We start from the raw sequence: 138,840 nt of genomic DNA, 5'->3' as shown, positions 1-138,840 counted from the left end.
CCACCCTCAGAAGATCCTCATTGGTCCAAAGGGGCACTTGATCTCCCAGATTGCACAGGAGGTGGGCCGCGACCTCATGGACATCTTTCTCTGCGATGTTCGGCTCCGCCTCTCTGTGAAGCTTCTCAAGTGACCACTCTGCTGCCTCTCCCAAGGCATCAAAGCTGCTGGCAGGAGTCACTGACCAGAATGGTTCCTGCTCAGACCCTGCAGGGATTGGTAAGGGGCATGGACACTTCCTGACTAACTTGACCTTGCTTGAGTCTGCACAGCCCCTGCCTGGCCATTTTTCCCGTTGAAGGAAGGAACCGACCTTAGCTCAGTTCTCAGGTAGTTCCTCTGCCTCGGGCCTCCGCTGCTTAGGTCTAGAAGTTGGTTCTTTGGTGGGAACAATACCACACTGCTTCCAGCTGGCAATGAACCCAGAGTTTCTCTCAGGTGCCACTTGTTAGCAGAGAGGTTTTTTTTTTTTTTTTTTTTTCTTTTCCTTATCCCCTCAGTTCCTCTACCTTGAAACCATGTGTAAGGACTTATGGGTCTTAAGTGAGATAGTGCCTCTTGCCCCATCCCTCCCCCTAGTCTCGAATTCCAATAAAGTTGAAAGACAAGCATACTGGTTCTCATCTTTATTTCTTTAGAATAAGAAAGAGAAAACTTAACCCGTTCCTTCACCCCCACCCCGTTGTCTGAGCTGGAGTCTCCCTCCCTTCCAGTGTTCCGCTCCAGGGTCCTGAGCTCTCTTCTTGGCACGTTTTCTGGGTGCAGCAAGAGAACCGTTACCATTACTAAACTCAGTAATGGTAACGGTTTCCTCGCCATTCCCAAGTGTCTTGGCGGTCAGCAGGCTGTGATAGGCTGAGCGGCGAGCCCCGTGGGTTTGCAGCGTCCCCTGCCCTCCTCGTCTGGCTCCAGAGCTGGGGGTACCCGGACTAGTACATCATCTATACTGTAGTGTCTCATCGCAAACTTACAGTATATGATGATATCCCAGCCAGGATCCTGCAGCAGGCACAGGGGGCTGTGGCAGGGAGAGCCAGGGGCCGAGGGCAGAGCAGGATAGGCCAGTGTTAGACACCCAGATCTCCCCCTCCCTGGTCCATAGCTCCTGAGCCAGCAACCCCTTGATACTGTGGTCAAGGGCGGCCCAAGTTGCATAGGCAAGGGGACTGGCCTGGAGAACCCTGTAAAGCTCAGGTCTGTTGAGATCTCCTCGGGGACCCAGCACCAGAATTAAATAAACCAGAGATGATGTAATGAGGCAGAAGCTTCCCTGTGGTCACATCAACAAGCAGACAGGCCCAGGAGAGGGCACTTACCTGGGGCTGGAACTGCAGACTGTGGAGGCCTTTAGAGGCAGGGAGGCCCTGTCCTTGCCTCTCCACTCAAACTGCTTGCTTTTTAATCCACTGGCCCCTCCCCTGGGTGGGGCACTTTCCCGGGTTCTAGAGAGCCCCTCCTCTTAACCCTTTCCCGGCTGGACCCCTTGGAACAAGGGTCTCTATCCCCTCTCCATATTAGGCCCTTTCTAGTATCCTTGCTAAGGTTATGGTCTGCGCTTCGCTCCTATCCCCAATGAAGTTGGTCATCTATCTGCTGGGCCTGGGCAGAGGGAGAACAGACCTCCCCCTCCCCCCCATCCCTGGTGGAGGCTGTTGTTGACCATGGCAGTGGCAGCAGCAGTGGTGGTAGTGGAAATGTTTGTTGAACCTCTGTAAAGCAGGGAGGGTCCTGACAGCTGGATCTCTGAATTCTTGGGAAAAGCTCTGGCTTAAATTTCAGTTCCCGGGCCCCTGCCTATATTTATGTTGAGCCCAAGGAGACTAGACTTAGGCAGTCAGACCTCTTGCCCACCTCTGCCATGGCAAGCTTTCCTGGGTGTGGGGCCGGGGGCCGGGGTGGGGCTCTGCTGGTGATTTGAGGGCAGGTGAATTCCAAGCTCTTCTGAGAGCCAGCATGAGAATGGGTAGAGGCCTGGGCACCTGGGTGGTTCAGTCGGTTGAGCATCTGACTTCGGCTCAGGTCACGATCTTGAAGTTCTCAAGTTCGAGCCCCGAGTTTGGCTCTCTGCTGTCATCTCAGAGCCTGCTTCAGATTTGCTGTCCCCCTCTCTCTCTCTGCCCCTCCCCCGCTCACTGTGTCTCTCTCAAAATAAGCTTAGGGGCACCTGGGTGGTTCAGTCGTTTGAGCATCCAACTTCAGCTCAAGTCATGATCTCACAGTTTGTGGGTTCGAGCCCCACGTCGGGCTCTGTGCTGACAGCTCAGAGCCTGGAGCCTGCTTCGGATTCTGTGTCTCCCTCTCTGCCCCTTCCCTGCTTGTGCTCTGTCTCTCTCTCTTCCACAAAAATAAATAAACATTAAAAAAAATTTTTTTAATAATAAACTTAAACAATTTTTTTTCAAAAAGAGAGAGAATGGGTAGGGGCCTGTGGAGAGCTCAAGACTCAGTGAGAGCCTGGCAGTATTCGGTTCTCTTGCCTCTAGGGAAGGCGAGACTCCTGGAGTAGACCCTTCCCTCAAGCAGGGTCTCTGTTATTTTAGACCCCATACTGGAGGACATATCTGCTTCTCTGCTCCCCCCTAGCCCCCATCCTAGACAGTCTGGTCTGTATGCTGGGAGGCAGTTATACCCTCCTCTGCAGGGGCAGATGCGGCCAGGATGGGGTGTGGGAGGAGAGACCAAACCTTTAGTTCCTTGGAGGTGTTGTGCTTCCTGCTGTCGCAGAATGTTGGCACGTGCTCTTCCCTCTGTTTTTTTGTTTTATTTTGTTCTGGGGTTTTTTTAAAGATTTTTTTAGGGGTGCCTGGGTAGCTCAGTTGGTTGAGCGTCCAACTTCTGCTCAAGTCGTGATCTTGTTGTTCATGAGTTTGAGTCCCACATCAGGCTTGCTGCTGTCAGTCTGTCAGTGCAGACCCTGCTTCCGATCCTCTGTCCCTCTCTCTCTGCCCCTCCCCTGCTCATGCGCTGTCTCTCATTCTCTCTCTCTTTCTCCCCCCAAAAAAATATTTTTTAAGTTTATCTTCAGGGGGGGATGGGCAGAGAGAGAGAGAGAGAGAGAGAGAATCCCAAGCAGGCTCCATGCGATCAGCATGGAGCCCGACATGGGGCTCGATCTCATGAACCGTGAGATGTTAACCTGAGCCAAGATCAAGAGTCAGACACTTAACCGACTGAGCCACCCAGGTGCCCCAATATTTTTTTTTTTAAAGTAACCTCTATACCTACCATGGGACTCGAACTTACAGCCCCAAAATCAAGAGTTGCCCGCTCCACCGACGGAGGCGGCCAGGCTCCCTGCTCTTCCCTGTTTGGCATAACCTTCCCTCCTTTCTTGTCTAACTCCTATTCCCTCTTCATCTGTAAGTGTCACCTCTGCAGGGAAGCCTTCCCTGGCTAGTTAACTCTCCCTGTTATGGGCTCATTTATTTGTGTGATTATTCACTTTAGCAAATAATCATGAGAGCCTGGTTTGTTCGCCAACGTATCTCCACCACGGAGTAGTGGCTAATAAATAAACATGCGTGTCAAATGTCTGACATGGAGCTAAGCTCAGCGTGATGTGGGGGAGGAGAGAAACTTTGGCCTGGGGAGACCGGCAGACAAAGCTGTAACTCCCAGGCGAGCCTTCTCTGTCAGACCCTTCGTGTTCTGTCCACAGCAATAACCACGGTCCTCAGTCCCGAGCTGTGAGCTGGGTGACTAGCCACTGGCAAAGCACTTAGCATGAGGCTAGTGCTGCCCCCAGGAGGGACTCAAAGAAGCTAGTTCCCATCTCACCTCCTCCCCACGGGGGCTCACCGAAGGCTGCAAGTGATGAGCAACAACAGGGGTGGGTGAACATCCGAAAGTTTGTGGAACATTCTTTTTTAATTTTTAATTTCAATTTTATTATTTTTAAGTAATTTCTACACCCAGCATGGGGCTCAAACTTACAACCCCAAGATCACAAGTCACACACACTACTGACTGAGCCAGCCGGGTGGCCCTCATAGAATATTCTTAAAAGCTGCTTGAGGCCCTTGAGAGAGCCCAGGTTTAAAAATAACAGGCCCAGGGGCGCCTGAGTGGCTCAGTTGGTTAAGCATCTGGCTCTTGGCTTTGGCTCAGGTCATAATCTCACGGTTCATGGGTCTGAGTACCGAGTTGGACTCCAAGCTGACAGTGGAGTCTCTGTCTCTGTCTCTGTCTCTCTCTCTCAAATAAATAAACTTGAAAAGAAAGAACAGGCCCTGAGTGACAGTCCCAAGTCCACTGCATCCAGCTCTGTGACTCTGGATGGAGTGCTCTCAGCTTAGTTCCCACATGTGTAAAATGGGAGTGGGCCACACCTATCTCACATGGTGGTTACAAGGATGCTGTGAGTGCCCATCTCAAACTCCCAGATCTGACCTAGCACCTGTGCAGCCAGTGTCCGGTTCCTTCCCTCCTTCTTTCCTCAGTCACACTCACTAGCTGCGTAACTAGAGACAAAGTGCCACTTCCCTGGACTCTGGTGGCAACACATAGCTCCCCGAGTTGTAAGAATTGAGAAATATGGCTGAAGAACCTTTACAAACCCAGGCACTCTGTCCAGGTGAGAAATTATCGCTATGTCTGCTCCTTGCCCCCTTTCCTGTCCTGTGACTCCTGCTGCCACACCACCTCTACTCGGAGACCCCACAGACAATAAGGCTTCACGCACCAAGGCCAAGATTTACGCCACTCATTGCTTAGGCTTCTGCCTAGTCCCTGCTTAGTCCCAAGACCAAGGGTGAACATGGGCAGACACCAGGGTCCTGGAGGTAGAAAAGAGCTATCTCAGCCAACCAGAGATCCTGTGGCTGTGGCCCTGGCTGGGGTGGAGGGTGCTGTCATCAGGGTGTGGGCTGGAACAGAGTCTGAGCCTGGGTGGGGTAGTCTGGGGACCCTGATAAGCAGACTCGGGGCTATCAGGGTGGAGGCCTCTGCTTATCAGGAGCCTGCAGGGGCCACGGTAGGACCTGAGGACACTGCCCGCCCAGAGCTGTCTCCTGGATGGCTGCCCTTCCATCCCTCTGCCTCCTTTCTGCAAGTCACATGGAGACGCTGCCCCTTCCCTGGCCAGCATGGTGATGGAGGGCACAATCCAGGTCCTTGGATGTGGTCTTGCATTCTAAGAGCTTTTGCTTCAGATCAAGAAGCACGACTTTCCTGAGGCCAATGTGGACTGGTCTGGGAACTTTGCCTTCTCCTGTCTAATTCCAGTCCCTGCCACGGTAGCATCAAGCCCGTGACTCTTTTATTCTGACCTTCTTTGGATGAAGTCCTTAGACCACACGGTGAATAACAAAGTTAAGGAGGGTCAGATCTGCAAGAATCCTTCGAAATCATGGAATTCAAGTAATCCATTTCTGTAGGAGAGGAAACTGAGGCCCAGAGAAGGGGAGAAAATCACCCCCAAAGCCTCAGGGTTCCTCTACCTCTCAGCATCTGGGAACCCATGACCCTAGGAAAAACAGGAAGGCAGCAGCAGAAACCCACAGACACGCAGACACACATGTGCACAGCACACGTATGTAACGCCCACATATACAGAGACATATACACACAGAGATACACAGCACACATACTTTAAAAAATAGATTCAGCTAGTAAAATTACTTTTTTCCTAAGTTTATTTATTTTGAGAGAGGGAGAGAACATGAGCAGGGGAAGGTGCAGAGAGAGAGAATCCCAAGCAGGCTCCACACTATCAGCGAGGGAACTGATGCAGGGCTCGAACTCAGGAACCGTGAGATCATGACCTGAGCCCAAATCAAGAGTCGGATGCTTAACCGACTGAGCCATCCAGGCACCCGAATTTTTTTTAACGTTTATTTTTTGAGAGAGAGAGACAACGTGGGTGAGGGGCAGAGAGAGAGGGAGACAGATGATCGGAAGCAGGCTCTGCTTTGACAGCAGAGACCTCTATGTGGGGCTTGAACTCACAAAAACCGTGAGATCATGACCTGAACCAAAGTCAGACTCTCACCTGATGGAGCCACCCAGGTGCCCCCAATTTTATTTGTGTTTAAGATTTTATTTTGTATTATTTTATTTTAGAGCGTGAGGAGAAGAGCAGAGGGAAAGAGAGGGAGAGAAAGAGAGAGAATCTTAAGCAGGCTCCATGCTCAGCACAGAGCCGGATGAGGGGCTCCATCCCACCACCCTGGGATCATGACCTGAGCCGGACACTTAACCAACTGAGCCGCCCAGGCCTGAGTGATACAGTAAATTGGGAGATGAGGCAGGACTACAACTACTCTTTAGACTCCAGACTCTGCGCTCTGTGCACAAACTTGCTACAAATGAGGTTGATTTTGTGCGTGTGTCTGTGGGGCCTTTTTGAGTTTCAAAGGCAGCGGAATCAGACCTGAGTTTTGCCACTTACCAGTAATGTCTTTCTGAGCATTTTGCTTCGTCTCTCTGCGTCTTGGTCTCCTCATCTCTGAAATGGGGGATGACCGGGGCGCCTGGGTGGCTTAGTCGGTTAAGCGTCCGACTTCCGCTCCGGTCATGACCTCACAGTTCGTGAATCTGAGCCCCGCATCAGGCTCTCTGCTGCCAGAGCAGAGCCTGCTTCAGATCGGTCTCTCTCTCTGCCCCTCCCCCACAGGCGCACGCTTTCTCTCTCTCCCCAAAAGAAATAAACATTAAAAATAAAATGGGGATGACAATAATTCCTACCTCACAAGATCCTTGGGAAGATGCAGTGAAAGAACGTGTAGGAAGCCCCCCCCAACAGCCATCAGCCCAGAGCCCGACGCGGGGCTCGAACTCACGGACCGCGAGATCATGACCTGAGCTGAAGTCGGACGCTCAACCGACTGAGCCACCCAGGCGCCCCTAGCTTATTTTTAAATAAACTCGACACCCAGTGTGGGGCTTGAACTCACCATCCCGGGATCAAGAGTCACATGCTCTAGTGCTCTACTGGCTGGCTCTACCAGCCAGGCCCCCCACGTGCAACCCCTCTGTAAGCCTCTTCCCCGCAGGTTCAACCCAGCGATAATCCTCTTTCTTCTGACTCCTACAGCTTGTGAGCCAGGCCTTTGCGTGGAGCTCACAGGCCCTGAAATCACACATCATCCTTGGCTTGAACGAGAACCTGTTGCTTTTCTTCCATACCACCTGCCCAGGATGGGCTCAGAGCCAAAAGGGAAAAGCTTAGCTCTGGATTTGTCAGACCCTGGACTCCCGTCACTACCTGCTAGGTGTGCCTGGGCCCTTGCCCTGCTCTCAGAGCCTTGAATTCCTTATCAGATAAATGGGCTTAAAATGTTTTCTTTTCCTGGTTGTTGTGTCGATGAAATGCAACAGGAGAGGTGAAAATTTCTAAGAAGAGCCTGGCTCACATATAACAGGGGCTCAACAAATGCCAGGTTCCTTCTCTTCTGGCTTTGCAGTGAGCTTTCCCCACTCGCCCGCCCCCTTAAAGGGGCATGTACCCGTGGGCACGTGCGCTCACTCAGACACCTCTACGGACGCACACGATACTGCACCCCGGCACACCTGCCCAGGCACATAGTGAGTCAGAAATAGAAACTTTCCAATCAACACCTCCCTAAGTCTGTTCACCAGCTCCCACTTCCTATTCTCTGGGTCAGTGGGAACCCCCATGTCCAGACTCGGGCCACGACCTCCAGTCTGCAGGCACAGTCATGAAGGGAGCTATTGGATGGGAAAAGATCACCAGGGAGCCTGGATGTCCCTCCCTCCTCAAATCCTTCCCGCCATCAGCCAGACCCTTATTTCCCTCCCTCCCCACCAGGACAACCTGTCTGCCTCACAGCTGCTGTGGAAGAGATAGGCAGCCTGGATTATCAGGCCAGACGAGGCTCCTCATGACAGTTCCCCACGTCCCCCTCCCCCCCCCCCTTCTCCAGGCAAAGGTTCCAGGGCCCTTAACCCCCTCTGTGCTGGGCCCTCAGGCCCAGGGACTAGGAATAGCAGGGAAGGGGGTGGGCCCTGTGCCCCCGTATCCGGTTCCCAAGGCTGAAGTCATGAGCACAAGGGCATAGGGAACAGCATCACCTGTGTCCTCCAGGAGCCCAGTCTCCATACTGGGCCCTCTTCTGCCCATCCTGGGTACGTGGCAGCCTTAGGTAAGGAGGGACAGCCTGGGCAGGTCTCTAAGGGCTTACACCAGAGGCCCTATACTTTTTACTCTCCCTTCCCAAGGCTGGTTCCCGGCTCTGGGGATGGAGGCCTGGCTCCACTCTTAGGGTCCACTGGCTTCAGGGCAGATGCGAATGCATCACCCCTCTCCTTCCACCCCTACATCCCGGCCCCTTCCTCCTCTCCAGCATCCTTCAAACCCCTTTCAGCAAGGCCCCTGCCTGTTTTCCTGCTGGCTGCCTTTCCCCAGGCCGCTCTGTTCATCTCCTCAGGCCAGCCACTGTCCCTGACACTAGGGCTAGCCAGGATCAACTGCTAGTTAGGCCCTACTGCAGCCAGCCAGGCTTCCCTTTCCTGAAGGTCAGCGGGAAGGAATGAAAAGAGCAGGAGTGTGGAATCTGGGAGTCTGGCTTCCAGTCCTGCTTCTGGCACAGACACTGTGTGACTTGGGCAAATTCCGTCCCACCCATGCTCCTCAGTTTCCTCGTTTGATAAAATAGAGAGCAGTAGTAGCTGTCTTCACAGGGTTAAGTCAGGGGTTAAATAAGTAAAATATATACATATCATTTTAGTAATCCACTGGAAAATAACATTAAAATCGGAAGAAAAAAATAACAAGGAAAAAGGAATGCCTAGGAGGGGGCTTTATAAGCCAGCTGCCAGCAAGTAATACCAGGTGGGACATTGTAAGTGCCATGCTTGATGCCAACATGAGCTGTGTCACTTTGTCCTTGGGACAACCCCAACCATAGACGGCCCCAAGTGCAATCCCTGAACCTCTTCTCTCTGCTGCCTACACTCACTCCTTCACTGATCTCATCTGATCCCAAGGCTTTACATACCATCTACACAGTGGTGACTCTGCCATCCATAAGACCAGGCCAAGCCTCGTCCCTAAACTAACTTGTAGGGGCACCCGGGTGGCTCAGTTGGTTGACCGTCTGACTTTGGCTCAAGTCACGATCTCGCGCTTTGTGAGTTCGAGCTCCGCGTCGGGCTTGCCGCTGTCAGTGCAGAGCCCACTTTGAATCCTCTGTCCCTCTCCACCCCACCCCTCCCCGGCTCATGCTCCCTCTCAAAGATAAATAAACATTAAAACAATAATTAAAAAAAAAAAAAAAAACAACTAGGGCCGCCTGGGTGGCTCAGTCGGTTGGTCGCCCGTCTTCAGCTCAGGTCGTGATCTCGCAGTCCATGAGTTCGAGACCCCGCATCGGGCTCTGTGCTGACGGCTCAGAGCCTGGAGCCTGCTTCGGATTCTGTGTCTCCCTCTCTCTCTGCCCCTCCCCCACTCATACTCTGTCTTTTTCACTCTCAAAAATAAACACTAAAAAAAAAAAACTAAATTGTAGAGTGAATCTCCTACTTGCCAGTTTCTGTAATAGGCACCCTAGACTTAGCAAGTCCCAAACTGCAGTCTCGATCCCGTCTTGAATCTGCTCCTTCCACTGTTTTTCCCATTTCAGCAAATAACAAGTCCATTCTTCCAGATGAAACCCAAATCTTAGAGGTTTTTGTGTTTTTGTGGGGGGTTTTTTGGTTTTAAGTTTATTTATTCTTTTTTAGTAATCTCTACACTGAACATGGGGCTCAAACTCATGACCCTGAAGTCAGAAGTCTCATGCTCTTCTGACTGAGCCAGCCAGGAGCCCCAAGTAGATTTTTAATTAATTAATTTATGTTTTTAAAAGAATTTCTTTATTTGAGGGGGTGTGTAGAGGGAGAGAGAAAGAATCTTAAGCAGGCTCCATGCTCAAGCATTGAGCCCAAAGCAAGGCTCGATCTCATGACTCTGAGATCATGACCCTGAGATCAGAAGAGTCAACTGCTTAATGGACTGAACCAGCCAGGTGCCCCTAGGAGGTTTTGTTGTTGTTTGTTTGTTTTTGTTTTGGCAGTTTGCTTATCTTTTATTTTTTATATTTATTTTTATATTTATTTTTAGTTTACGCCCGAATTAGTTAACATATAGTGCGATAATGATTTCAGGAGTAGATTCCAGTGATTCATCCCCTACGTATAACACCCAGTGCTCATCCCAACAAGTATCTTCCTTACTGCCCCTTATCCATTTAGCCCATTCCCCCACCCACAGCCCCTCCAGCAACCCTCAGTTTGTTCTCTGTATTTAAGAGTCTCTTATGTTTTGTCCCCCTCCCTGTTTTTATATTCTTTTTGCTTTCCTTCCCATATGGTCATCTGTTTTGTATCTTAAATTCCACATATGAGTGAAGTCATATGATTTTTGTCTTTCTCTGACTAATTTCACTTAGCATAATACCCTCCAGTTCCATCCACATTGTTGGAAATGGCAAGATTTCATCCTTTTTGATTGCCGAGTAATATTCCATTGTATATACATACCACATCTTCTTTATTCATTCATCCTTGATCAATATTTGGGCTCTTTCCATACTTTGGCTGTTGTTGATAGTGCTGCTGTAAACATGGGGGTGCATATGCCTCTTCAAAACAGCACAACTGTATCTCTTGGATAAATGCCTAGTAGTGCAATTGCTGGGTCATGGGGTAGTAGGAAATTTTTTAAATTGACTTTTTATTGAAGGACAACATGCATTCAAAATATGTACAACTTGTAAGGCAATTGTCACAAAGTGAACACACCCATGTAACAATCACCCAGGACAAGAAACAGCACATTACCAGAATATCCCCTGGAGCTTCCTGTGTCCCCTCTCAGTCACTCCCTTTTTCCTGTCCAAGCGGGACTTCCATACCAACTTCTAACGTCATAGATTAGCTTTACCTGCTTTTTTTTGGACTTTATATGATGGAATGGTAAAACTATGCACTCTTTTGTCTGGCTTCTTTGGGTCATTATTTTGTTTGGGAGATTCATTCAAAGTGTTGCATGTGTCAATATATTTTTTAATTTTTTTTAAACATTTTTATTTATTTTTGAGATAGAGAGAGTGTGAGCAGAGGAAGGGCAGAGAGAGAGGGAGACACATAACCCCAAGCAGGCTCCAGGCTCTGAGCTGTCAGCACAGAGCCTGACACGGGGCTTGAACTCACAGACCACGAGATCATGACCTGAGCCAAAGTCAGATGCTCAACCGACTGAACCAGCCAGGCACCCATGATCGTCCACCTTTAAACATTCTCCCTTTCACCCCAGAATGGGAATTAATTAATTAAAGAAAAAGAGAAAACATTTTCAATTACCAGCATCCCATTTTTTTCATTTTTAATATTTATTTATTTTTGAGAGAGAGAGAATGAGCAGGGGAGGGGCAGAGAGAGAGGGAGACACAGAATCCAAAGCAGGCTCCAGGCTCCGAGCTGTCAGCAGAGGCCGACCTGAAGCTCAAACTCACAAGCTGTGAGATCATGATCTGAGCCGAAATCAGATGCTCAGCCTTCTGAGCCACCCAGGCGCCCTACCAGCATCCCATTTTATATGTATGATGCTAAAATGTTAAATATAAGTTGTTTCCTTTCCTACCTCTGTCATTATGTTTCATTAAGGTTCAAGAGTGAAGTAGAATGGGGACCTTTTCTACTATTCATTTAATATCTGCATATCGCCCCAAACAATGGTATGGAGATAAGCTTTTAATTAATAGCTCTTCTGATTTTAAAGGCAAAGCAAGCTGTCAATATCCTCATGGGGATGTGATGAGATACTTCCATTCGTTAAGATTAGAGACAGCAAACTGATATTTAGAAACGATTATTCCTGGGACACCTCAATCAGCTAAGCGTCAACTCTTGATTTTGGCTCAAGACACGACCTCACAGTTCGTGACATCGAGACCTGAGCTGGGCTCCGCTCTGAGAGCTCAGAGCCTGCTTGGGATTCTCTCTCTCTCTCTCTCTCTCTCTCTCTCTCTCTCCCCCTCCCCCCCTCAAAATAAATAAACATTGAAAAAATAAAAAAGAAATGATTGTTCCCATTTGGAAATATTTCCAAAAGCAAGATAGAAATAGAGCTCCAAATCACTGATAGCTTCTGTTGCTGTGTAGAGCCACAGACCCACTCCCCGAGCTCACTCAGCACCTGTACTGAGAGCACTGCTTTTGCTGCAAACTTAGTTCGCCTGATTAATTTAGCAGGAAGGAGGCTGTGTTTTGTCCTCCTGCATTTTGAGTATTTTCAGAATCACAGTTTGGTCCTATCAGCTTTCTATTCAAATGAGACCAAGTAACTTTTTCAGAATGCTTACAGTTTTCTGTAGGTTTTCTTAAGAAAACCTGGCTTATATTTTCTCTTAAGAATAAAATTTTAATCCTGGGGCACCTGGGTGACTTGCTTAAGCGTCTGACTTCGGCTCAGGTCATGATCTTACGGTTGGGGGTTTGAGTCCTGAATCAGGCTCCATGCTGACAGTGCGGAGCCCGCTTGGGATTCTCTTTCTCTCCCTCGCTCCCTGCCCCTCCCCCACTTGTGCTTTATCTCTGTCTCTCTCAAATTAATAAACTTAAAACATTTTTAATCCTGAAAGACAGAAACAAAAAACAAAAGATATGCTTATGTTCAACTGTAGTAGATTCTCTTAAATATATTTTCAAAGTGGTTTCTCCATCTACATTTCTTCCAGCAGTGTATGAAAGTTCTAACTGATCCACATCCTCACCTACTTGTCACTCTTTTCCGTTTTGGTCATTCTGGTGGGTGTGTAGTGATAGCTCTTTATTTATTTATTTATTTTTTCCATTTTGGATTTAGTTCTCACTTCCTGGGGTGCCTGGGTGGCTCGGTCGGTTGAGCATCTGACTCTTGATGCTCAAGTCATGATGCCAGGGTTGTGGGATCGAGCCCTGAGTTGGGCTCCATGCTGAGCCTGGAGCCTGCGTAAGATTCTCTCTCTCTCCCTTTGCCCCTCTCCCCTGCTCACATTCTCTCTCTCTCTCCCCACCCCCAATATATATATAATAATTGGCACTTCTCTGAAGCCTAATGGAGTTAGGCTGCTATTCCCATTATCCATTGCTGTGTAACAAATCATCCCCAAATGTAGACGCTTAAACAATGAACAGTCCTTTTACTATCTCGCACGGTTTCAGGTTTGAGGGTCAGGATTTCAAGAAGTTGGCTGGGCAGAACTGGTTTAGACGTTCTCACGTGGATGCAGGCAGATGGGCACTGGAGCAGCTGGGGGCTGGCCAGGCATCTGTCTCTTCACGTGGCTCAGGGCCTATCCGTGTGGTCAGTCTGCTTGGGTTTCCTCACACCATTGTCACCTCAGAATGGACAGACGGCTTACACAGTGACTGTAGGCTTAAAGGCTTAAAGACCGAGTATTCCAGCAAACAGAGCAGAACCTACATTGTGTCTTGTGATGTAGCCTTGGAAGTCACATAGTATCACTTCCGTCATATTCTATTGACCTAAATAGTCACAAAAGCCTACTTACTCAGCTTCAAGGAAGGGGGCATAGGCTCTGCCTCTAATTGGAAAGACTGTGAAAAGTTACAGTAAGAGGAATGTGTAGAATGGATAACTGTTGCCATATGATCTGCCACAAGTTTTTTTTTTTTAAGCTTATTTATTTATTTTGAGAGAGAGAAAGAGAGAGAAAAGGCAGGGGTGGGGCAGAGAGAGAGAGAGAGAGAGAGGGAGAAAGAGAATCCCAAGTAGAGTCTGTGCTGCCAGCACAGAGGCCAATGCTGGGTTTGATCCCGTGAACCATGAGATCACGACCTGAGCTGAAACCAAGAGTTGGAGACTTAACCAAATGAGCCACCAAGGCACCCCTGCCACATGTGTTTCCATACATCGACTGACCCTTCTGTGTATGCCAGGGCCCATCATTTGTCTGTTTTTCTGCCTGGTCATCTGTCTTTTTCCTTATTGATTTGTAAAATACATTCTGGATGCTAGGTTTTTTTTTTTTTTTCCTTTCCAGATATATGTATTGCAGATATATTTTCCTATATTCTGAGGCTTGCCTTCTCCGTCTTTCAGTGGGTTTTCATGTGTGTGCATGAAAATTTTTATTGAGCTAACTGTAGATTCGCAGGCAGTTGTACGAAATAATATGGAGAGATTCCTTAGCCAGTTTCTCCAATGGTGACATTTGCAAACAACTACAGTATAATATAACCACAGCCAAATATAGGATGTTGACATTGATATAGTCTCATTTTATTCGGATTTCCTGTTTCAGCTGTGCTCACTTGTGTGTGTGTCTGTTAAGCTCCATGAAATTTTACCACCTGTATATGTTCATGTATCCACCACCATGGTAAAGTTACGGGAAGATTCCAGCACCAGGGGCCCTAATGTTTATAACCACACCCACTTCTCTTTTGCCACTCCCACTCCTGGGAGCCACTGATCTGTTCTCCATTTGTAAAATTTTGTCATTTCAAAAATGTCAGACACATCTCACACCCATTAGGATGTCTACTATAAAAAAAAAAAAACAAAAAACAAGTGCTGGCAATGATGTGGAAAAATTGGAACTCTTACACTGTTGGTGGAAATATAAAGTGGTACGGCTGCTGTGGAAAACAGTATAATTCCTCAAAAAATTAAAAATAGAATTCTCATATGACCCAGAAGAATGGAAAGAAGGATCTTGAGGAGATATTTACACATTCATGTTCATAGCAGCATTATTCACAATAACCAAAACATGGAAGTAACCCACCCAAGGGTCTATCAATGGATGAATGAATAAACAAAATATGGTATATACATACAATAGAATGTTATTCAGCCTTAAAAAGGAAGGAAATTCTGGGGCAACTGGGTGGCTCAGTCGGTTGAGCGGCCGACTTTGGCTCAGGTCATGATCTCGCGGTCCGTGAGTTCGAGCCCTGCGTCGGGCTCTGTGCTGACGGCTCAGAGCCTGGAGCCTGCTTTGGATTCTGTGTCTCCCTCTCTTTCTCTGTCCCTCTCCCTTTCATGCTCTGTCTCTCTGTCAAAAATAAACATGTAAAAAAAATTTTAAAAAAAGGAAGGAAATTCTGACCATGGTACAACATGGATGAACTTTGAGGACATTATGCTAAGTGAAAGATGCCAGACACAAAAAGATGACTACTGTATGATTCTACTTACATGAGGTACCCAGGGTAGCCAAATTCATAGAGACAGAAAGTAGGTTGGTAGTTCCTAGGGACTGAGGCAGAGTTATTGTTTAATGGGTACAGTTTCAGTTTAACAAAAAGAAAAGAGTTCTGGAGATGCGTGGTGATGGTTGCATAATAGTGTAAATGCACTTAACATCAATGAGCTGTATGCTTACAAATGGTTAAGATGCTAAATTTTATGTTATGTGTATTTTACCACGATTACAAATAAAAGTTATATAAGTGAAATCAACATGTAACATTTTGGGATTGGTTCTTTCGGTTTAGTGTAATCCCTGGAGATTAATATGTCTTTTAATAAATATTCTTTTTTTTTAAATTAAAACCTTTTTCCCGGGGCGCCTGGGTGGCTCAGTCAGTTAGGCATCTGACTCTTGATTTCGGCTCAGGTCATGATCTCATGGTTTGTGAGTTTGAGCCCTGCATCAAGCTCTGTGCTGACAGTGGGGAGCCTGCTTGAGATTCTCTCTCCTCTCCCTCTCTGCCCCTCCCCTTGTCATGTTCTCTCTCTCAAAATAAAAAACAAATTTTTTTTTCCTTCTGGTATTTATTATTTAAAGTTTGTATTTATTTATTTTGAAAGAGAGAGAGAGCAGGGGAGGAGCAGAGAGAGTGAGAGAGAGAGAGAGAGAGAGAGAATCCCAAGCAAGCTCCCTGCTGTCAGTGCACAGCCTGATGCAATGCTTGAACTCACGAAGTGAGATCATGACTTGAGCTGAAATCAAGAGTCAGACACTTAACTGACTGAGCCACCCAGGCTCCCCTATTTATTTATTTTTTAAAGTAAACTCTAGGGGTGCCTGGGTGGCTCAGTCGGTTAAGTGGCCGACTTCGGCTCAGGTCATGATCTCGCGGTCCGTGAGTTCGAGCCCTGCGTCAGGCTCTGTGCTGACGGCTCAGAGCCTGGAGCCTGATTCTGATTCTGTCTCCCTCTCTCTGACCCTCCCCCATTCATGCTCTGTCTCAAAAATAAACGTTAAAAAAAATAATTAAAAATAAATAAATAAATAAAGTAAACTTCAGGACTCCTAGGTAGCTTAGTTGGTTAAGTGTCCAACTTTGGCTCAGGTCATGATCTGATCTTACAGTTCATGAGTTTGAGCCCTGCGTCAGGCTCTGCACTAACCGCTCAGTCTGGAGCCTACTTCAGATTCTGTGTCTTTCTCTCTGCCCCTCACCTGCTGTGTTCTCTTTCTCTCATAAATAAACATTTGAAAAAAAATGTTTGCTTACCCTAAAGTCCTGGAGATATTGTTATTTTCTACACATTTATTATCCTACTTTACACATTTAGATCTACAGTCCATCTGGAACTGATTTTGTGTACAATGTGAGGTTCAGGGTCAAGAACCACTTTTTTCCCCTCCCACAGATATCTAGTATCTTTTATTGAAAAGACTGTCCTTTCCCATAGCTCTGAATTGCCACTTCTGTCACAAAACACATGTGGGTCTAGGGATGCCTAGATGACTGTCAGTTAAGCGTCTGACTCTTGATGTTGGCTCATGTCATGATCTCACAATTCGTGAATTTGAGCCCTGCATCAGGCTCCGTGCTGACAGTGCAGAGCCTGCTTGGGATTCACTCTCTCTGCCCCTTCCTTGCTCATGCACACTCTCTCTCAAAATAAATTAGAAGAAAAAAAGAAGGGGCGCCTGGGTGGCTCAGTCGGTTAAGCGTCTGACTTCGGGTCAGGTCATGATCTCACGGTCCGTGAGTTCGAGCCCCGTGTTGGGCTCTGTGCTGACAGCTCAGAGCCTGGAGCCTGTTTCAGATTCTGTGTCTCCCTCTCTCTCTGACCCTCCCCTGTTCATGCTCTGTCTCTGTCTCAAAAATAAATAAACATTAAAAAAAAAATTAAAAAAAAAGAAAAAAAAAAGAAAAAGAAAAATACTAAAGCCCAGAGAGATAAAGATAGTTGCTCAAGATCACACAGGTGGTAACAATAGAGCTAAAACTTAAACCCACGCAGTCTGATTCCAGAGTTCACGTTCTTAACGCCTGAGAAACGGGCTCCAGTACTGAGTGAGGCTCAGGGTGGACACAGTGGGGAGATGAGCCCGGCAGCCCCTTCCATCTTCTGCCTGCGATGGAGCCAGGTCTCCCAAGGCTCAGATCTGGACACAGCACCTGGGCCAATGGCCACCCTGCCCCAGGATGCTGCTGGGGGCAAGGCCAGTGTGCTGATGCCCTCCAGTGGCTACCATGGGGAAGAACAGACAAAGTGTAACTGTGAGGCTGAATGGGCATATGGGCAGGGGATGTCCCCTGGTTAGTTCTTGCTTCCTAGTCTCCACTCTCACAGAAGAGACGATACAGGGCATAGGCATAACAGATCTTTATTTTACCAGAAGGGACAGGCAATGGGGCAGTGCAGCATCCAAGCCCCAGACCAGACATGCAGCATCCACATGCAGGAACAGCTACACAGGCTGGGGCAGAGCCAGAAGTGGGACACTGGGACTGCTGGACACCCACAGCACCCCCGCCAGGATGCTTGGGCCCCGGGCTCTTCTGTCTCCACTAGAGCAAGAAGACAGAGGACTGGGCTGCTTCCCCATGGCTGGAACCCTATCACTCTGGCCAGAAGGAAAGATGGCACGGGGATATGATAGAGTCTGGCCAGTCTACAGCACTCAACTCTGTATAGGGTTGGCACAGCCCTGCCCACTGGAAGGGCCTGGCCCGATACCCAGGACAGCACAGCCCTAGCAGGAAGACGGTCTACACACCTTCTAGTCCCCAGTGGGGCTAGACCCTGATCCCAAAAGAGTTTAGCAGAGTTGGGACCAAGCCCCACTCCACCTAGTAGGGACATGTCCATGAAGGGGACTTCCCTGAGCACAAGCAGGGGCCTCCTAAGGCAGTAGTAAACTGAGGGAGCTGCTATAGACAGGAGGCCTTGCCTCTGCCCCTGGGTAGAGAGAGAGAGGTTAAGGTAGGAGAGCAGGCCTGGGGCTGGGGGAGGCTGAAGTAGGGCAGTGCCCGGCTAGGCCGAGGGGGTCTGGAGCAGGTGAGGCTGGGGACTTCCTGGGGTCGGGTTTAGGGCTGGGAAGACCAAGCCAAGAGAAGGGAGGGTGGCCATCCTACCCAGACCCTCCGCACCCATGCCAAATTTTGGCAAGGGCCACGGGGAGGATGGACAGATGCACAGAGAACTTCAAGGCACCAGGATTCTGAGGAGCAGCAGGGCTACTGCCCCCCGAGACAGACAGTGATTATAATACACGTCTTTAGCTTAAACTACATGATGTGTGTAGAGGGTGGGAGCAGAGAGGGACAGAAAAAGACAGACAAAGGAGGAGACGTACAGGGAGAGGAGGGTGGAAGAGACCAACGAGATGAATGTGGCAGTGAAAGTGAAGGTGTGGGGGGAGGAGAGGAAGGAGACAGCTAGAGACAGGACAGAAGGGAAGACAGCCACAGAAGGCCTGAACACGCAGCACTTCTGGTCCCTACAAAATAAGGCACCAGAGTCAGTAGCGTTCCCGTTGTCGCTGTGGTAGGAAAACGGGTGCTGGAGGGAGAGGCGGGCGGCTGCTGACGGGTGTAGGTCTTTGGGAGCCTCACGCCTGTGCGCCGGTGGCCTTCTTGATCAGGGGTATCTGCAAGGAAGGGAGGCGCCGTGAGGCCTCGGCTCTGCGGCCCGTGACTGCCCCACCCGCAGGCGGCCAGCACTCACCTTAGAGAGGTCCATGCCTGTGAGGGCGTGCACAGAGGCCGGCAGCTCGGCCAGCAGTCGGTTTACCTCCGATGTCACTTTGCTGTTGTCCCCACTGAGGACCACAATCTCATCGACTTTGGTCAGCGGGGCGGCGATTTTGGCAGCAATCTAGGTGGGGGAGGTGGGGGGAGGGCTCGGTTTGGTGCACTCTGTCCTCCTGCCCTGCCCCGTCCAGCATCTCCCCTTCCTTTCTCCACCTCGCCTAAACCCCACCCCAGCTTGGGTGGCTCTTATTTGCAAGCCACGGTCAGTGAGACCCAGTGGGCCAGGGATGGGCCTGTGCCTGTTGCAGGGTTCCTGCCCCCACCCCCCCGCCGAGCGCTCTCACATTTAATGTTTCTAGCCAGCCCGTCGCTGTGTTCCTGACAAGGCCCAGCCGGATCCACCCCGGGGCAAAGGCCTCACCTGGGGCAGGGCCTCCAGCACCAAGGCCATCTTGGCTGCATCCCCATATTTCTGGTAGGCCTCAGCCTTGAGCTTCATCCGCTCAGCTTCTGCCTTGCCCATCGCCTCGATGACTGCTGCCTCCGCCTCCCCGATTTTGCGGATCTTCTCAGCCTCCGCCTGTGCTAAGAGGACCTGCTTCACCCTGCAGGAGTTCAGGCCAGGCAGCATCAGTGCGAAGTGCCAGGGGGCCCTCAAGCCTTGCCTGGGGGCCAGCAAACCCTCAAGCCCTCTGCTCTGCCGGGTGTCAGGGGTTGGGGACCTAAGGAGGGAGGTGCCTTCTTCAGGCTCTGGCAGAGAGAGGCCACCAGCTGCCAGATGCAAATGGGAGAGACTAGCCAGGGACTGGCCAGGATGCCCGCTGTGCCAAGTACCATACCGGGCCCTCAGGTCTCCTTTATCTAGTTCAGCCTTCCCAACAGCAATCCCACTGGGAAGGCGGCACACCCCCACCTCAGTCAGCAGGTGCTGGGAGAGGCGGCTTCCACGCTGGGGCTGGAGAGGTGGATGGGAGAGGAGCCTGACTAGTCCCCCCCTCAGCCAGGGGCGCTCACTTTTCACCCTCGGCGATCTGCTGTATGCGGTGGGCCTCAGCCTCGGCAGGACAGCGCACTGTGGCAATGAGCTCCTTATCTGTGCGCAGGATCTCCTGTGCCTCCACTGCGATCTGCTTCTTGCGCTGTACAACCTCAATCTCAATCTCTTCCTGCCGGATCTTCTGCTGCTCACGGGCTCCTTGCAGCTCATAGGCCAGCTGGGCCTCGGCTGTCTGCGGCAGGAAGAAGGGCAGCACGTCAGAGGCTGGCTGCCAGGTCCCGAGCCCTGAGCCCCAACCTGGGATGCCCTACGGCTCCTCACCTTGATGTTGACCTCCTCACTGAAAGCTGACTTTTGTAGTTCGAAGGCTCGCTTGGAGTCGGCGATCTTGGTGTCTGCCATGAACTTCACATCCAGCATCTCCTTCTTGCACTCGGCTTCCTGGCAGAAGGAGGGGCAGGTGCTGAGGGTTCCCTCAACCTACCATGGTCCCACCCCCCCGAGATCCCTGGCCCTGGGGGCAGGAAGGAAAGCCCACGTACCCGGATGCCTGCGTCTCGCTCGGCCTCGGCCACCCCAATGTCGGCATCTCTCTGTACCACGGCAGTCTGTGTCTTGCCCAAGGAGCTTAGATAGTCCACTTTGTCGTACACGTCCTGGGAGGGAAGGGGGAGTCATCCTTGGGAAGAGTCATAGGTACAGAGGTGCCCCTCCTGCCAACACCCCCCTCCCAGGGGGACGTGGGGGGCTGCAGCCTTCCTATCGCACTGCACCTTGATGGTGAAGCTGAGGATCTCGATGCCCATGCGGCCGACATCAGGGGCCGCCACCTCCCGCACCAGCTTGGCAAACTGGTCCCGGTCCTGATAAATCTGCTCCACGGTGAGGGTCCCTGGGAACAGAGGGATCATGGGCTGGTTCCCTGGGGGCCCAGCCCACCGCAGAAGGGACGAGGCATACAAGCAGCAGTCTGACTGCATGCCCACATAGTGCAGTCTGAGCTGGGTCTTCCCGGGGTTTCTTCTTCACAGTATTTAACACTGAGCCTCCTCTTGCAGAGTCCAGGCTGGATGAGGAAAAGTGTCTCAAGCAACACCAGGAGCCTGGCCAGACTGGCGGCCCCTCACCTCCCCATCCCAATGCCCTCCCCTTTCCCTCAAGTCACCTGAAGTTTGGAAAGGAAACCTTGGTGGGACTGACAGACCTCCCTGCCCTGCCCCACGCCCCTCCCTGGCCCTGGCTTGAAGAGCCTGCGAGGTTCCTCAAAGGCAGCAGAGGGGTCCCTGGGAGGGGCAGGGCCTTACCAAGGATGGAGCGCAGGTGTCCCTCCAGGGTCTGCAGGACGACGTTCTTGATGTCCTGCACGTTCTTGCCCAGAAACTGCTCGCAGGCCACTGCCAGGAGCTCCTTCTCCGTCATGATCTTCACCTGCCAGTAGTCACAGAGGCGCCTGAACCAGGCTGGAGGGGGGCAGATGGAGTCCCCAGACCCAGAGATGTGGAGGATGGTGGCCGTGCCCCTCCCCTCTTTTCTCAGACCCGGAGGCCTAGGGGCCAGGAGGGGACAGAGTCTGTCTGAGGCCTCTGGTGGGGAGAGCACACATGGAATTCTTACACTGACAATTTTTATCTTCACTGGCAGCCTCGGGCCCTGACACGGCCTCTCTGCTGGGCATTTGGGGCTTGTCTCCCCACCCTCAGCCCACTCACTATTCCCTCGTTAGCCAATTCCTCCCATGCAGTCTCCCCACAGGTGGGAGACCTGCAGGCTGAGGGGCAGAGAGGGCAAAAAGGAAAATGAGTGATAGGGACACAGATACACAGACTAGGGAAGAGAGCCTGGACAGGGCAGGAGACAGGTCTAGGGGGATGCCACCGAGGGTAGGTATCCACCTGCCTTTCATACCCGAGGTATTAAGCCAACCACCCCCTCACCAGGAGCCTATAGCATGGTTGCACCTTGCTGCCCTGTGACGTTGAGAACTGGACTGGAGCAGGAAGCCCCTCACCCTGGCCCCGAGCTGGGAACATAAAGCAGCCTCCAACAACTCCTCTGCCTCACGTGGCCTCCCCTCTGGTCCCCTTTAGCCCCCTCCCCAGGGAACAGGGAAGGCCTGGATTCTGGGGCGTGGCACTTCCAACACCTGCAAAGAATGGGGTGGGGTTAGTGAGCCAGGAGCCCTCAGCACTGGTTCTGTCTCTTGCGAGCCCGCTGAGGAGAGAAGGGGTGTCTGTTAGTCCTACTGAGTGGCCAAGAGGCCGAGTGAGCACATTCCGGTGACGATGACCCTCTCTTGGAAGGGGGGCAGGGGAAGGGGCACTGGAGGGAGACTGCCCCTGGCTGCCGTCCTCTCCTCCTCCCCCCAAACCCCGGCACAGGGACGAGGCAGCTCAACGGACATGCGTGGGGCTGCTGAGTTACTATACCTGGGCGACACCCGTCACAGTTAAAGCTACCCCCTCGGCCGTCTCTACGTCCTCGCAGCGGGGCTGCAACGTCATAATCTCTAGGGAAATCCTGCCAAGAAATGCAAAACAGGGGCATGGGTCTGGGGGCCCAGGGCCTGGGGTGTGGGGAGAGTCCAATACCTCACTGCTCCGACTGGGACAGGCCAGGGGTCCTGCTGCAGAGGGTGGGGTGGGCGCTTTGAGGGGTCGTAGTCAGGAGTCTGTGGGGAGATGGGTGGGAAGGCAGAGCAGCGTGGGTGCGGGTGGCTCCGGGGGAAGCAGTGTAAGTGTTCTGCCCACGGCACACATGTCTGCTCAGATGAGCCTGGCCTGCAGAGTAGGGAAAGGAAGTAGAGCAGTGGTTGTGGGCGGTCTGGGCCAGTGTGGAGAGTCCAGGTGTAGCTGTGTGTGTGTGTGTGTGTGTGTGTGTGTGTGTGTGTCCTGGGAAAAACACGTAAGCGCTGGTACTCCGGGCTGGGCTGTGTGGGTCATCCACGGGTGCCATCTGAATGTCCCCCCAGGGGCCTTCACCAGTCCTCAAGGCACCCCAGGAGGCTGTCCAGAGAGCCCTGCCTACTAGCCTGGCATACTAGGAGTATGCCCGCTGCTGGGCCGAGACAGAGGTGACCCTGCGTCTGCGCCTGGCCAGGGGAGTCCTGCCCGGTCCCTCCACCTGGCAACAGGCTGGACTTGAAGCCTACCCTCTGGGGTTGGGCCCAGGTGGCTCAAGTGGGGAACCGGGCTGAGGTCACACGAGGGCATCCTGGCCCAGACAATCTCCAGGGTCCACATCACCCAGCTTAAAAGGGACATAGATATCTGCAGTTGTCTCAAGTCAGTAGCAGTTTGGAGGCAGAGCGGGGTTTCTTTAGCCAAGGGTGTCGAGGGAGGCTGGGACCCTACTGGTTCCATACAAAGTGCTCTGAGTTTCTCAGGCTTCCGTGCCGAAGCCTGCCTGCGCACGGCTACAAGGAGTGGGTAAGGTGGGGACAGTCCCCTTCCCCGTTAGAGCCGGCAGGCTGGGTGAGGAAGGGAGAGGTGGTGCGGGGTTGTGCCTGAGAAGCCGGAAGGGCAATTTCCAGCAAGGTAAGGGGATTGGTAAGATGATGTTTGGGCCCTTCCGGTCTGGGCGCCCAGCATGCAGGCTCTGAGGGGGCAGGGGCTTTCTGATGCTCACCGCAGTGCCTGGAACTGGGAAGGCGCTCAACAGGGAGCTGCTGAGGGAAGCAATGAAGATGACCACCTGCATATTACAAAGAAAGCGCTGGGAGTTACCGAACACCCTGGCTCAGGAATGGGTTTCATTGGCTACAGCTGCATGGCAGTGAAGAGCGAGACATCGGGCCACTTGCTTTTCAAAGTGAGACTGGGGAGCACCTGGGTGGTTCAGTTGGTTGGGCGGTCAGCTCTTGGATTTCGGCTCAGGTCACGATCTCACAGTTGGTGGGATCCAGCCCTGTGTTGGGCTCTGCACTGATAGCGTGGAGCCTGCTTAGGATTCTCTTTTTCCCCTCTCTCTGCCCCTCCTCTGCTTGCTCTCTCACATTCTCTCAAAATAAATAAATGAACTTGGGGTGCCTGGATGGCTCAGTCGGTTGAGCGTCTGACTTTGGCTCAGGTCATGATCTCACAGTCAGTGGGTTCGAGCCCCGCACTGGGCTCTGTGCTGACAGCTCGGAGCCTGGAGCCTGCTTCTGATTCTGTGTCTCCCTCTCTCTCTGCCCCTCCACCACTCATGCTCTGTCTGTCTCTCTCTCTCAAAAATAAACATTAAAAAAAATTTTTTTAAATAAAATAAATGAACTTTAAAAATACCACACACCCATGTGCGTGTGCACGCGCGCGCGCACACACACACACACACACACACACACACACACACAGAGACCAGATTAATAATAAAAGCTTAGGTTTTTCTAGCACTTCTTTTCCAAAAATCTCAAAAAGCCCTCATGTTGTTTTACTTGCCTTTCCAATATCCCTACAGAACACGTAGAGGACATGATTCCCCTACTTCGCACACAGGGAAACTAAAATCTTAGTGACAAGAGATTTTCTCAAAGCCTTCTCAACAAAAACTAGGAGCAGGGAATGGCCAAGGCTCATTTTGCTGATGCCTGGCAAGGAGTTCGGAGGAGCCTAATGAACAGAACTTTTCATGGGACCCATTTTCTGGCCTTGTGAGAAGGAGGGCTAGGGCTCGACACTGGGGTGTCAGCATGGACGGGAGGCTGGCAACGGGCTCCGCAGGACCTGGAGTGGTTGGGACTGAACCCTTCCTGTCCAGACAGCCGAGTTCTGGCACACAGGGGCCTGTGTCTCCTGCCTCAACTTACCCCTTGGCATCCAAGGACATTCACTAGCGGACCTGGGAGGGGTTCCAGAATCCCTTGCTCTTTCCCCACTAGCAGCCCCGGTCAGTGAGGGCAAGGGAGCTGGGGATCTCTAGGGGTCCATCCTGGCACCCACGGCAGCACAGGCGGGAACAGAGGGGAGGGAGGCACACTTTCGGAGGGGAGTCCATCTGGCTCCTGCCTGCCAGGCCCCGCTGGGCAGGAAGAGAGAAGGTTAGACACAGAGGAGGAAGCAGGTGGGTTATTACCTGTGCAACCCCTGTTACGAATAGCGGGACCCCCTCCGACGTCTCAATATTCTCACAGCGACACAGGATGGTCATAACCTCCAGAGACAGTCTGAGGAGCAGCCAGGGGGAGGGGAGAGGTAGGGAAAGGAAGGGGTAGGAGGGGACACAGCAAACACACACAGTGGTTACCAGACAAGCAACGATGCCGGATGCCTGGGGCAGGGCGGGGTTGCTCTTAGTACTTTAGCCCTCTACTGCCAGCTCAGCCTAGGGTTGTAGGGGGACAGAGGAAGGCCCCTTGCTGGCCTGAGGCCTCTGGGTCTCTTTTCCCATACTCCTCTAAGGAGGAGCAGCTGGGCTGGGGAAAAAGCCTACGACCTGAGGTCGGGAGGCCTGTGCACAGGGCACCTGGGTTGCCCACCACCTCACTTTCCCAGGAAACTCCTGGCAGACTCCTGGCAGGAGAGTCTGGGAGACTTAGTGTCGACTCTACTCTCCAAACACAGGCAAACCTGTGTTTCCAGAATTTGGACAGAAGAGGCCACTCTGGGGATTAATGAACCACAGCAAATACCAAATCCTGCTTGGGTTTGTGTTACATATCACTAAGTAGGCAATTTAGGGCCAGGAAAGCCCAAAGAAAACCTTGGATTTTCTGATTTGGGGGGCTAGGTGTCAAGGAAGGCTGGAGGAGAAAGTGTGTCCCTCCCACAATATTCACAGGGACAACTGGGAGGTGACGGGGTAATTCACTTTGGGATTTCCAAAGTTGGGCAGAGGCAAAGAGAGTCATGGCAAAGAAAATGAAGCGTCTTGAAGCTGTTTAGGCCACCCTAGCTGGGCCTCCCTCGCGCAGCACGTGTGTGCGAGTGAGTGCAGGGTGGCAGGCCAGGCAGAAGCCGGGATGCTGACAGTGTGGACAGTTTCCTTCAACCAGAAGAAGGGAGGACAGTGGCAGAAGCTGAAGGAGCAGAGGCAGGCAGACTGGGGGATGGGGGTGGGGGATGGGAGCCCCGCCTCACCCAGCACAGTGCCAGCCCGGGGGGCTCTGGCCGTGCAGGTGTGGAAAGGTTGCCTTCATTTGAGCCCCTGATACTGGCACTCCTTGGCCTGAGAGGACTCAGACAGGAACCCACTAAGCTCTCTTCTGGGGAAGGAGGAGAGAGGGAGATAGGAGAGAGGGAGGGAAGGAGGGAAGGAAGGAGGGAAGACAGGAGGCTGCAGCTCAGATGCCAGAGGTGGAGGATTCACTCAGGTAAGGGAGAGAGCTGCCACATCAGGGCCTCAGGACAGCACAGGATGTGGCGGCAAAGTGCAGCAGGCAGGGTTTCATCGAGCCTGGCGAAGAACGGCTGACAACGGAGGTGGGGGACCTGGAGGGCGGTGTGCGGAAAGTATCTCGAAGGGGAGGCTAGAATCCAGGCTGGGTTAGAAGCCTCTACTCTGACCTGAGGGGCTCTTCCTGTCGGCCTAGGGAAATAGAAGCCCCAGCTTGTAGAGACATCCTTCAGGTAGGCTAGGGGTCGGGGAAGGGACTGCCCTTGGACACAGAGCCCAGGAAGGGGCGGGCTCCAGGCTTAGACTACCCAGCAAGTGGCACCAGAGGGAGAATGCTAAGCCTGAGTGTGTGAGGTCAGTTTCCCAGGATGACGTACAAGGCCCTCCACTCCTTACTTCCAAACGTACTGTCAGAGAAGCTTGGCTCTCCTCTCCTGGGGCTCTGCTGCCTGGAGCAAAAAGCAGGAGGGGGTGCCAAGAACGTAGAGAAAGGGCTGCAGGCGTGTCACCCTAGCAGTGGATGCCTGTGCGGGACAAGTCTCTGGGTAAAGTTGCAAACTCTCCAGGACTGGCTGTACTGCAGTGTCTGGACGACTTACTCGGTCATCCCAGGACTGCAAGGCATGTGGGGTGGGGTGACAGTACCTCTGGAGAGGGCACCCCATGGCTTCCGACAGGCCACTGGCCCACTCAGGAGGGCCTCGTGTCCTCCTGAGAAGAAGTTGTGATCAGTACTGGTTATACTCTCGGACACTTTTGGCCTTGAGCCAGGAGAGTCCCCAGGATTCCTCAACTCGGGCAGAACAAAGTGAGGGGAGAGCAGAGGGGGTTATGGGAAATCAGTGAAGTTAAAAAGGTGACCTGCTTCCCCATGGCCCTGACCCTGGCCAACACCCTCAGTCCCCCTGGAGTCTCAAGCGTAGAGCTCGGCACAGCCACGGAGGGCCTCTCTCTGCTGACTGGGGGGGCTGGGCCAGAGGGGGATTTCCACCGCAATCGCTGCTGTTTTCCCTCCGGGGTGGCCATCACTTCCCCTCCCTGTTGCGTGGGTCCTGGCCTGGAAGGATCTGGGCATAGTCAGGAAGGGGGTGACGGTGGAAAAGTGGCTGGCACACCTCTTCTCCTTGTGGGTAGGCAGTGAGGGAGCCAGGAGAGGCCCAGGCCAAGTCTGGTCCCGCTGAGGGTTCTGGGGGAGCCCCAGGGAGAGCCCTCTGGGGGCCCTCTGGGGGGCTGCAATGTCCCTTCCTCTGGTGAGTCTTTCCAGACTGATTGAGGAGGTCCAGACCTGTTTTGCCCAGCCCGGCACCAGTTCCTTAGATCCCCACCCCCTGTCGGTAAGCTGTGGCTATCATGGAGCCCTTCACAATGTGCATCCGTCATTCTCTGCCCTTTAGCCCTGCCTACACTGTCCAGGCCTGCACGGGTGAGGGCGTGTGTGGGTCTCTTCAGCCCTTCCTCTCCACAGGGAATAGGGCTGCAAGAATAACTGAGTTAGGCTCAGGGAGTCAGGATTCTGCTTGGGCATGACCCTGGATTCTCTGGGACAGAAGTGACATCTCCAGTGGAAAAAGCATACCCACTAAGGAGAAGGTGCCCGCAGACAGACCCCCTGTGTCCCTGTGCAACCCATCTCACCTGCTTCTTAGAAGGCCCCCAGCATGGGAATGTGGCAAGGGAGGATGCTCTAGCTGACCGGGGGGTGAAGCGGGGAAGGCTGGAAACCCTTTTCTCCCTTGCCCACCAGGATGCCAGGTTCCCCAGCCCCTGGGCCCTTACCTCTGAGTGTCGGAGATACACCACCAGGCCCAGGCCCAGCCGCCAAACACGTACTGTTTATAGTCAGAACCACAACAGCCCCCTGGAGAGCAAAGCAAACCACTGCTGGTCAGTCAGTTCTTGGGTTTGTCTACCCCCCATCCCTCCAACAGCAACTCTGGGCCTTTACTCACTCTGACAGTTGACAAACCCCACTGTTGGGTGCTGAGCTTACACAAAAATGAGAGACAGACAGGGGTGCCTGGGTGGCTCCGTCGGTTAAGCCTCTGATTTCAGCTCAGATCATGATCTCGCAATTCGTGAGTTCCAGCCCTGCACTGGGCTCTGTGCTGACAGCTCAGAGTCTGGAGCCTGCTTTTCCCTCTCTCTCTGCCCTTCCCCCAACTGCTCTCGATCTCTCCCCAAAATAAATAAACATTAAAAATTTTTAAATAAAAGAAAAAGGGAGACAGACAATTTGGTAGACAATTTGCATAGAAAGAAGGCTATCCAGTGAGTGGTTCCGCATGTAAGCACTTTCAGAGAACAGAAGTCAGTGGGCAGGAGTGAGCAGGAAAAGCTTCATCTTTCATTTAACCATTCATTCAGCAAACAAGTAGACTGTTTCTGTGCTAGGAATAAAGAGATGAAGATACAATTCCTATCTTTTTTTTTTTAATTTATAATTCCTATCTTTTTTTAATGTTAATTTATTTTTGAGAGAGAGAGACAGAGCACGAGTGGGGGAGGGGCAGAGAAGGCGACACAGAATCCGAAGCAGGCTCCAGGCTCTGAGCTGTCGGCACAGAGCCCGACGTGGGGCTTGAACTCATGAACCGTGAGATCATGACCTGAGCTGAAGTTGGATGCTTAACCGACTGAGCCACCCAGGCGCCCCTACAATTTCTATCTTGAAGGAGGTGGGAACTTTTCCTGAGATAATTGTAATACCATGTGCCAGGGAGTGTGCAGAACAAGAAGGGGTGCAGGGCACACGGGGGGCAAGGGGGCACTGGGAGGCTGAAGGGAGTGAGGTGTCTTGGAGCCAAGATGGGATCCTTGCTCATGCCCAGCAGACACATCTCAGTAAGGTTGGTTCTCTACTTCCAGGGCTTCAGAGTGACTGTGTACTTCTTATGGGAGTGAATGGGGAAGGCAAGGCCTCAAAACAAAGGCCAACCTGTGGTACCAGTGGCAGAAGTGGAGACAAAGAGAAAAGGCCTAAAAAGGAAGTGGTTCATTCTTATGGGGCGCCTGAGTGGCTCGGTTGGTTAAGCGTCCGACTTTGGCTCAGGTCATGATCTCACAGTTCATGGGTTTGAGCCTCGTGTCAGGCTCTGTGCTGACCGCTCGGGGCCTGGAGCCTGCTTCAGATTCTGTGTCGCATTCTCTCTCTGCCCCTCCCCCGCTTGTATTCTGTCTCTCTCTGTCTCTCAAAAACAAACAAATGTAAAAAAAAAAAATTTTTTTTAAGGAAGTGGTTCCTGAAAACTATATCAACTAAACAGAATGTTGAATCGGGCCCCAACTCGGATCCAGCTGTAGACATGTCCAGCATGCTGGCATAATGTCTATGCAGAAGTGAGAAGAACCAATTCCTGAAATTCTTGTTGTGAACTGATAATACCAAAATTATTCACTGAGTTCAAGAAAACTTTAGTAAAAGCTAGAGGGGCAGTTTCCTTGCAGTGCAGAAAAATGTGCAGGAAACAGATGATTCAAAGGAAATGGGATTTGGGAAAAAGCCAGTGGGTGTCATCATTTCTGTATTCACAGACTTCAGTTTCCAGGAAAGCCTTAGGGTGTGTGCCTCCAAAGGTCAAGGGTCAGGGGTAGTTTCATGTAGCTGGGTTATAGTGTCTCTGAGGACCCACAGCGGGGTACAAGCAGGGTAGAGGGGCAGAGGCCAGATCATAGAGTGTCTCACGTATCAGGCCAAAGAGCTGGGTGTGTGTGTGTGTGTGTGTGTGTGTGTGTGTGTGTGTGTGTGTGATGGCCGGGGGGGCGGGGGCGGGGGCGGGTGGTCACACAAGGATTTAAGGTGAGGAGCAACAAAATTACATTTACCTTTTAGAAACACCACTTTGCACAAGGTGGAAGAAGGGGGCAGGGTGGCCAAGGAGATTGGGTAGAAGCCTCTTGCAGTGACTTAGGCAAGACATGGTGGCTGATGTCATGGAGTAACTTCTAGAGCAGTCTTGTCCAAGAGAACTGAGAGGGTGGAAATGTTCTATGGCTGCACTGTGCAATATGGCAGCCACTAGCCACATGTGCTTACTGAGGACTGGAAATGTGGCTGGTACAACCGAGGAACTGAATTTCTAACAAAAAAAATTTTTTTTTAAAGTTTATTTATTTTGAGAGAGAGAATGCGCATACACATGGGAGAGAGGAAGAAAGAGAGGGAGAGAGAATCCCAAGCAGAGTCCGCTCTGTCAGCAGAGAGCCGGACTCAGGGCACGACCTCATGAACCGCAAGATCACAACCCAAGCCGAAATCAAGAGTTGGACATCTAACTGACTGAACCACCCAGGCTCTCCTCTGATTTAATTTAAATTTAAGTGGCTATTGGCTACCACATGGGTGCACCTCCAGAGTACAGGTTTGAGTGGGTGGTGAAGTCAACAACGGAACCAGAGACAACACAGAGAACAGAGAACCGGAGACAAGTTTTGGACAGGTGGAGGCGAAGGACAAAGACCTCACTAGTGCAGAAAGCCTGGCACCTTAAAGAACTGGTGTCCGAGACTGCTCCCTGAGAGCCAACCCAGTTTCCTGGGCCTGCCTCTGTGCACAGTGTGCAAGGAGCTGAGCCAGAAGTCCAGGGAGTAAGGCGCAGCCCCGCAGTGTGAGTAGGGGTGGAAAGAGGCCTGTTTCTCTGGAGGGGGAAATAACTGTCCACAAGGCTGTTGCTCAAGGGAAGCTAGCGTAGGCTTCTCTGCCTTGGGGAGTGGGGTAAGGGAGGCCTCTAAGGACAAGCAGTCAACCTGAAACCTAAGCCATCTCGGGATCTGGAGAAACTGAAAGGGTCAAAAAATCACAGCTTGTTTCACTTTGGGCCTGGTGAGGGCTGGGGCCTCCAGCGGGTTCCAGGGCACTTCTCACTGTGCTGGGGGTGGAAGCGGTAAAGGTGGGGTGGGATCGCGTGGGGGAGGGGGTGTCCACCCTATACCTTTAACTTATTCTTTGACCTTGAGAGCAGGCTGCCACAGCCGAAGCTGGGCCTTGGCCAAGGGCAACATGGCCAAGTTCCCAGGGGTAGCAACAACAGGAAGCTCGTACTGCCAGTCTGCCCCACCCCCAGCAGCTTCCTGCCCTGAAAGGCATCTCCCTCCCAGATTCCTGGTCACACTGAGCCTGAGCACCACGCCCAAGAGAGGACACTCAGGTGCCCCTTCCTTGACGTCCCTAGCTTTCACTCTCTTCACACCTGGAAGTTTCTTCTAATTTTATCTCACTTTTTCTAACTCAACTTACTTGCCTTTGCCCTGTCCGTATCCAAACTGAAGAATTACACGCCAACCTCTGTTCCATTCTTAGCCCCTCCAGACCCAGTCCATCCCTCTACCTTCTCAGGAATATTCTGCTCCCTTCCTGCCTCTCTTCTATCTTCTTCCCACTACTCCAGAAGACCATACTCTACAAGGGGGATTTAGTCTCTTTTGAGCCACAGCCCCTGTTAGTAGTCCAGCAAAGCAGGAATGTTGATAAATGCATAAAATACATAAGAAACAATTATATTGAAAGTTTATTATTTATTTGTCAAATAATTTTGTCAAATAAAAATTTATTTGTCAAATAAAATAATTTATCAAATTATTTATTAATTTGATAATTATTAAAACCACCAAATGTGTGACATGTAATACATAGTAATAGGTGTGAAATAGTAACACATTAAATAATAAAATCTAGTGGTTAATAACTAGCTAAACTTCAAGTACTGATGAGCGTAAATATATTTTTTTTTTTTTAAACTAATTTAACATAGGGGCGCCTGGGTGGCTTGGTCGGTTAAGTGTCCGACTTCGGCTCAGGTCATGATCTCACAGTCTGTGAGTTCGAGCCCCACATCGGGCTCTGTGTTGACAGCTCAGAGCCTGGAGCCTGTTTCAGATTCTGTGTCTCCCTCTCTCTCTGCTCCTCCCCTGTTCATGCTCTGTCTCTCTCTCAAAAATAAATAAACGTTAAAAAAAAAAATTAAAAAAAGAATCTAAGTTAACATATAGTGTAGTAATGGTTTCAGGAGTAGAATTTAGGGATGCTAAAACTACTCACTTTTTAAAGAAATTTTATTTAAATCCAAGTTGGTTAACATACAGTGTAGTGATGGTTTCAGAAGCAGAATTCAGTGAGAGCATAAATGACTTCAAAGGTACCTGCTACAATGGCAGTATGGTAGGAAAATACCTGCTAATGTTAACATGGATTGTGGCTGACATTTATAATCCGAAGAAAGGCTAACTTTCAATTAAGGTTAGTGACAAGGTCAGGAGCATGTCTTTCCCCCATCCAAACGCACAAACCTCTAAATTCTACCCACGGACCCCAGGTTAAGAACTTCTGACCTAGTGTAGAGATGAGAGAAAGATGTATGGTGTTTGGATTCCCCCTTTAAAATTGCTGAAAGGAGAGAGAGAGAGAGAGAGAGAGAGAGAGAGAGAGAGAGAGAGAGACAAAAAGGTTTGATATTACAGAATGAAGAAGGGAGGTTAGACAACCAGGAAAAATCCTCCAGCCTTTTCAGGTGCAGAAGATGACCAGGAGATTTAACGGCATCCTTCTCAAATTGGGCTGAATGTGATGCCTCCAGACCTAGATAGATGCAGGCTTAAGTAACCAGGTGGGGGGCAGGGCTGGGAGTTCTGTGAGGGAGAGCTGCATCTCTATCCGTCTGATCGGCTCAAATCCCCAGGTTCTGTTATCCTGAGCCTTATCCCTCCCTCTTCTCTCCTACCCTTCCTTGACTACAGTGCCCTCAATTCTCGGCACGGCCTCCGCTCCCTCCTAAAACAGGGGAGGGAGGCCACTGCATTGGCCTCTGGCCAGAAGACCAGATTTCCGGCAAGTGGAAGGTACAGAGCAGCCTAATTCAGGTGCTCCTCTCATCCCTTAGTCTCTCCACAGGGACAGGATTGGAGCTTTTGTCTCCTCAGCTCAGGGTCTGGACTTCCAGAAAGAAAAGTCTACAAGAGAAAGTGCCATGCAGATTTTCAGGTTCTCAACGTCTTCTTTAGGACTGGGGTCTGGGAGACAGGTGCAAGTCTGGCCTCAGTGCTCTCTGGGGGTCTCCCTCCTAAATCCCAAGGCCACCTCTGGTCTTGTCTGCTCTTCCCTACAAGAGTAGGAGGGTCCTGATCAGGGAGGGCCGGGATTTCCTGTCCCAGTGGAGAGACTGATTTTGAGATCCAAACCGAGCCAGAGGCCATGTTCTGGGGTAAAAGTTCCCAGTGGATTCATCACACCTCCCCAGGGGGCAGCTACAAACCCTGGTCTAGCTCACCCTCTTCTACCCACTTCTGTAGCCAGCCCTAACAACTCGGCACACAGGCTGGAAATTGACACTGATAGTAGGAAGTAAGACCTGAAGGATTCCTGCAGCCACAGGCCTCCAAGCTGTCAGGAAACCACCCTTCCCAGCACCTGTGAGCCAGCCAGGGGTTGCACAAACTGGTGGCTTGAAAGGCTTCAGCCACCTCTCAAGATACCCAAATACACAATTTAAAAAGCAGCCTTAAGGCAAAGATACCTCTCCCTTCCCCAGCACAGCAGTCAAGCCCCACCTAAGCTCCCAGAAATTCTGGAGTCTGTAGCATTTTGCAACCGCGGCGACACAGCCCAGAACCCGGTTTCTCAACCTGTAGAGGCCGCACCCGCATCTCCGGGGGTGGGCAGTGCCAGTAAACCCCAGCAAGCCCTAACCCGCTCAGAATTAACGGGAACAAAAGGATCCCCGTCCCAGGGCCCCATCCCCAGGCAGGCACCTGCCCTCCAAAGCCTCAGACCCACCCCAAGGGCCGGGCCCTGGAATCCAGCCAAACCGCTACGTTCTGGGAGCCACAGGTCCCCTCCCCCCGGCCTCAGTTCGGGACCCCCTAGGCCACAGTAGAGTAGAGGGGAGGAGACCGTGCCCAAGGAGGAGGCGGAGACAGGAGGGAATAAACACGGGAAAACACGCAGTGGGAGGGAGAGTCTCGAGGGCTCGGAACACCGCAAGTGTGAGAATGGGGGGTCCCCTCCTGTAAGGTTCTCGGGCCCAACACCCGCGCCCCCACCTTCCGCACTGCCCTGCGCCCTCTGAGCCCCTCCCCGGCCTAGCCCGTCCCCGCTAGCTCCCCAGCCCCGCACCCACCCCGCGCCCCCTCTTCACCCACCTTCGCGGGCACAGCCCGCGTCCCAACCCTCTCCGCCCCGGCGCCCCAGACCCAACCCCCTCGCCGCCCTCTCACCTGAAACCACCAGCGCCTCGTTGGGCCCCACCGTGTGGCAATTGCCCATGGCGCCGGTGGGACGGAGGGCCCGCGGGGAACGCAGAGACCTGTACGGCACGGCCCGCACCACCCGCACCGCCGGCCGCGCCCAGCCTATCCCGCCACCCCCAGCGGCCGCCCGCGCGCCCGCCCGCGCCCCTCCGCGGTCGCAGCCCCACCGGAAGTGTAGCGGCGGAGGGCGGGGCCGGCGGGCGAGAGGCGGCAGTCGACGCGCTTCATTTCCCAAGGCCCAGCTCCACAGCGCCCGGGAAGGCGCCCCCCACTCCCTCCCCCCGGCCGCCTGCATAACGACCTCCCGGCCCTGCCTCACCTCCCCGCACCCACCTTACCGCCGGGGGCCCTGTTGTCCCGCCGCTGCTGCTCTTACCCGCGGGGAGACCTTGGGCGAGTCCCTTACCAATGCAGCCTAATCCCGCCTCTGCAAATTGGGGTCACGTAACTACCTGGCTACGTGGTTGCAACGGGCCCAAGTTCAGTAAATCTCCGTGTTGGCAGTGCATCAAATCACAACCCCCCACGTCCTCATCCAGAGCCGATCAGCATCATCCATAGTGGGGACCAGAAACAGGGAATTCAAATTCTTGAGAAGCAATGTCTGGCACATTAACCACGCCCCCACCCTCACCTCTCAATCTGGGATTATTGTTATTCTCAGGAAGAAATCATCGCCCATGATTTCCTTCCACCAGGAAAAGAGCCGCTCAGAAGAACACAACTTGCAGCTCCAGAAAGGAACCATGGGGGTAAAACCTGCAAACCCCTCAGTGCCCAAGGCGTGGCCTGGCATGCAGTTCAGGTTTTCAAGGGTCACCAAGTGCCATGGAAAGCACCCCAGCCTGGGGATTAGGAGATTTAGGGCTCAGGTTCAGTTTTAACCTGAATTCGGTGTGTGACCTTAGACAAGTCTGGTGAATTGTGAGGGATGGGATGGGGTTCAGAAACTGTGGGCTCCTCAGAGAGGGGGCTGCTCCGGGAAGATGGGGTCCCTGGATCCTCAGGCTGGGGGTCTTCATCAGGTTCGGCATCCTGGCCAGGCCCAAGCCCTGCCAGCCTTTTACTGGCCTCCCACAGCCGGTGGGCCGCACGATCATCCCGGGCGGCTGGGGGCACCTCCTCTACATGGCAATTGGCAAAATATCTCCCACTGAGAGGTTCAATGCCCTCCTGTAGAGCGCAGTACAGGGGTGTCTGGGCACCCCCTCTTGGCGTCCGCAGCACCAGCCAAGCCAGTGGGCGCAGAAGTGGGCTCAGCCATCCAGGGACGTGGCGCAGGAATAGCTCTGAGTTCACAGGCCCTGTGGACGGGAAGAAAGGAAGGAGTGGGTGAGGACCCAGGAGAAGAGCAATAAGAATGAGGCTACAAGGGAGTGGGGAATGGAGTCCAGTTCCAGGGAAACCAGGAGAGTATTTGGTGGGCATTCAGGGCCCCCACAGGGTGACCTCACTCATTTCAACAGCAAGCTTCCTCCTCTCCATCTAAACTCCTGTACCTCCTCATGCCCCAGTTTCTTCATGCTGTGTCCCCTGCCTGAGGAGACATCTTTTTTCCTAGCTCAAGTTCCGCTCCTTTGTTTAGCCAGCAAACATATATTAACTAACACCTATGGTAGACCAGCCACTGTTTTGGACATTAGAGATGTGGAGTGTAATAAAAGCTTGATAAATGTTAGTTGTGATTATTGCTGTCACTATTATAATTACTAGTGAGCCTTAGGCAAAGACCATCTAAAATGTAGTATGGTAGGGGTTTCCGGGTGGCTTAGTTGGTTGAGTGTCCAACTCTTGATTTTGGCCATGATCCCAGGGTCATGGCATCAAGCCCTGCATCAGGCTCTGTGCCGAGCGTGGAGCCTACTTAAGATTCTCTCCCTTTCTCCCTCTGCCCCTCTCCCCTGCTCGTACGCTCTCTCTGAAAAAATAAAAAATAAAATAAAATGCAGTATGGTAAAATGCGTAGGACAGATCTTGTTATCCTGTGATCTGTTCTGTAAGGCAGAGATGGGTTTTATTCATCAGTTAAGTCACTCAGACTAAAAGCTGAAATGCTTACAGTGGACTTCTAGACCCTGGATGACCCAGCCCATCTCTATACCTCATTTCTCGTCACTCTCCTGCTCTCACTTTGTTCCAGCCACATGGGGCTTCTTGTTCTTTCTCAAGCATCCCAGGCACTTCTGCCTCAGGGCCTTTGCACTTGCTATCAGTCTGTTCTTTATACTCTTCTCCCCCGAAAGCCACATGGTTGGTTCATCTCCTTCAGGCCTCTACTCAAATGTCACCTTTTCAGTGATACCTCTTCCTTGCCTGCTGCAGAAAAAGCAGCACCTCCTGTCATTTCATATCCCTGTCACTGTGCTTTATCTTTCCCATGGCACTTTATCATCACCTGTCATTGTAAATATTTATTTATTAGCAGTCTCCCCCTCCCCAAACTAGAATGTAAATTCTACAAGGAAAGGGTCTTTGTTTTAAGTTCACTGCTCTATTCCCAGCACCAAGGTTAATGCCTGGTACATAGTAGGTACTCAGTAAATGCTTTTTGAACGAATGAATAATTATTAGCTATCATCATCATCATCATCATCATCACCATCATCGTATGCTGAGTTCAGTCATATGGATGGGTTCTTGGGGTGAGAACCTGGGTTTTATTCATTGCCATACCCTACCCAGGAGTCAGCATCCAAATTAGTGGTGTGAGAGGAAGAACCCAGACAAGGAGAGCCTCCTTCCAAGATCAGCAAGGAACAGGTCTCTCCTTGTACCGTGCTTCCTTCCTGTTCTGAGCTTCTGTGGCTCAATGAGAGGCTGAGGGAGCACAGGATGGGTTGAGGACGGGAGAGGGGGAATCAAAGCAAAGCAGAGCAGTCAGAAAGCCAGGCCTTACCTGGGTGGGCCGCATAGCAGGTGACACCAGTACCCTCAAGCTGAGTGGCGAGCTCCCTGGCAAATAACACGTTGGCCAGCTTACTGTCGGCATATGCCCGCAGCTCCTGCTGCCAGCCCACCACTGGGCGGTCCAGGCGTGTGAAGTCAAGGTGCCCTCGCCGGTGGGCGGCTGAGGATACCACCACCACGCGACTGGGGGTGCATGTCTTCAGCCGCGGCAGCAGTAGATGTGTCAGCAAGAAGGGGCCAATGTGGTTCACTCGCAGCAGCAGGTTAAATGGCTCGTGGGTCCGGCCACAGGAACTGATCCCTGGGGCGGGGGCTAGATATGAGCAACTGCTCCAGAGGGATCCCCGAAGGCCTCAGTGTCCCCATTTGTGAGACAGCGGTAGGGGGCACCCTTTCCATACATCCACTGCCCCTTGGTAAGGCCTGGCTGGAGGGGACGGTTGCCCACCCTCTGCCCCCCTGCAGGACCTGCTGCCCCTCACCGGCATTGTGGATGAGGATGTCCAGCCGTGGCTCAGAGCTCAGGAAGGCAGTAGCAAAGGCCCGCACGGAGGCCAGACTGGCCAAGTCCAAGGCCATGAAGATGACCTCATTGTTCCCACTCTCCTGTGGGGCAGCAAGGGCTGGGCTTGTCACCAGGCACCTCTCTCCTCTTCCCTCTCCCCAGGTACCAAATTGTGAGAGTCCACCCCCTACTTTTACTAAGATCTGCCCCTGTGCCTTAGAATGTAGTGGACAAGTATGCGGACTCTGGATGCAAATTTTGACTTTGCCTTTTATTAGATAGAGTGTGACATTAACCTCTCTGGGGCTCAGGTTTCTCCCTGAATAATGGGAATAATGTAATACCTATTTCATGGAGTTGTGAGGATTCAATGAGTTAATATAATGTAAAACGCTTAGAACAGTGCCTGGCACCCAGGCAGCACTGTGTAGGTAGTTCTTGCTGTTATTATTATCATTCCCTTTTCCCATTATTGCTTATCCTAAAATCTGCAACAGACTTCTCATTGGTCTCCCCTCATCCACTCCTGTCCTCTCCAGTCCAGGCTCTGATAGCCACCGAGGGTTTCATTTCAAAATGCTATTCTGACAGTCCATACCCTACTGAGTCCACACCCTGCTATTCTGACAGATCCAATGCTTCACTGTATCTCCACTGCTCATCCTATAAAATCCGAGGTCCTCAATAGGATCTAGAAGTGCCTCCAGAACCTAGCCCTGGCTCAGGGGCTCCAGCCTCTTCATTTTGCCTCTTTTCTTCCATATTTCGTGCTCCATACAGACTCAATAAATCTTTTCTTTCAGTTTTTTTCCCCCCTAAATCAAATCAGCTCTCTTGCCTCAGGGCCTTTGCATATGCTGTTCCCTCTGCTGTTCCCTTCCCTACTGTCTTTCATTACTGTAACTCTTACCGATCCTTAAACATCTTAGGAAGAGCAATTACTTCCTTCAAAAAGCCCACCTCCTAGCTTTCTCGTCTGGTGTCCCTTCCCTGTGTGGCCAGAGCACCGGCAGACCCTCTTTTCTGCACTTAACGACCAGAGTTGAGGAAGCCGCTCTGTTCACCCCCTCGGTGTCCGGGTGTGTTTGTTTGTTGCTCACCCTCTCCCCCTCACCTGGCGGAGGTCGAAGGCCGCCGCCTCACCACGTTCCCGGCTCCGGCAGGCCAGCACCACGCGCGCTCCCCGGCGCGCCAGCTCCAGCGCCGTCATCTTCCCGATGCCGCTGTTGGCGCCTGCGGTGGGCGGGCGGTAGCTGAGCCGAGGCGGACGGGCCGCTGACCCCGCCGCCCGGCCTCCCCGCCACCAGCGCGCCCGGCCTCCGGCACTCACCCGTGACCACAGCCGTGCGGCCGCGCAGGCTGGCTATGCCACCGCAGGGCGGGGCCTTCACGAGGTTGTAATAGACAAGCACGTAGGCGCCCAGCAGCAACCCCGCGCCCAGCAGCAGCGCCTCCATGCCGGCCGCGCCTCCGGGCTCCCGCACAGGCCCCGCACCACCCTGGATCGGAGCCCGTCCGGCGGCTGCCGAACCGCCTCGCACCGGCTCGAGCCTCCCAGAAGGCGGAGGCAGAGGCGGAGGCGGGTGGGAGGCAGGGCAGGGGTGTGTGTGCGTGCGTGGGAGCGTGGGCCGTGCGAGCGCCCCCTAGGCATGCGTCTACGTCCTCTGGGTGTGTGCTTGTGGAACACCTAGGTGCGCGCGTGCTTTGGGGCCCTGGCAGCGCCCTCTAGGTGTGTGCCTGCATGAGCTCCTTCCAGATGTGTGATCGTGTGCAGGGGCACCCTGGCTATGTACATGAATCCACCCACTCTGAGCGTGTGAATGACTCTGTGAGTGTGTAATGTGCCCACGGGCTCTGGGATTGCCCCTCAGGTTGTGTGTGTGCCTCTGGATCCTCTGTGTGTGAGCTCCTTGTGGGTGTGTACTTGCAGGCCCAGGAAGTACCCTGTAGGTGTGTGCAGGCACACACCCTGTAGGTGTGTACCTTTTACGTGTTTGTGCCCATGTGGGCCAAGAGCCCCTCCAGGTGTGTGCATGCCTCTGTAGTCTCTGCCAGTGTGTGCACTTGAATGAACATCTACGTGTCTGTCCTTTGTGCACATGCCCCTTAGCTGAGGACTTGCTGGAGGGACTCACAAGGTGTGTGTGTGGGGGGGGGGCGGGGGGGGGAGGCCCTCTGGGTGTCATCTGTGCGAAGCAGAGTCCTTCCCTTCTGGAGGGATGTGTGCACATGAATGCTGTTATGTCTGAGAGAGAGTCCAGCCCTGGATGCCTTGCCCTCCCTCCATAAGTAAGTCCTGCAATTCCTTATCCTCACTTCCAGATCTCAGCTTCTAGAATGCTTCCTTATTCTTCCTATAGAGGCCAGAGAGATGGCACAGTGGCCAGGGTGGCACCACCCATCCAGGGCTGTTAGGAGTCACTCCTTAATTAGCTGTATCCCCGTGCCTCTGCCGCCCATCCCCTCCATTTCCGACGGGAAGCAAGAAGAGACTGAAATGTCATATGTTACCTGACCTCCAGGAGAAAATTTCTCTGGGATGGTCCTAACAGGTGGTAGAAATAGGTAAAGAAGCTCCCTGATTCAATGGAGGAAGTGACTCTGACAGCACGGTGGGTGGTGACAGCTTAGGGAGGCACAGATGAGGGTATTCCTGGCCAGGACAAGGACTTGCCTGAGAAAACCATTACAACTTAGCACCCACTGTTTCCCATGTGTGGTGTGCCCCATGGTACGGTCAGCCTTGGAGATACTGAGCGGAACAATAGGTTTCTGCCCTTGGAGAGTTCAAGAGGCCCATCAGGGCAGGGGGAGCAGAGTGGTGGAGACAAAGCAAGGCAGGTAGGTGGAAGCCAGGGACAGACCTCAGATTCCAGGGGGAAGTTTTCTACTTGGCTGCACTAGGGATTCGGGGTTCAGTTGCAGATGCTGTAGGAAGAGGCTGGGAATGGAATATTAATGGAAAAAATGGATGCATACTCCATCCTCAAGGCAAAGTCCTGACCTGCTAACCGGTACCAATTCCTTGAACCCTTGTGGGACAGACACACAGGCGATCCCTGTGTCCTGTGTTCAGGAAAAACGTCCTGGATAGTTTCTCACGTCAGGTCCGAGAGGAGGAAAAGGATGGGAGCTAGGTTTGATGGGAGGGTTCCCAGGACCTTAGGATTAAGGTAACGCAGTTGAGTCATCTTCCGGTGAGAAGCTGCAATTGTAGGGAAGTTATTATGCTTGGTAGTCACGTGAGTTGCGGCTCGACTGGGTCTAGGGATCGGATCTCTCCTTTTGCTTCATGATGCTCCCCAGAGACGTTTGAGTTGACCACCTGCTCCACACTAGATTCTAAGCTCCAAGAGGCTGGGGCCGTATCGGTCCTGTTGATTGCTCACATCAAGTTCCCTAGCCCAACCCCCAAGTCCTAGCAAAGGCCATGCACAGAGGAGGGAACTCGAGTGATACTCGAACAAGTAATTGCTGCCTGCCCAGCTAAGGCTGACAGGGAAAGGATAAAAACCAGGTGCAGACTCCTCCTAGAGGAGATGATCGTATCCTATCAAATACGATAGCGAACAACTGCAATCGGAGGCAGCCGGAACTCCCGAGGCTAAAGCTTTTAGACCAGAATGCAGACGTCTCCCGACAGGTCCTGTTTTAGTATCTTGGTTTTGGAGTCAACAGGAGCAGGGACCTGCACACACTTGGATTCTTGCAGTATGTGGTCATGTCAAATGCTTCTCTCAAGTCGCCCACGAAGCCAGGCAACAGCCCCGCCCTACCCGATGCACCCCGACCCCTCCATTTTCCCACATCCACCTGGGGCTCACTTTTCTCCAAGACCTCTGCTCTCCTGACCTCGCTTGGGGTCGGAGTGTCTTGGAATGAGACTAGTTCACTGAGACTGGGAACAGGATCTTGGGGAGGGTCCCCTCTGAGGGTGATGACAGGTAGGACAGACAGGCAGAAAACATAAGTTGAAGTATTTTTGTTTTTTTATATACAGAATACAGGAAAGTTTCTGTAAAGTCTAAAACATTACAATTACTATGTACATTGGTACTACTTGGGGTTGGGGGAAGGGGAGAGGAGGGAGCCAGGGGTGGGAGGAACAGGAGAGAAGTGGCAAGAGAACAAAAAAAGGAGACGAAACAGGTTTACGACAAAAACGTTTTTGCTACAATAGACAATTTGAAGAAAACGCTCTACCACATGTAGTACTGTACAGTTTTTAAAAACATTGAAAAAATGTCATCACTAGATGTATTTACACAAAATCCAAATACACTTTTCCTTATTTGAAATAAAATAGATGGACAGCCAGAAAAAGAATTCATTTCTCATTTGTCCATAATACACAGTAGCTACCTGTAGTGCAACCGCTGCAGAAAGGGAAAATAACTCGGAGGGTGGGAACCACGGAAGTCGGGTGGGTAGCGATCTTTATATTAAATAAAACAATGATATTGTATAGATTTTGCTGTATGAAAACTGTATTTTTTTCTTTTAATATAAAACTATTGTCACTGCCACAAAATAGAACAAGTTTCTGATTATTTTACAACGGCGGGCGAGGGGGAGGGAGCAGGAGGCGGGTGGGGAACGGTTTGGTGTTGGAGGAAGTGTCCAGACCATCGGCCTTCCCCTCCCTGCCCACGCTGTTCCTCAGCTCGGGTCTGCCGCTTTCCCATGAAATGTCGAGTACAAATATATGTGCAAATGCCCCCTAGAACTTGAGAAAAGAAAAAGGATCTTTAAAAAACAGTCAAAAGGTTTTCTTCATTTCATGCAAAGATTGTAGTTGGAGGGTTTCCGGTGGAGTATAGAAAAAACCCGGGCTTGGTTTGTGTACATTTTTGCATTGCAGGAGTCTCGGGTCGGGTGGACGGGCGGGTGACGGGGTAGCCGCCAGTCCTAGGGAACGGAGTTGGAACGCAGCACGGGGCCCTGGTGGGGCTTGAGAGACAGCTTCTCGGCTAAGACCCCATCCTGCAGCAGGCCAGCATCGCCTTTGGGCTGTTTGGTCGCAAACTCAGTGATGCTGAACACAAACTGCAGGCACCCCAGCTTGATGTAGCTGCCGTGGTGCAGTAAGGCCGTGCCCTCCCAGCCGGCCCCACTGCCCCCAATCAAGCTCGAGCTGCTGGCTTTGCAGTTGCAGGGTCTCCGCTGTGGCCCCTGGGCCTGGGAGCTCATCATGGCTGCCTCCTCACTTGGCTCTTCATCCTGTTTCTGGTGCCGGCGGCGCCCTGGGAACAAGGAGGGTGGTCACGGGACAGGAACAGTGAGCAGCCAACCCACCCAAGGTGGTTTGCCAGCGCTGGGCCCCTGCACCTCCCCATTCTAGCTGCTATGTGACTAGGGCTGAGGGACACCCGGAAAGGGCCAGGGGAGTCTGAAGTCCCCAGGCAGGTGTGTGCCCAGCACTCGCTTCTCTGTGGTCTCCCTGGGCCCGCGAGCAAGGAGAGCCTGGCCGACGCGACCCGGAAGGCAAGAGAGCAGGCCGTCGGCAGAAAGCCAGAGCCACCCTGAGGGGGCCTTAAGAGAACACATCTGAAAAAATGGCCGGCTTCGTGGCCACAGGCTCCGACTTACTGATGACACTCTGCACTTTGGCAACAATACTGCTTGGGGGGGTTGGCGGGGTCTTCTCAGAGAAGTCACATGAATACAGCACATTGTCCACCGTTGTCCCGTGCTCACTGTAGTTTAACAGCTCATAATGTTTGGTATTCTGAGGAGGAGGAGGGAAGATAAGATGTGTGGTCTGCTGCGTGGGGCCTGGGGCTAAGGGGAGAGAGGACACATGGAGAAGGCTGTGCTGCTCTACCTGGGGAGCTCTCTTTGTTCCCCAGTCAAGCCCCCCTGCCCTGTCTCTTTAGGATGGGGCTCAAGACTCACCTCCTCAGGGAAGCCTACCTTCCTAGTGGCCCTAACCCCCCCCCCAACCCCCCCCCCCCCCCCCCGCTCTCCCACCACTGCTCTACTCTGCCTCCTGGGTCCTGGCTCCTGTAGAAATGCTATTCGCTGGCACAGAGGGCCTGGCTTCCTTCTATGCAGGTCCCCTGCCCTGCTTCCGGGTGGGCTCCCCCCACCCCGCTGAGCCCGTGACCAACCTCAGGAGACATGGTAGCACCGCTCCTAGGGAGCGTTAGTCACGGCAGGATGCCCTTTCACACCAAGACCCTTCTACTCCAGGAATGACAGCGAGCGAAGAAAAGAAGACCTCCCACCTCCCTTCCCCTCACCCAGGGCACTGAACAAAAACCCTGGTGCCTGGGAGAGGCCTCAGGCTGTGAGAGCTCTCCCACCCCTTCCCCACCCCTCACCTCATCATAGAATATGCAGGCGTGTTTCCCAGACACGTAATTACAGTGACCATAGTTTGTAAGGCACACGTCCATGTCAGCTCCTGTAAGGTGGCAGGAGTAGAGGCAAAGGCAGGCAGAGAACAGACGGTAAGGTGTATGCATGGGAAGGTGGGGGGCAGGGAGTTAGCTTCTGGGCGGGCACCGGGAAGACCTTAGGGGGAGACCAGCTCAGGGCCCCTTCCTTGTATATTTGAACAAAAACCAGCGTCTTTTCCACTCCCCTTCTGAAGAACAGGTGTCCCTGCCAGCTGATCTCCTTCAGAACATGTGGCTGCTGCCCAGAAGGGAACAGTGAGCTCCTGAAGAGGGTGGGTTATTTCCATGAGGGCACAACATGGGGTGCGGGGCTCATAAATCCTATCTTTGGAAAGAAAGGAGATTTCTAGGCCAAAGGCTAATCTGACTGTCCCTCTGTACAAGATGCAGGACTAACTGAAGGTTATGGGTGTGTGAGCACCATCACTTTTTCAAAGACCTCCAGGGACAAAGTATGTGCCCTCTCCTCCGGTTTTATCTGCTTGTTTAAAATGCCTCACTGAGCAGCAGTCACGGCTGACTTTCCCCTCTCTTGATATCACGCCGGGCCCAAAGCAAAAGGGCTTGAGGCAGGGAAGACAAGCAACCGATAGTCTCCTTTCTTAGTCCCTCTTGCCCAGATATCTGCTGGGTTAAACCAGTCGGCCCGAGGGAGGGTTTCCCTCACCCCCTCCTGGCCTCCGCGGGAAGGGGTGGTAGTTTCTAGGGCTGAACAGATGCGGTGCCCCCCCTGCCCCCAGCTGGCTCACCTGTCCCGATGTAGAGGGTTCGATAGCACATGTTCACAGCTCCTCCCAAACCCAAGAGAGGGTAGAACACAGCTCGGGCCTGTACTTCCTTTCTTTGCACTACAAGACGAACAAAGGGACAGGATCATTCAGAAACTCAGAACCTGGACCTTTGGCTCACGGTCTAGAGAAAATAATCCCACTAGATGAGTCATCTTTCAAAACTCACCTTGGACACTGGGCTGCTTCAGGGTGGCACTCTCTCCCCCCACCCACAGCATTTCCAACACGGGGTAAGAGAGACCATCTTTGAAAGTGGTCACAGAATTCAAAGATGAAAGTACTTTAAGTTCCTGGGCTGACTGGTTTATCAGGGATATACCAGATGTACTATAGGGAGGCCAAGCAAAACAACAGTAGGCACAGACCAGTGTTTCTCGAACTTTAATGTGCATATGAATCAACTAGAGATCCTGTCAAAATGCAAATTCTGATTCTGTGGGTCAGAAGCGGGGCCTGAGCTCTGCGTTTCCAACAAACTCTCAGGTGATGCTGATGCTGCTGGTCTGGGGACCACACAATTTCAACCAGTAAGGCTCAGTAATGGTTAATGCTCAAAGGAATATCCAAAGCAGTTAAATGTCTTGGGAAAAACTTTCAGGAGACTAGCCCAAATGTTACTTTATTTATTATTATTATTATTATTATCGTCATCATCATTATTTTTAACGTAAGCTCCACACCCAACATGGGGCTCGAACTCCTGACCCTGAGATCAAGAGTTGTATGCTCTACTGACTGAGCCAGCCAGGTGCCCCTAGATCAACTGCTATTCTGCTTCTCACCTTGAACTTGAAAAATTCCCTTTTGGGAAACCTTTGTAACCCAAATATTTGGAAGTAGTTCAGCAGAAAGTGCACCACATATACCCAAAGGCATTCGTAGCTGCTTTGTGTGTCTCAAAGCGGATGAGCACGAAAGTTACAACAGACTTCCCCAAGTCTGACGTGAAAGCTGTGGTTGCGATTTTGTTCCAGCTTTCTGGGAAAAGAAACCACGGCACTTTATTAAGGCCATCAAAGGCACACATGGAACACTGAGATAGTCAAAGCCAAGACTCCTCAGGAGGGGAGATGGCCGCTCACATGCACAGGGGAGACCTGACGGTGGGCTGTGGTGGCAGGGGTGTGCGTGCGCACCTTCTGTGTGGTGCCCTCCAGAAGCCAGCGGATGTGCCCCGACACTGCCCGGTGAAGCTTGGACCCGGGAGGGGAAAAGCTGATGTATTCTCTGCAAGGCCAGAAACTTGATCAGCTTCTCGTCCAGCATATTTATCTCGATTTCTATTAACCAAAGAGAGAGATTAAAAAAAGCAGCTGAGGAGGAATTGGAATGTGGAAGTAGGTGAGGGTCACAGAGCAAATAGTTAAGCATTCCTAAAATCTAGCCAAGTGATTTTTCTCGAACAGGCAAGAGTACAAAGTGGCCTAAGGATCCAGAGCTCAGCATCTCACTGGCCGTTTGCAGTGAGATGGACCCCAATGCAGCCTGTGCAGATGCCTCTTGCAGTGGGCAGCTTGATTTTAGGTTAAGTGGTCCTGGAAAGGTAGAACAAAATAGACCACCTGCCTGCCTGTGGAGGAGGCCTGGATGTCCGACATGGAGGCTTAGATCTGCTACCCACCCTCTTCAGAGGTCAAGCTCTGCCTCCATTCTCTTCGACTTTGGGAACAAGGCCCTCCTGGTTTTATTCTGCCTCAAGTAATTCTCTTCTCACAGGTTCAACTTGGTCCCACTCTCCTTTCACCTTGGAGTCTGTGTATAAGCACGTGTAGAAGGCAGAGGTGGGAGGGAGCCTTCTTTCTTAACCCACATCCCCAGCCCTCGGAGGTCAGGCATCCCTTCTGTTCCTTTTCTGAAATGAGCTCAAACGCCGCGCAGGGACAGCACCTTCACGCAGCAGCAGCTGGTGGGAGAGCAGCAGCTCACGCACTCACCTCCATTGACATCCATAAATGCTCGCAATGAGTTGGTGAGGTCCACCATGGCAGTAGAGTTGGCTGGGAAAGAGGGTACGGTTAAAGCGCTTCCTATGGATAACGTGCCGGGGCTGACCTTGCCATCTGGGGACGGAGCAGGAAGACTGTTACTTACGTCGCCTGAGGGAAACCCACCGGTCCAATCCCCCACTGCCGAGACAGGTCTGGATTTCGGACCCAAGGTGATGTTCCCTTCTTGATTCTCACCCCATAGGCTCTGGAACTCCTAGAGCTAAAAATGTGTGGTGAGGAAGGGCAGATGGAACGACAACGCACTCGGGCACGCAGGAGTCTCCAAAGCACGGAGAACCAGTGAAATCTACTGCTCTGGGAAATGTGGTAGGGTGGCTTTGTTCTCTGGGCCGTGACTACCTCCCTGCTGCCTCCAGTCATTCAACTAAGTGGTGCCTGCCCCTGCGTTTCCTGCCTCCTGAAGTTCGACTCACAGGATGCAAGATCTATCCAGGCTGGTATTTAGAGGTAAACAGAGACAGGAAAAGAGCCTGAGGGTAGGGGCCATCCTGGGACCAGGGGCCCCCATGCAGAGAAGTCACAGTCACCTGGTTACCGAGACTCCCAGCTGACTAGGAGGCCAGCTTCAGTTCAGACGGGAGAGACCACAGGGGGTTCCAGCAGCATCTGAAACCTGGTTCAGATGCTGGGGTCAGCAATCTCGAGGTCCAGAGTGCTGACTGGGGACAGCTGAGAGAGCAGGTCCACACTAGGCCAAGTATGGGTGTAGGGGACCGCCTTTCTGCAAGTGGCCCAAGGGTGAGCTTCTGGGCCGGATCAACCTCTTTGGGCATGCCACTCTGCAGCTATCCTGAAAGGTGGTGTTGCTTTCTAACTCTGCCTTCCCTGGCATGGAAGCTCCTTCAAACCAGGGGGCTCTGAGAATCTGGATCAGGTGTGACCTGGTCTCTGGTGTGGATCATGAAACACGGAGGCCATCACCTAGAACCTCAGGCTGGCCACAGGGGTTCCAGAGATCATGCTGCCTTCCTCTAAGGTGATGGAACACAACAAGCAAAAGACTAGGCCTGAAATGGGAAGGTGGAGTCAGGAGACCCAGCCGTGGTTCCGATCCTACCACTGACTCGGTAGGTGACCTAGAGGAAATCACTTAAACTTTCAGAGCCTAAGCAACCCCACCAATAAAACGGGGGACAAGTTAACACATGCTTTCTCCTCTATCACATAAATGGGGAGAGGACAAATAAGACCGAGATCAAAGTCCTCTGAAATATGCACAGGAACGTAAGTGTTTTCTGAAGTTTAACTCCCAGAAAGAGCATGAAACTACTCCAAATCACCCCCAGGTTGAGCACCACTCACCTGATGATGGCGCTGGTGAGCAGAATCGTTGGTTGGCTCCTGTGGCCAAGATACCATCTCCTGCTGCTTGGGGGGGAGTGAGCACCCGGGTGGCATTTGGGGGTGAGCCCAGTGGCCTTGAATCTGTCAACGGAGGTCCTATCTGTGATTGGACAGTCTTTCTTTGCAAAGTGCTGGTGTTCTCGATGCTGGCACAAGAGCTGGGAATGGAAGGGGGCAGGCTTGGGACAGGAACCAAACTCCTCTGGGGGCAAGAGCTGGGGCCAGTGGCATTCTCTGTCTTCACAATGATGCCGACGGTGTGGTTCTGAAGCCCCCCAGCCGCTGGTGGCGTGAGGGGCCGGGGCCAGCCTTGCCGGTGGGAGAGGCCTGGTAAGGGGGTGTTGGCGCCTGGAAGTCGCCGGGGGTCCGTGGAATCGGTGGGGTTGCTGTAGAGGTGTGGGCCATTGGCTTTCACCTCTGTGCTCACTGGCCCGTTGGCAGTCCCGCAGGGGGCTTTCTTGGATTTTTCCGCACAGGAACTGCAGCTGATGTCCTCTAGGGCTGGGGGCTGGTGGGGTGGAGAGCAGCTCAGGGAGTTCTGGGAGCTAATCCCTGAGGGGCAGGATAAGGGGCAGTGGGAAGGTGTAGGTGCCTTGTCAGCTGTTTGCAGGGAGGTGGTGATTGAGCTGTCAGTCACAATAACAGGCTTAATATCAGCCTTCTCTGTCTGTTCAGAGTCCCAATGCGAAGGCATCTGCTTAGCAGATAAATGTTTCAATATGCTGCACTGGAGCGCAACAACACTACAGAGCCACTGCAATGGAAGGAGAGGAGAGGAGAGGAGGGTGAGATGCCTGGGAGGCGCTGGTCCTTCCTGCCCCAGAGGCCAGGGCTACAGCACAGCTGATAAACACTGTTTCCAAGGTCCCACTGCAAATGCCCAGAAAAGGTGTGCTTGACTTCTGATAAGATTCCATTTCCATTCCCAAGCAAGACTTGTTGGTATACTCAGCAGCCAACACCCTGGTCGGCAGAGCTCACCTTGTGAACCAATATCCAGCAAGTACCCTAAGCAACTGCTGTGTGTCCAGCCCTATCAGCTAACTGGTCTCTTTCTGCAAGACAGACTTGCTCATCTCACAGCACACTGGGGGACGGATGGAGAAAAACAGACTGCTTGACTGTATTTCTTTTACTTGCCTCAGAATATCAGCCAGAGGTTCTCTCTGGAATATTCAACCATTGGGGGCTGGAGAGTGGGGGTCGGTGGGATTGCAGAAGATGGGGATGGGAATGGCACTGAGGCTACTTCCAGTAACAGCTGTGGTGAGAAGGAAGGAAAATTGGCTTTGGAATCCCAGCCCTGCCTTCACTCACCTCTTGCTGCTCTGCCTGGGTGGCTAAGTGCTCAGAGTTCAAAAGGTGCGTCTGTGATTCCTCGGGGATCCCGTTGCAGATCAGCTCCCCATCCCGAATGGCCGCGGGTGCAATGAGAGGGGGTGGAAACTGGTACTGAGATTTTATAGCATCGGGAACCTGTTTAGTATAGAAGGAGGAGGAGACGGAGATAGTGCCGACATGTCCAGTTGATTCTGCCTCTTCTGTCTGCGGTGCTGATGCCCGCGGGACCATCGTGCACTCTGAGGTCCACTAAGACAAGGAGGCTCAGTGGGCTGCAACTGCTCTGTGCCTCAGACACACACGCATTAGCTAGAGAAGGCACAGAGCTGGAAATGACAGGCGTGCGCCCCGTCCCCCACTTTCTTCATTCAGGTCTACGGCCCGCAGAAGCCAGAAACCATTGCTTTGGCCTAAAGAAGTGTAGGGCTGACACTGGACACAGCTTCAGAGTGGTACCCTCTAGGCTCTTACTGCTCAGCATCAAGTTTGGGAGAGTAAGCCATATCTGAGAGGTAAAACGTCAAAGGAGGTCACATTTACAGTGGAAATGCTCAGCATGAAGTCTGGCCTGTGATAAGCACTCAGTCAATGTCAGTTTTCTTCGTCCACTCATTCATGACTCATGAAACAACTGAAGACCTCTTTGTTGTACAAAGACAGAAGACACGTTCTGAATCACGCCATGTAAGGATGAAAGAGCCACACAACAAGCCAAGAGTCATTCATACATTCAACCAACATTTATTGAGTACCTCCTGAGTCTGGACACTGTACCCAGTCCTAGAGATCCAGAGATGAAGAAAACTTAAGCTCTGCCCTCAAGGAGCTCACAGTCTCGTTGGGGGAGATAAACATTACAATACAGTGTAATGGGTCCTAGAATAGAGGCATGGCTAAGGAACTATTAAAAATATGGAGGAGAGTGCTTGTTTCTGTCTGGGGGACAAGGACAGATTTTATAGGAAGGCAGTATTTGAGACTTGGAAGTTGAGAACTTCCAGGCTGACAAAGGGGAAATAAGGGTAGGGGAGCAGCATATAAGGCATAGAGATGTGGAAGCACATGACGGACTTGGAAAACATTTGGAGAACAGATTTGGTGATCGAGTCCCTATGGAGGATAGCAGAAGAACTGAAAACGGTTCCCAGAATTTTGCCTTGAAGGACCGGGTGGAGATTGCGGTCATTCACTGAAACAGGAAATATAAGAGGAAGAGAAGATTTGGAGGCAGAAGACTTTCGGTCTTGGGCAAGTTGAGACTGAAGTGTCTGTGGGATGGGCAGACAGATATGAATCCAGACACGAGGAGAAAGTCAAGAGATCTGGAACTGAGAGACAGCACCATTAACGGTGGTGGCTGGTGCCATGGGCTTGTCCAAAGTCAGCCAGGAATGGGAGGGGGAGGAGTGGAGTGGTAGGCAAGCCTAAGGTTGCCCCCCTTGGTGAAGAGTGAAGGGGTAGCAGGAAGAGGAATCCCTAACACCAAGTTCTTAGCCAATTTTGCTGCCCTGCTCTATACCAACAATGAGGATGGTTCAGGTCAGAGCTGGAACACTGTCCACCACAGTCCTGTGCTACCACAGTCCTCACTTCACTCTCAAATTGTCCAGTACGGAATGCTCAGCAGGCAGCTCTTTCTGCCCACGTGTCCTGTCCCCGTGCTATAACAAAAATACTTGTCTGCCCTGCAAGGGAAAAAAAGTGCTATTCAGGTAACTCGTGCCCTTGGATTTTCCTCAAGAATAGGGAAAGCTTGGGGCACCCAGGTGGCTCAGCTGGTTGAGCATCTGGCTCTTGATTTCACTCAGGTCATGATGTTATGGTTCAGGAGATGAACCCGCGTCTGGTTCTGCACTGACAGTGCAAAGCCTGCCTGGGATTCTCTCCCCACCCCTTCACCCGTCTCTGCCCCTCCCCTGCTTGTGCTCTGCTTCTCTCTCTCTCAAAATAAATAAATAAACATGAAGGCGGCGGGGGGGGGGGAAGAATAGGGAAACCTTTGAAGGGGGAGAGGGCATTGTGAAACAGAATTTTCTCAAGCCTTTCTGGGACTGTTCACTTCAGCCGCCAGGCTCTCTTCCAAATCCACATGGTGAATTACACAGTTTAGTTTACTTTCAGATTTGTTTTACTGAGATATGAGGCATGCCACCTCTATAATACCCCCAACTGAAAACACCTTGATTTTAGAAACCGGTATTTATATTGAAGTATAAATATTTACACACTTAAGAGATTGTTATACAATTTCCAACAGTTAACATCTTGCTAGCTTGCTAGCGCTGACATCTACTGGAAATGATGGGAGTGGGGTGAGTGATTTAAAGCGTTGCTGCCACCAAGTGGCCACATTTGAGAATTGCTGGTCTCCACTGGCACACAGCACAGCCTGTGTGCGGGATTATTCCAAAAAGAGAAAAATCAAGCTTCTATGTGGGTCCACGGTGTTGGGCTCTCTAGGTTAAATGAATGAGGAAACTGAACGGCTTTTGAGAAACAGCCTCAACACCACCAAATGCTTTTCAATAAAGGAATTTTTTCTGTTGATCTCAGCCGATCTCAGCTAAAGTTGACACTTTAGCAACTGTCAAGTGCATACAAGAATGTTAGATATTATTACGGCAAGGCCACAACTTGGCACAACTTGGAATATTCGTTATATATTACCAGCACCTTGGAAAAACAGATTTACTCTCCTTTAGGCATTTTCCTCTTAAGTTTCTCAGCTGGGATAGCTCCTCCCTTCCACATGGGTCTCTGCTTCATCACCACCACCTTCACCCCGCCAGACAGCTCTTGGAAAGGGGCCACCTCCCAGGAACAGATAGCATGAGTACCAGGCCAGGGGTGGCAATAGCAGAGCACATCCGTCTGGCGGAAGGGGCTAACGAGCACTCATCAGGAGAACTGAAGACTTGCAGAGTTTGGGGTTTGGCCTTCGTAATCCTGACCACCACCCTCAAGTATTAAAATGTGTGGTCACATTCACCACTTGTTGAGACACCACAGACAAATCTCAGGGCTTCAGTCTCCCTGTCTATAAATTTGGGACCACAATCCTCTGTCTATCCCATGAAAGCAATCCGAGCCCACTCTCCTGCCTGCTCCAGGTTGGGACTCACCTTCAAGCTTCTTCTTTTGACTGACTGGAGCACTCGGCGGTTAGGAGGGTGCTTCTTGTGGATTCGGTTCAGGAAGTCCACTTTGACCACATGCTGCGAAATGGTGTCCTGGAAACGGTCAAACACCTGGCACCGATTGCTCAGCGTCATATTCTTCTGGTTCAGCTAGGGACAAAGCAGACACACTTTTACAATGACCCTCAAAAGGCATCCCCTCCCAACTAACTATCCTTTAGGTCTGAAAAATAGAAGCCCTTGGCCAAATAGGTTCCTTCTGTCAGGGGCTGATACGTCAACACCCCTGTCAGAGGGCTAGGGAACACCGGTAAGACTTTCTCCCTCAGTCCTGCCTGGTCCAGAGAGGGAAAACTGGTATGTTCCTATTCCCTAGAGAGGCTTGAGGGGGACAGGAAATAGGAAATTAGTCACAAGTACCCTTCAAATCCAGCCCGACAGCTCAGACCACCTTTTGCCAGTGGACCCTAACAGAGCACAGGTTTCAGAGGACAGGCGGGCCTTGGCCCTCGAGACCCAGACTCCCTTTCTAGCAAGGCACTCATTCCCACGGGAAGCAGGACGGTTTCCTATATAGGAGCTTGGCTAACAGCAAGGATCAGCACCAGAATCCTGTGTGCTCTGCTCTATTCCTCTTCCAACATACCAGGGAACATTAGTGAGCCCATCTGGATATCACAGTCCTGCTCTAGAGGAGGAGGAAAACCTGGGCTGCTCTAAGAGGCCGAAGGGAGGGAAGAAAGAATGTTGCGCAGCAGCATCCAGAAGGCATATAAAAACTATGCCACTTTCCCTCTAAACTTTAATGCAAAAAAGATCTGCTCAGAAGCTTCATGATTAGTAAGGTAGGAAAAACCCCTAAGTGGCTAAGTAAATAAATTATCTAATTAATAATTTTTCATCTGCTGGAAAGTTGCTCTTTAAGATTCATATTTGGGCGTATAGCTGATGGTAGTTTTTTTCTGGTTTGGCAGGAGGCAAAATGAAACACTCGTAACTGAGCTTGGAGAGAAGCTTCCTCCTACATAAACCTTTCTGAGCAGTGTTAGCCAAATGAAGAGGCCAAAGCAAACGTTTTTGCCCCATGTGTGCAAGTCTATAACCAAGGCTCCTCAGTGCGATGTGAGGAACACTCTGTCACGCTAAGGGTCAAAAGACATTCCGTGGTCATTACCATCTCATACACAACGTCTTAAGCAATAATCTTTTTAATCTGGAAAGGCTGAACTTATAAGGGAGCTGCTCTTCTGAAGCCCTCACCCATTCAACCTTGTAAACGGCTGTTCTTAGTGCCTAGAAGGAAAGGGCCTAAGCCTAAGCCTCTTTTGGAGATAGCAAACTACAGTTCTGTTTTAGCCCCAGGAAGCGTCTGGAAAATGTACCCAAGACTCCTGGGAGATAAGATAAAAGGACCCTTACACCAGTCATTCATTCAACAACTCACTTACTATCATGCACCATGATAAGGTGGGGGTCAAAAACTAAAGCGAAGGGGAAGATCTTCATGTGATGCCTAGGACACGTTAGTGTTCAATAAATGGCTAATTGTTTGGAACACTGTTATCCATGTCAATTCTTCAATTCTCCCAAGTTAGTGGGATTTGACTGTCTGTCATTCCTGAGATATGAGAATAAACGTTTTAGAATTTCTAGTTTGCTCCCTCTAAAAATAAGAGACAGGAAAATACAGAGGCAGCTACCACGAGAACATTTATTCCCATGAGTTGGATAGAATATACGCCCCCCCCTTCATGGCTATAACATCAACTGTTCAATTCACCATGGAATAAATTTATGTATAAACAATCAAGTCTGCCTGTACAGCTAAAACAAGGCATTGTGGGAAAATGCAAAACGCACAGCTGAGGCATGTCAAAATGATTGGAACTGAGTAGGATGGTCTACAGAAATCCGTATTTGAGAGATTATATGGTGAACTCTGGTACAAAGCTGACCTTACTATGCTTTCTACTGAATCAGGCCATGCCCTGGCTGTGCCCAGAGAGAACAGAAGGGACAATGCTGTGCTTACCACCACATGTTCGATGTGATTCGGACACATCCATCTGCCCAGGGGCATGGCAGTGAGCGGTGGCTCGAGGCAGTCCATGTGGAACAGGAGGGGGCAATAGTCACACTGGATGAGAGGGGCCACACGGCAGCTCCTGCAAAAAAGAGATGTAGGCCATTTCTGTGGCAAGATGGGAGAATTCAAACCAACTGTGCACTATGGAACAGCCTCTCCTTAATCCTCACAACGTTCTCCCAGGGCCTCCTCCCCCAGTGATCAGTTACACTCAGTTAGGAAGATGGATGAAGTTGGGGGCTACCACCAGGCTCTCCATTATTCTCTAAGAGGAATGTGTCTTGTGGGGAAGTGAATGTTTATTTGGAGTATAGCTAAAGTGGCTGTCAGAGTAGGAATGATCAATGCTTAGTGCCCACAGGGGGAAGATAGCCAACTCCGCTCTGATTTTTCTACTCCTTAAAAGAAAGTAACTACCTTATTTAAAAAAACAAACAAAAAAAAAACCCAACAACAAAAAAAAATCCCTCTAGCCCTGTTTCTAGAGTCTTACACTACAGCAAGAAAGGATTTCTCTTCTGCGTGAAGCACCCAGCAAAAATGACACAGGAAGAGTTGTGTTGGGAAAGAATTCTGTGATGTATTCATGTATATGCACAGTTCAAGGGAGGGGCTTCAGCAAGTAACTATGATATTCCCTGGGTCCCTGAGATGCACTGGAGCCTCAGTCTGGGCCTGGCTCAGAGTTCTTTCTGCTGCCCTACTATCTAGTTCCCTATAGCTTTTGTTGTGGAACCTTTCTTTCTTTCTTTCCTTTTTTTGGGAACATTTCTTTTTGATGGCTATTTTCTCCTGCTATCCTGCCCTTCTAAGATACCCAGGCCAGTAAGTCCAGCGTCAGTAATTGAAGCAGCTGGTTCCCGTCACTGAGGAGATCCTATTTGAAGGAAACCAGTGTCTCAGGGAAGCTACAACTGGGGCAGCCTGGAGGCTTTTGGAAGTCATCCAGTCTGATGCATGTTAGCTACCATGGATACTTGTACTGCTTTTAAACTCATCTTTGGTGATTTAAAAAGTTATTTGCCCTTTCCAGGGACCTGTGTCTCTGCTGGCCACGGTTCCTCCTGCTAGCTAGTCAAAATATCTCACGCTTCTGTTTAAGTCCAACCCCTCCTATTCAAGCCTCTATAAACACAGTCTACAGTACTTAAGGGAATTTGCTGTGAAGACAGTCAAGGCTCTGGTCAATTAGTCACTCAGTCTCTGTACTCATACCATCAGAATATGGGTTATCCACATTTAACAGACAGAGTTTGGGAGAGGTGATGGAAGAGAGAAAAAACCTCATTTGCTGAATATGGGGAAGAGTCCTTAGTATGGACGAAAAATACCTGTTACATGTGAAGCATACTTTGACTGGTAAGGGAACAAGACCATTGTGATCTAACTCATGCTGTGTCTTCTTAACATTTTTTCCCGTGGTTTCCTCCTTTCTTCTCCTCTTGCTAGAACCTAGAAGAGAAATTGATGGTGCTGAACTCTCTTGGATACAGAGTTCCTAGTGTGGGATATGGAAACAACAATAAGTGAAAGGAACAGATCTCCGTAAAAGCATGTGCCACAGCCTAGACACAGGTCTCTTTCTGAGACCCCCTCGGCTGGTTTCAAATGAGAAAAAAGAATAGGAAGGGAGGAAAAGGAACACTGAGACATAAATCAGAACCATGGTCTGAAGTCACCTGTTCTGTGGCAGAAACACATCTATGTTTTGCAAACATGAAGTGGTCAGAAGCTTAGGCTGTTAGATACTGCAACCTAAGAAATACACATGCCCGAGTCAAATGGTCAACAAAGACTGTTCTGTGGAGGTGGCTGAAGAAAAGACTATAATTTTACTGCATTTTTATAGAAATCAGAAAAGTTTTGATTCTATATACCTCCTGCTGACTGAACAGCATTCTTAAGCCTGCCAATTTCACTTTCTCTGGGAAAAAGAAAATAACATCCGGAAGCTTTGTGGCATCAGGTAGAAGACATGATTAAAGGGGAAAAAAAGGGCAATTTGGTAACATTTTATCAAACTATAAATGCATAGTTGTAACCCAGCAATTCGAACAGTAGGAATTTACCCTACAGATACACAATGTTATATTTACAGAATTATTTGAAGAAGCATCTATAATAACAAAAGATCAGGAACAACCTGAATGTCCATTAATAGGAGATCAGTGAAATAAATTATGTCATGTCTATATGATAGACTATTATGCAACCATTAATAAAAACTGAGGAATGTCTACATTAATATGGAAAGATCTCTAGAGCATACTGTGAGGTGAAAAAAGCAAGATGTACACCAGTATACCCAATAAGCTATTTAAAGGGAAAATACTGAGCATATTATATTTCTTTGCTTATATACGCACAAAGAAATTCCAGAAGGAGATACACAAGAACCAAACAGTGGTTATCTGAGAGGGATATGAAGGTAGAGATCAGGCAAATGGCAGACAGGGGTGGAAGGGAAATTTTTCATTTTAAGCCTTTTTATATTTTTCGGCTTTTGAACCATGTGAATATATTACCTATATTTTTAAAAAGGGGATACCTTGAAGGGCAGAAAATAGAAAACTGAATAAGCACGGTCAAGGCTAAAACCTTCATAGATGTCCAGGAAGAACAAAGAACAGGAACATGAGAGTGGCTACTCGCCCGGTGATCCCATAGGCAGCACTGCCCTCTGGCTGGACAGTAGTCTTTTGGGGCAGCTGGGGTGGGGGGCGGGGACATGACACTTTGGCTAACCTGGTAGTGCAGTGGTACAAGTCAGTTCATTGGGCAACTGAAATTGGGTGGGGTTCCGCTCCATGGCGGCAGCGATCAGCAGCTCAAAGGGCCGCCTTAGCTGGGGCTGCACATAGTCCGGCTCAGCTGCCACTGGCTCCTCGTCCACGTCAATGATGTCCTCGTCGACGTCATTCTGCTCAGAGGTGGGGGTCTCTGTGCTGGCGTTGGATGTGGGCGTGCCAGGCCGGCTGGCTCTCCTCTCCAGGATCCGGGCGTGGGCAATGGCCTTGAGTTCAGTTTTGCTGGCTGATCTGTCCAACAAGTCGGTATCACTGCTGGGAGATGTAGTCCGTTTGCCGGATTTGTCCACCAGTCCATTGACGTGGCCCAGCTCCTTTTTCTGCTCTCGTTTCTGTGCAAATGAACAGGTAGGCCCATCACATAAAGTACCACAAAACAGAAAGAGATGGATACTACAAAGACCACTAGCCAAAATTATGAAATTCTCCAACATGTTACAGACTCATCCACCTGGGGACTTGGAACACTGGTCTGTCCAAGTTGACAAAACTACAGCTGAACTAAACTAAAGCTGGCGAAACTGCAGCAGAGAATCACCAGACGGCAGGGAAAGTTAGAAACAATTACGCACATTTATCACACATCATTTACTTGAAGTCATCATTTGATGCACACCATCTCTATACAAAGTACAGGGGTAAAGGGATTAAAAGTTACCACAGCGAGAATAAATTTAGTGAGGCTAAGTGAGAACGGTGAGAAAAATATAGCAGGACTCAACATCACTGTAGTTTGCCATGGAGCATCTTGACCTCCTGAATGGGTTTAAGAATTTTGCTCAAAATAAAGTCTGCAAAAGCAAAGGTAAGATAGGCAAACAGAGGTCCCTGTCCAGGGAGGTTGGGTGCTGACAGGGGAAGTAACTACACTGCAAGGTGGTGGGGTTGTGTGTGGAAGGTAGCCACCCAGCGACCACAGTGTCTGAGAATGGTGGCTTTCAGTATTTCAAGTTTTACTAGGACTCTGGAAAGGACACTTCTTCAAATGGGAATGTGGGGAAATGGAAAAAGACTATATTTATTCAGTAGGACTGCACGACTGGTATTACATTTTCCTCTAGGACTCCAAAGAGCAGTCAAATGAAGGTTTAACACTGGTCTCTAATCAGGAGACCCGGGATCTGTCCCAGTTCTGCCATGATTGCTTATGACCCTGGATGACTCAGGTTGGTGGGCAGGAGTTTCCCTGTCTGTAAAGTAAGATTAGTAAAACCTTTCTTCTCCTCCTTTCAAAGATATGGTGGAGACAGAGGGTGACATATGTGAAAGGGATGGCTGAGTTGGGGGAAGATCTAGCCTCCACTAGGAACAGGACCTGAACATCAAAGGTTAATGAGGCCCAAAGGATGAATCATTTCAGTCCACTTCAGCGTAACTACAGGAGGCCGAAGAGGGATAGAGGTAGTGGTGGTGGAAAAGGCAGATTTGGCACTGGTAGGCAAAAAAGTCCATTTGAGAGCATGTCACTGTGGCATTTCGGGGAAAGCACACTACGTTAGAAAAAGGCTACTATAATCCCTGTCAAGCAGCTCTGTTTCTAGAAAACTGATGAAGAGGCAATAGAAATTTGGAGTAAGACAATTTGGCTCTGTTAATTCTTTGGAGTCCTCATTCTACATTTGTAAGCCTCAGTTTCTTCCTTTCTAAAATGGAGGTACTATCACCGGCACCCCAAATGGCTGCATGGATTAAATGAGAGAACATATGTAAAATACCCAGCATTTGACGGGCACTAAAATAATGTTAGTTCTTCTTCTCCACCCTCTTTTCCTGGTTTTACTTTTTCTTTCACGTCCAGTTTCTGGAGTGGCAGGTTTCTGAAAGGCCTCCTGGCTGGTAGGTGCTTCTAACTGGCTCTGCTCTAACCTAACTGGGGATGCACAGGAAGAGATGTGGACAGGTGGTTAGGCTGGAGGACAGCCTGGTTTGTGGACTTCAGGGGCAATCAAACCATAGCTGGGGCTACCTGGCTGACTTGGCCTTGCCTTGCCTTTTAATAAGAACCCGTGCGCAGATGTTGAAAACTAAAAGTCTGTTTACCTTCTTAAAGGCTGAAAACTGTTACACACATAAACCACAATCTCTGAATCATCTCATCCTGTTTCTGCAACCAAGGAAATCATCATTCATTGTGACATCATGTTCAGGGGCCAGGAAAACAGAAGTGATGTCACAACAAAGGCAAGTTGCTTGGTGTGTGATTAGTGTGGGGGGAGGGAAGGGGATGGTTTACAGTTCATAGACAGATTCTAATTCACAGCCTCTAATTTGAGGATTGGGTCTCTCATATTCTGACTGGAAAAACACCTACTTCCTTTTTTGATAAAGAGGAATTTAGCTTTCGCACCCCACAAAAGTTCTCAAAGTAGAAAATCATGTTCTCAAAGCCAGTACTGAACTATCAAAGCCAAGGGAAGGGGAGCTAAAGAGAGATTAGGCAACCTGGGGTACCAAAGGCTTCCGAGTACTCTCCCACACACCCAGCCAAGCCTTATTTGCCTTGGGGTGAGGGGCATCCTTCTTCCATCAAGCTGGAGAAGCAGCCTTGCTTTTCTTCAGCTACTTTCAGTCAGGGATAGAACTGCCACATTCAGGCCACTTTTCAGGAGGTCTACAACTCCTCAGTCTACTCCTGTCACTAGTGAATGAACATGGCTCAATAAATTAACACACCTCTTCTGCCCATTTCAGCAGCCCATGTTTGGATTTTAGGCCCTACTGGATTCCAAACAGTCACCATGGGGAGAGTGAGGGTGATTCCAGGGCTGGAAAAGACAAGAAGAAGGGACGAAAATGCCTTCAGGGCCAGGCCGTCTTAGCTCTAGAATATCAGTGCTCTAGATCTGGCATTCTGAGCAAAGCCTTCAGAAAGCGCCATTATTACCTTTCGGCGAACAGTGCACCGGTGACACATCCACTCCCCAGGAGGCAACATCTCTTCACTCAGTGGAGGATTACTGTGGGGAAAAGACAAGGGCAAGACTAAGTACTAACCTTTGATGCAGCAGGAAAAAGCCTAGGTAGGTCTGGCACAGAGCTACCTGTCCCTCGACTCCTATTCTGGCCCGTCCTGTAGCACTGCCAGGGCTCTTTCTCTCATCTTTCAAGATGCTAACATGGCATCGTTTACAATAACCTAAAGAGTGAGGACCTACTCCCACATCTTAGGAAGAGATGCCAAATCCAGAGCTCTCAACATTGGGCTTTACAGAGAAAGACAGAAGTAGTCTGGAGCCTTGAGAATCATCCCCCAACTATATCATGCTAATAGAATCATTGATAGGTTCTCTACAGTCTTCAAAGTTTGTCGGTATAAGTAGAAGCTCTTTCATCTGCAATTCAAAGCCCTGTGTAGCACGGTCCCATTCTAGCTTCCCAGGACCCTTTCAGGTACGCTTTCGCCAAGTCAAATTGAAGACTTGATATTTCTTTCTCTAGAGCCCTTTCCCACTAGAATGCTATGCCTCTTAAACCCTATTAATCCTGTAAGGCTTAATTAAAGATGGCTGCAAATTCTTTGCTATTCCTACCATCTAAAGGTAGGCCATTTCCTTCCTCTTGAATTAGGCTTGACTTGTGACTTGTATTGACTAGTAGAACGCAGCAGAGGTGACCTATGTTGTAACTTCCGAGGCTGGCTCTTAAGAGACCTGCAGATTCCATTTTTTCATGTTTGGAATGTTCCATCTCAGGGCCCTGCTGTCACGCCAAGAGGCCACACTCAGGAGAGTTAAGGCGCTCCAATTAACAGCTTCCTCTGAATTCCAAGCCAAAAGCCAGCATGAATTACTGCTATGTGACTAAGCTGTCTTAGATCATGCCAGCTTAGTAGAGCCTCTAAAGTACTGTGGTCCCAGACAACACAATGCTGAACAGAAAAACCACCCAGCTGAGCTAAGTCACCACATGGACTTGTGAGAGAGAATAACCAGTGTCTGTTTTAAGCCACTGAGTTTTGGGTAGTTTGTTACACAGCAACATGTAACTGAGTACAGCTCCTCCCTGTGCTCTGCCTGGATTACTGGGACCTCCTGGATATGTGGATTGTATGATTTAGTTCTCTTTTGCGACTTCTCATGTTTTCCCTTGTGTGGCAGTTCTCTCTTTTTTTTTTAATGTTTATTTTTGAGAGAGAGAGAAAGAGACAGAGAGAACATGAGCAGGGGAGGGGCAGAGAAAGAGGGAGACAGAGAATCTGAAGCAGGTTCCAGCCTCTGAGCTCTCTCTCAGCACAGAGCCCAATGCGGGGCTTGAACCCATGAACCGTGAGATCATGACCTGAGCTGAAGTCGGATGCTTAACCAACTGAGTCACCCAGGCACCCCCTCTTTTTTCTTTCTTAAGTTTTATGTAAGTAATCTCTACACCCAAAGTGTGGCTTGAACTCACAACCCCAAGATCAAGAGTTGCACACTCTTCTGACCCAGCCAGGCGCCCCAGTTCTTTCTTTTCCCTTTTCTTTTCTTTTCTCTTTTCTTTCTTTCTCTGTCTATCCATCCATCCATCCATCCATCCATCCACCCATCCATCCATCCGTATATTCAATTTTTTTCTTTAGTGTTTGTTTATTTTTGGGAGAGAGAGAGCAGGAAAGGGGCAGACAGAGAGGGAGACACAGAATCTGAAGCAGGCTCCAGGCTCCGAGCTATCAGCACGGAGCCTGACACGGGGCTTGAACTCAGGGACCATGAGATCAGGACCTGAGCCGAAGTCAGATGCTTAACCAACTGAGCCACCCAGGCACCCCCAATCCAATTTTTAAAAAGTTAAGCTCTATGCCCAATGCGAGACTTGAACTCACATCCCTGAGATCAAGAGTCACATGCTCTACTGACTGAGCCAGCCATGTGCCCCTCTTATTTTTTTCATTAGAGGGACCAAGACAAGGACTAAATCTCTTTCCACCTTGTAGCTTTATAATACAGAGGTTGTGCATACAGTAGTCACTCAGTCAATACTGAATCAAAATTAGAGCTGTATAGGGCTGGCCTTACTAAACCTCCAGATCACTGATTTCCACTAAAGTTACACCAAGAACCATATGTAGGAGACTTTATTAAATTCTTGAGAGAGTCACATTTCTAAGTCTGTACAGTAGCAGTTCTCAAAGTGTGGTTCCCAGATGAGAAGCAAGCATCAGTGTCATCAGGGAACTTATTAGCAAAGAAACACAAATTCTGAGACCTCACTTCAGGCCTACAGAATCAGAAATTCTGTTATGGAGAATGAGGATACATTTATGCTAAAGAAATTCTTATATCTGGTTCTAGCAGTCAGAAGGGAGTTTTTCATCCAAAAAAAAAAAAAAAAAAAAAAGAAAAAAAAAAGAAATACTAAAAAAATAATTGAGGGCTGAATATATAAGGACTCTTCTTGAAGTCCCAAGGCTTAATATTATGCTTCTCTACTGTTTCTATCTACAAGAGCACTTGGCTTGGCAAATTTTCCTAGCTTCTGCTTTGCCACGCTTCCCTGGAGACCTGAATATACATGTCAGGATATCCACTAAGTCCTCACAGCTCTTTGCTTCCTTTCCTCCCTGTTTCACTGGTGGAATCTCAGGAGATCCTTAGTAGGATGCAGAAAACCTGGAGGCATACTGGCCTGTTGTGACAGGTCTTCAAGCCCTAGAGGACCATAGGTGAATGTCACCTGTAAAGTCTTCCCTAGTTCTCACCAATGGATTTCTGCATAGGCTATATCCAAACTAATGAAATGTATGCATGTAATTTGCAAAGGCTTACAGACTCTGCTATGCTTCAGCAACCATCATATTAAAATTAACCCTGAAAAGGCTGTCACTTCTGATTCTGTTTTTCATCATTTCTTTTCATCTGCCCATTTGGCTTTGTACCAAGATACTCTTTACCAAACATGTAAAGCAGAGAAGGGCAAGGCAAGGTGGTTTGAATCGAGACCTTTTACTAAGATGTAAATGGCTTCCTGGCCACCCTTCATGATTCCCTCAATCTAGCCCCAACCCCTACTGGCAGAATGAGTTATTGAAAACACAATTCTGATCATATCACCCTCCTTATTAAAAAGCCCTTCAGTATCACCCCTACCCTATCCATTATAGGATAAAGTTCAAACTCCTCAGTATTGTAGGTTAAGACCCTTGTGGCCAGAATCCTGCCTCTTTCTCTAGCTTCATTAACCTGGTGGCTCCCCACACAGTCTATATACCCTTTCTTTAGTCTGTGTGTCTGTTCATTTTGGAGCTGCTACTTACAACCACAAAAGCTGGCCCTTCCCTCATTCCTTCACCCAGTGGATTCTTTATCTTTTGGGGCTCAAGTCAGATATTACAACTCCAGGACGCCTTCTCTGGCAGCCCGATTCCCTATAGCACTTCTGTACCACACTGTACTGAAACTATTATGCACTGGAACCCCCTTCTCTATGATTTACCTTTGTACCTCCACACTCTGCGAGGTGCCTGGCATACACGAAGTACTCAATAAAGCTTTAGAGAACTGGCGAACACTGGGGCATCTGGGTGGCTCAGTTGGTTGCACATCCGACTCTTGATTTCAGCTCAGGTCATGATCTCACAGTTTATGAGATCGAGCCCCACAATGGGCTCTGCATGGACAGTGTGGAGCCTGCTTGGGATCCTCTCTTCCTCTCTATCTGCCCCTCCCCTGCTCACACTCTCTCTCAAGTAAACACACACACACACACACACACACACACACAGAACTGGGGAATACTAAAATAGGCTTCTAGGAAGCAAATGAGGCAAAGCAATGCAGTTAGGCAGGCACTTGTTTTGGTGGTTAAATCGCACACAAAATAATTTGTTTTCTAAGTCACGAAATGGTAAGATATCAAAGTCAAAGTCCACACTTGCAAACCAACCTGACTCATTTAAATCCTCTTTAAACAATTTGGTTTCTTGGTTCTTTTTCTTAACACGGGGGTAAATTGCTTAAAGTCTGTATTAAGGGGCTCTTAAAAGTAGCTCCTGGTTGGTTTCTAAAGGATCGATTTTAGAGATACCAACCTTAAGAACACTTGTTTCTCAGAATTCTAAATTATGGGCACAGGCTCCTCTTGTCTGCACTAAAGTGTGTGATAAGGGCTGTGAGTTTAGGGAATAGTACAGAGAAGTCAGAATGTTATTTCCAGGATGAGCACAGAACATTTAAAAGTGAGACCTTGTTGAGATTCTGCTGCTTTCTCAAAGACAGAATGCGCATCTTGAAATAAACTTGAAAATGTGGCATCTTTTTAAATGTTTATTTATTTATTTTGAAAGCAAGAAAGAGGGAGAGAGTGCACGAGTCATGTCAGGGATGGGTAGAGAGGGAATGCTAAGCAGGCTTCAGGCTGTCAGCACAGAGCTGGACTCAGGACTAGATCCCACGAACTGTGAGATGATGACCTGAGCCTGACCTGAAATCAAGAGTCGGCTGCTTAACCGACTGAGCTATCCAGGTGACCCGAAAATGTGCTATCTTGAGAGAAGGCAGTAATATATGATAGGATGGATAGGGAAGGAAAGTTTATGTTTCTAGAAAATGAACATCACAGGTACACCCGGAATACAGAAACTGCCCACGATAAAGCTTTCTCATGACAATGTTTCCTCTTTGCCCCTAGTAATTCCTTTCAAGCTAATATTTAGAAGGCAGTTTTTCAACTCAAATATCTAGAGCAAAAGGGATTCATGAAATGGATCCAGGAAAGACAGACTGTCACTGGAGTAATAAGCTCAGGAACTAGTTCCGAAAGAGGCTGTTGTGCAGACAGACTGGTTTGATTCGCTATCAGAAATTTTGCCAACAGGGAGAGGATTCCAGGGAGAAAGGAGATTCTGCAGCTTCAAGACACCCATGTACATAACACATTCTGGAGACTTCCCCATCTCAGCTGCCCATCTTAAAGCTCTTTCTCCCATAAGAATGGTGTTCCCATAAGTTTAGTGTGCAACTTTGAAACGATTACACGCCTACCAGAGTCTTTAAATCAGGATATGTCTGTCAAGAAAAACAAGGCTTTGTCTCAGCTCCCGCTCATCCCTATATATCAACGAAGACAAGGTGCTCAGAGCCATTCTCTATAAAAGGAAATCATTAAAAGTTAAAAGTCAGGTAATGTTGGAAATGCTCTATTAGAGTTTCTGCTGTGCAGCAGTGAAAACCATGAGGACACTATAATGAGCCAGTACTGCCTGTAAAGACATCAGTATGCTTCCTAGTCACTAAAGCTCAGAAACAGCAGAGTGACAATCTCATCTTACGTCTACATAGCATATTACAGTTCACAAAGTATTTTCACAGATGCTCTTATTTGATCTTCACCAGCACACTGTGACAATTCTTATTCCCGTCATACAGGTGAGGAAATGGGATTCATCTGAAGCCATGGAGCCAGTTAAGTTGCAGAATTAGAACTCGAATCAGTTTCCTGGTTCTTTCAAATCTTGAGCCCAAGCTGTTTGTAAAAAACCTTTGGTAGTTCTCTTATTTCTGGGGAACACAGTGGAATATTCGCTAAAATATCTTCCTCAACCCTCAAGGTCGAGCATTTCCTTCGACATCAGTCAACATTTATTGAGTTCCCACTGCTTACTAACCAATGCCACGCTGGAGGTACCACACTGGAGGAGGGACAAGTGGTTATTATCTACCCCACCAAGAAACAAACTACTCTTCTTTGGGGAGAGAGGACCAAAGTCATTTGTCCTCTCAAGCATTTAATGGACAATCATTTTATGCTAGGCAATGTGCTAAGTGGTGAAATTTCAGACATGGTCCCTGTTCTCAGGGATCACAGGCTAGAACATCATGAAAAGAACAGTTGACAATGAGACCTCATACAATCGAATACACCCTGATCCTTGCCACACAGAGCTATGTAAGACTTAACTGTGCACAGATGCCAGACTCAAAGAGCCCCAGAAATTTGGTTATTTGGTACCTGAAGGTGGCAGTGACCTTTTCCCTACTCTTTTTCCATAATTCAGAACTATTCAGCAAGTGGTAAGTCAGTCAGTGATCCTTTAAAGACGGCAAAATTAAGGATCTTGAGGGGTTCAGGAGGAAACTATAGTTTTGGAAGCAGGTGTATTTCTGTATTTTGAAAAACTGCCTGAAAGAAGGAAAGTTCTGGAAGGGAGGACATTTTCCTGGGAATGGGTGTTTTATGTCCATCTAGAACCCAATAGCAAATGAACCTTTAGATTCCTTCTGAGAACTGTCCAAGTCATAGAAAGGAAGGTGAGCCCCAGAATGTACACGAGCTGGCTTGTCTTGGAAAACTGGCAGCTCTTTAAAGAGTGCCCTGTGGACAGAGCTTTTGCAGAATATCCATCTTCACTGCTTTGGATGTTTCCTCCCAGATCATTTATTAAAAAGCCCTGGCCCAGGGGTGCCTGGGTGGCTTAGTAGGGTAAGTGTCCAACTTCAGCTCGGGTCATGATCTCATTGTTAGTGAGTTTGAGCCCCACATCAGTCTCTGTGCTGACAGTGTGGGTCTGCATGCGATTCTCTCTCCCTTCTCTCTCTGCCCTTCCCCCACTTGCTTTCTCAAAAAGTAAATAATAAACTTAGGAATAAAAAAAAAAAAAAAAAAAAAAAAAAAAAAGCCCTGGCCTGGGGCACCTGGGTGGCTCAGTCCATTAAGCGTCTGACTCTTGATTTCGGCTCAGGTCACGACCTCATGGTTTGTGAGACTGAGCCCTGTGCCAGGCTCAATCTCTCCCTCTCTCAAAAATAAATACAACTTTAAAAAAGTCTATTTCTGGAGTCCTCAAAGAGAAAACCACAAACTTGCACCCCTCAGCTAACTGTAATGCCTGCATTGATAGACCTCTCCATGTCAAAGATTCAAAGCCCAGAGCCAGATGATCCCAACTCACAGCCAAAGGATGAAGTCCAGTTTTAATTTAGAATGCCTCTTTCATTCACTAATGAGGCTGCAGCCCACCACTGCAGGTGGAAGACGTTAGTTGTCATGGTTCTTGGCTCTCTAATTAAGAGGATCTATTTCAAGTCATATACCAGTGTGGCTGATCTGAGTCTAACCTCACTCATCTCCTCCACCTATTAATACATATGAACCTGCACGATATTAACATTTACTTCAGATTTAGTCGCCACCAATGGGACCTGTTGCTCCACAGCTCTGCGTTAATTATCCATCCAGCGCAAGCAGTTTTTCAATATGGAACTGGAAAGGAGAAGGGGGAGGGGAACAAGAGAACAAAGGGAGGAGGGGAGAGGTGGAGAGAGGGAGGGAGACAAGGAAGCAGAAAGACTGCCTTTTATTTCAGAGACCTATTTTTTTGCATTAAAACATGCAGATAAAAATGGTGTTGGGCTGTGGACTTGTTTTTAAAAAATACGTTAGGTTACCGACGTATGGTTTGCAACTGTCCATCCAGCTAAGTGACACTGACATTTTAAAACTTGAGCCAAAGGCAGCTGGGGAGACATGGAAATATCACTTAACCAAATTAAAAGCTTTGGTATGTGTCTTAGGACAAAAGGAAGCAAGATGGATGAACAATATTTAAGAAAGAAGACACTTCATTTTTTCTTCCTAGACTGACAAAATATTCTATTTAATACAAAGGCTGAACAGGAACACTATGCAGACAGCATATCTGTACACAATACACCAACAGCCTTCCACTCGGGCTCTCTTCTAAAAGAGGTCAGTCGCATGAACTGCTACGGTCTTTCCTGTCAGAACCCATCATTCACCAAGAATCAGAAGCTCTCGAGCCATATGTGGCAGTTTCAGTTAAAATATCAGACTAAGAAAGATTTCACTGCCCCCCCTCCATCTATATGTCCCCTCCCCTTTTTGGGTGGTGGTGGGGTGTTCAACCAGCAAACAATAGCATTGAGCAGTTTTGATTTTTAATTTCACAGTTCATGGGTCTCATCCATCCATCTGAGGTCCACTACCAGATAAAAATCCTGCAATTATATTTAACGGCATTGTGTTAAGAGTGACTGCAAAAGACAATACATGCTCAGAACAGGCCCACTCTCCCTCAGACCAGCCCTGCTGCCCTTGGCCAGCTCAGGAAATATGTTGGTATTAGCCAAAATGGGAGCGAAGGTGATCACTGACAGGACCACCATCACGTCTCAGCCTCCTGGCAGCCATCTTGATCTACAAAGGAACCTAGGAGCACAGAAAACAAGCCTTTTGTAAACTGAAACCAGCTTCTGTTCTAGAAAAGCGAAGAGGTGCCAGGTAAAATTTAATTTAAAAATATCTTTTAAAACTTAAAAGCTGTCTTAATATATCCAAATTTAATGGTCTAAGTTTTGAAGAAACAAAACTTAATGAAATTTAAATGTCAGCATTAAACAGTAAGTTTCCTCTGGACACTTGTATGGGCATCAGTTTTTATCTTCCAATATAGCCTACCTTTCAAAGGCAGGGAAGATGGCCATACTGAAAGGCAATGGAGGTAAAAACAAAGTTCAGGGGTCCTTGCCCTCCTTCATCCTAGCTACTGACTCAAGCACAGCTAATGCCACAAAGTACATAAAAAGTACAAGGACCGCTGGCTTTTTCATGCAAAGCCTCAGTAGCAGTGTTAACAAGGAAACCAATGAAGTGCCAGGCCATTACAAATGCCCCATTGAAAAACTTAGCTAGTTGCGTCACTTCCACAGGCATACAGTCCTTTCAAACTAGCTGACTGTGCCCCCAAATTTCATTGCCTTCTATGCAGAGCTGGTTTGTGGCATCCTCCCAGTGAAGGACACCTGGGGAACAGGGTTATAAAGTCAGTGCAGCAAAAGGAGGGTGGGAGGGTAGAGCACCAACAGTTAAACCAGGTGTTTTCCCTCTGCTAACTTCTCTACAAGCTGAGACTGGGTGCCACAGGGCCTTATCTATCATGAGTTTGGCTATTCTGTCAATCCTGGCTTCTCCACAATGGCAAATGAGCTGGCTACAGACATTTTAAAAATGTGCTTCATTCATTCACCTCATCAGAGATGTTGGAGCCCCCCACCTGTTTTGGAAGTCAACATTCTGGCCTCAACACTTTCTGATGTTCCTAGGGAATGTTCCATTGGAAAGAAGAATCCACAATTGTAACTGTGTATTCCAGAAGAGTCTCAGAGGTATGGAAAACTGGGTACTGTTCCGTAGCCAAATTTATTGGACTATCAAGAACAAGGAAATAACCAGGCCGTATTCTTTTTGCACACACAGCTCAGGAAATCTGGATCAGTTTACATCTTAGAGATACTGGACCTCAAATTCTATAAAGGCTGGGAAAACTAAAAACACTAGCAATGTCTTTATTTGAAATCCAACTAAATACAGGGAGCAGGTTTCTACTTAAGACCCAGCTGCTTCTCCCTAAGGAGAATTTCTGCTTAATTTACCCTCCTCTGACAGGGTCTCCTTAAAAAAAGGAAAAATAGAGAATAATAATAATTTGCACCAAAGCAGCACAGGGCCTATTCCCTCCCTCTTTTACCACCCCCCCCCCCCCAAATTTTACTCATAAACCTTAAAGCTCCCCACCCTACATGATTGAAGTAATCTCCTGGGCATACTGTCAAACTATGCTGTCGTGGTTTGATGCCACAGCTAAGTGCTGACTTGAGCTTCTGAAGCCTTCCAGTTATACCCCCAGTGACCTATTTAGGAGGTGAACATACTTCTCAGAGAGAGAGCATCATAATTTTTTCCCTTTGGCCCACTTTTCTCTCAGATGATCCCTAACCAAAGAATGATCACCCTTAAAGGTCTGATCGTGTGCACACAAACGATAAGATTTGAGGAAAGCTGTTACGCAGCAAGCATACAAATCTTGGACATGAGTTCTTTCCCATAATTTCAATAAACTGCAGCTACTTTTCTTACCATACAGCTTACTTCAACACCAACAAACTGAAGCCTGCAGTCAAAGATGTCTGATATCGTGGAATGAGGTGTTATAAGAATTAAGTTAAGCTAGAATGGCTAAGTGTCATCTAAGCCAGGCAAAACCATGAGGAGTAAAAAGGAAGGATAAAGAAAACAAAAATGAGAGGCAACTGGGTGACTCAGTTGGTTAAGCGTCTGACTTCACCTCAGATCATGACCTCACAGTTCATGGGTACGAGCCCTGTGTCAGGCTCTGTGCTGACAGCTCAGAGCCTGGAGCCTGCTTCAGATTCTGTGTCTCCCTCTCTCTCTGCTGCCTGCGCCACCCCTCCCCCCCGCCTTTCACACTCTCTCCTTCTTTCTCTCTCTCAAAAATGATTAACATTAAAAAAAATGATAAAGCCAAACAATGTTTATCAAAAGGCCAAAATCACTGACAGAATACTCCCTATATTTAAGATGCTTTCAAAAAATGGCAAGCAAGGGGAGCCTGAGTGGCTTAGTCAGTTAAGGGTCTTGATTCAGCTCAGGTCATGATCTCACGGTTCGTGAGTTCGAGCCCCACATCGGGCTCTGCGCTGACAGCACAGAGCCTGCTTAGGATTCCCTCTCTCGAGCCCCTGCTCAAGCTCTTGCTCTGTCTCTCTTAAAATAAATATATAAACTTAAAAAAACAAAAACAAAAAATGGCAAGCAAGATCAAGGAAAGTTGAATATAGCCAGCCTATGCATAAAAAGAACTATAAGGGGCACCTGGGTGGCTTGGTGGGTTATGCATCCGACTTCAGCTCAGGTCATGATCTTGTGGTTCCTGAGTTCGAGCCCCACATCGGGCTCTGTGCTGACAGCTCAGAGCCTGGAGCCTGCTTCAGATTCTGTGTCTCCCTCTCTCTGTGGCCCTTCCCTTCTCGAGCTTTGTCTCTCTCAAAAATAAATAAACATAAAAAAAAAATTATAAGGGACACCTGGCTGGCTCAGTCAGAAGAGCACCCAACTCTTGATCTTGGGGTCATTAGTTTGAGCCCCATGTTGGGTGCAGAGATTACTCAAAAAAAATCTTAAAAAAATTTTAAAGAAAGGACTAGGTAGGAAAAGTCATAAATTTGGACACATTTAACAAGATTAATGAAGTATAATTTTCATAATGCATTTTGACCAGTAATTGAGGATTGCCAATTGAAAAAGTTCACTGTAGAGTTTCCCTCTAATGTTTCCAAAGCTTCGTTAAAACCAAAAATCAGTAGAATGCTATCTGATGGTTCAATGCATGTGAGAATTAAAAAGCTCCCAGCTCAGCATAGGACCCCAGGGCTGGTGGAAAGAACAACAGTAGCTCCTCATTGCCAGTTTTGTAACGTACCTACAATCACTTAAAGTTCTATGCATTTCATTAGCTTCTCTGCTCTGTTCTCTGCACAAATGCAGAGCAGAGAAAAATAATATTCAACATCCCTCTAAGGATCACAGCTGGATAGAAAGTCTGTAAATGTGTTTATGCTGCTACAAACAGGGTTCCACCCTGGAACTCAAGCTTGCTAGTAATTCTGAGAGGTTCCCTCAGCCTTGTGTGGCCGGGTGGTAAAGTGATGTCTTTGGGCTACGGTTAAATTCAAACCTCGCGGAGAGTCCTCTTGCTCACTCAAGCTTATTTCAAAAGAGCCTCACGCAGAGCCCAAATCAGTGGGAAAGACTGAAGGTAGGTTCAGGCATGGAGTCCCTGCCCTGCTGTTACACTCTCTGTCTTTTGTCCTTTCAAGACTGGGAAACATTTCCTGGGAGATATATCTCGTACAGTTTATCAGAAAACAGGGAGGGGCGCCTGGGTGGCTCAGTCGGTTAAGCCGACTTCGGCTCAGGTCATTATCTCAGTCCGTGAGTTCGAGCCCCACATCGGGCTCTATGGTGACAGCTCAGAACCTGGAGCCTGCTTCGGATTCTGTGTCTCCCTCTTTCTCTGCCCCTCCCTGGCTTGTGCTCTGTCTCTCTCTGTCTCAAAACAAAACAAAACAACAACAAAAAAACCCGGGAAGGGCAAAGACTTAAAAACCAACACTATTAACATACAGGAAAGCAAATGTAATTAGGGAGAAAGGAATGGTCACCTTTTGTTTTTTGTTAACAAAGGTACCACCCACTTGGTAGAACTAGACATCGTTTCTGTTCCCCAACCAGTGCTTATCTTTGTGTCTCTCTCATTTGTAATACTACTAGGTATTGCACAGCAGTGAGCGGAGGAAACGGGTCAGCCTCTGGCTTTTAAGTAGTTTAATGAGCATTTAGTACACGGTTGCAAAAGGGAAAGTAGCCTTTTGAATGAGTGAGTCAAGTTTTACATTACTTGAAATTTCATCAGTTTGTAAGGTGTGCTCGGAATTTGTTTACCGTGAATTCAACAACAGCTCTACATAGCAGACAAATTCTTTTTTGCTGATGGGTCAAAGCAATGATTTCTCCTTTTATCAGTGTCTATTGTACCCCTCAAGTGTCTTCCATCTCCCGTGCAAATGTGCTAAAACTTCATCTTTTTTTCTTATTTGCTGAGACCGAGATTCAGAAATAGTATTAGGCTTTAAAGGATGAAGACTTTGACATCTGTAAATGGCAGGCATAAAAAGGAGTCACCTTCTTATTCTTCTTAACTGCTCCCAAGTCATGGGAAAAACAGTCAGCTAGTGACCTGTGCATGTGTCCTGGGCATGGTGACAAATCCGCAATACCAAAGTGCCTTTCTGAAATTTGGTCTAGGACTTGCACTGAATACAATGTCCTCCTCTTTCAGGAAACTGGCAGGGGGACAGCTGTACTCCTGTCCGGTCTCTTGGGAGGCTAGCATTATGTGGAGGTGCTCTTATAAGTGTCACTCATTGAATGGCAATGCAGCTGGCCATGTTTGTACTCCCTGGGGACTCTTAAGTTAAAGGAAGAGCAAAGTCGAGGTGGGAAAACAAACTGCCCCCCTCCCCCTGCTGTGGTGATTTAAAATTCTGGCACCTTAAAATAAGAATGCATTTCTAGGAGCCTGTGCTGCATGATCATAATAATATAACCATCAAAACCCCGAGAGCATCATCAAAACCCCAACCAGAATCTTTGACTAGGGTGGCCTGCTTAACTACACGCCAAGGAACTGTGTATGTGCTGGGGGTGGGACAAGAAGGTTCAGAGATAGATTTTAACACTCTTATGTATACCAAAAGCAAACAACATTCAGCTTCATCTATTTTCTATTGCCTTAGCACTTGTAGGAGAAAAGATGTACCCATTTCTGTTAAGAAGCTGGACAGCTGCATTTCTAGGTAGCAAAATTCCTCTTGGGGGCATCAAAACAGACTGTTTTTATAAGCTATATAAAACCTTCAGGCAAATATTCTCTTCACTTTGTCTCCCTATTTATTGCTATCTGGGCCTACATAAAGACACATATAAACAGGTGAGTTCACCGCAGCGTACAATTTTTGTTGTTAATGGAGTTCAAAAGATACCTCAATTGATCTGGAGTTATTTCCATCCCAAGCTGCCACCAATCAAAGCGAGAAAATTAAAATTGTCCTCCTTAAACTAGGAATCTCCAAGTACGAGGGATTTCTATACACAGAAATTTTATATTGTGACTAGTGGTGCCTTAAGGCAGGTGGCAGATAAGGTTCTCTCCACTGAGGTGCACCATCCTGACTGGAGTTCACAGAAGAAACCTTTTACTCACTGTCATTACATTGATAATAAAAGCACAGCCATTAAAGTGCGCTTAAATCAACTACCTTTCTTCTACATAAGACTCAAAAATTAGAAAAATAAAATGGGTGAGTGAAAAGACAACCCATAGAATGGGAGACAATACTTACAAATCATGTATCTGACAAGGAACTTGGCATCTAGAATATACAAAGAACTCTTACAACCTAGTAATAATAGTAAAAAAACCCCAAGTACCCAATTAAAATTGGACAAAGGATCAAAATGGACATTTCTCCAAAAAAATATACAAATGGATAATCAGCACATGAAAAGATGTTTGGTATCATTGGCCATTAGGGAAATGCAAATCAAGGGGCATCTGCGTGGCTCGTCAGTTAAGCATCCAACTTCGGCTCAGGTCATGATCTCACAGTTTGTGAGTTTGAGCCCCACGTCAGGCTCTGTGTGAATAGCTCAGAGTCTGGAGCCTGCTTTAGATTCTGTCTCCCTCTCTTTCTGACCCTCCCCCACTCACACTGTCTCTGTCTCTCGAGAATAAATACACATTAAAAAAGTTAAAACAAAACAAAACAAAAAACAGCACTCCCACTCACAGGACAGGTTTTTATCAAGAAGATAATAACAAGTATTAGAAAGGATGTGGAGAAATTGGAAGCTTCCTATACTGGTAAGAATGCAAAATGGTGTAGCCACTTTGGAAACCAGTCTAGCAGTTCTTCAAAGGTTAAACATGAGTTACCCTCTGACCCAGCAATTCCACTCCTAGGTACACAACCAAGAGAAATGAAAACAGATGTCCACACAAAATGTGCACACAAAAGTTTACAGCATCATTATTCCCAATAGCCAAAAGGAGAAAAAACCCAAATGTCTATTAACTGATAAACGAATAAACAAAAGTGTGGTATATCCATAAACAGACTAGTATTCAGCCACGAAAAGGGATGAAGTACTGATAAATCCTACAAGCGTGAACCTTGAAATCTCACTGAGCCCTTTTGAGTATTACTGGTCTTTTCACTGAGAGCTCAATAAAAACCAGTGTTTCATCTGACACACAGTCGTGACTATTTGGATCCTTTTTCAGTTCAAATTAGATAATTTATTTGTCTCATTTTATGATTTGGCTTTTAAAAAATTATCTTGGAGATATACCTAAGAAATTGAAACAGACCAACATGAATCCCATCTCCAGATGTAAAAGAAGACAGTACCTAAACATGTCTTTTATATACTTACACACAAAAAAATACACTAGTCATTTACAAAGTTTAGTTAGTGGAGCCCATCTGTAAAGTACTTTGAGAGCCTTAAGGAGCAGCAGGAAATTGATGAGATTACAACTGCATCCTACCTTTCATTAAGTATGGTAATCAATTTGGGGATAGGCCCAAAATGAAAAATTTCTCACAGTAGGACCACTAACTACTTGCCTTAGGTTACACAAACACTGTTACCTTTGAAGAGCATTACCTCCTCCTTCACTTTAAAAAATTTGATACTTCATTTTTTTTAAAGTTTGTTTGTTTATTTATTTAGAGCATGCATGCGCACAAGTAGGGGAGGGGGCAGAGAGAGAAAATCCCAAGTAGGCTCCGCACTGACAGCCCAGAGCCAGCCGATGCGGGGATCGAACTCACTAACCACATGAGATCAGAACCTGAGCTGAAACCAAGAGTCTGACCATCAACCAAATAAGCCACTCAGGTGCCCTCTGACACTTCCTGTCTTAACCGCAGCCATCTAGGTCACCAACATTTTGTGAGTAAACAACTCATTCGAAATATTATTACTATTATTATTATTAAACAGTGATTATCCTCTCATCTATGAACCAAAGCACTCCCATCACAAGAATTAGCCCCTTAGCCCCACATTAAGTTTACAAAGCATGCATGTGAAATTGAGCTAAAATTGAATGTTATCAGACCCTCCCTGTTTGAGTGGAACATTTAAAAACAGTACTACACACCCAGATTCCAATGCAATGCAGCAAATGTAAAAATAAGGAAAATACACATAAAACCAAATCAGGTTTGTTTATTGTTGAATCATTTTACTATTGAGGGGGCAGGGTGACGGGAGGAAGGCCAGATGCTGTCACCTCCAGGTCTTCAGTGCTAAGCTTCTAAGCACTTAAAATGTCAGAAACAACAGATTCATAAGTAATATTAAAATGAATGTATTTTAGGGGCGCCTGGATGGCTCAGTCGGTTGGGCGGCTGACTTCGGCTCAGGTCATGATCTCGCGGTCCATGAGTTCAAGCCCTGCGTCGGGCTCTGTGCTGACCCGCTCAGAGCCTGGAGCCTGTTTCGGATTCTGTGTCTCCCTCTCTCTCTGACCCTCCCCCGTTCATACTCTGTCTCTGTCTCAAAAATAAATAAACGTTAAAAAAAAAAATTAAAAAAAGAATGTACTTTAATTCATCAGTAGACTAATACTATTCTCATGAGGAGCCAAACACAACAAATCAGAAAAATCACCTTCTTTAAATGCTCAAACGGCAAAGATTTTCTGCAAGGCAGTTTTCTACTCTATGTGTGAAACCATTCTTGTTATGACTCACTGAAAATTAAATATGCAAAACTCCAAGCTGAGCTTAGTTTTGCCTGTGCACAGAGACCTTTTTACTCTCATTCTTCGAAAACCTCATTTTGGATCTTGCTGCCAACACCAAAGAGAGGAAAGCCGGCCAACAATTCCAAATATAACATGCGGAGGCAAATGCTACAGAAATCTGTCTGACGGGAAGCAACCATGCTGAGGTCTGCTGAGGTAGATGCACTTCTCAATCAGACCGTTTTGGTCCCTCGGTCGTCTAGAGCAAAATGCCATGAGAAAGCAATCAGAGGAAAACATCCAGTTTCCAGGCAGCCTCATTACCGAAGACCTATGGTATTTATTCACTTTATCGGTGAGAACAATCCAATCCATTTCAAACACAAAGATGGGCCAGTGGCAACTAGAGCTCCACAAGTTATCGTAATTTTTGTAAACCAGTTTTTAGGGACCAATCCATGGAGACCAGTATTTTCCGAAAGTCCAATGAATGCCATGACGATTATGATAGAGAGGTCAGGTTCACCAGAAAACACTTATAAAAAAAACCCATATCTCTTTCCAGTTCTCCTGGGGCAGGTTTAGTAACCCCTACTACCACTCTGAATAACTGATAAATCAGTTCAACTTAGATAAAATGATTACACTATCACTTAAACAAAAACAAAAAATCACCTCCTCGAGTTTAATTCTTTAGAGAGGTCATGGGGCTGAGCACAGAGCAATTCATTCCCCAACCCAGGGGATCATTACAGAAAACCCAGCTATAGGGCTTCCAGTCTAATTGGGAAGAGAGAACTGTTCCTCATACAAAGCACTGGCCCCTGAGAAAAGAAAAGACAATTAAAACAGTTTATCTGACCAGTCATTTCCTCCAGCAGTTTATCTGAGAAAAATCCCCTGTGGTTATGGCTATGTCACTACGCCCAGGAGGTAAAGTTTGCCTAGAATCACTTCTGGAACATTTTACTAGATCTCCTTCACTGAGGCAAGCTGGCAAGGGACACTAGACTGAAAAAAGAACTTGTCTCAGACAGCTTTGAATGAAGACCCACAGCAGCACTGAAATTAGGATCTACAGGATTTGTAAAACCTCCACCTTCACTCTTGTACATTGTGAATATTAAGAAAATTAACATTACGCTGCTTATCTAAGTACAGCTGACCCTTGGAAAACATGGGTTTGAACTGCAGGTCCACTTGTATATGGATTTTTTTTTTTTTTTTTTTTTGAGAGACTGAGAGAGTGGGACAAGGCAGAGAGACAGAATCCCAGGCATGTTCTGCAAAGTCAGTGCAGAGCCCAATGCAGGGCTCGAATTCATGAACCACAGGATCAAGACCTGTGCTAAGGTCGGATGTTTAACCAACTGGCCACCCAGGCGCCTCATGCAGATTTTTTATAGTACAGCACTGTATCTTCTCTTGTTTACAATTTTAATAGCATTTTCTTTTCTACAGTTTACCTTACTATGAGGATACAGTGTACAATACACGTAACATGCAAAACAGGTGTTAATTGTGTTACTGGTAAGGCTTCTGGTTAATAGTAGGCTATTGTAGTTAAGTTTTTGAGGAGTCAAAAGTTATGCAGATTTTTTAATGCTTGCAAGTCGGTGCCCCTAAACTACCCCAGCATTGTTCAAGGGTCAACTGATAATCCAGTCTTAGCAAGTTAAAAAGGGAAGCAAGAGAAAATATAGCCATACCTAACTGCACTCCCACATGGCACAAGTAAGCAGTAATGGCATGAATTAAAGCCAGCACACTCAGGAATCAAAATTTCTGAGACTGTCAACTGCTTGACCTAAACTCTGGTGGAGACGGTTAACGAAGTACTTCACTTGTGCTGGAAAGAGTGGAATAGAAGGCAGGAAAGTGGGATAAGCCTCACTTAAAAGAAAGCTTCCTTCGTTTGTACCAGTATCTAGAAGGTTTTGTAATTTATATAATAACTCAGATAAGTCAATGGTACATTCAGTACTGGCATCTTCAAAGAGAGAACTGGAAATGTGAAACAAACCCTGCCTCATTTACTAGGGTTCTCGAATCTCTGATTACCAGCTCCCATTCATGGGCCTTAAAAAAAAAAAAAAAAAAAAAGTAAAAGAAAAAAAGAAAAGTATTCAATGAAATGCAGTCTGGGCAAACCCGAGTCTCACCAACAGCTCAAAGTACCTCCTTCTCTCCTAGCTGAAGTAGAAACTGTTAATTGTTACAACTTGACAAGACTTACACTCCTCTAATTAGAAGATCCAGGTTGGGTTTTAGAGTTTCAAAGCCGAAAGTCAGGCAAAACAGTTTTTCCATACCTAAAGTTTCTAATAAACAATCTCAGCTTACTAAACAAATGGTCTAAACGAATGAGACTAAAGATAATGAGTTTATAGGGGCACCTGGGTGGCTCAGTCGGTTAAGCATCGGATTTCCGCTCAGGTCAGGTCATGATCTTGTGGTTGGTGAGTTCAAGCCCCGCATCCCTCAGTGCTGACAGCTCAGCCTGAAGCCTGCTTGGGATTCTGTGTCCTCCCCCCCCCCCCCCCCCCCCCCCCGCTCTCTGCCCCTCCCCCACTCACATGTTTTCTCTCTCTCAAAAATAAATAAACATAAAAAAAGATAATGAGCTTACAAAATTCTCACTCAATACAGGAGTCATCATTCTTGGTTAACAATAGCTTCCTCCTAGAGGTAAAACATTAACCCACATTTTAAATCAAGAAGCCTACAATTCAGTCTGGGTATATGTATCAAACAAGCACAATAAAAAACACAAGCAACAGGAAAAAACTGATAAACAACATAACATATCCAGGTACAAATCTCTTCCTTGCTCAAGACCAGCACAGGAAACTTGACCAGAGAGATTTTCTCCAGGTAGATCACACCTTACAGGAAGCAAAGGCTAAAAACCACAGACCCTTCCTGCTGGTATTAGTCACTACATAATAAAAAATTTAAAGCCAGCAACAAAGCTTCCTCCAGGATAACCATTTCTGTCCCTGCAACATTACAAGCGAAGATGGGGTGCCCTCCTGGGCAAAAGCATCTTGGGAATGGTAATGGGAGCTTCCTACATAACTTCTGACCACAAGACTTAATTTGCCCGGTATCAGTCATCTGTCTCGTAAGTGTTCCAAAACCTGCAATTAGTACAAATATACGGTAAGCACTACTCCACAGAGAGACAGAATGTGAATGGAACACTGGAGAGAACAGAAGGAAAACCTTTTTTTCCAGAGGACTAAAAAAAGGCAATATCAAAAACGGGGGGGGGGGGGGGGGACAAACAGAAGCCCCTCTCTTTCCCGCTCTCTCACAAACGCCTGTTTCACTCAACTGTTGCTGAACGACAGAACAACACCCATCAGAACACGACGCAATCTGGGTTCCCTGCGCTGATGGAGGATTTTCGTGGAGGGCAGAGATGATTTCTCCAGGCAGAAACTGGAATTTAAACTCTTCCTGGCCGGATTGTTCTGGGCTGAGCTGCTGAGGAGGATCACGCAGCGGGCGATCAACCCAGGTCCCTCCCTCTCTCTCCGGTCTCTCCCCTCCTCTCGCGTTCAGTAAGGGGGGGCGGGGGCGGGGGGAAGCGCTCAGCTTTCCAGCTCTCTGCTCCTTAAAAATGCCCTCGCGGAGCCAACCGCACACAATCCTGCCCCAGCAGCAAAGAATTTTGCCGCGAAGGGCTCGCCGATCCGGAGCGAAGTGAAATCGGCGCCCAAGGGCAATTTTAATTGTCTAACCCGGCCCGATTTCCTAAGAGGCGGCAGCGCGGGGAGGGAAAGAGGGAGGCAGCTCCGAGAGGCAACAGGGGGCAAGCGGAGCCAGAGAAAGGGGACCAAAGCGGCGAGATCCTAGCCCTGGCCCCCGAGGAGCTTCTGCAGAAACGGCCCCGAGCCTCTACCCCCACCGTTCCCCGGGAGACGTTTGCAAATCATATATGCAGCCAAAATGGCGCTGAGAATAAAAATATAATTTAAAGGCAGGTCGCCATATTGTAAACAGAGAAGCAGAGAAGAGGCGGACTCGAGAGACACCCTCCATGATTTCTTCCACAGTCGCAAGCGCCCGGGCGTCCGGCCCCCCGGGTCCGTACCAGGCCAGCTCGGGCGGCCGAAGGCCCCACGCACCCGCCAGCAGGAGAGCCCAGCCCGGCAGGACCCCGAGGGCGGCGGGCGCGCGGGCAGGCGAGCGGCACCGGGCCCGGAGCTCCTCCCCTTCCTCCCCCGCCACCGCCGGCCGTGCCCTGCCGGCTCTGTCCCGGCTACCCAGAGACTTCCAATCCCAGATGGGGCTCTCCTCACTCGTCCCAACCCCCACCTCGGGGTCCGGACACACTGCTGCTCCTCCGGCCCCCCCCCCCCCCCCAAACGGCTAGATCCCAGCAGACACCTGGGGGCGGGGAGGCGCTCGCCCCAGCGGCTGCAGAAAGTCAGCTAGCGGCTGCAAGCGCCCGTTATTTCGGCAGCCAGGGGTCGGCCGGGTGAAGGAATGTGCCGAGAAGGGTCAGCGAAGGAACTCCAAAGGGGTCCCCAGACCTTACCAGCACTGGAGGTGGAAGGCGGCCGGGCAGTGGTCACAGCACAGGAGATCCCCACCTTCTTTGCAGCTATCGCAGCTGTCGTGGTTGGTGGCCCTGCCGCTTCTCCGGGGCTCTTTTTCAGGCTTCCGACTCCGCTTTTCTGCCTCGTCCGTCTTGGGGGGAGCCAGCAGAGCTTGGATTTGCTGCACACACACATAAACGGCGTGTGTGCACACTCGGAGCTCCCGGGCGGTCCGTCGCCCCCCCGGCAGGGCTTCTCCGTCACCCACCCCTCTCCCCCCTTTTGTCCTTCTTCCTCCCATCCAAGCTGCTCCCAGAACCTCTCAGCCCCCCGGAACCGGGGGAAGCCCACCCTAACAGCGTTCCTGCAGCACAACGAGAACAGCCTCTTCCAAATGGGGAGGATCAGGGTAGGGGGATGGGGAGAGGGTGCGCGGTTCCCTTCTCGCCACTTCCTTGTATGGACAGTGGGGGACTCCAAAGCCAGGCTCTGGAGAGGCCTGAAACCCGGTACCCGGACGTGCAGGGGGAAGCACAAAGGGGCCGACAAGAAGGGGGTGGGGAGGCCCGCCGGTGCAACGACATGGAGTGGGCTGGTGCCTCGGGAGAGCGAATCCAGGGCGGCGGGTAGGTGAAACTGCTGCAAACGTCCTCGGAGGCTAAGCTCAGCCCCTCGAATTGCAAAGAAGGGAGGGAGAATCTGGGTGAGGAAGAATCCCCCTCCCCCGGCCCTTTTGCGCTGTGAGCTCAGGACCGGCTTTGTGGGGCGGAGGGCGGAGGTTCCCTCCCGGCGCTGGGGGAAGGGGATGAGGAGGGCCACTCTTACCTCCATCAGCCCCCCCGACGTGTCCAAGTCGTACACGATCGTCTTGGTCTCCATTTTCTCCCACATTCATCCACCTCCCGGGCTGGGCGCTCTCTGCTCCGGCCCCCCCAACCCCGGGGGGAGGGGGGAAGCGGGGGGAGGGGGCGCTCCTGACCCCGGCCCCCCTTCTTTTTTCCCAACACGGGTCCCGACTTCCTCGCCCTGGCTCCCCCCCACCCCCCGGCCCCCAGTCCCCGGGACGGCAGCGTCCTCCCCACGGGCCGTGAGGGGGGAGCGGCCCCTCAACCCCGGCCCGGCGGCTGGCTGCACGGTGGGTCCCGGCTCCGGGGGTCAGGCCTCGGCGGGGCCTAGTCCCACAGGCTAAAGCCGGCGCTGGCGACCGCTGGTCCGGCCGGGAAGGCTGGCGGGCGCTGCCATCCCGGGGTTGGGGGGATAGGAGGGGGGGTGAGAGGTTAGGTGAGGTTGTGGTACGTGAGGTGACTGCGGGGAGGGTGATGGGGGGTGGTCCCCGGGCTCCGCCTCTCGCCGCCGCCGCCGTCTGCGTCCCGGCTGCCGCGCACTTGGCGCAAACTTACCGCGAGCGCCCGCAAAGCCACCCGCGCAGGCGCCCCGGGATCGCCGCTCGCCGCGCGCAACCGCAGTGACAGCCGGCGGCCGGGCTCCCGCGCAGCCGCAGTGAGGGGGTACCCCCCAGCGCGCAGCCGCGCTGGCATTCGTCTGGAGCGCCGAAGCCCCGCCTTTCTGCCTTGCGCCAGCGTACTGAGAAGAGGAGGGCGGGACCTGAGGTCTCGCGCAGGCGCCTGGGAGAGCCTCTAAGGGTCATAGCGCAGCCGCAGGAACATGGGGGCTCTTCATCCATTGGTGTTTGTGTATAGAACCAAGAATACTCTGTTCCTGCGCAGGCGTGTTGAGAATGCTCCCCTCCCTCCCCACAACACAGCCGCCTTCCGCGCAAGCGTATTGTCACCTGCAGGCCCTAACAAGAATGCTTCTACTTTCGCCATTTTGGTAATGGGATATAGGCTACCATGTCCTTGGAGTCCTCAGGCATGAACAGGAAGGAGTAAGGTGTGGTGTTGGCTGGAGCTGGTAGGCTGTCGGTGACAGCTGTGCTCCTAGGGTTATTGTACTGGATCGTTTGGTTCCCAGCGTCAGGTGTGGCTGGACTAGGCGCCATATTGGTAAAGAGAAAAGAAAAGCCACCGCGACGGAAAACTATTCTTTTGGTGTGGGGTTGGATGGCTACTGTTCACACTTCCCTCTCGCTCCCGACACTAAATTTTAGCCTGAGAATCTCTGCCTTGCGTAGTGATGACACCATGGAGAGTTCCGCCTGCTCGTTACTATCCTCTCTTGATCACTGTCCCTGGGAACGACTCCAGAGGAGGCCAACAGCGAAGAGTTAGTAACGCTGACAACGCCCAGCTACCTGCCTATAGAAGACTTCAACTCCCAGTTTGCAATGCGCAAGAGGGCCAAAGGGCGAACGCGAGCGCATTGCAACCTGGGCTCAAGAATCGCGAGGGATCTGGTGGATTGTGGGAGCCGTAGTTCTGTGTGCATGCTGTGCACTGTATGGTGGGATGGCCTCGGGAAGAGTGATTTGCCTGCTGGGAGAGGATGCTTTTGAGAGCTGCAGTGTTGTGTATTGGGATTTGTAGTTTGAAGGCCTCACCTCGAATTCTGGGCTTCCCTCCCCACCCCCCACGGTACCTTTCCCTCTCATTGGTGTCGTCTTCAGAGATGGCCAGTTATCTCTTGCCTGACGGTAGGGGAAGAGGTGGCGAAGGGAATGGCATCACTGTGCCTGCCACTAGGCGTTTAGTTGGCATTGTTGCCAGGTAATTGTGTCCAGCTCACCTCTGATATTAAGGGGGTACTTAACGTTTGAAGAAGGATAAAACTAGAAAGGGATTAAAGACCATCTGTGTTAATCTCATTTCCAGATGCATAGAAAGGAGCAGTGATTTTCCTAGTTCGCATAGTGAATTTATGGCAGACTTATGTATGAATGAAACAGATTTGATTCTCAGGCCAGGACACTCTCCCCTACACCATGCTAATTGTCTGTATGGAGTTCTTGCTGCTGCTTCTTTTGGGATATTAAGGAGGTTGAGTTAGATAGTAGGGATGTCTGTGTGTGGTCTTAGGGCTCTGTTTGTCTGACTTTTCTGATGATCCTTTTGGTGCCTGGGAAGAATGATAAGGTCATAGGCCTTATCTTTCGTGTGTGTGTGTGTGTGTGTGTGTGTGTGTGTGTGTAGATGTCATGTAGACTGGCCGCTCTCTGCCCTCTCCCAGCCTCAGCAAACAAGAAATCTTAATGGCTATGGCCCAGAGAGGTGGACTTCAGAGAGAATAGCGCTGAGCTAGATGTATGAAAATGGCCAGACTTCATCTCTGCTGGGGCTTTGTTTCATGTCACAGGCCCTCAGAAGTTGGAACCACATGTGCCCTCTCCACTGATTCCTTCTTACTGCTCAGGACCCAGCTGTGCTGCTGTGTCAGCCTGAAGGCATTATGGGGCAGAGAAGTCCATTGGCATATGGCAAATGAATAAGGCTTTGCTTTGATCAACATCGTCATTTGCAGTGGAGAACAGGAACAGGTGGTGGGCTAGAGAGGAAAATAATACTTGGCTCTGTTGACAAGTGCCAGGGGAACTAATCATTCTACACACCTTCCTCTTAGACCTTGGAGGGTGAGGTCAGCCCAGAGGTTGGAAGTTGGTGCCACCTTGGAGAGCTCCAGCCCTGGCTGTTCCAGGGGAATTGAGAAGAGCTAGCAAGCAGGTGGGATACAGATGTCTTCCGAAGTGACCTCTTGTGGCTAATATAGGCACTGCACTCTACACCGGCTGGAGTTTCTCCAGCCTTCGAGGAGGCCTGTGGTAGAGCTGGGAGGTGGGAAGCCATAAGTGATCAAGACCTCTCTGTTGGAAGACTGTGGAAGTAGAAGGTGCTGGTTGCTGCCATTATTTCCTTCGTGGATTTTGTCTTCTGGCTTCTGAAGTGTCCATAACTCTGTTGCCTGCCTCTTTCTCTTACTCTGGGGAGCAGCCATGCAGAGGACACCTCTAAGCGTGGGTATGCATGCTGGGAGCCAGGGCTGGGCTAACACTTTCATCTCAGGAGGTGCTGGGAGCCATAGGAAAGCCCTAGGGAAGGGGTACCGGTGCTACAAGTGACCAAACATGGCAAACTTAAGCAGATTCTCTCCAGCCAACTTCTTTCTGGAGCCCACGGATAGAGCTTTTGCTAAAACAGGAGCCAAGTCCCTACCCTAAGTTGCATTGCCCCTCCTCTTGATAGTCTGGATGTTCCCTGAGGCCAGGACAGACTAGGGTCTCATGTTCAGGGGTTCAGTCTCTGAATCCGGTTCCAATTTTCTAAACATTGCTAGTTGGGAAAGAAGGGGAAGGAGAGAGGCATCAGGCTTCCTGGGCCTTGCCAACAATACAGTGGCACTGAGGAGCAGCTTAGGAGTATGCCAGACTGTAGTTCTGGACCTAGCAAAGAGGAAGAAAGGAAGCATTGGGGGTAAATGAGCGGTTGGATTCCTGGGCTTCCAAACCGCTGTGGGCCACCTACTGGGGCCTCTTATTTCACCTGCCATCTGTTGCACTGACCTTGTTGGAACAGTAGCCCCTGGAGTACTGCATGTAATTTGTTTGATAAAATCTGGGAGTGATCAGTTGGTGGGTCCAGCATGCCTTCTGGTCTTGATGTCCACATCTCATTTATTTCCCAACTCCCTTCCCTCCAAGAAAGTACCATCTACCTGGCCATTGCTTTTTTTTTTTTTTTCCAAAAAACACCATTTTAATAAGGAAACAACAGAAATAGAAGATTGTTCTCTGGAGCCCAGACCCCATATAATACATTACATGTTCAAAGTGGCCTGTAGCCAACTCCTGGGTCTTTCCCTGGGTCTCTGACCCCATGTTCCATGCCAAACTCCTGGGCCCTTGTACCTCTGCTCCTCTCCAGAATATGCCTGCCCACTCCCCTTATCCCAAAACACAGTGGCCAGGAGGGGAGACTGGCAAGTGGCTGGGGTTAGAGGAGGGACTAGTGGGAAAGAAGATGTTTGTAAAGCCAGACTGACATCAGGGGAAGATCTCCCTCTCCTCAGGGTGTAGGGCTGCCAGGGCAGCAGTGGGGTGGCCTGCTTTGGTGTGGAGCATGAGTGCCTAGGGAAGCCCAACCTGAGCTTCGGGTAGGGTCCCTAAGCCCCTTAGGATCCCTTAGAATTATTGCCTCCAGGAAGCAGAACTGTCCATTCCTGGGGCCTTAGAGAAGGACTAGAGACCTCCCCGCCCGAGGGGCTGATGTCAGCATGCCAGGACTACCCAGAGGTCACTGTTGACAGCAGCTTTGGCCACTAGTGATGGCCCTGTGAGGAGCACCCTGGTGCAGTTTCCACCACCATCAAGTTAACCCCGCTGCAAGGTGCCATATGCCGAGCTGGATGGTGGTCACCTGGAGAGAAGTGCTCTTCCTCGGCTTGTGGATTCCAGGCTAGAGGTCCAGGGCATGAAGGAGAGTCAGGAGAATGCTGGTTCCTGATGCGTGTGCTCCAGCTGTGCTCTGCCCAGAGGCAGATGCCCCCTGACTTGAACCCAAGGAAGGGCCCTATGTGGGCAGTGGTACCAAGAAAATGGGCCCTGGAGGGCATTACAGGTGGGGAAGGGCACAGCTTCTTGAGGGATTGGTGGCGTCTCTTCCCAGATGGTATGTACAGGAGGTGTAGGGACAGCAGGAGGCTGGAAACTCTGCTGCTGGGCTGTGATGCTGGGCTGAGCTGACTCCTCCAGGCTGCCCCAACTAGATGGAGACTTCATATTCTTTCGTCTCCTGCAAAGTAAAGAGACTGCTTGGAGTTGGAAACTTGTATAAGGTTTGCCAGCCCATAATCCACCTTCCCCAGGAAAAGGGAAAGAGTGAGAGGGTTTGGAGGGACCCTCAGGGGTACCTGCCCAAGGGAGCATAGATGAGGTCCTGGATAGGGTGCAAAGAATGGCATAGATACTTACTCCAATTTCGTAAGTTGGATTGTCAAAAGCTGACTCCACAGTAATGCGGTCATAGGGGCGGGGTCGTGTTTGGGGCAGCCGCAGGGGGCTTTTCCCCTGGAGCCTGTGGGACAGAAAATCCTGTGAGTCAGAAGTGCTGGGCAGGAGTGAGTCAGGTATGTAGGGCAGGAAGGGAAACCGGACTCACCTAGAGAAGTAGAGGTACACACCTCCCACCAAGAGCGCCATCACCACCAATGGCAAGAAGATGGCAGCTGCAATGTGGGCGGCATCCAGGGTGCTGGAGGCAGCAGGTGTCTTGGCAACTGAAAACACAGAGGTCGGGATTGGGGCAGAAGTCCCTGTCACCCAGAGCCCATATCTGCCCTCACCTCTGCCCAGGAGAATCCAGCCACCAGCTCCCTCTAGCTAGCTAGGGGCAGGGAAAGAACTTTTGCTCTGCTGGTCCCAGACCTCTCTCTTTCTCCTCCCTCCCTGCTTGGGCAACCCATGGCCTGGGAGCTGTGAGAGCCAGGGCAGGGAGACTATTTCCCAGGCCCTCAGCGGGGGGCTCACCATCCAGGCTGCGGCCGCTGTAGAACCCATCCAGAGAGGCTGGAACAAGAGGGGGGCGCCAAGGGCAGAGGTGAGACCAATGGGCCAAACCACTAAGGCAGGGAAGAGGCTGATCATGGGAAGGATTTGTCCAAGGAGAGCCCACCCCAGCATTTGTCTTGGTGTCACCAGGTCAGAAGGATCTGGCAGAGGCTGGGGAGACCAAGAGTAACGTGAAGGGGGTGGGGCCAGGGGAGTTCTGGTTCTCAGCATTTGGCATCTTTGCCAGAGCAGCCCTGTGGAACAGGCAGGAGTTGTGAACACTCACCAGCGCTACAGATGGGTGGAGGGTCACTCCAATGTGAAGGATGCCCGGGCACACACTTGATGCTGGCCTGACCCTTCAGCACGTAGCCAGGGGCACAAGAGAAGTGGACGGTAGCCCCTGCTGGGTGTAGCCGCTTCTCAGGACTGTGGGCACCGTTCTCAGGGGCGCTGAGGCCATGGCATGGCTTGAGCTGTTCCACTGCAAAGCAGGCAGAGCCCAGTGAGGATGCCAGGCCCCTGGCCTCCAGAGGTGGCTTCTTTTATCTCCTACCGGAGGCTTCCCTCCTACCCGTTTGACACTTACGGAGGCATTTAGGGGCCCGGTCGCTCCACTTGGGGCTGCTGGCTTGCCGGTCGTGGCAGGTGAGGATGGCACTACCCGTCAGCACAAAGCCCTGGTCGCAGATGTACTGCACGGTGGCCCCCACAGGAAATTTGGGGCTAGATATGAGGCGTCGGCTGTGCTCCACGTCCCCGGGGTCGTGGCAAGAAGTCACTATGGGTAGGGGGTGGTGGGGGAGAGCAGCCCAGGTAGAACTCCACAAAAGCCAGCCCGTCCTGGCTTTATTCCAGGTCGGCCAGTATCTTCATGACACGTGGCCCCGCCGCCTGTTCGTCTGTCCCTACCATTTCGCTGGTGTATCCCTTATTTTTCCTCTTCCCATCCACTAGAATCAACAGACACTAGCAGTCTCCCGGGAAGGAAATATTTGAAGTACTTGGTGGAGAACCCTTTGAAAAGGTATTCATTCCTCCATTTCACAGGTGAGGAAACCGAGGCTATGAGAGGCGGAGGAAGCTCAAGGGTACCAGCCAATACCAGCCGAAGTCTGGTTCAGAATGGAGGAGAGGGGCTTGTAGCTTCCATTGAGGAAGGGAACGCAGGGAACAGGTGCACTCACCTCTCTGGCAGGAGGGCAGGTCCTCGCTCCAGGTTAGGTCCCACTGGCACATGAGGACACTGGATCCTACCACCTGGTAGCCGGGGTAGCACTGGTAAGTGACCACTGTGCCGTGTACCAGCTCAGGCTGAGACGGGCTCTTCCAGCCATTGGGGATCTCAGGCAGCTCCGGACAGGTGTCATTGCGGGGCACCTCTGGGGGCACAGGGGCAGCAAGGTGCGGGCCCTTAGCGGGCACTAAATTGTCTGTGCCTGCCTTCCTCACCGTGCGGCCACTCCAGCGCCTGCCAGTTTGTCCTGGGCCTAGCCTGGCCCGGGCAGCCTCAGCAATGCATTCCTTCCTGCCCGGGGGCCCCTCCTTGCCTGCCCCTGACATCATTCTGTCTCTTCGGTTCCTGGGTTATCATGTAGGCAGGCTTTGGCTCTGCTTTCTAAAGGACATCTGCCAGTTCCTCAGTCCTGAGAGAGGGGCCGGGTAGGGTGGGAAATTGTCACTGCTGTTAAAGCTTGTCAGAAAGGCAGAAACCAACACTTTTCCTCAGTTTCCTTTTTTTGGTATGAAGGTCTTCCTGCTGCCTACCCAAATCTCTCTTGCTGCAACAGAAGGCCCCCTCTCACTGTGCCCTCGGGGAAGACTGAGAATAAGACTGGCTTCCTTCAGGTGACACCTGGGAAAGTGTCCAGCTTTCCCTTGTCAGATAAGAGCTCTCAGGTTCATGGCACTGGCCTCTCTGGCTTGCCACGACCTCTTCCCCCAGGCAGCAGGGCAGGGCAGGGGCAAGCTCACCAAAGAAGTGGATGACAAAGCCCTGCTGGTAGCCCAGCACCGAGGCCCCAGGGTCTGACTGGAACTGTATGGTGACGTCGGCCATGGAGGTAAAGAGCTTGAAGTGGCCACGGGGCCCTGAGTACTGGCCCAGGACCCGGGCTGTCAGGTCGTCCCCATCATAGAAGGTAAGCACGTCACCAGGGCCTATGCGCAGCCTGTGGAGGAGGACCGTCAGGGAGGGTGGGCCCGGGACCCCGGGCTGGGCTGGGCAAGAAATGGCCCCAGGGCTTAGGAGCTGGCTTGGCCTAGCCCAGTGAGCACTCACACTCGGACATCCAGCATGATGCGCTTGTCCTCTTCCACGTGCACGCCCCAAATGCAGTCCTGCCCACGGCTGTAAGGCTCCGGCCAGTTGGGGGAGAGCACCACACCAGCTGAGTCTGTGATCTCCCCACTGCACACAGCTGGAAGGCAGGGGAGGCCCCGGAGGTGCGTCCCCTCGGTGTCCCGCCTCCCACCCCCAGCGCTATGTCCTGGGGCTGCCTCCTGCCCACAGGAATACCTACCGCTGGGAGCCCCCACCTCCTCCTCGAGGGGAAGCTTGAATCACACATGTCACAGGGGCCCTATGACCCCAGGTTCTGCAGCTGGCTCTCCCATCCCCACCCTGCTCCCTTTTCCCGGCAGACCCATCCACAGGTACCTACTGACCTCGGCAGGCTGGCTCTGTCTCATTCCACTGGGGGTCGTGGGGGTCGATGCACTCAATGATGATGGAGCCCTGCTCCAGGGTGTAGCCAGGGTCACAGCTGAACTCCACAGTGGTGCCCACGGGGTAGGAGGGGGCGCTGCTGCTGAAGTTGCCGTATTTGACAAAGGGCTCATAGCAGTGGCCCTGCTGGAAGGCTACAAACCAGGCCCAGCCCAGCTCAGTCGCAACCGGGGCAGACATGGGGCAGATGTTCTTCTGCCTCCCGCCCCAAGGCCTTTATGTTCTTGACCACAAATGCGTGTCCTAGGCTTGCAGCAGGGGCGGGATGCCCAGAGCACCCTACCCTGTCATGTTCGGGAGGCCGTCTTGATCGCCATTGCATTCCCAGCACCTAGTTTTGTGCTTCATATACACAGGGCACTCAATAAATGTTTCTTTTTTGGATTAATTAACGAAGGCATGCATTCATGAGTGGTTCTAGAATGTCTCTAGTTTTCCGTCTCTAAGGGTTGGGGCCTTTTTTGCTCCTCAGACTCGAGAGGATTCATTCTCTTGGGCTGTGGAGGGCCCGGGTCCAGGCAAGGGTCTCCCACAAAAATGGGGTAGGAATCCCAAACTGGACGGGAGGGATGGGGGGTGGGGCTAAGTGCTAGCTGAGCAAGGGCTAAGTTGGAAGGAGGGATGGTGGAATGGAGGTGGTGGGGGGAGGGTGTGAGAGAAGAGGCCCTGGGTTCAAGCCCTCCACCCCTGCGAGGCCCCAGCAGGCTCACCCTCATAGCGCAGGGCCATGCCTGCGGCTGCCCCGCTGCTGTCAGTACTGAGCTCCACGAAGAAGTGTCGGCCGGAGCTGAGCAGGCCTTCGATGGGCAGGTACTCCACCTCGTAGGAATCATACACTGGAGGGGCCTCCACGTTGTCCCCATTACGGATGATGAGCCTGGGCCAGGAGAGGAGCGGCTGCACGGCTGGTCCCGTTGTCCCGGGTGGGGGTGTGGCCCAGGCTCGGGTCCCCGTCCTGCCAGCGGGGCATTAGCAGGCCGCGCACTCCTGTCCCACACCGGGCCAGGACCTCCCCTCACCTGTCGTCATCCTCCGCCAGGGAAACCTTCTCAAAGTGTAAGTGCAGCCGCTGGCCTTCGGGAGCCTCGAGCAGCCAGTGGCAGGTGAGATTGTTGCTGTAGTTGCCCGGGAAGCCCGGGGAGACAATGCGGCCGGTGGTGGCGTTGCGGGTCACTCCACCGCAGGCAGCTGCGAGACACAGCCAGGGCTGTGGGCTGGATCCCGGATCCTAGACCCACTGGATTCTGGACGGCCTGCCAAGCGTGCCTGCCCACCCCAGCTCTTGCGTCCTCTGCATGGGGCAGCAGGGGTATTTGCTTTCATGGTCCTGAAGGTCAGTCCTTGGCCTCTGTGACCCTGCAGCCCCAGGCAGCCCGGACTCCCTACCTCCTAACCTTTCACACCTCTGGGACATTTTCCTCCTAACCTTTCACACCTCTGGGACGATTCATGTGCAATCCCTTTGACTGTGGTAGATCTGCCATGGCCTAGCCAAGGGGTCCTGGGTGAGTCACTTCCTCTCTCTGCTGACTCCTCTGGGAGGTCTTCCCCAACTCCCCCCAGGCAGACTTTATTAAAGTCCCTTACCCGGGGCTCCAGTTATTGTTTGGATATGTCCCTTAACTAGGACCCCCTGGGGCAAGGGCCACGTCTTTTCAGGGCAGGCACAGAGTTGGTATTCAGTGTTTTTGAATAAAATGAGTGAACGCAGATAAAAAAGAGGGCAGGACTAGAATCTGGGCTGACAGACATCTGGTGGACGCGCAATCCGCCGCCTAATCTTGTGCCCTCAGCAGACATTGCTAGCCAGGACCTGGCCTCACATACTTTCTGAAATAGCATCACTACCCCCGTTGTTCCTGGGCTGACTCCTCTGGCCTGGGACTGTCCTCTTTCCAAGGGGAGGCTGAGTAGCTCTCCCGGCCCCATCACTGAGGACTTCTGGGTTACTTGGCCATGAGCTCCTGGCAGTTGAGTGGGGCCAGAGAAGGGGTTTCAAAGGCAAGCGGAGTGAGGCTGGTTCCAGGCAGCACTTTCCTCTCTTAGACACACAGCTCTGGCCCCTGCCTGCTCTCAGAGACCAAGCTGCCATGGCGAAGACACAGCGCCTTTGTCTCCAGATGTTCGAGAGAGCAGAATCTTTTTTAATAAAGCTCCTGGGTGGGGTGGGGGGGTGGGGGCATCTGGGTGGCTCAGCTGGTTAAACGACCAGCGCTTGATTTTGGCTCCGGTCATGATCTCCCAGTTTGTGGGTTTGAGCCCCTCATCGGGCACACGGAGCCTGCTTGGGATTCTCTGCCACCCCTTTCTCTTTGCCCCTCCCCTCCTCTCTCTCTCTCTCTCTCTCAAAATAAATAAAACCTTAAAAAAAAAAAGCTGGAGAGAGGGCTGTGTTGATTTTCTGCTTCTCTGCAGAGAGGGCAGACCCACCTTTCTGTTTGGTCTCAGAACAGAACTGCCCTGCAAATCTGATCATGCCCCACCCTTCATTTAAATTTGTCTGTGGCTCCCTGTGACCCCCAGGTAATGCAAGCCCAAGGTGGCATTCAAACCTTTACCAACCCAGCTCTTTCTTGACTCGAGCTTCAGCCCCATCCCATATATTCCCTTCTTTAGGCATGCCTCAGCACTTCCTCACTCCACCGTGCTGCTTTCTGCCTCCACATCTTTGCATGTGCTGTCTCAAGAATCCAACCCACTTCCCTGGGCTCACATTCTTGTAGTCCCTCCATGCTTTCTCCCTGGGAAGCTTTCTTTTCCTCCTTCCTCATTTTGGAGCAGCTCTCCCTCCCTTGGATCCTTCCCATGCCCTGAATTCACCCCGTCACAGCCCTGTTTGCGCAGAACCTGCTGTGTGCCAGAATCCCCACTTGCCAGAGAGCTCCTTGAGGGCAGAGACCACATCTGGCTTATTCGCCTCTGCTTGTGCCTAGCACCCAGGAAGAGCTTATAAAATGAGAGAAGGCTCAAGAGCCCAAGCGATTAAAAAAAGAGCAAGAAGAACAAGAGAAAAGAAAAGGGGCATCTGGGTGGCTCAGTCGGTTGAATGTCCGACTTCAGCTCAGGTCATGGTCTCGCGGTTTGTGAGTTCGATCCCCATATGTGACTCTGTGCTGACAGCTCGGAGCCTGGAGCCTGCTTCAGATTCTTGTCTCTCACTCTCTCTGCCCCTCCCCTGCTCATGCTCTGTCTCTCTCTTTCTCAAAAATAAATAAATTTAAAAAAAAAATAAAAAAAAGAAAAGACGTCCAAGCTGACTTTCACACTGCAGACTGAACACTCCATCTTCCTTCTGCCAACAAGCCCCTCTCCAATGACAGCAACCTCAGACTTCCTGATCATCCAGGACTGGAACCTGGGAGGAAGTCTCCTTCCGCTCGCCCCTCTTCCCTCATCTGTGTCTCTGGAACCTCTTCCCTGCTTTCCATTACCAAAGTCACTAATTTCAGACCCTCTTGCCTGGCCGGCCTCCTGGCCTCCAGACACCATCTGGCTGGCTCTCCTGAGGAATAGTTCTGAGCCCCTCCCTGGCTATTTTCTGAGTCCCTAAACACTCCCTCAACTTGTTGCCTCTGTTGTCAAAGCCTGCGCTGTTCCCTCCATTGAAGTGTTAAACCTTCAATGTCACTTGCCCCAGGAAGCCTCCTAAATACCCAACTAGGAATGATTGCTTCCTCCCTGCCCAGGTCTGTTTGCTGTCCTTCACTGGTGCTTTTTACTTCCTGCTCTGGAAAGTGGTGATCCGTGCTCTTCCTTCTTCTCCCACTTCCTGGAATTGTGGGCTCTTTGAGGGCACGGTACCTGTTTAATTTAGCTCTGTACTGGTGGTGCCTCTATGTCAGAAGTGCTCAAGGAAGGTGGTTGGATAAATGCTACTGAGGTGTGTGGCCATTGTCTGGCTTTCTTATGGAGACCAAATGAAGGTTCCAGGCAGGAGCAGAGAGCAGGGATGATCTCCAACGCCCCCCCTCCCCCCGCAACTTACTTCCCTGTTGAGCACTGGGTCTCCTGGAGCCACTTACCAATGCAGACAGGCTCTTGGGCATCCCAGAAGGGCTGGGTGGCATTGAGACAAGTGAGGATTCTGGCACCCTTCAGCTGGTAGCCAGTGGCACAGCGGAAGCGGGCGCTGCCTCCCGGGTGGAGGCTGGTGACAGTCACAGCTCCATAAGCAGGACGCCGGGGAAAGTGGCAGTTCAGGAGATAGGCTGCAGAGAGAAAATGAGTGACGCTGTGTGTGTGTGTGTGTGTGTGTGTGTGTGTGTGTGTGTTGTGGGGCTGAGTCATAGCTAAGGCAAAAGGGTCCTGCCACAGCCTGCCTGGAGGCGTCACTTGGGCCAGAGGAAGCACCAGGAATTCCAGAAAAGACTCTGATCCCCTCCCCAGAAGGTGCCAGTGAAATGTCCAGCAGCCTAGGCTGGTTAGCGGAACAAGCACAGAGCTGGAAGTTAGAAGGCTTGGGTTCTGGTCCAAGATTTCTGACACTTTTGGCAGATTATTTAGCCTTTCTGTGTCCCACCTCATTTGTTAAATGAGATTCAAAATGCCAGCCTACCTATGAGGTTATTAAGAGAATGAAGGGGATAGTATTTTATTCAGTTTGGTATCCCTGGAATGTAGCTGATAGCACATCTTTATGAAACGGTTATTGAAAGGGGTGCCTGAGTGGCTCAGTCGGTTGGGCGTCCAACTTTGGCTCAGGTCATGATCTCACAGTTTGTGAGTTCGAGCCCTGCATCAGGCTCTGGGCTGACTGACTTGGAGCCTGGAGCCAGCTTCTCTCTCTCTCTCTCTCTGCCCCTCCCCTGCTAGCACTCTGTCTCTCTCTCTCTTAAAAATAAACATTAAAAAAAATAAAAAAAGAAGTGTTTATTGAATGACTTATAGATATGAAAGCACTTGAAATAATAAGTCTATCCTGATGTACTGATATTATTTTTCCTATAGGGGACGAATAGGAATTACAGCCAGAACGATTGAAGTCAGACAGTAAAAAGCTTTTCCAGTATTCATTGGCAAGGGCTGTGGACTTCTTTTAAAAACAGGATGGGGCGAGGGTGGGGAGGCAGGGAACGCCTTCTTGGAAGTTGGGGGAAGGACAAGTTGCCTTGGGAAACTTGGGAACTTTTGGAATTGTCATACCAAGTGTGACCGGACGGTGGCAGCAAATCCTATAAAACAACCTGGCAAGTCCTAACCTGGAGCCAAGCTGGGGTGATAGCTAAAAATGGAGGTCAGCGCTTGGGTCGGAGAGGTGGGAAAGAAGGCCAGAGGGGTCAAGGAGACAGGCTGAATGAAGCCTTGGGCTACAGAGTCTGAAAACTCTTGGGGGTCGTGAGAGGGATGGGGATTGTCTAGACTGAGGATCTTGGGTGGAGGGGCCCACCCTTACTGGTGGCACTAGGTGGATGGGAAGAGAGGTCCAGGCAGGAACTCTGCTGGCCTCTGTGTGATTTGTGTGAATAGAAAAAGGGGGGTTGCCTCTGGGCAGAACAGAATCCAGAAATGAGTTTTGTGATTTTCACCTCTCCTGGTTGTAGTTACTGGGCTTGTGAAAAGAGAGAGGATGATTCACATTCTTCCATGTCTCATGGCCAACGAGTGGTTACTTGTGATTGGCAAGGCAGGACAGGGCGGCACTTAGGGGGTGGTTCTGGGGTCAGACTGCCTGGGTTTGAATATAGGCTCCCCTACTTGCTGTGCCACCTTGGGCAAGCTGCCTAACTTCTCCATGCCTCAGTTTCCTTGTTTACCCACCCATTTAGAGTATTGCATCCAGTGTTACGTAAGAGGTTAACTGAGAGGACCTGTGTGCAATGACGGGCACAGAACAAAAACCAAATGTACCAGCCTGCTGTTATTGTTTATAATCTTGATTGATACAAGCACCTCACATCTGCAGGCACCTTCCAGTTTCTAAAATGCCTTCACGTTCTTCTTGCTTGATGTCTACAACACGTTTGGGAGGCAGGAAGGCAAGCTATGGGTTAGTAACTCATTTTCAGGTAGGGAACACTAAGGTTCAGAGAGACTGAGGGACTTGCCCTCATCATGCAGCCAGTGAGTGGTAGGGTGGGCACGTGAAGCTCCTCCCTCTAGAGCCTTCCATGTCCCCTCTCCCACCTGCTTCCCCAGGTGAAGTAGAAACCTGGGCTCAGGAGTCAGAGAAACCTGTGAGCAACAGACAAGCCTGCCCTGGGTGGTTGGTTACTGTGGTGGCCGCTTACAATGATCTGGGGACAGACCTGGGGAGGGATGGGGAAAAGAGGGTGGGGCACCCCACCCAGAGCACAGAAGAGAGGGGTGACACCCAGGGAGGTCTAGGCCACGAGTCAGATGTACTTAAATCTTTCCTGGGAGTTCCTATCACAACTCTGGGAAGGGAGGTCCCCCATTTCACAGATTAGGAAATTGGGCTGGGATGAGGTGAGAGCAGGAGGCGGGGGGGGCAGATGAGGAAGCCCCCAGACTCCAGAGAGGCCACTTCCCGGGAGGAGCTTCCTCCTGTTGCCATGACTACCGTTCCCAGGGAGCCTGGATGACTGCAATCTGTTGAGCTATTTTCTCCCTGGCGTCTGTTTCTGGGGCCAGGTCCGGTGCCAGGAATGCTCAGGAGGGAGGAGGGGCATGCCTGGCAGGGCCCTCTGCTTCCTCACCCTGCCTGAGGCTGTGGGAGGGGAGGTGGAACTTGGATTCTGCAGATGAAGCCCTTGTGGGGGCCCATGCTTGTGATCTCCAACATTATCTTGGACAGCTCCGGCAGTGATGTGGGTACTAGTCCCCTCGCCCCCTCTTCTGGCACCCTCTTTCTCCAGCCCAGGGAGACACGCGTGTGAGCACATGCTCCTCCTGTTCCCATCTCTGGGATCAGGGCTAATTACAGCCTATAATTAGGGGAATTACACTCATTAAGGAAAGAGCTGATCATTGACAAAAACTGGGCCGAGGAGGGAGGGCTTCTGGGAGCCGAGCAGGAGGCAGGGCTGGGCCAGCTTCCCTAGCCCCTCCTTGGGGTCTGCACCCCTTGCCAGGCCTCCAGCTCCCTGCCTTCCAGCCACCTTTGTCTGGCCCAACAGAGAGAAGGTCCAGGGTTTTGTGCGAAGGAATTTGCGGCAAGAGAGAAGGTTACCATGGTGTGAAATTATGCCCACTGCTAGGGAGGATTGATGAGCCATTAGGGAGCCTGGCCCTTGCCTCAGCTGGCCCCTTGCCTCTGCCAAGACCCTGGGCAGCCCATGCCCACCGCCAGGCTCCATGCTGCCACACCAGACTGCTCTCCCAGTTTGGGTGGAGAGGCTAGAGAGGGGCAAGTGCTTCTTAGGTGGTTCCAGCATCTGTGTCTCCAGCGCCTGTCCTCCTCCCTGGGCTGTGGACCCTGTGGAGCTTCAGAAGTGGGCCCCTATTGATAATGCAGGGCAATGCCGTAATTGTTCACACCAATTATTTCCCCATTAGCACTCCCAGTCTGAACCGGTTACCCTGTTACAGCAGTACAAGGGGTCAAGAAGACTTTGCCTGGGGAAAGGGGGCCAGGAGAGATGCTGATGGAAGAGGGGCAGAGGCAAGCCCCTTTTCCTCCCTTTCCCATCCTGCCAGCTCTTTAATACTTGTTTCGGTTCCTTCATGGATCATACTAAGTTCATGGAACATCCTAAGTGCTAGGCACTTCACATGAACCCTTTTGTATAATCCTCATCATGACTTTATGGAGTAGGTATATTGGTCACATTGTACAGCGGAGGAAAAGAAGGTCACAGTGGTCAAATGGCCTGTCCAAGGCCAACCAATGGGAAGGAGATTTAGACACAGGTCTTCCCATCTCCTGAGTCTGTGATTTTTCCCATTATATCTTGCCACTCCCTTATTTCCAGAGGTGTTCTGAGCTGACTGGGGCCTGAGACAGGTCTCGGGTGAATGAGGCAGTTCAGGAAGGCCAGGTTGGTAGCAAAGGACCTCCCGTTGGTCATTATCAAGCCCCTTTGACCTTGGCCCCCTTGAATTTGGGGGAGATGGCTTTTATTGCTACTGCTTGTTTAAGGGTCTGCCTCCCCTAGAGATTCTGAATTCCTTGAGGGCAAGGACTTGGAGAGTTCATCTTGATATTGTCAGCGTCCAGCACAGGCCTGGCAAAGAGCAGATGCCTAGGAAAAGTTTACTGAATGAACGAATGAATGAATGAATAGATGGCAAGGGGCACCCCTGAGGCTACCTGGTTCTGTGTCGGGCCCCCTTCACAACCAGTTCCTTACAGGGTAGTAGGTGGAGGAAGGAAGGTTCTGGAGGTGTCTGATGTGTCTCTGTACAACTAAACAATCACCTTTAGTCGTACAGAGCTTCACTGGGCATCTGTGCCTGTCCCCCGTCTCCCCTCCACCCCCTATACACACTATAGTAGCACCAGAGATCCCGAGGAGGGCACCCACTCTGGGCTGGTTCCTCCCTCCGCTGCCCAGGCCTACCTTGGTAGTGGAAATGGAAGGTGCCAGGTCCAGCAGGTGGTGGGAGGCTCTGGAACCTCAGTGCTGCTTGGTGGGTGGGGCTACGGATGACCTGGCCCCTCAGCAAGAAAGACTGGTTGGCCAGGGGCAGCGGGTCAGGCCCCCCCAGGCCCTCCACAGTCACCACCTCCCCCTCTCGGAGGCTGATGTTCTGGACCTGTGGTGGGATAGACACAGCAAAGCAGAGCAGTCAGGCTTCTTCCTGCTGACTGAGCCCTGCTGCCCACAGGCTCCCAGAGGCCCCAGGCATGGCCAATCCTCAGGGCCGCTTGGCTACTTGAGCCCTCAGGCCCTGAACTAGGCTCTTGAGTGCAGGAGAAGCTCATTTCACTTCCCAGTAACCCCGTGAGCCTGGATCTGAAGTTCATATCCCAAGGTCACATAAATATTATTAGCAGAACTGGAATTTGTAAGCATGCCTTTCTGTCTCCAAAGCTTTTCTTTTCCTTTCCTTTTTTTTTTAATAATTTTTTTAATGTTTATTTATTTGTGTGTGAGAGAGACAGAGTGTGAGCGGGGGAGGGGCAGAGAGAGAGGGGGAGACAGAGAATCCGAAGCAGGCTCCAGGCTCTGAGCCGTCAGCACAGAGCCCGACGCGGGGCTTGAACTCACAAACCGTGAGATCATGACCTGAGTCGAAGTCAGATGCTTAACCGACTGAGCCACCCAGGCACCCCTCTTTTCTTTTTTTTTAATTTGAGAGAGAGAGAACATGCGTGAGTGGGGGAGAGGGGCAGAGAGAGAGAGAGAGAGAGAAAGAGAGAGAATCCCAAGCAAGTTCCATGCTCAGTGCAGAGCCTGATGCGGGGCTCCATCCCACGATCCTGGGATCATGACCTGAGTTGAAATCAAGAGTCAGAAGCTTAACAGACTGTGCCACCCAGGCGCCCCATCTCCAAAGGTTTTCAATGACACCAGGACACCTGCTGCTTCCTATCCCTTCACTTCTCTGGGCTCAGTTTTCCCTTCTGTAAAGTGGGGTGGAGTAGGTATGTTGAACTAGATAGGTGTCCAAGGGCCCGGCCAGCCATGTGAGGTCTTAAGCATCAGATCCATGTGCCCACCTTCCCCTGGACACCCCCTGCTGGACCCCATATCCAGCCTGCCCCACACTGAGCCACCGCACACCCAGCCAGCAGCTTCTCTCACCGTCCATGTGCATGCCCAAGTTAGAAACTGGCATCTGGCCTCCTCCCTTATACTCCGCCTCCGATCAGTCATTCAATCCTGTCTGTTGGACCCCAATTTTCTTATTACTCTTCATCCCCCTGCCACTTCCCAGCTCCTCACAACTATTACTCACTGGGATCACTGCGGCCGCCTCCCTGCCTGCAGGGCTTCACCCACTCCTCCCTCTGCATCAATACTTTCTGAACTGCAGCCAGCTAATAGCTCCAACCTGTGGCCCGTTGTAGTGCTTCCTTGCTGAAATCCTCTGGTGGCGCTCTGTGGAGCCCGCCAAACCCCCACTATCTAGTCCTGATGCCTTGCCGTGGCCCTCAGGGCTCTGCCCAACTTGGCCTGTGCAGCCAGGCCTTATGCTGTGCGCCTGCACTTCTTGGCCATCAGTGTCTCTTCTCTGGGCCTCTCTCTCTTTTTAAAAAATGTTTATTTATTTTGTTAGAGGGGGTCGCGGAGGGGTGGAGAGAGGGGAGAGAAAGGATCCCGAGCAGGCTCTGCGCTATCCGTGGAGCCCGACGCGGGGCTCGAACTCACGAATTGCGAGGTCGAGAGTCGGACGCCCAACCGACTGAGTCACCCAGGTGCTCCTCTGGCCTCTTTTTCCAGTCTTCCCTCTGATTGTCCCAGGCCTCTCTGCCACCACCCCAATCCTCAGGCCCTCAATCCCTGGATCATCCTTCTGGGCTCCATGCCTTCATTCAGTCAAACAAGGATTGGACAGCAATAGACTGCCCAGAGGGGAAGTGGCAGTGTGGCCTGGTACAAGGAGCCCAGAGATCTCTTCCTTCCCATATGTCCCAGTTGGCCCTTTCTCTTTATCCCTTAGCTCTGATCACCTCCTGCATATTTTTTCTCACCTGGAGAATGGCCTTGCCCCCTCCCATCCCCAGCTCATCTCTGGGTCCTGGCTGGCTCAGATCAGATTATGTCTCTCTCCTACCCTGTTTGTGACCTCAGACTGCCCAGAGGACAAGGTCCAAACTTCCCAGCTCACAGTTGGCCCCGGTGGCTTTGCCAGCCTCGCTTACCGGCACTGCGAGCAGAGGCTACACCTCCCCCCTCCCCTCTGGACATTTGTATACGCAGGACCCTGCGCAGGGAATGCCCTCTCTTCTTGCCCTCCTGCTGAAGCTGGTCATTCTTTCAGATCTCGGGACCACCACCCTCTGCCTCCCAATCCAGGCCAGTCCGTTCCTTTGCCTCAGGGCCTCCCCACCTCTCTGTACCTCTCCATTAGAGCCCAGGGTGGCGTTCGGGGTCACAATGCCCTCTTCAACGGCCAGTTGCAATAAATCTGTGTGGCGAGAGTGACTGTGTGGACAAGGGGAGGTACATTCCTCGCCAGATCCCTGTGAGCTGAGAAGCACAGAGGATGATGGATGCCAAGCCCAGCCGGATCCAAGGAGACAGTCACGCTCTGGGCCCCTCAGACTGTGGGTGCTGAGGACAGATGTGCCCCGGGGACTCCTCTGTCTGGGAGAAAAGACCTAGTGGGTCTTTGGGGCCAAAAAGAAGGCTCAAGGCGAGGTGCTGGGCCAGCAGTGTTGCCTCTCCGCGGGGCGCTCTCTTACAGGGCACGTTCGGGTGGAGGCTGCCTGACCATCTGCCAGGGACATTCCTCAGGGAATTGCTGCTGCAGGCAGAGGCTGGATGAGGTCCCTTCAAACTTGGAGATTCTGTGATTCTAGAGTTGGGCAAACAAGACTCACACACGTGGAATCTGTAATTATCGAGAGACGCCAGGCAGCATATAATTCTGACTTAAGTGGCACTGAATGCATGCAGTAGGAATCCTCTAGGGGGGAACGGAGGGATTGCAGGCTCAGGGAGAGCGTGGAGCAGGTGGGTCTGAGAGGTCCTGGGGAGGAGGAGGAAGGGAGGACATCGCTGCAGGGAAATGAACGTAGCCTTTTTCCTAGTTCCCGTAAACGTCCCTTGACCTACAGCTTCCAGCTCCTGACCCCGCTGTTTTGCCACCAGCGGAGGCAGCCCCACAATAACAATGACCGTTGATGGAGCACCTACAATGTGTCCAGCCTCGTTCTGTTTATAGATAGGATTTCGTTCTCACCACACTTCCATAAGGTAGGTGGTAAGATCCCCCGTAAGTAAACATAGGCTTAGAGAGGCTAAGGAACTCAGCAAAAGGTCACAAAAAGTGTTAAGTAGCAGAATCTTGCTTTGCTGGAGGCAAAGGCAATTCCTTCCCTCCCCACCTCATGGCGGTGTTACCTGCAGAAAGCCATCCAGACATCCAGATGTCCATACATCTGTATTCCCAGACCCCAGGCCCACCGGGTTTAGCGTGGGGTGGGTCTTGGCCAGATCTGGCTTTTTCCAAGATGTTGAGATTTATGTTCTCAATAGCCATCCTTCGACCCCACCCCCGAAGCCCGGGGTAAAACTGGGAAAACTGGGAACTGAGGGCCCTGGTCCCCTCTGATCAAGAGAAGGCATAGCCCCCTCCAGCCAGCCTGGCTTTCAGCCCAGCTTGGCAGTGAGGGTTGCCATGAGATCACAGAAGGGAGTGGGCCTGGGTTGCCCAGGGCTCACATCCAGAAGGCACCCTGTTCTCCACGAGAGGCTGTCTGGGCAGCCCTGGTCCCTTGGGTTCCCAGCACCCACTTGCAGGCCTGCTGCAGTGGCTGCAATGTAATTTGTCACTTGTTTGAAGGCCAGGCCTGACAGGGGCCAGACAGGGCTGAGTGTTGGACAAGGAGGGTGATGAAGTCTTGATGCAATTTGCAGGCATCTGAAGAGCTTGGGAGACAGATTGAAATGTCAGCTCTGCTCACAAGGGCTGTCTTCCCACACCCCTAGCCGGTGACAAGAGTGGGAGCTGGGGGCCAGGCAGGGGGAAAATAGAGCTGAGGGAGGCGAGGACAGTTCCCCCAGGACCCTGTCTAGCACTGCCCGGCTTCCAGCAGACCATGGGGTCAGTTCAAGGGAGGAAATATAGCCACTTTGAGGAGGCTGACTCTTTCCTGAATGGGAGGTGGGGAGGATTTAGGTTGTGCTCTGCCAACCCCAGACCATCAGCCTTGACTGGCCTGTCTGTCCCCATGGAAGCCGCCAGTCGGGTCTCCAGAACATGCCCTGATGGTATGATTCATAGATGGGATGGTGCCACCATCCCCCAAGTAAAACCCTGCACAGGCAGGTGAGCTCAAGGATGACTCTGGTGTGTGAGCCCCACCCCTGGCACCTGAGCCTTCAGCCCCCAGAAGTTGGCCACAGGCCCTGCTCCACTAAACCCTCCTGGTCACCAACACCCATGCATATACTCTGACATAGACCCAAGTTGATGCACACAGCCTCCTCGAACACTTGGCCTGGCACACGTGTGTCCTCACACCCACGTGCTCCCCCACACCCACGTGCTCCCCACACCCACGTGCTCCCCCACACCCATGTGCTCCCCACACCCACATGCTCCCCTACACCCATGTGCTCCCTCACACTCTCGTGCTCCACCCATCCCTGTGCCTCTCCACTCCAAACAATATTATGATAATCACAATTTTTCCCATGAGACCCTTTACCGTTTTCAAAGCTTTTTCACATCCATTATCCTCTCAGATCTCACAAAATCTCAACAAGGGAGACAGAGCAGATTGCGTTTACCTCCACTCTATAGATAAGGGAATCTTGTAATCAGAGATGTTGAGACTTCCTCTTTGGGTCACCCAGTAAATCCAAAGCAAAGCCAGGACTCCAGGCCAGGACCTCTGATTCCTGGTCCAGTGCTTTGTCTTCATGCACAGCGCCCCAGGCCCTGCTCCCAAACTGGAGAAATTCGAGATGGGTGTCTTACAGGAGCAGGCAGGGCTGAGTTGAGAAAAGGGATTGGGTAGAGCCCCCCACCAACAGTCCCCAGCTGAACTCCCTTTTTAGATTCACCACACCTGCCCAATCGCCTGGGCCGGGGGAAGAACAGGTGCTCTTAAGTCCTGGAATCAAACCCTGGCTCCATCACCGACCACTTGAAAGGGCCTTGGGCAGGTCACGTGACCTTTTTGAACCCCAGTTTCGTGTGTGAAATGGGATGGCTGTACCAACCTGATAGGGCTGTAAGGATTAAGTTAGATCCTACCTGTAAGGGGCTTAGCACAGAACAAGCACAGCTTAGCAGTCCTCTTCCCCTTTCCTGGGGAGATCTGGGCCCTACCTTGGTAAGACCATGGCTCTTGCCATGGTGACAGCTGTCACCAAAAGACCCTTAGCCTCAGGTCTGCCAGGCTCTGCCTAGGAGGCACTGGACCTGGGAGCCACCCTCTCTCTGGCTCAGGTTCTACAGCTGCGAGGAAGCAGGAAGCAGGGTCAAGAGCTGGAGGGGCTATTGTCCAGTCTGGCTTATGGGGGAAATTCCTGAACCCAAAAAAGGAGACGTGCTCAGAGGGACTGGCTGGGAGGGCCCTTCTGCATCATTTGGTTCATCTCCTTTTACAGAGAGGGAAACCAGTCCAGAAAAGGCCAGGGGCTCTGCTCAGGTACCAAGAGATGGGCTGCAGAGGCAGGACTAGTCCCTCATGACAGCCTCTGTGCTCTTGTCGGAACTGATGCCTGTTCGCAAGCTCTTATGAGCTTGAGTCTGCCTTGGGGATGGGGAGAATGGCCTAAATCCGTGGGGCTAGACCTGCCTGTGCCCCTGAAACCCCCCTCAGATTAGCCTTCCAGGAGCCAGAAAAGAGGAGGTTGCCCAGAAACCTCCTGGGCCAGAGGTTGACTGGCTACCCTACTGGTGTCCACATCAGGCCTGGTCCCAGTGTTCTGGCTATCATACTGGCAGCTGACCTGGCACGGGAGAGCTGTGTTCCAGTGCAGCCACCTGGGGCACGAGGGTAGGGACTATGAGCAGCTGTGCCCAGGCTCCAGATGGTACAGAGAACAGCCAAGCCAAGATGGAGGCTGGCAGTGGGAAGGCTCTTGGAATGCCAAGTGCAATGAGAGGCACACGCCAGGCCCAGAAAGGCCTGGAGCCCTCGGGGGAGACCGGCTGCCCGGAGAAGGGATGGGACCCACATGGGCCATCCTGAAGGGGCTTCTCTGGATCTCACAAGAAAGAACCTAGCCCAGTGCCTGACCCCAGCTGACACAGGAAAACCTCCTCTGATTACGGAGGGCCTGGCCTGTCTCCTTTCTGTGGGTGGCTCAGACGTCCAGCCTCACCAATAGCTGCAGCACCCCGTAGGGAGGGAGGCAGGGTGATGAGGGGCTGTGGTCCAAGACATGAAGATCTCGGGCGTTAGGGATTCTGGAACCCGTGAGGCTGTTCCTCATGCAAAGGGTCTTGTCTGGGGCCCCGGACTTTAGCCAGGGTTGTGGTCACATGGCAGGGGCTCAGCATGGTGTCAGGGATGTGACTTGTGGGTCCTTAACATGCTCTTCTCCTCTCATGGTTTCTCTCATCCCTCCTGCCTGGATTCCATCCCTTCTACCTACCCTGAGCCATCCCTGTTAATTCATGGAGGGGCAGGCAGGGACTTACCCACAATGGAGAGAAGCCACAAGCCTTTCCCCAGTCTCAAGGAGCCACAGGCACCCTCTAGGCCTTCCGGCTGCCTCACCCATTTCATCCCCTACTGCCCTGGGCAGAAGAGCCCTGATTTCAGGCCTAGCGCCTGGCAGGAGTGCAACCCAGAAGCCCCTAAGCTCACCTTCTGTTCCTGTGCAATAAAGTCACCTGTCCCAAACTGCCTGGCAACCTTCAAACGGCCAGTCTGACATACCCGCTGCTTCTCAGCCCAGGCTTGTCTGCTGACTTCTCATCTGTCAGGCCCCAGAGCAGGTCTCATTGCCTCCAGAAATCCTTCTCCGGCCCTCCAGGCCAGTGAAGCGTGCCCCATCCTGGCATTCCCACAGTCCCCTGCGCTTCCCACTCCATCCCGACGGCGCCGAGCATTCTGTTTAGGACTTCTGTCTCCCCCAGGAACTGTGTCTAACACCAGCACAGGGTCTGGCACACGGTAATTGCTCAGTTTACATTTGGAGAACGGATTCATTCGCCAAACCACATTAGTTACTGATTGACTGAGTGACTTGGGCAATTCCCTGTCCTTGCTAGCCTCAGTGTTTCCCACTCTCCATGGGTACTGGTCTGCAGTATCCGTAATTCTTCAGGTTCCAAAGCCACCTGCGTGGTGTGGCAAGGAGGCCCAGACAGGGGTAGAGGTTGCCAGAACTCGCCCTGGAAGGAGACGGACCTTAACTCTCGCTTCAGCCCTGGCTGATTCTGCCCCTTCCTTCCTGGCCCTTCCTGCCGTGGCCTCAGACTCTAAGTCAGACCACCGGGGCCTACAGGGTCCCCAAGGACTCTGCCCCATGGTGGTGAGGTAGAGGTGGTGAGGCAGCCAGTACCTGCCTGCCACATTTCCACACAGCGATCCAGGGCTGTGGCAGGGCTTCATCTCAAGGTTGCCTGGTAACAGCTTTTGCATTCTGATGAAAAAAAAAAAAAATGTGGCGGCACCAGACAACAGACACAGGGCTTATATGGCGGCGGGGGGGGGGGGGGGGGGGGGGGAGGTGGGCGGGCGTCTAGGGGGGTGGGCGTCTAGGGTGGGGCTTGTGCCTGGGGCCATGGCGTGGCCGGGGGCAGGCAAAGCCGGCGTCTTGCTCCATTGTGGAGAGTACCAGGACTGGGCCTAGCCTGGCCCAGCGGGCTTCAGTGGGGACGGTGGGCTCGGGGGGCAAGCGCAGCCAGCTCGGGCCTGCAGGAGGGCACCCAGCCTGGCATCTGCCCCTTCCCATCCCCTTTCCCACACCTGCAGCTGGCGCCTTCCACCCGGTGAGCCACAGCCGGTGCCACCTCTCATTAGGTGATGATTTTACATTAATTACCTTAATTAAGCGGCACTGAGTGCTAATGGCTCAGGGGGGTGGTGGTGGCTTCTCCTAATTACCCTCCCAGTCAGCCCAGAGCGAGGGGCACACGGCTTGGCAGAGCAGGAGCAAACGGTTACAGAAAGGAGGGGAGGGACCCACCCGTGGTGGGAGAGGGGCCCCTCCCCCCCCCACTCCGGCCCTGGCTCGGAGACCTGGACCTGACATCTCCAGGACAGGTGTAGCCGGCCCAGATCCAGAGGCTTTGGGATGTGTGGGGAGCAGGCCAGGAGCTGGGAGCAAGCAGCACCGCCCTGTTTCCTGGACTCCTCTGTCCCCTTCTCTGTGCTCCTCAGTCACCTGCCTGGTTCCCTCAGCTAGGCTGAATGCCTCTCTCCACCTCCATTCTGTCTCCAGACTCAGGCCAATGTCACCACATTCCTTCCTTCCTCCATCCATCTGTCCAGTCAGTCAGTCCATGGAGACCCCATGGCAGGCCCTATACTCCAAGGTACCCCTCCAGGAGCTCACGGTCTAGCTGGGGAGCTGGCCAGCTATAAACAGGCCCACAGGACAAGGCATTGGGAGAGAATTCACAGAGAAAGTGACACCAAGGGTGAGTCCTGGGAGGGGACAGTAGGATGACTCTTCTGGGCAGAGGGACGAGCACATCCAGTCGGGGCTTGTGAGGAAAGCGGGCTTGGCCCACCCAGTTAGCTGCATGTTGCTTAGTGCAAAGGGGCAGTGGACAATGAGGGAGGAAGTGGCTAGACATGGGTCAGAGGGACTGGCCATGATTCAGAGGCCCCTGGGGAGGTGTGGTGGGGGAGGATTGATTTCATATGGGAAACACTACTGCAGTGGAGGGCGCTTGCTGGCTCAGCTGGAAAAGCATGTGACTCTTGATCTCAGGGTCGTGAGTTCAAGCCCCACATTGGGCATAAGAGCTTACTAAAATTAAAATAAAATAAAATAAAATAAAATAAAATAAAATAAAATAAAATAAAATAAAATAATAAAATAAAATAAAGATGACTACAGGGGCACCTAAGTGGCTCAATTTGTTAAGAATCCAACACTTGCTTTCAACTCAGGTCATGATCTCATGGTCTGTGAGATCAAGCCCCTCATCGGGCTCTGTGCAGACAGCATGGAGCCTGTTTGGGATTCTCTCTCTCCCTCTCTCTTTAACCCCTCCCCCCACCACGCATGTACAGGTGCCCTCTCTCTCTCTCTCTCTCTCTCAAAATAAATAAACATTAAAAAAAATGACTGCAGTGGAGGTGGAGGACAGTGGGGGCAAGCATGAGTGGGGTGACCAGTGAGGCAGCCACTGCATCATCTGGGGGAAGGATGATGGAGGCTGGACCGTGTGGTGGTTTTGGGGACGGAGGGGAGAAGCAGGCAGATCTGAGTTTTGGGGAATGTTATGATAGAATGTGCGCAGGGGTAGACAGGACCCAGAGACGAGGGAGAAAGAAGGGCCAGGCTGACCTCACCGTGCAGTTCCAGGTGCCATCCACCTTGCACAGTGGTGGCCCTGTTCCATGTTTCTGATGGGTTAGGGTCCATCTCTAAGGTCAGGAGCGGTGCGGTATGCAGGTTTGGGGGAGCAAAAGGGAAGAGTTGGGTTTGAGGTGCATGGGGGTGGAAGAGCCTATGGGATATCCTTGAGGACCTTCGGGCTCAGGTTTGAGGATTAAAAGAGTCTTCATCCAAGGGAGGGATGAGATGGCCCAGAAAGGGCAGGTGGCAGGAAGCTGGGACTGTGGGTCTGACTTGCCCACCAGCTGACGGTGCACCACGTCTGTCTCCCTCACCTCTGCACCCCAGGAGTCAGCACAGGACCTGGCCAGAGGAGCTGCTCAGGGAGTATTTGCTGAAGGCATGAGTGAGTGAATAAGTGAGTCATTGACGCTGCATGGCTCTCTCGAGCCCAACCACACAGCCCTGAGCTCTTGCTACTCAGTCACATAAATTCAGAGACTCACCCAATCCCCTGCCCCTCCAAGGGTAGAGCCCCTCCTCAAGCTCTCCTGAGCTCCTGGGGAAGAGCATGGGCTCGCCTGCCCCTCCTGCAGCCCCTTTCAACCTAAGGCGTTACTAGTTGGGCACAGTAGCTCTTTAGTCCCTGGTGCATAGGGCAGAAACTGGCCAAGTTTTGGGTCCAGCCCTGGCTCTAGGCCCCCCTCCAACTGATGCCCCTGAGCATCCCCACCTCCCCCGATAGCCAGCACCTTTCTGGAAAGATAATACACCAGCCCCAGATTTGTCTCCGCCAGATCCAGGCTGCTTACCTTGATTTCTACGCCGTAGCCAGGGTAGACGGAGATGTAGTAGAAACAGTCCAGGCCGACATCAATAGGTGAGCTGGGGGCCATGGGGGAGTCCAAAGAGCCCTCTGGGCCTGAGAAATTCCAGCTACAAGGGCCTGGGAGGCAGGAGGAAACAAAAGGCTAAGCCCAGCTCTGGTGAAGTTGGTTCAACCAAGGCTGATCAGTGTGTGTGTGGGGGGGGGGGGGGGGGGGTGAAGCCCGCCTCTTGGGACGTCAATTCCCCTGTTGAAAGAAGGGACCACCTTTTCTTGAGCACCTACTATATGTAATCTTAGCTCAGTTCTCACAAAGGCTCACTGAGGTCCGTCTTCTTACCACTATTTAACAGAGGAGGCTCAGAGAGGTTCAGCAAAATTCCTAGGGTCTGTTGTAGTCACTTCCAATCAGGGTTTGAACCCAGGTCTATCTGGTTCCCATCCACATGCCTCCTACGTGCTGGCCCTTGGTGCCAAAGGGCAAGGCAGGGTGGCACAGTGACAGCGACAGAGGAACGCGGGGGCCCCGCATTTCCCCGATCCCCATTTCTAGATTTGCAAGCCAGCGAGCAGCTGACCTGGTGGCTGGACGGTGGTGATGGTGGTGGTGATGATGGTGGCGGTGGTCTCCTCATCGTCCCCTGAAGCTGTAGAGGTGGCGATAGTTCCCTCCATCCCAAGTCCCGTGGTCTGGGGCCCAACCTCTGGAGCCCATGGCCTGCCCATGTCTCCAGGACCCTCCTGGGTTGGAGTCCATGCTCTGCTAGGGGGTGTAGTACTGGGCCTTTCCCCTGGGCCTGGGGTGGGCACTGGAGGCAGGGGAGCTGTGATACGAAGCACAGGAGCCTCTGACTCCAGGCTCCAGGGTCTTTCTCTGGACTGGGGCTGAGTGGGTGCCGCAGCCATGGCCGGAGTGGGGCTGGTGAAGACAGGGCGGCTGTCCTGGTTGGCCAGGCGGGGAAGGGGACTCGGGGTGAATGGTGTAGGTGGGTCCGGCTGGAAGGGCAGCGCCGGCCTCAGCCCTGCCTCGCCCCCCTCTAGCCCTTCTTGTAGGAATTCCTCGAGCAGCGGGTGGTGGTTGAGCAGTTTCAGGGTAGGGGCTGTTGTGACGAAGTGGACGCCTCGCTCCGGCTGCTCAGGCGTGGGGGCCACTGTCAGTTCCCCATCCATCTCCTCGATGCCTGGGGCCTGCCCTTCCCCCGTGGTTGGGGCCTCTGAGGAGAGTCCTGAAATAATAACGAATCATCAGAGGTGCCCCCCTGCCCCACCGTGAACAGCGTCACCCCCAGTCCACACAGCAGGAGATCCATCTCTCTGTTGACGGAGAGACTTGGGGAGTGTGCTCAATGTCCAGAACCAGGAGCTACAGAGTTTGAGAGCTGGAAATGAGGGGACATCACATATCTCACGTGACAGCCTTGAGATATGTGATGTCCCCTCGTTTCCCCTCTGACACCAGAGGGGGACGCGGTTACTCTATCTGTCCACTATTTTCTGCCGTTCTCAGATTCGGTCTCAGACTCCTTCTCAACACAAGATGCCCGGCAACCAGCCTTGATAACTCAGACCAACAGGACAAATACGTATTTGCCATTCTTAATTGGGGCCTTCATTTTGTAGGTGAGGAAACAGGCCAAAGAAAGGAAGTGGGGGCGTCTGGGTTGAGCATCTGATTTTGGCTCAGGTCATGATCTCACGGTTCGTGAGTTCGAGCCCCGCGTTGGGCTCCATGCTGACAGCTCAGAGCCTGGAGCCTGCTTCGGATTCTGTGTCTCCCTCTCTCTCTACCCGCCCCCTCCCGCTCATTCTGTGTGTGTGTGTGTGTGTGTGTGTGTGTGTGTGTGTGTGTGTCTTAAAAATAATACACATTAAAAAAGAAAACAAAAAAAGAAAGGAAGTGGCTTGCTCCGGGTCACACACCAAAAACCCTTCGCAAGAGTCCGATCCCCCCTCCACAGTGACTTTTCCACCTGAGATTATAGGGCTGTCAAGTTCATTTTCCGTTCTCAGTGAAGCTGCTAGTCATTAGTTTCAGGAAATGCTTCATATATTTGGGGTTTTGTTTTAGATTCCCTCACGGGTACATAGCATCTTTGTTAGGGTCCCATTTGGTCTTATTTCTCTCACTTCTCAAAAAATCGTTTCTTTCATCTTTTTTTTTTTCTTTTGATCCTTTTAGAACAGTGATGTGAACAGAGTAGGAAGAGACAAGAGCTAGAGTAAAGCATATGTGGCTTCAAACCCCAAATCCATTCTGCTTTGAGGCTGTTGACCTCGGGCAAATAACCTAAACTCTCTGCAACTTAGTCTACTCATCTGTAAAATGGGGTTTACTTGGGGGATTAAGTGAGATCATACTACTTCTTTTCCTCATTTGATATGTGTCTCTAAATTCCCGTGATCTTTCTTATGATACTAGCCAGGACTATCTAGGGCAGGGTCTAAAGCAGGGATAGAATGCTTAGCCCCAATCCACGGCAGACATTGTCAGCCAGTTTGGAGTATTCCTTGCTGAGCCGCATGGGACTTCAGAATCCTTCTCGACACAGTTATCCAGGCAGCCACTACTAATCAATTCGAAAGGCTGCGGAAGAGGCAACTCACTTGCTCTCGCTGGTTCGAGGTACAGGTTGCTCTGCTATCGATTATTTTGACTTTTTGAACCACAGAGCTGGACAGATGATGCATATTCTGCTTGTGGGCCACTAAGCTCTCCAGATCCTTAACTGCCGGGAAAAGGTCAATGGATGCTGGCTCCAGATTCAGCTCACATAGAATTCTGCCAGTTCCGAGAAGGCCAGGAGGATATTCTGGTTCTCACAGCTCTCAAAATGGCTGCATGAGCACTTGAAGGGAAACACAGCCAGAGCGAGTTAACAGCTTGCGAGGAGAAGGTTGGTTCCTCTGAATGTCTGATGGTGGGGTTGTCATTCCACAGGCTCACACCCACCCCACGGATTGGCAGGCGTGAGGAAGTGGCAGATGGCCTACATTCTGTTCAGGAGCCCGTAGCAGCTCTGATGTGTCAGACAAATGGGAGGAGGGAGGAGACGGGGTGGGAGAGGTAGGGGCAGGTCAGAGGGCTCTCCATGGTTCTGGGTCAGAGGGGCCTTGGTGCCCCGAGACCCTGAGAAAACAGGACCAACCCTTATCTCCTGAGATGCCCACTAAAGCAGCTCATCTGTGCTTTGGCATTCCGTGCCAGACATTGACGACACAATGCCCAACCTCGATGCCCAGCCAGGCCCATACCCCCCAGAGCAGATGGTCGGCCAGTGCCCCGTGTCTTTCATTTGAGTCACTAACAGAGGGGCCAGGCAGTGCTTGTGACATGCCAGGACAGGGCTACTCTCTTTGCCCACCTCCCAGATGCCACACAGTCTTTGCCAGGTGAGCCGAGACTGATCTTAACATGGCACAAGGAACGGGACCCTCTCTCATCACGTAGACTGAAGACCAGTGTCCCCTTCCGGGATTGCCCGATAAGACATGTGGCCCGTGGCTCCCAGGGCAGGTACCTGTGGGGTTCTTGACTGGGCGAGGGAGGACAAGGAGATCCTCTAACTCAGGAAGGGACCATAGCGGGCCCAGCTCCTCCCGCTGGCTGCCAGGTGGGTACCAGGCAATGGAGCGGAGCTAATGGGCACCTCCCGTCACTGTCGATTGCACTGATTGTGTTATCTGGGGGGACTGAGCACTTGGTTAAATGGGATCGAGATAGCATATCAAACGAGCAAATTGATTCTGTAATCAGCTGCCACTTGGTCCCTGAGGGTGCTACCCACTGTCAGAGAGGGTAAGATAACATTTCTGGGAGACAAGCCATTTCTGGGGAGAGGGCATCTCCCGATATCCTGGTTGACTCTGATGGAAGCCCGAGGCCCTGTGACCTGTCCTTCCTGCCACCAGGTTCCTGGGGTTTTCTGCCTGGGCTGAGTTCAAAGGTGCAGAGACTGACAGAGGGAGAGAATGTGAGGCAGGGGATGGTGAAAGGGGGTGTCAGGACCCCAGATGCTCAGTCTCATCAGGTGCCTACTGTCTTCCAGTCACTGAGTCAGGCTGTTCCCGGATCTTGTATTATTTAATTGATACTACAACTCCGTGAGAGGGGAATTATAAAGAAGCTGAAGCCTAGAGGGGAGGGGTGAGGACCTGCCCAGTGGCACAGTGGTGGAGCTGGGATCAAACTATGCTGATCTGGCTTCAAAGCCTTAGTCTTCCCGTGATACTAGCCTGCCTCACAGGAGAGCCGAGCTATCCAGTGGAGAAGCCTCTAGTCAGGTGAGGAAACTGAGGCTTGGAGAGATAATGGACTTGTCCAAGGTCTGGTGCAGTTTGCAAGTAGTTAGGGCCAGAATTTCTGGCATCCGGAGCTTGGTCTGGACCCTCAGGAAGCCTTCTGCCTGGAACTCAGGGAGCACCCACCCGGTGCCCCAAGCACCTCTGAATCTGGGGCCCAAACCAGAAACAATAACACGGTTTCTCTGGGCGCAGCCAGAGTCCCACATACCTGGGTTCAAGGGTCAGCTCTGCCACGTGGGCCCCCTTCCCAGGAGCCCAGGCAAGTTGCCTCTCAGGGTTTTTGTGTCCTCAGGTGTAAAACGGGCCCTTGGGAGGGGTTTTATGAGACTTGGTGCTCTAAAGTGTAGTTTCTCAAGGGAGGCACTGAGGGAGAGGCCACACCGCAGAGGCTGGGCAGCCCCCACCCACCCCTGCCAGGGCAACATTGAGGCAGGCCTGGGGTGGGGAGGAGATGGCCCTGGACGTGGGCTCTCCTCTCTGAGGGAACATGTTCCCTGTTGTGTGGCGGTGTGTGTGACCCCGAGCACGTCAGCATCGTCATCTGTTAAATGAGGATATTCCAGCATGCAAAGGGCAGCTACCTCTAGGCCTGCATGTCGTTGGTGGACAGGTCCCCCATGATCCCCACCTGTGTGCTCCCCACCGCTGCCCCGACACAGGGATGCCCTCCCGGGGCTGCTCCTCTCTCCTCTCCTCCAGTAGGGAGGGAGGGCCTGGGGCCACTTCTTCCAAGAGGGCTGGGTCCGGGAAAGACCCGTCCCCTCCGCGCATCCCCCCTCCCCCGCGCAGACAAGGCCGGAGCTTCCCGGCAGCCCCTCCCCCCACTCCCGCCATGGTGTGGCCCCGCCGTCGCCTGGGCCCTCCCCCCGCATTAGCTCTTAAGCTATGCAAATAGACATCGGAGGGAGCCCTGTTTAAAGTATTTAGACGAAATGAAAAAAGGCTTTCATCGGCACTAATGAGCCATTCAGGATGCCTCCCCGGTGGATTCTCTCCCGCTCCCGCCTCCCGGCCGGCGCAGCCCCCCCGGTGGCCCCTCTTGGGAATGGAGGCCTCCCTCCCACCCCCGCTGGAGGCCCAGACTGGGCAGCCTAGGAAAGGGCGCCGGTCCTGCCCGCTCCTCCCCGGGGGCCCAGCTTGGGGAGGTTACAGACAAGAGCCCTGGGCTCAATGCTGCCCCCGCCCCCGCAGGCCTGGATTGGAAGGAGGGGTGGGTTGTCTAGCCTCTGGGGGAAGCCATGAAGACTGGGGACTTTTTTTCATAGCATCCAACTAGATAGGTGCTATTGTCCCTGTCTTATAGATGGGGAAACTGAGGCTCACGGAGGTCCAGGAGGCTGCCAAGGGTTCACAGTGCTGGAGGGCTGTGGAGCTGGAATCGGTCTGTGTGGAGGCAGTGGTGAAGGATTGGGGTCATTATGCAGTGGCCCCACCTGGGGGACCTGCTGCTCGGGGCAACAGCCTTCAGATGCTGCCTCAGGGACAGCTGGGCTGCCCTATTTGGTGCTAGTGTTTCTGTAAATCTTTCTGCACGAGACAGCCAGAAAACCTCAGGTTCCAGTCCCAAATCTGTGCCTCACTAGCTGTGCGACCTGGGCAGGGGGCTGCCCATTAGGGTCTCTGTTTCTCCATCTGTGGAGTGGGGACATCTGGGTTTGGTGAGGGCCACCTAGAGACAGGCCTATGCTCACATCTGCCAGCCCCGCCTCAGCCTCTGCAAGGGCAGAAGGGGCCCCCCCGTCACTCTGATAGTTTCTGCAGAGGTACCAGGCATTCTCCCTCAGGGCCACAGCTGCTGGCCTCCCAAGGACAAGGCCAAGGCCAGCACAGGGAGGGGTACCCAGAGTTCTAAGATGAGGTCAGCCTTGATCCCTAGGTTGTGGTAGCACCAGCTCTCAGCTGGTGTTGGGGGGAGCATGACAGCAGGTGGGTATAGGGGGAGCCTGGGGATACAGCGGGCAGGGAGCCCACCCCTCTGGGTTCTGGAGGTTAAGCTGGCCCAGCATAAGAATGAGAATTTAATGGGATACATTTATTATCCCATAAAAGTTAATGAGTTTATTCTGGAGGTTCCCTGGCCCCTTTCAAGTTTTAATAGGGGATTAGTAAGGGCCTGGCCCCTGTAGACCCTCATTATCCCAGAGCCCAAGGGAGGGGAGAGGGGTCCTGGGAGTGAGAGTGCCTGCCCTCCCCCCCCACCCCCCCAGCCAGAGCCTGGTCTCCATAGTGATAGGACCACTGAGCCCAGAAATGAGCCCCCTGAAATGAGAGGTCCCAGCTAGAGTCTAGCTGGCCCCTGAGGCCCCTGAGGCCTGGGGTCCAGTTCTAGAGCTTCTGATTCCATGTGTTACTGTAGCAATTACAGCACAGTATCCCCGCATCTGAGGTTAGGTTTGCTGCTATTCGACTACTTACATTAACAGGAAAGGCAATATAAGCCCCATATGACAAATGGGGAAACTGAGGCCCAGAACTAGGGTGTGCCTTCTCCAAGGTCACCCAGGAGATGCGGCAGAGCCTGAATGGACACATTCTGTCTCCTGTGGTCTGGAGCCAGGCAGCTGGGGCAGGTAACGCTATTACTCCGTGCTCCCTGTGTGCCCACTATGCAATCAGCACCTTCATGTGTCGGTCTCATCCTCCCCTTACTCTAAGGACGTTTGGGTCATTATCCCGGAGAGAAAGACATCCAGGTCCAGAATGGTTGAGTAACTTGTTCAAGGGCACACAGCTAATGAGTGGCAAGCCTGGGACTAGAACCCAGAACTGGACAGCTCCATAGCTCAGCTCCGTCCACTGTTTTCTTTGGCCCTTGGCTGAAGCAACTGGGGCCTCCTTGACCATCTCCCCAACAGCCTGGCCCCACTGTCCTAGGGCAGTCGTACCTGGAGTCCTGCAGCTCAGGGTATGGGGAAGGAACTGTCCTGCAGGGGCAGTGGTTGAAGTGGGCACAGAAATACACTCAAAGGGACCATCTCTGCCAGAACAGGTGCCTTCCCCGTTCTGCCCCATTAGCTCACTATGCCTTTGTCTCTTCAAACCCTCCCCATTCTACTAGGCCCAGCTTCTATCCTTCTTCTGGGGAGCCATTTCTGCTGGCCCAGTGGATGACAATGGCTCTCTCCTCTGACCTCCTGCAGGCGCTCCCTGTACTACTTGTGTCTATGGGCAAGAATCCAGCACGAGGCATCTCTCTTCCCATATCTCTGCCCACAAATGCTGACCCCTGATGCTTGGCACAGTGCAGGGTGGGCTCAAGGACTCTGCCTGTTTGCACACTTGGAAGCCTCCCTTCTCCCCAAAGCACCTGGCCCTTGTCCAGCAGGGGTGGGCAGGGGAGGGCAGAGGCGGGCCGGGGTGGGTCCTACAGGGAGAAGATGGGCAGCCAGCCCTTGGCAGTTCCCCAGCACAGCCCCAACTGGCAATTGATAAAGAGTGTCTGCCGGCACAGGCCAGTGGGTCCCCCAGTCCCAGACTATCTCCTCTTTTTCTCTGCTACTGACTCCCCTTCCTCCATCACACCTTCTTACTGCCCTCTCTTGGTCAACCCCTGGCAGTCCAGGAAAATCTGGAGTACAAATATGAATGGGAGCACCTCCTCCTGGCCAGGTTCCAGGCAAGGAAGTCGCTGGATCCGAGAATCTGAGCCCATGTAGCCTTGGTGAACATCTCATCCCTCCCTCATTTTTGCAGGAGGAAACTGAGTCCAGAGGGCTTTCTCAGGTCACACAGGAAACGGGGGATAGGGCTGGTACTCAGGATGTTGGGGCTGGGAGAGCACCTTGCCCAACTGCTCTGCAGAGTAAACTCTCCGGGGACGCCTGGTGCCTCAGTTGGTTAAGTGCCTGATTCTTGATTTCGGCTCAGGTCATGATCTCATGGTCATGGGACTGAGCCCTGCGTTGGGCTCTGTGCTGAACGTGGGGCCTGCTTGGGATTCTCTCTCTCTCTATCCCTCTCTCTCTCTTCCCCTCCTTCTGTCCCTCTCCCCTGCTTGCTCTTTCTCTCTCTCTTAAAAAAAATAAAAGAGTAAACTCTCCAAAACTTCTGGGGCTGTCTACTGTCTGTGGGCATACCTCCAGGGACAGAGAGTTCACTACTTCCTGAGCTAGCAGGGGCAAATTTGTCTCCCTCCGTCCTGGGTTGGGGTGGTAGACAACCCTGGGCTTTGGCATCTCAGGGTTGGGATCTTCTTGCCAGATGGAGAGAACATGGGTGGGGGTAGGTAATGGCCAACAGCCAGGAGGCTGGCCACCTGGTCCTGGTGCAGCCCCTGACAGGCTGGGTTCTCCTGCACAAATCACTTCTTGAACACAAGCCTCCATTTCCCCACCAGCAAGACGGGAAAAGTATCTGAGGGCCCTGCCAGCTCTCACCTACCAGGATCCAGTGAGCTAAAAAAGACTTTGCGTATATAAATAGGAAACGCTACTGTTGACTGAGAACTTGCCACATGCCCGGCGCCATTCTAAGTGCTTTACCAGAATCAACTCCTTCAATTCCCACGAACACTCCATAAGACATGGACTTTTAGTATTCCATTTGATAGATGGAGAAACTGGGACCCAGGGAGCACAGTTCCCCCAAGATTACTAATTTGAGTGTAACAGATTCAAACCCAGTGGTTGTCCAGCCCGGAACAGTGCTATCTAACGGAACTTTTTGTGATGAGGGCAACATTTTGCATCTGTGTGTCCAGTATGGTAGCCGGTAGCCACATGTGGCTATGGAGCACTTGAAATGTGGTTTAGGAGACTGAGAAACTGAATTTTAAGTTTTATGTCATGTTAACGAATTTACATGTAAATAGCCAACGTGGGGTTAGTCCTACCATGATGGAAAGTGTAGCTCATACCTGACCTTATCTCCTGCAGGATTCACCGCCTTTCAGAAGGGAAGAGCCTGGAGCAGGGGTCCTGCAGAAGAGTTAAGATGCGTGGCAGTATCTGCTCCTCTTGTTTGAGTCTGGGGTTGGGCAGGGAGAGAAGCCATGGGACTTCTTTAGATTTTCCATAAAGGCTCAGGAGAATTGGCCTGTCATCACTTACCCCTTAGGGAGGATGAGTGCCACCCACTGATGATGTTGGCTTCCCAACCTTGGCTGAGCACTGGTGTTCTGAGTGGTGGGTGTTCAATGAGCAATTTGGGGAGCTCAGGCAGAGCCAATTTAGGAGGACTTTGTGGGTGGCAGAAAGCCAGGAATGCTTGGCCTCATGTGATTTGGCTCAGGATGGGATCAGGGTGTGTGAATGTCTCATGACAATGCCTGCTGTGTTTGTTGACTTGCCAGCAACCTCGCTGCTCAGTCAGGAGCACAGGGGGCAGAGAGCCTGGCCTGCCACTCCTCAAGGCTCTTGGGGCAGCCCCAGGGCAGCTTGAAGCCATGGCAGGGTGTCCATAGTTACTGGGTCAGGCATGGACCTCCTAGAGAGCTGCCTTCCACCCAGAGAAGCAGCTTTTCGTGCTTGGAATCAATATTTTCCACTTTACATATGGAGGAACTGAGGCTGAGAGGCAAAGTAAATCATCCTAGTGCATACAGGAAGGAAGTGGCAAATAAGGGGTTTGAACTGGGTCTGCCTGTTCCACAGCCTGGGCTCAAAATTTCTACCACACTGAGTTGCTGCTTCCTGTGAGCATGTGTGTGTGCCTGTATGAGCATGTGGGTCTGTGGGTATGCATGAACGTGTGCATGCAGGTCCAAACACATGCACGGGCCACAAGTCATTACCATTTGTCCTAGCTCACGGATGCCACACCCTGGAACCTGGCTTCATACAGTCCTCAAGCCCCAAAAGGCACTAACTCCCAGAAGGGATGTACTTCTCCCCAAGGTGGCTGCTATGCTCCCTCCTTTTCACTCTGCCCCTTCTTGGACTTTATCCTGGCCCTTTGCAGGGCCATGTGACCTGGACAGTCCCTCTGGCTCTGGGTATGTGGGAGGGAGGGGGACAGGGCTTTGGACTGTGGTGGGCCAGCTCTCTTCTCTTCTCCCTACTGCACTTTCCCTCCCTTGAGGCTGTGGCCAGGGGCCCAGGGTAGAGGGAGCTCCCGGCTAACTGCCATGTTCTCTGCTTTCCAATTTAAAATCTAATATGGTCTCGCCACTGCAGAGCTGGGGGCTGGAGAGGTGATTAATGAGGCCTCTGCTACAGCGTCACCTGCTGCGTGCTCCACCTTCCCCTGCAGCCCTGCACTCCCTTCTCCTGTCTGCCTGCTGGTCCTGGGGACCTGGGGGCCCGAGATCTGCCTGCCCACAGTTCCTGCGGCTGGGCAAGAGGCACAGGAACTGGGGGTGGCCTTGGAACAGGGGCAGTAGAATTGACTCCCACCCCTGGGGCAGACTGGAGGCGTGGGAGGAGCAGCAGGGGTCCCGTTGGCATCAACTCCCTCATCAGACTGGTAACTAATCAATCTGCCATACTCCACCCCGATTATGCCAACTCAAAGGAATGTGTGGCCAGGGCGTGGAGAGGGACTTAGTCCTGAGCTGGGTGCTCAGGTCAGCCCTGCCCCAGCACTAATGCTCCAGTCGCCACCTTGTCAGCGGCAGGGGTGTATTTCTCTGAAAGAAAAACCTTGGGAATGTGAGCTGGGACAAGGAAGGCCGTAAAGGCAGGAACTACCTTCTCCCTGGAGCCCGTACCAGGGCCAGCTTAGCCCAGCCCAGTGGTGAAGTTGGGGAACAGGAGTTGATCTAGGAAGGAGTAGCGATCCCCTCCATTCTCTGCCCCATCCAGCACGGACCATGGACAGTTCCTCCAAGGCTAGAAGCCAAGCAAGGCCGGGTCCTAGCCTCCCAGTGCCCCAGAGCAGGTATCTTCCTGAGTCTCAGACCAGCATTTCTGGGCTGCAGCCCCCTTCCAGCCCCCACCCTGAAGTTTAAAAGCCAACACCACTGAGGTTGCTCCCAGTGCCTGTGTCTGTCTGCCTCCGAGCTGAATTAACTTCACGGTAGCCCTAAGGTTCTTGGGTCTTTAAGTCAGATGAAGGGGCTTGTTCTGTGCACCACGGTCAAAGTTCCCTCCCTGACCTTGTGACTTTTGTCCTGTGGCTGCTGTTGTCAGCTGCATCTGAGAGGAGATGGATTGGGAGAGTTGGCTAAGGATGGGGGGCGTGGCGCTGAACCCAGACCCCCGGGCTGCCCTGGTCCTTAATGCTGATGTGGGCTCTGGGCACTCTGTGCCCAGGAAGTCACAGGAGTATCTGTTCTTAGCTGTGAAGGCTAAGAGGAGCCTGGTGAGGCCTTGTCAGAACCCTGACTCCAGCATTAACATAGCTCTCCACTGATGGGCTGTGTGACCTTGAACTTGTCTTTTTTGAAAAAAATTTTTTTTAACGTTTATTTATTTTTGAGACAGAGAGAGACAGAGCATGAACAGGGGAGGGTCAGAGAGAGAGGGAGACACAGCATCTGAAACAGGCTCCAGGCTCCGAGCTGTCAGCACAGGGCCTGACGCGGGGCTCGAACTCACGGACCGCGAGATCATGACCTGAGCCAAAGTCAGACGCTTAACCGACCGAGCCACCCAGGCGCCCCAAACTTGTCTTTTTTGAGTCGTTGGGTGGGTCGGATGGAGAGACACAGCCCTGCCTTTATAGGTGGTGCCCAAGCTCAGGAGTTGATGGGAGCCTCTTGGACAGTGATAAACGTGGGGGCGGGGGGGCTGGCAGCGGGGAGGGCACTGTGCTCTTTTGATTCACCACTTTCCTTCTGTGTGGCACTGGACCCCAGTCTCCTCACCTCCATCTGTCGGTCGGTATTTGCTGAGCACGTGGAGGGCTAGGCTGTGTCTGCGTGTGTGCATGTGTGCAAGTATGTATGTGCATGGGGGTGAGTATGAAAATGTGCACGTATGTGCACGTGGGGGTTGGCGGGTGGAGGTGTGAGAAAAGTACCCGGGGAGGGAAGTGGTATATTTGAGCGCCTCTGGCGTGCCAGGCTCTGCTGACCTATTCACCTATACTGTCTGACTAATTCTTCCCATCTAGGATGGGAACTAGGTCCCATCCCCAACTAGATCCCTGAACTAGGATCAGACAGCTGCAGGAAGTGGTCTGGCTGGGCCCTGGAAGTTCACCGGGGGCAACCCTTGTCCTGCTAAGCTCAAGAGACAGACAGAAGGACAGATATAGGCGCGAAGGGCCTCAGAAAGCAAGGGCATCCAGAGCCCAGAGGGCAGGTGCCCACTCTGAGGAAACCAGGGGTGCCTTCCTGCTTGGTCCTCCAGTTCATGCCCTTCGGACTGCTGTACGGTAGCCCCTTCTAGCGGGTGCTAGTTTCCAGAGCAGCTGGGACAGTGGTGGGGAGCCCCAAGAATCCAGAGGGCAACAAGCTCTGGTGGCCTTTGGTAGAGTTGAGACGCAGCAGGGGCCTGAAACATCTTTGGGAAGTGACAGTGCGGTACCAGAGGTACCTGGGGGGTCACGTCACCCAGGTGTGCTCCTTACACTGAGCTTCCCGACATTTTGAGCCCCTCTCTGTGGGGAAGACCTAGGAGCACTAGCCTTGCTTCCAAATGGCTTGCGGAAGAGTCACTGGAGGCCTGGGCTCTGCTCTTAGGAACTTGGGGAGGAGGTGGGGAGAGGACAGCCTGGGACCTTCTCCAGGCCCCAGGCAGGCCGGATGGAGCCTAATATGCCCCAGGGCATGGGCCCTGCACCTATGGACCAGCCCAGGCACCCCTCGCCTCCACAGCCTCGTAAGACTGACAGGAGAGGGCCTTGCCCACCCAGCATTCCAGACGGTGGGGCTCCCCAGGCTCCACCTGTCCTCCCCACTTCCCCAGCAAATCTGAGTGGGGGAGGGGTGGGGTTCAGAGCTGCTAAAAAATAGCAGCAGCAGCTCCAGCTACAAGTCTCCTTGAGGGGTCAGTGGAGCCCAAGATTGGGGAGGAAGGGAGTGGCAGGGCCTGCAGGGACGGGGAGACACCAGCCTCAGCTGGGCTCTGCTGTGCCTACACCCAGGGCCACAGTCCCAGGATGCAGGGATAGAAACACACAGATACACAGGGACGTTCGGACACCCAGGGAAAGATGGACGAGCCAGGTAGAGATGCACACAGGCAGGGCTTTCTGCACATGTGGGGCTTTTTCTTCCCGAGACCCTCAGAAATACCAGATAGACTCAGCTGACAGTCCCCAACCCTTCAGGCTTCTCCCTTGTCCCAAGCTTGTTTTGACCTCCAAGGACCCTGCCAAGTTGGGTGTACGGAAGCTTTGAGTTGAGAGGGCTAAGTCCTCCTCCCCAGTCCCCTCTAGTCTCATCTGCTTGAGGCCCAGGGAAGGGCCAGTGGCCAGCATCAGGGATACAGGTGCAACAGAGACCAGACTCAGGGCACCACCCAGGTGGCTGGAGCCTTAGGAGCACCCCCTCACCCTGAGCAGCAGGCCTCTTCCTAGCCTGGCTGGCAGGCCAAGAGGGGGCTGGGATGGAGGTGCTGGACCCAAGAGGGCAAGGCTAGGGCTTTAGCAGGAAGTGAATGGGAAATGAGGGAGGCGAGGCTGGATAAATAAATGCACTAATGACCTGTCTCAAGAAAGCCTTGTTTTGTCCCCGGTTCACCCCTTTGCCTGGAGATGCCAGAGGCTCTTCTGTCCTCAAAAGAAGGTGACTCTCTTTCCCCCATTTCCTCTAACTAGCCAGAAATTAGGGCCTCATGACAGGAAGGGGCTTGCCAGCTGCTGGACCAGATGTTTCAAATCACTAACACATCCCCTTGCTAGATGTAAATGATGTCTCAGGCAGTGTCCGTCAGAGCAGCAAGCAAGGGTGAGGCTCTTAGGAGCACCCTGACTCCAACCTTCATCCCTCTGCACCTGCTAGTCTCACCTTCCCGGTTAGACCTGGAGCACCAGCTGGTTCTCGCTCCCCATCCCTGCCTCAACAGTCCAGCACTGGGCTCCTCCACTGACAATCTGAAAATCAGCCCCTCCCGGTGCTGGACACCTCTGGCTATTGGAGGAAGGACCACCAGCTCACCCCTAACTCAGGCGGGGCTTTTGGTCTCTTCCATCACCACCCTCTCTCTCATTCCCTTTGATCTCGATGCTGTTCAGTGAGAGGGGTGGGCCAGCCACCGTGAATCCCGGAGGAAACTGAGGCAGAAGAAAGAGACACAACTTGTACAAGCCAGCAAGAGCCAGTACTGGATTTAAATCCTGGGGGTCCTGGCTCCCTGACGAGCACTCTTCTGATCATGTTCTTCCTCAGGGGATGCCCCCTCCTCCCTCAGGCACAAGTTGGCTCTCCACACTGCCAGATAGCCCCCCTCCCAGGCTCTGGGACTCCCTAGGCACCTGCTGGCTGATGGGACCCAGGCCAGACGCTCAGCAGGTGGCTGCTTGGGGGGACAAAGGAGCTGGTGCTCAGCTGCTGTGCTGGGAGTGAAGGAGGGAGAAGCTATGGGGGGTGGGGTGGAGGGATCTGGTCTAGGAGTGGAGAGAGGCAGGGTCTGCTTCTATGCCTTTAATAAGGAGCAAGCATGCAAAGGGGGGTGGTGGTGTAAAACAGCATGCAAATGAGCATCTGTGTGGAGGGGGTGCTCAGTGGTTCAGGCACTTTTCACAGGGGCTCTCCAGTTCTGTCCTTCCAGCCCAATGACCAGCTGGAAGGAGGATCCTGAGGGTGGAGAGAGGAGCCTGTGGGGAGGGGAGGAGTGGGGGGACCAAGGGAGAGGCTGAGGTTGATGCCAGGGTGTCAGGATTCTGGCTGGGACCCGGGGAATGCACTGGGGGAGGGGAGAGACCCACTGCTTGCATTCTGCAGCACATATACGACTTGTTGCCTGCAGCTGCCATGCTTGGGGGCTAGAGGACACCCAGACCCAGCAAAGATGGGAAGAGTTGTGCTGGAGAGCACCCTGATGGCCTGGCCCAAGGGTCCCAGAGGCTTACTGGGCCCTCAAAGACCAAAAGGTGCAAACGTTCTTGTCCCAGAAGAGAAACTGACCCAGAGCAGTCCCTGGCTAGGAATCTCCTGCGCTTTCAAAGGCAGGTAGTTGGATCACATAGGTGCTGCTTGGCATCTTATTTGTATCTCATTTAATTAAAATCAGACGGTCCAGGTCTAACTGAGGAGGCAGCCATAGCTGGGCTTATTAAGAAGGCAACTCCCCCTCCAAACTGGGTTCCTACCTATCAAAGCACCTGATAGGGGCTGAAGAGAGGGTTGTCGAGTGGAGAGTGGATGGCTGGATGTCAAGCTAAGTTCCTAATGGGAGGTATTTCGTGTTTAGAGGACAGAGAGCACTCTGGACCGGATGATCGGGAAAAGAGGGGGTGGGAGAACTGAAACAAGCAGAGGGACCCAGGATGGCATTCGGGGAATGGAAAAATGTCTGAGCAAAAATGGAGAGCTTGGCCAAACAAGTTACGCACGGGGTCTAGGATCACCTAGCATTTTCACCCAGTCTCTCCATTGCCCCATTTCCCATGACCACTCAGTTTCTTCTCATCTCCTGGCAGAGTCCCTTGTCCCTGCGGGGCTCAGCCAGGACCTCCCACCCCCTCCCCTTCCCGCCAGTCTGCCTGCCAGCAAGGCTGCAGACTCTGCAGCTGGAAACCCGGATTGTTGTTGGAGAAGCGGCAGGTTTGTTTGCTCCAGAGCCCGCCGAGAAATCTCAACAATCAATGGCCAACAACACTGCTGGCGGCTGCAGCATCGATCTCCCCTCCCGGGGCTGGCAGCTGGGTGGCAGGTGGGCAGGTGGAGGGAAGCTGGCACCCAGCTCTGTGTAGGAGCTGAGCTGCAAGCAAGTTTGGGCTTTTCTGTCCTGGGGCCGGGGTGGGTGGGTGGGGGCTGGACCTGGGAGGGGGTTGTGCTGGGCCTTGGCAGGGGCCGATGGGGTAGGGAGGGGCAGCCCAGAGGCCAAGACAGGAACCACACGTCTTCTCATCCACGAAGGCCCCCAAAGGGTGGAAGAATGAGTCACTCAAGGTCACTGACCTCTGGGCCAAGACTTCAAGACTCACTTGACTCCCAGCCTCAGGCTCTATCCTGGTCTCCCAAGTGTCAGAATCTTTTATTCCTTGCCACTAAGAACTGAGCAAGATAAAACGTCCCTAATCTACAGCAGCAAGGACTGAGGGTAGACATCAAGAAGATAAGCTACCGTCGTTATCAGAAATGTGCAAGGAGAAAGTTAGGGGCCATTTGTGGGTCTGACAACATGGACTTGAACTTGGCCTATAACATGCAGATAGTAGCTTCTATCTAGAGATGGTATGAGGACTAAATGAGCTAAGGTATATAAAGCACTTAGTGCCTGGCCTGTACTAAGAAATGTGCCTAAGAAATGTTTGCTGTTATTGTTGTTGCTATTATTATTGTTGTTGTTGTCATGATGATGGTGGTGACAGCGATAGTCTCCTGGTTCCCATGGGCCTGTACTAAAGCTTGGCCTCAGGCTGGGGGAGCGGACACAATGCTGGCTACATCCAGGTTTTGCAAAATAGGTAGGCACTTTGGAGTAGCCCTGCTATTTATTGGCTGTGAAGTCCAGGGTCACTGACTTAACCTCTCTGAAACTCAGTTTTCCCATCTGTAAAGTGGGAATAACTAGTCTCTCGTATTAAATAGAAAAAGTATGTGAAAGGCTGGGTCTGAAGGTTCTGGGCCAGGCCTCCCACCTCAATACATAATTATGAAATGAACGAATGAATTGTGGGTGGATGTACTCCAGGGATCGTTCTTTCAGGAGATGTGAAATCTTCGTGGATATGAATTATTGTGGTCTTGGGTGACTCCAAGGCCCCCACTTTTCCATTCAAGGACACGCTGGGCTCGGAGCTGCTCCCAAGGTTTCCTGTTGGCCCCTCTGAGCTTCGTGAGGATGTCTGAAGCTGAGATGGCTGAGACGCTATGGTGAGAAGCCAGGTGACATGTGGTGACCCCTCCCTTACTTCAGTCCTTAATTTCATACGGGGCACCCCTGTCAGCCGGCAGAGGAGGTGGGTAGGTGCTGAGGGAGGGAGTCAAGAAGACTGGGCTCTGGGCTTCACTCTCTCCCTGTCTACTGTGCAACTCTCATGAATTTATTCAACATGTATTTCATGTCTGTCATGTGCTAGGCACTGTGCCACCGGGGACACAAGCAGCGGTGGCATGAAGGGGTGGCTGGAGAGAGGCTTTAGCCCGCTCAGAATGGCCGTCAGCATCCCACCCCCAAGCCACCTCAGGCTGACGACGTGACAGCATAATTTGTGGAAGGAAAAAACTCAGTAAAGGCTATAATTTACAGTTGGGGTAATTGGCCAACTGTTAGGAAAAGGAAAAAATCCTAACATACAATCTATGTAAAAATAGTGTGCTTGCTACGCAAAGCAGTCTCAGCTGCCAAGCACCCACCTCTCCTTTCTGACCCTAAGTTTCTTCCAAATAGGAATTCTGGAATTGCCCCAAGATAGTGGGGCTGAGCAAAACAGACTCGGTTGCTTCCTTTCTGAGTTCGGTCTTGCTCCCGGAGAGAGACATCAAGCAGCCAGGCACTCGTGACCCAACAAGATGGGTACCTTGGTGGGGGAAACCAGGGGATGGTGGGAGGCCAAAAGAGTCCCCAGGCCCAGGCTGGAGTTCAGGTGAGGCTTCAAGTCCCGATGAATTGTATGAGGTGCTAACTAAGGCAAGACCCAAAGCATGAGATGGAGTGAGTCAGAGTGGCCCAGGAGGAGAAAAGAATTTCAGGCAGAAGGAATGGGAAGAGCCCAGCAGCTGTTGAGAACATGGATAGTTTGGGGGAATTGATTGGTCTGGCTGGGTGAGTGGACTTCCTGGACCTGGTGCTTCCTGCTGGAATGAGTCTGGAAGGGGCCTTGAAGACCTCCTAGCGCCTTTCCCCTACCTCCCTGAGAGCCGACCATGGCTAGCAGCATTGTCTCTCCCTACTCCCCAGGCTCTTAGTTATAGATCTTGGCTCTTTCTCCCTGAGAGCAGGCCAGTAGGCTGGGGACCCAGAAATCTCCATGACTTGGCAAGCCCTTGGAGGCCCGGATATGCTCCCAGGCTTTGCAACCATCAGTTTGGTGCAACTTTACATTGAATGCTCCAGAGAGTGGAGACTCAGAGGCATGCCTGAGGCCACACAGGGGGCCTGGGCTCTTAACCCTCGGGGCTGAGAGGTTCCTTCACTAAAGTAACCCCTACCTACAGGCCCTTTTTCACATCTTCTTTCTTGTTTGGGGGGGGCGGGTACCCGGCTCTGACACTTCTGCCCAGGCGGGGGCGCAACATCCCCGAGCTGAGACCAGCCAGCAACCGGGGCCAGAATGGGCTAGGAGGGATGGGGACAAGGAGGGTGGGGGCAGGCTGGAGGGCTTGGACACTGTGTCTGGGTAGAGGGAGGGACTAATGAAGAAGACTTTCTGAATTCCTCCCACCATTCAGGCAGCCAGGGTGGGAGGGGTGCAAAAGCTCTAATTAAGCCCAGTTTCTAATTAAGCCCTGCCCCTGTGTCGCCTCACTCCCCATTATTGTCCCCAAGGCATTTTAAGCTGCCACCCTGCTGAGGAGGCTGGGACCGCCGCCAAGCCTGCCAAGCCTGATGAGCTTAGACCCATGAGGGGCAAGAAGCCAACCCAGACTTCCCCTCAGGTCCATGGCAATCTCCGGGTCCTCTAGTCTCCTCGGAAGCCTAGGGGAGCCTCTTGTCTACCATTCTACCTCTGGGGCTCTGAGTGAAATCTAGACTGCCTCCCATGGGGCCTTATCCCCAGCAGCCACTTCCTGACCCCGAAGTGCCAGGCTTGGGGGGCAGGGAGCAGGGCCTGGCTTGGGCATCGCTGCAGCCCCCAGACTCTGGAAGGTACAGTTAGAATCCTGCGCCTACCACAGAGTCTGCAGGAAGCAGCAATTACCATTTTAGGTTAAGGCAGCCCTGTTTGTTAACCCTTTCAAGACTGGGGCTCCTGGAGGCCAAGCCCTCCTCCTTCCCTGCTTCCTCCTCCAAACCTTGCCTCCCAGACACCATCCCCTAGTTCTTGGCAGAGAGAGAATCGGTCCCCTCCCTCTTCCTACCACACACTCCCATCAGAGTTTAGAGACGGGAAGCATTGGGTCCAAGGTCACACAGCCAGGGAGGCAGCCTCTGTCCCTGGAGACCCAACCCTACCCCCAGTCTGTGCCATTTCCACCTTTGCGATCTCCCCAGGCCACATTCACACACGTAGAGTTTAATTAACTTTATTGATATTCAGAAATTAGGAGAATGACTAAAGGTAATTGCTCATTAAAAATCATTAAACTGACACAGCAGGCCCAGGCACAAGCCATCCCTCCCGAACTGCCTTCCTTCCCCACGGTATCGGGATCGCTGGGGCACCCACCTTTGGTCAGGAAGATCACAGTGGCCCACAGCGCCCCTCAAGCCAGAGGCCACTCTCGCTGTACCTGCCCCCAACCCCGCAGCTGTGGGGGTTGGGGGGATAGGGGTTGAGCCAGGCCCATCAAGATCTCACCCTTCCCTGCACCCCACTTCCTCAGCCTCTGACCTCCAGGGCCTTTGGCTGCTCCTGGGCTGTTCCCAGCTGCATCTCTCAGGGCCTGACTAGAGCTGTGTCCCTCAACCTCTGTGTGAGCAACGCCCTGGGGGGGTCAGTCTCCAGGCCACAAGGTTTGGTGCTGCCGCCACCTGCTGCCACCTGGCTTGCGAAGTCTCACAGCCCAAGGCCTTTACTGCTCCAGGTCTGCCTTCTTATGGCTAGAGCCCCCCCCCCCATCCCCCCAGGAACTCTGAGATGGCCAAATACACTGCTTCTCAATGAGACAACTCAGTGCCCAACAACCAGAACCTCGAAGCCCCATTGAGATGGAGGGACACGACAGGGCTTGCCCTGTTTCGGGTCCTCTTTCCTCAGGCCTGGCCCTGCAGGGCTGTTCCCCCTCCTTCCTGGGAGAGCGAAAATAAAGTCTTCCCCAGCAGGTGACTCTTACCCGACATACTCCTTGGGCAGATGGCCCCACGGGCATTGGAGAGGTCCAGGTGGGTCAGGAAGGGACCCTGGCCAGGGGCACACAGACTTGCGGCCACAGAGTGGACAGATTCCTCCCAACACTTGCACCCATACCCTCAGTGGGATCCCCCAACTCTCAGCCACACCAGCCATCCTCCTGGAGACCCGCAGTCTCACTCCAGCCCTGCAGGGAGCTCTCTGGCAGAGGCAGCATCACGCACTAGCGGCCTCACACACTCCTCACACCCACTCACTGCTGAACCCTCACCCAACATCCAGACCTCCTGAGGTGCAGACATTCATGGACCCGCCATTCCAGACACCCCGGGCCCTGATTCACACCTTCACACTCAGACCCACACACCCACACACCAGGCTTCAGACAAAGGCACTAAGCCCCAGGGGAGATGTCCAGAGCAGATGCGTCCAGACCCCAACCAAGACAGGTTCTCAACTCCCAGGACATCCTCGGATGGCCGGGCCAGGATGCAGGCTTCTCCCCTCCTCTCACTGCCCCTGGCAGGGTGGGGTTTTCAGGACTCCCTCCTCCTCCCCCCGCCCCCCCCCACCCCAACATAAACACTAGGTTCTTAGTTCCCGGCGCCAAGGGAGGGCCAGGCATGGGCAGCCAGGGGGCGGGGCAAGGACGCCAGACCCCGTGTGACCCAAGCCAGAGTCTCAGAGAGCAGCTTCCGCGTCGCTGGGGACGCAGAGAGCAGAAAACTGGCGTCCAGGGGCCCAGCCTGGTCCCGGCTCGGCTGCCCTGACCTCCGACGTGGTCTGGAAAGAGGCAACGAGGTTAAAACCTGCCACCTTCTCCCCACTCCATACCAGAGGCTACGAACCATATACTTTGAGGGACGGTGGGTCCCAACTCCAAGCAAGGTCCTGGCGACCCCACCAGCCAACCGGCTGCAGTGGAAGAAAGACCTGGACGTCGGTAGCTTTGATGAATGTTTAAGCCGGGTGGCAGGTCTCCTCGGGACTTGAAAACCTTCCTTCCCCTAGGCACAGAGCCCTCATCCTCTCCCCAACACTCCCTTGCTGCTCACTCCACGGCCAACCTTCCCACCCGGGACCAATGAAGTTGGGGACCGGACTGCGAGCGGAGGAGGACCGGGGGCAGCAGGGTGGGGTGCCGGTCCTCCCGCAACGAGTCTGCGGCCATGGGGGGGCGGGGGCTAAGCAGGACCGCAGGCCTGGGAGGAAGACCTCTGGGAGTGTGCAAGGGGAGAGTGCAAGAAAGGACTTCGAGGAGGGCAGAGTCTCTAGCCCGGGACCTCAGCTGCTGCAGCCCAGGTCAGAGCGAGTAGCCGAATATGGGGCCCCGGACCCCCCGAGTTTCTCCCTGGAATTGTACTCTACATTCCGACTCCAGCGCGGCAGCGCCAAGGTGGAGGGAGGTGAACGACGTCCCAACCCAGGGTCCGGCCGCCATCCAGCTCCGTCCCTCCGCAGAGGACGTAAGGTGCCCCGGAACGGGCAGCAAAGTCGAGCGAAGTTTGGCGGGCAGCAGGGAAGGCGGGACCGCGGGCGGCCGGCAGGACCAACGGGACTCACCGCCCCTTGCCCTCTCCCCCTTCCTGCACGCGCCCCGGCGCTGCTAGACGCCTGGAGAGCGGCGAGGTAGCGGGCGGGTGAGCGCGTGAGTGTGTGCGGGAAGGGGGTGGCGTGATGAATTGCAGCAGAGAAATCCCATTAGATCCGGGGAGATGATTAAAGGCGAGGTCTTGGCCGGGCGCGAATGGCGGGAGCCGCGGCAGCTTCCCGCCGGTGGAGCCCGTGCCCCGCCCGGCTCGGCCGGCGCGGGGGCCAGCGCAGCCGGCGGAGCGCGGTGCTCGCGCTGGGCAGCCAGATGCGCGGAGCTGGGCGGCGGTACGGTCCTCTCTTCCCACCCTCGGGAACCCGCCCCCGCCCCTGTCCTGCCACCGGACGCCGGGGTCCCTTACCGTGAGCCAGGAGCGCCAGCAGCGAGGGAAGGAGCAGCAGGGCTACTGAGGGCATGGTGCTGGTTGCGGCCGCGCCCCGGGTCGGAGCTACGGTGGGGAAGCTGGGGGCTCGGCGGGGCGTAGGCGCGGGGGACAGAGCGGGGTCTTGCCGGGTAGAAGGAGCGGGGCCGCCGCCGCCGCCGCCGCCGCCGCCGCCAGCGCCTGACAGAATCAGCACCACGGCCAGCGCCTGGCGTCGGCGCCGGGGATCGCCGCGCGGGGCTGGGGGCGGGGGCGCGGGAGGAGCGGTTTACCGTAAAGTCTCAAGCAAAGGCGCAGAGGACCCGGCGACGGGAGCACAGGCTCCCGCGCCGCCGCCAGCTCTGGGGAAGAACTACCCTGCTAATGTGGGCACACGGCCCCCTCCCTTCCGCGCTGCCCACGCCCAGACAAGCCTGCCACCCTCTCCCCTATTAGCAGCCTGCCAAGGAGGTGGGGTTCCCACCTGATTCTCTATGAGAGAGCAACCCCCTCTCCACCTCACTCCACCCCATCCTGGTACCTGAGGGCGCCAAGGGTGACCTAGGAAGACATCCTCCAGTGAGGCAGCTGGTGAGACCCGTGTGCTCTTGTAGCAGCTCCGTCTTGGGCTGATAATGAAGATGGCTTTTGAGCGTACAAAGGACAATAAATTATTACTTTGCACTCAATAAATGCCAGGGCTCCAGGCAGCTGCATCAGCAGCAAACTGTGCTCACAGAAAAGCTTAATTATCCTGATATTATAGTTAAAAGCCAGTGGTACTCGCGTCCTGGGAAGACATTTTTCACTTGGCAGGAGGCAACTTGGGCCAACCTGTGGGCAGCTGAAGGTAGTATCCTGGGTCCCCTTGCAGCGCGGGGTCTCCAGGACCCTGCCTTGGCCACTTCCCACCTACCCCACCATCCACAGGACCAGAGAAATCAAAGTGATGGCCAGTGAGCAGACCCTTCATGCCTGTCCCCACCCAGGTTCCTGGAATTGGTGGAGAAAATAGGACAGGCATAGGGGGTGGGGGCGTTTCCATAGGGCTATTTTAGACAGAGACTTGAAGGAGGCTCAGGGGAGTAGCCAGGAAGGTTGTACCATTCAAGGACATGGAAAAATAAACTTCCATGGCTCTGCTTGGGCTGAGGAGCTCCAATGAGTCATAGGGCAGCAAAAAGGGCAGTCATAGCTGTGTCATCCCTAAGACTGATGTTTAGGCCTATGGGTTTCTGGCTCCATGGATAGCTTCACTTGAAGAGCCTCAATGGACACAATGGGACATGACCCAGTGACTGATGATATTCCTTGTAGAGGAAGAGGGGGGCTGAACTCCCTGTGACCCCCCAGGGAGAAGGAGAGCTTTTGGATTAGTTCTCTTCACATGAACTTGGATTTTCCCCAAAGCTTTCACCAGTGCCCTTCCTGACTTTGTCCTAGAAGCAGGCAGCAAGCCTTCTACCGTTAGTCTCATTCCTCAGAGAGTCTTTTGATCCTTACTACCTCCATAGTCTTCCAGCTCAGCTCATCAGATTCTCTCCAGATCCTCTTCCTGTGGGCTCCGGGGAGTTGCGTTGAGCCATCGTAAAGAATCCCAGGCAGCAGGCAGACGGTGTGTGGAATTATCTGAGGGAGTCACTGGGAGAGGACTGCTGGATCGTCCTTTCAAAAAGCTGAGAAAAAAGAGGGCAGTAGCAGAAGATTGGCAGAAGGGAGGAGTTGACAAAAGGATCAGAGGTAAGTAGAGGAAGCCAGGAAAGGGGAGAGAAAAGGGGTTGTCAGCAGAGGAGGGAGGTGGAAGGTTCTGTGGCCACAGGAAGTTTGGGGATATACTGGCAAATGGCATGAGAGCCCTCCTTTTCTCTTTAAAGGTATTCCTGACCTCCTCCTTGATTTCTGGGCCTCTCTGGACTTAGCAGCTTGGGAAAAGGAGGGTGAATCCCAGGGATGAACCTTGTATGACAGATGATTCATGGGGTTTTGGAAACTGGTGGTAGGCTTACCTCCTGGCAGCTGGGCTGGGCACTACTCAGAAGAAGGAGGGTAAGTGGAGCCACCCAGGAACTTGCTGTGTCTCCTTCCCTATTTCCTAAACTAAGGTAGGCATTCAGGAGGGGGTCCAATGAACACTACAAGTCCCAGAATGCAGCACTCTGCCCTGAGCTCAGAGGATGGGTATGTACTGCATGATGGGAAGAATAATGCTCCAGGGTTGTCTCTCCCTCCTAAAGATGGTCAACGTGGCCTCTGTGCAATGGGTTCCCAGTTAGGTTGAGGTGGAGGCTGGGCCAGACTGGGAAGCAGTGGAGTTTTTATCGAGCATCCTGTCTATGCCCTCCAAGGGACTCATTTTGCCCAGAGCTCAGCATCACCCACAAATTGAGGACCATAAGATGCCCTAAGGGATATTCTGCAGTTCTATGCTGCAGGCTTATAGTGTACTTAAGTCATACACACGTTTGAAAGTGGCAGCCTGGAGACTTGCAGGGCTCCCTTCACTTGTCTCATTTCTCTCACTCTCTGTGCCCTCCACCTGGCCCTTTGCACTCAGATGACCCTAGTCTATGTAATCGCTTAATTGTCTGTTTTCCCCATTAGTTGTCAGCTCTTTGAAGGCACAGAACATATCTGTCTCCTCCATTCTCAACCAAGCTCAGCTCCTAGAACACAGTAGTTGCTTAATCGATGTTTGTGAATAAATGATGCTGCAGGGGTGGGGGTCGGGGGGGAGTGTCTAAAGGCCAAGGCAGGTCATTGGTGCCAAATGAGCTGTGAGATGGTGAAGAAGGGGACAAGTGCTCCTTTTGGGGGAGGGGAGGTCATGGCAAGCTTCAGGCAGTGGGCAGGTGGACTGAAAACAGTCTTTTTAAAAAATTTTTTAATGTTTATTTATTATGATTATTTTTTAATATGAAATTTCGAATTGGTTTTCATACAACACCCAGTGCTCATCCCAAGTGCCCTTCTCAATGCCCATCACCCACTTTCCCCTCCCTCCCACCCCCCATCAACCCTCAGTTTATTCTCAGTTTTTAAGAGTCTCTTATGGTTTGCTTCCCTCCCTCTCTTTTTTCCCCCCTCCCCCTCTCCCATGGTCTTCTGCTCAGGATCCACATAAGAGTGAAAACATATGGTATCTGTCTTTCTCTGCTTGACTTATTTCACTTAGCATCACACTCTCCAGTTCCATCCACGTTGCTACAAAAGGCCATGTTTCATTCTTTCTCATTGCCAAGTAGTATTCCATTGTGTATATAAACCAAATTTCTTTATCCATTCCTCGGTTGATGGTGAAAACAAGTCTTAAATAAGTTTTAGGTTTCAGTCAGTGGAGAGGAAGAGGGAGGACAGCCAAAGTTGAGGGAGTGGCTTAGGTAGAGGCATTGTGGTAGAAAATGCAAGATAGTTTGGGGTCAGTGAGAAGACTGGTTCTGGGGGAGCAGTACGTCCTTGCAGAGGTGTGAGAGGAAGGGTGGGAGCAGGCCTGAGGCCAGGCTTTGTGGTCACCTGAGCTGCAGGACATCCTTGGTGGCTATACTGAAGGGTTTACCCCATCACAAAGGTATCTGCACCCGAACAAGGGAGTCTAGAATTATTAAGGTGGGTTTAGCAAGTGGTAGTAACTGAGAGGGGCTCGCTGCTGATTCAGAAGGCTGGAGGGTGGGGTCTGAGTTACAATGGCTATGTTATGACTGAGGACCAGAGAGAGGGAAGAGGGGCTCTCTAATCCCAAGGACCTTTGCAGCCTCTGCCCAGACAGTGCCAGACATCCAGCCCACATCCCAGGAGAAGCCAGCTTCACTTCCCCACTTCCACACAGCCCATCAATTTGCAGGATCACAGGCACACTGGTGACTTATTCTGAAGTCTCTCCCTTCAAATGGATGACACTTGCTTTCTGAGTGAGAGGAGAAGAAAATTAGTCTCCTCCAAGATAGCTTTCAAGGCTACATTGTGGGATACCATGCTCTGGCCAGGCTTCAAGGAGTATCCAAAGTCAATTCTTTGAATTTAGGGGTAGAAGGAGAATCCTACCCTGGTAAATGGGGAGTCCTGGTTCCTGGGCATTTCCTCCCGCTCCAGGAGCAGGACCACACCAGCTGGTAGCAAGAGCCCAGGGTGGATGGAGACAGCAGCATAAAGTGGTTTGATGCGAGCTGCTTTCCATCTCTAAACCAAGGCCTCCAGCCTGCCCACCCCCAGCCAAGGCCTTTGATCCTCCACAGCTCCATAAATGTTTAATGCCACTGGCTGGGCAGAAATGAGGCAGGTGCTGGGACAGAGAGACTGGGAATAGGACTTAAAATCCACAATGTTGGCTAGGTTATTTTCACGGAGGAGCCCTGCGATGGGTGGGAGGAAGCCCTCCCCCTCTGTGTGACAGGAGAAGTCCCAAGGTTCAAGTTTGTGGCACTAATAAAGGAAACTCTTTGAAAACCCACCAAGGGGCTGAAAATAAAATGAATAATCAATTGCAAAAGCCCAATCCCGAGTTTGATTGAAGGAGAAAGATGGAAAGTTAAATGACAATCAAATGCAAATACAGCTCAACAAACACCACGGCAATTACCAGGCGCAGGAACCACATGGTGCTTGCAGGCAGCAGGGGTTGGCAATTTGGAAGCCTGGGCCTGTGCAGAGGTGATGGGCGTGGGGCCATTTTAATGGACAATTAAATAGATGCAAAAAACCCCTGCATCTATTTTGCATATACTGCTAATGAGTGGGGATCCAGAATCCTGGCATCCAGAGGGAGGTTATGCCAAGTTCCGGAGCTGCCTCTGCACCATTTCAGAACAGAAGAGGCCCGGAGTGCTTGGGAGGTGAGACCAGGGTAGGCACAAGGATCAGAGGACCTTGAGAGGGTCACTCAAGTCTCACTGGAAACTCCACACCAGCTGCTGCTGACCGAATGAGGGTTGAAGTTGAAGGGAGCCCGTGGGGTCTTGCAGGAAAGGGCTCAAGGTGTTGGCCCTCCAACAGCCCAAAGGCCCGGTGAGAGCAGCCTTCTCCTCTAGATTTGCATAATGTTTTGCATCTCATTTGAATGCTATTAATTTGGTGTCAGGCGAGGTTGGCACGGTGTAGAAAAGAGAACATCTGGCCTTTTCCCTCCCCTCTGTACCCTGAGGCTCACCCTGAGCCTAGCCCTCCCTAACTTGGGGAGAATGAGGCCTCCACTTGCACCACCCACCACAACGTTCCTTGGCACTTTGGAGAGTCCCTTGGTGAAGCCAGCTCCCAAAGGCCAAGGCTGCCTGGGCAGTGTGGCCACCTGCAGAGTTATACTGAAGGAAGAAGAAAGGGTCCCTCGAGGTCACTCTCACCAGACCCAGAGTTACCAGGGGAGGGTGCTGGCAGTCTTCTCCCCGAGCAATCAAGATGGTTTGGCTTGGAAAGGGTCCAAAGATAATAACTCGGAGAGGGAGGGAACAAAGACAGGTGATAATCCCAGAGAAATATAGAGGGCTCTAGAAATAAAATTCCCTGAACTCAATATTTCTAGTGCTTGAACTTACATAAAATACATCTGTCCAGAGACATTGGGTTAATGGTGGTGTGGCTCTGGGACTGGGGGCCTGGTACCAGGATGACGTCCATGTGATGAGGGAGTGGGTCACCAGTAAGGTGAGCCCCTGAGAAAGGGGGAGAAAGCCTTTTGTGTATCCTGAGGCTGCCCCTGGCAGCTGGGCCTCAGAAAGCTACAGTGAGCTGGAGGATGGGGGTGGGAAGAGCAAAGCTTCCCAGGCATCCCCAAAGGGGTCTTGGTTCTTTCCTCTATGGAACCAGTTAGGATGCCCAAGTGACTTCTTGCCTGGGTGGTCTACCCTGGAACCTTGGTCAGTAGATGTGAGAGTATTTATACCTAGGACAAGCAAGGAGGAGGTGCCACTGACCAGAAGGTGGTCCTCCTTCTGTCAGGGAGAGCCCCTCTCCCCTACGGAACCCTGGCCAACTCCATCCACTTCTGAGAACTAGGGCAGGATGAGGGTGGGGGAAACATGAACAAGTATCCCAGCCAGACTGACCTCACACCCGTGTCCCAAACAGCACTCACTCTGGGTCAAGCCATGGCTGGGGGCAAAAGAATACTCCATACCCTTTTCATGACTGAGACAAGACTGGGGGGTTGCTTTGAATAATGTGAGATGATAATTGAGTTTTCCCTTTGAGCAAACCCAGGCATGAAGCTTTGGAATTAGATTGCCCACGTAGGGGCACCTGGCTGGCTCGGGTGGTAGGGCATGTGACTCTTGATCTCGGAGTGATAAGCTCAAGCCCCACGTTGAGTGTAGAGATGACTGAAAAATAAAATCTTAAAAATAAATAAAGAAGGACTGTCACATGCATTTAAAGCAGATTCATGAAACATTAGTATATTCTCAGTTGGCCCCTGAATCCGATGGGCTATTCCTGACCTCTAAGAATAAGAATACTAGCACCATTTATTATTTACTATCACTGGGCATGGAGTTGGGGTAGGTCCTATGAGGCAGGTACGTTATTGTCCCCATTGTACAGATGAGGACACTGAGGCCCTAAGAGGTTTAGTGATTTGCAGGTAGTTCATGGTGAAACCAAGATATACTAACAAGGCAGAGCAGAAAGGCACAGGTGCTGGTGGGCCTTTGCAGGGGCAGGTGTGGGAGGGATCTCAGGCTCCCTGAATCTGTGGGCTCTGTCCTGGGTTCACCTGCAGGGGGCCTGTACCTAGATTCTCTCCCCTGATGCAGTCCAGAGAGAGTAGGCTGCTTGGAATAGGCGAGGGCAGGGCTGGTCACTTATTAACTTATTCATTAGACAAATATTTATTAAGTATCCACTGTCCTAAGTGCTGGGGACACAAAGGTGAGTGAAAACAGTCACTGGCCCTGCGGGCTCGGAGCTCACAGTTTAGAATGAGAGACCTTACGCAGAACCACCTGACTAAATATAAACTGTGACATATCAGGTGCTCAGGGGAGGTTCACGGGGCTATGGAGGCCTACACTGGGGGTTGACCCAGTCAGGGAAGAGCACCTTGAGGAGGTGGTGATTGAGTGGAAAGCCACGGGATGAGTGGGTGTTACTTGAAGAGGCAAAGGAAGTACATTCCATGCAGAGGGAACAGCATGTGCAAAGTCCTGGAGTTGGCAGGACTAAGAGATGATTACTGTGGCTGGATCACAGAGAAGTATGTGATGGGATGCAGCTAGAGAAGCAGGCACGGGTGTAGGGCTCCAAAGCTCCAAAGCTCAGGGCTCCCAAC

At 51.8% G+C, this 138,840-nt stretch overlaps 5 protein-coding genes across 13 annotated transcripts in view; 1 reads left to right on the top strand and 4 right to left on the bottom strand.

Annotated features, from left to right (window-relative positions):
• The window catches only part of ERAL1 (Era like 12S mitochondrial rRNA chaperone 1), a 4,404-nt gene extending 3,793 nt beyond the window's left edge, over positions 1-611 (top strand). Inside the window, exon 10 of the mRNA XM_015081438.3 lies at positions 11-611. Within this exon, the coding sequence (XP_014936924.2) occupies positions 11-133 (123 nt within the window). The 3' untranslated portion in view covers positions 134-611. The remainder of the gene's footprint in view (positions 1-10) is intronic.
• A 16,889-nt stretch (positions 612-17,500) lies between these two features.
• On the bottom strand, positions 17,501-34,599 carry FLOT2 (flotillin 2). 2 transcript variants are annotated; one of them, XM_027034537.2, is made up of 11 exons: positions 34,397-34,599; positions 27,968-28,049; positions 24,932-25,022; positions 21,187-21,310; positions 20,656-20,774; positions 20,425-20,538; positions 20,204-20,323; positions 19,900-20,114; positions 19,307-19,490; positions 18,860-19,009; positions 17,501-18,782 (listed from the first exon to the last, which is right to left on the bottom strand). In XM_027034537.2, the coding sequence occupies exons 1-11, from the start codon at positions 34,443-34,445 to the stop codon at positions 18,744-18,746; spliced, it is 1,287 nt and encodes a 428-aa protein (XP_026890338.1). In that variant the 5' UTR covers positions 34,446-34,599; the 3' UTR covers positions 17,501-18,743. The 2 variants fall into 2 exon arrangements, with proteins under 2 accessions (XP_026890338.1, XP_026890337.1); XM_027034536.2 differs by lacking the exon at positions 24,932-25,022 and adding an exon at positions 22,309-22,399.
• A 411-nt stretch (positions 34,600-35,010) lies between these two features.
• DHRS13 (dehydrogenase/reductase 13) lies at positions 35,011-39,446 on the bottom strand. Its single transcript, XM_027034542.2, has 5 exons — positions 39,172-39,446; positions 38,956-39,074; positions 37,819-37,942; positions 37,326-37,637; positions 35,011-35,733 (listed from the first exon to the last, which is right to left on the bottom strand). Exons 1-5 carry the CDS (start codon positions 39,296-39,298, stop codon positions 35,291-35,293), a joined length of 1,125 nt encoding a protein of 374 aa, XP_026890343.1. The 5' UTR covers positions 39,299-39,446; the 3' UTR covers positions 35,011-35,290.
• Positions 39,447-41,812: 2,366 nt separating this feature from the next.
• PHF12 (PHD finger protein 12) lies at positions 41,813-82,965 on the bottom strand. 5 transcript variants are annotated; one of them, XM_053212794.1, is made up of 15 exons: positions 82,813-82,965; positions 81,412-81,593; positions 60,642-60,714; positions 57,696-58,089; positions 56,282-56,402; positions 54,897-55,029; positions 52,850-53,014; positions 49,704-49,862; positions 48,345-49,140; positions 46,968-47,093; positions 46,170-46,313; positions 44,992-45,090; positions 44,165-44,247; positions 43,431-43,569; positions 41,813-43,084 (listed from the first exon to the last, which is right to left on the bottom strand). In XM_053212794.1, the coding sequence occupies exons 1-15, from the start codon at positions 82,948-82,950 to the stop codon at positions 42,750-42,752; spliced, it is 3,087 nt and encodes a 1,028-aa protein (XP_053068769.1). In that variant the 5' UTR covers positions 82,951-82,965; the 3' UTR covers positions 41,813-42,749. The 5 variants fall into 5 exon arrangements, with proteins under 5 accessions (XP_053068769.1, XP_053068770.1, XP_026890332.1 ...); XM_053212795.1 differs by having other exon boundaries at positions 81,412-82,083; positions 82,238-82,905; XM_027034531.2 differs by having other exon boundaries at positions 82,238-82,904.
• A 3,034-nt stretch (positions 82,966-85,999) lies between these two features.
• On the bottom strand, positions 86,000-131,826 carry SEZ6 (seizure related 6 homolog). Of its 4 annotated transcripts, none has more exons than XM_027034532.2 (17): positions 131,589-131,825; positions 109,968-110,615; positions 109,376-109,509; positions 99,036-99,231; positions 94,599-94,784; positions 91,596-91,764; positions 91,287-91,453; positions 90,516-90,710; positions 90,130-90,268; positions 89,823-90,019; positions 89,036-89,230; positions 88,438-88,629; positions 88,135-88,332; positions 87,828-87,866; positions 87,460-87,577; positions 87,273-87,375; positions 86,001-87,109 (listed from the first exon to the last, which is right to left on the bottom strand). In XM_027034532.2, exons 1-17 carry the CDS (start codon positions 131,641-131,643, stop codon positions 87,077-87,079), a joined length of 2,964 nt encoding a protein of 987 aa, XP_026890333.1. In that variant the 5' UTR covers positions 131,644-131,825; the 3' UTR covers positions 86,001-87,076. The 4 variants fall into 4 exon arrangements, with proteins under 4 accessions (XP_026890335.1, XP_026890336.1, XP_026890333.1 ...); XM_027034533.2 differs by having other exon boundaries at positions 86,001-87,093; XM_027034534.2 differs by lacking the exon at positions 87,828-87,866 and having other exon boundaries at positions 86,000-87,109; positions 131,589-131,826.
• Positions 131,827-138,840: the final 7,014 nt, after the last annotated feature.

Source organism: Acinonyx jubatus, chromosome E1 (genome assembly GCF_027475565.1).
Source record: "Acinonyx jubatus isolate Ajub_Pintada_27869175 chromosome E1, VMU_Ajub_asm_v1.0, whole genome shotgun sequence".
Lineage (NCBI taxonomy): Eukaryota > Metazoa > Chordata > Mammalia > Carnivora > Felidae > Acinonyx > Acinonyx jubatus.
The sequence above is the reverse complement of the archived record's forward strand: the minus strand, read 5'-3'. Positions and strand labels throughout refer to the sequence as shown.

What these genes read in the sequence shown, in the direction of transcription:
- FLOT2 (XM_027034537.2), bottom strand. Translation starts at nt 34,445, where the DNA reads ATGGGCAATTGCCACACGGTGGGGCCCAACGAGGCGCTGGTGGTTTCA. An exon ending in TGTATCTCCGACACTCAGAG is followed by an intron (nt 25,023 to 27,967) that starts GTAAGGGCCCAG and finishes GCTGCTCCTCAG; the next exon opens with ACTGTCTCTGGAGGTTATGA. An exon ending in TCCTCAGCTTCACCATCAAG is followed by an intron (nt 20,539 to 20,655) that starts GTGCAGTGCGAT and finishes CTTCCCTCCCAG; the next exon opens with GACGTGTACGACAAAGTGGA.
- DHRS13 (XM_027034542.2), bottom strand. Translation starts at nt 39,298, where the DNA reads ATGGAGGCGCTGCTGCTGGGCGCGGGGTTGCTGCTGGGCGCCTACGTG. An exon ending in CGGCCTTCGACCTCCGCCAG is followed by an intron (nt 37,943 to 38,955) that starts GTGAGGGGGAGA and finishes GCTGCCCCACAG; the next exon opens with GAGAGTGGGAACAATGAGGT. An exon ending in CATCCTCATCCACAATGCCG is followed by an intron (nt 37,638 to 37,818) that starts GTGAGGGGCAGC and finishes CCCCCGCCCCAG; the next exon opens with GGATCAGTTCCTGTGGCCGG.
- PHF12 (XM_053212794.1), bottom strand. Translation starts at nt 82,950, where the DNA reads ATGCCAGCGCGGCTGCGCGCTGGGGGGTACCCCCTCACTGCGGCTGCG. An exon ending in CTCACCAGCGCCATCATCAG is followed by an intron (nt 47,094 to 48,344) that starts GTGAGTGGTGCT and finishes CTCCGTCCCCAG; the next exon opens with ATGGCAAGGTCAGCCCCGGC. An exon ending in CAAAGTGCAGAGTGTCATCA is followed by an intron (nt 43,085 to 43,430) that starts GTAAGTCGGAGC and finishes CCTTGTTCCCAG; the next exon opens with GGCGCCGCCGGCACCAGAAA.
- SEZ6 (XM_027034532.2), bottom strand. Translation starts at nt 131,643, where the DNA reads ATGCCCTCAGTAGCCCTGCTGCTCCTTCCCTCGCTGCTGGCGCTCCTG. An exon ending in CCTGCCCTCCTGCCAGAGAG is followed by an intron (nt 88,630 to 89,035) that starts GTGAGTGCACCT and finishes CCCTACCCATAG; the next exon opens with TGACTTCTTGCCACGACCCC. An exon ending in TCCACCCATCTGTAGCGCTG is followed by an intron (nt 87,867 to 88,134) that starts GTGAGTGTTCAC and finishes CTCTTGTTCCAG; the next exon opens with CCTCTCTGGATGGGTTCTAC.